Here is a 143,703-nt window from a genome sequence, read left to right as displayed (position 1 = left end):
TCTATGAGTAAGCATTGCAGTTAGTGGTCATGTCTCATTCACTCTTTGTTCTATGATGTTGAGATTTTTGACAAAGGTAGCCTCCCCTCACTAATGAGGTGATCTTCATTTTTACATTTCCTGCTATTCCCTCGTGCTTGTGCTAGGAGCATGCTTTCTGGGTCAATATATTATATAAACATTGGTGGGTGATTCTCACAGTACCCATTGTCCTCCAAGATTCTGACCACCAGTGAGGGTGTTTTCTGATATCCCCAGTGTATGAAACAACTTCAAAAAGTTCATAAAAAAAATAAAGTTGGAAAAAATGCTTATTTTAGTGCAAAGTGTTTTAAATCCAAGCATAGCTCTTTCATAAACTTCTCGATGACCCTTCATTGGCATGGCTTTTAAAATACTTTCTGCCCTTCTTTTAATTACATTTTCCACAAATTTTGGGAAGTTCCCCTCTTGTAATTACTGGATTTTGCTACCTTTCTTTGTAGCTAATAAGAGTTTCTGAATAGAAACTCTGAGAACATGTGTATATTCTCCACATCAAACCACCCTCATACCCACATCAAAATGCCGACAATGCTCTCAGTCACTTCCTGCCTGATCCAGTCTTTACTATCATGGTTGCGAATTTCTGATTCCTCAACTTCAATATCCACCCAAGAGTGAGCCCTCTTTTTTTTCTTCCTATCTACCTACTGCCCATCAGTCTTGCACTGTCCTGGATTAATTCCTCCTCTTTCAATGACTTGTCACTACTTTCTTATACCTAATTGTTATATGACACCTGCAAGCTGTTCTCTCTATCTTGGTTGATATGCACCTTTGGGGCTTTGTGTTTGTTTTGTCTACCCTGTCCCTACGCGAGAGTCACCCATTTCTCCAAGGAGCTCTGATTCTTTTTCAGTGGAAAATTCGAGTATTGGAGCACTAGAGATCAAGAGCTGAGTGGGTAGGGGTCCTCAGTGCTATTGTGATGTCTTTACTTTCTGGACCTTTCAGCCAGTAGGACTATAGATACACAAACATAAACATGAGTTCTTAGGAACAAGTCTTAAGAATTCTGAGTTTCAGCTCCAATTCATCTTCAGTTCCTCCAAAAATGTTGGACACAGAGTCTTGGTTGGGACTACTGGGCTGGATCCAGCCTTGCGCCTGGATAGGAGGGAGCCTCCTTCACTTCTTGAGTGTTTGGATGGAAGAATCTGAACTGAGTCAAGCAGCCCAGAGGTCTGAGCAAAGCATGGATCAGTTGACTCTTTGAGCTGGCCTGAATGTTTTTTCCAGCTTGTGGAAGACAGAGAGATCCCCTAATCCAGATAAGCACCTGATTCTTAACCTCCTTTTCTCAATGTACAGTCACGTCATCTGGAGTTCAGGAGGGCTGGCTTGGACCCAGGGAACAGGGAGAGATTGACATGTGGAGACTGGCATCAAAGGGGCAGCTAGAGGGGTACAGGGGTGGCTCGGGCTCCCAGCATGGCTCTTAATGGTACTGCTTCTGTCACAGTGAGATCAGCCGGTGGTGATGGAGATGCATTGTGTGTCACTGAAGAGGAGCTAGCTGTTGAAGACGAGGACATGCCATCCTTCCCCTGCATCCAGGAGGGTAAGGGCTCTGAGGACCGTGCCTGACCTCCAGTCTGAGCTGAGAGCCCTCTGCTCCAATCCCAGGCTCATGCAAGAATCATGTCTCTCTCTTTTTGGCTTCAAAATCTGGATCTCCTTTCCCGTTTGCTTCTTGGAAAGCAAAGGGTGGAGTTGCACGGCCCTGGGTTATGCAGTGGAGATCACATCCAAGTTTCACACAAGCACCATCTGTCTCCCAGATTCTTCCTGAGACCTTCCTGCACCCTCTGCCCTCTTCTTTAGCTAGGACCCTGTCTTTAGGACCTTTTCTTCCAGCTGGCCCAGAACTGTCCCTGAGTCATATCCCATGCCATGTGAATTGTTGCTGGGAATAGGACTTTCAGTCTAGATCAGAATGATTGTTTTTAACGTGGACCTCGCGCAGCTACCCTGTGATGCCTAAGACCAAGACCAGAAAGTCTAGCTTCTGTCAGTCTGCAGGCCAGGTGTCTGGATTTGTAGGAAGTCCCGATGATTATAATCTTAAGCTGATGTTGAGTTCCCACTGGGAATTTCACAGGCTGCCACTGCATTCCCCTTGGGCTTTGGTCACCTGCCAGAGTTTCCAGGAACACCTGGCTTCCTCATTCCTTCAAATCACTGGCCCACAGATTTCTGGTACACAGAAATCATTGACTTTTCTTCCAGGAGAACTTCTAATTCCCCACAAAGTTGGGAACTGGTAACCAAACTTATGGTTCTCCAGGATATAGGTGGATTTTTAACTTGAAAACAGATATAGTCTTTGTAAACCATCTTTGTATGCTCCATCCCAAAGAGTCCCCCTGATTACAGAGTTTCAATAATAAAACCTGGGCATCTGCTAGACAAATGGATCACCCAGTTGTGCTGAAAGACTGGCTGCTCATATTGTCAGTCATCAGTAGGGCCCGCGTTGTAAGAAGGGATGTTTCCCCTGCCTCCTAGGCTGCATGGTGGTAGCAATAGTGAATGGTATTGAAGATGCTGACTCTGTCTCTTCCTTCCAGGTGGCTGTAGGACACAGAGAAAGTAGTAAAATAGGTCAAGAGTGAGGGTGGAAAAACAGCTGCCTGCTGGGGCTGGTTTGAAATGTGATGAGGACAGCCAAAGCAGGAATGTGGCATTGACCCTTGAGCTCTGGCCTCCCAGTGTGACCTCTCCTATCCTCTACCATTCCCCCTCCACAGGCCAGCCTGGGCCCCACTGCAGCCGCTGCCAGAAGAACCTGTCCCTACACACATCTGTGCGGATTCTTTACCTCTTCCTGGCCCTTCTCCTAGTGGCCGTGGCTGTGCTGGCTTCGCTGGGTGAGTCCAGGGCCTGCCCATTTCAGGCTTCAAGGAAGTGTCTTTTCAGGGCTTTGGCACCAGGAAGTCCTCTGTAAAGAACATTCAACATATGTAGCCTATGGTCCAGAGCCAACTGAGGACTTTCACTGCCTAACCAAAAGTCCTGATTCTTGCTCGAGAATTAGCCATGTGGCTTTGACCAAGACACTCTGTCATCCCGGTTCCCTATTTTCCCATAAGGAAAAGAGAATATGAGACTAGATGTGTTGTTCTCAGTTTCAGCTCTAAGTTGGAGTCACCTGAGACCTTAAAATAATACTGGCACTCGGACCTTACTGCAGATAATTAAATTAACTCAACCTCTGTCAAATCTCTGGTGTTTGGGAATTTTTATTTGCATCAAGGATCGATATCATTGGATCAGGGGACTTCTAAGCTCTTTCCATGGCCTATGTGGAAGTGTTTTTCAAAGTAAGGTTATATCCCCTTCTGCAATGAAATCCTTCCCAGTATTCAAAATGAAAATTTCCAGGTCTCACCCAGGTCTACCCACAGGGCTGGTGAAGGCTATTGCTTCTCATACATACACATATACTATCATCTGTAGGCTATAGTAGCTGGACCAGTCAATCTGGTAACTTTCACCTTTTTGTGCTTCATTTATGGTAAACTACTATAAAAAAAAAACTGCTGGTATCTCACTGCAATTCCATTCTACCCTCAGCTTCAGACTTGAAAACCCATGCTTGAATAAGCTTGTTCTAACATACCAGATATCAGAGGCCAAGGTGGGGATAGGGAGAGGCTTGCTCACCCTGAGGATGAGCGTTTTGTTAGGAAGGGCATCCGTTCCTGGCCCTGGTTGGGGTTATTCATTCACCGGCTTTCTTGGCTTCAAGAGAAGAGGCCGGTATTTTAATTTGAATCAACACTCTAGCTGTCTTCCAGTTATCCTGTAGGCATGAATTTGCAAGCCAACCACTAAGAAGTGCCAGATATTGGCAGCCATGAGTTCAATGGCATGTCACCAATGAAGAGACTGTCTTCCCACTTCATGTGCATACCAAAATGTCTGTAGAATATGTGCCAATACCAGAGCCAGAGTCCCTCATCCCTACCCTAAACATGCAAAGTCCAGATGAATTAAATCATAATCTCTGGCTGATACCCAGGCCCTATTTGTTTATTAAAAACTTCTCACTGCACTGCCACATGCACCCAGATTTGAGGACCATGCATTTCAGAACTTCCCAAGCTCTTCACCCTTGTTCAGCTCTACCTATTTCTGCTAAGCACTCCTTGGTGCTTGGCTTTCAGAAAGTGACCAACATCCCTGACCAGAAGAGAGGGAAAACCACAGTCCATGATCAACAGCAGCAATGCATGGTCCCTCAGGGACCCCACACTTCCTGGATAACCCTTGCCAGGGCCTTGGCCCACAGCCCCCAAGATGCCTGAAGTCTTTCATAAAAGCTCCAGTAGCTCAGAGAAGATACGGTGATGTCCCTGGATCATCTCAATACACCCTTAGTGGGAAGATGGGTCCCACTCTACATCTGAGAAGATGAAATGACAGAAAGCAAGATCCAAAATGAATGGGCTAAGGGGGAAAAGAGTTAGGGGTGAGCAATTTGGGGGAGTCAATGGAGAGCTTCGGGGTTTCCTTTTCAGCGATTATCTTCGCTTGGGTACCCAAGTCCTTAGGAATTGAGCCATTCTCCACTGCTTTCCCAGTTGTATAAGCAGGGAATTGGATCAGAACTAGAGCTCCTGGGACTTGAAACCAACACCCATATGAGACACCAGCATCACAGATGGAGGCTTAGATTGATATGCCACAGTGCTGGGAAGTAGGTTTTTTTCTTTTTTAAAAGATGTATTTATTTGTATTGGAAAGGCAGATTTACAGAAAGAAGGAAATACAGAGAGAAATATTCTCTGTCTGCTGGTTCACTCCCTAATTGGTTGCAATGGCCAGAGCTGAGCCAATCCAAAGCCAGGAGCAAGGAACTTCTTCCTGGTCTCCCACACGGGTTCAGGGTTCTAATACTTTGCGCCAACCTCTACTGCTTTCCCAGGCCACAAGCAGGGAGCTGGATGGGAAGTAGAACATCCAGGACACAAACTGATGCCCGTACGGTTTAAAGTGAGGTTTTAGCCACTGGTCCACTGGGCCAGATCCTAAAAATAGATTTTGAAGTGACATAAGCATTGATGGAAAAATATACATGATGGGGGCCAGTGCCGTGGCATATCAGGGTAATCTTCCACCCAGTGGCACTGCCATTCCATATGGACACAAATTCATGTCCCAGCTGTCCACTTCCTGTCCAGTCCTCTGCTAATGGCCCAGAAAAGCAGTAGAGGATGACTCAAGTCCTTGGGACCCTGCACCCATGGGGAAGACCCGAAGAAGCTCCTGGCTCCTAGTTTCAGATGCAAGATCTCTCTGTCTCTCCTTTTCCCTTCGTGAAAATCTACATGCCAAATAGAAATAAATAAATCCTAAAAACATGCATCTATGATATAATACCAATCAGTTTAAATTCTCAGAACATGCCCATTTTGCTTTTGGTTTCCTCCTTTTTTAAAAAAAAAGTTTATTTTTATTTCTTTGTTTGAAAGGCAAAGTTATAGAGAGAGAGGTGGGTGGAGAGGAAAGATCTTCCATCTGCTGGTTCACTCCTCAAATGGTTTCAGTGGGCAGGCTGGGCTAGGCTGAAATCAGCACCCTGGAGCTTCATCTTGGCCTCCCACATTGTTGACAGGTGCCCAAAGACTTAGGCTATCTTCCTGTGCTTTCCTGGGCACTTTGGCAGGGAACTGAATCAGATGTAAGGTACTTGGGAATTGAGCCAGTTTCCATATGGGATGCTGGAAGTATCCTAGGCCACTGCAGCTTAATATGCTATGCCACAGTACCAGCCCACTTACTTATGTTTTCTAAAGAAGTACATCATCTAGGTGGCTGAAAAAATTACTATCAGTGTAAAAGAGGCTCAAAGAAATACACAAACATTTTGATGGCAACAATCTCTGGTGTGAGAATTAAGGATATTTTTTTCTTTTTTGAATTTTCCCTGCTGTATGATAAGGTCCTGGTTCTGACATCTGGGGTGGGGGCTGTTATTATTTTTTTAAAGGGATACATAGTGACTCTGGAAAGCCTCCTACCAGGAGAGTGAATGGCTTAGGTTGCAGAGGGCCTGATAATAATCCTTCCCAACAAAAGACCACTGATCCACTGAACTAAGACCTGCAGTGGTTTCTTACCGGTGTTTCCCCTCCCCTACAGTCTTCAAAAAGGTGGACTCTCTCTCAGAAGACATCTCCTTGGCCCAATCCATTTATGACAAGAAGCTTGTGTCAATGCAAGAGAACCTCCAGGGGCTGGGTAAGTGTGCAGAGTCCAGCTGTGCTAATGACTGATGTAAACCAATCCTCCCTGGCAGCAGAGCAAGGTGCCTGCTGTGCTATGATGTCCAGAGCAGGGCTGGCTTCACCAGCCTTCCAGGCACAAGGATACAATGTTCACGGCTCTCTGCTTCCCTCTCCAGCCAGGCCTGGGACAGGTGGTTCTGTGGCACATCAGGGTAATCTCCTACCCAATGACACTGCCATCCCATCTAGCAAAAGTCTGCAGATAGAATCAAAACCAAGTAGAGTTCATTCTCAAAATAGCCTTGTGTATTGGAAGTGATGCTAAGACCTTCCAAAGCCCCCTAACAGGCTTAGCTCTTTATTCATCCATGCATGATGTGGTTGTGCAACCCAGAGCTCCGTCTCCAGCTTCACCCAGGCATCTTCTCAGAGGGAAGGTGACTGAGGCACCATCCTCAGAGAGTTTAGAAGGGGTGTGCTGTGATGCAGATGGAAAGCACTAAGCTGTCACAAGTCAATTTGTTGTGCCTCATTCCTCATGAGTCACAGCATGCAGATCCTAAGGCCACCCTCTGTGGTATCCACAACAGGATCAAGCAAGAAAACGGGTGTAAAAATACCCAAAGAGAGTTTAAAATAGAAAACAAATGGGAGGTTCTTGGTCATCTTCGGAAAGTTCTAAAGATATTTCTAGAATTTGGCCATGGGATATCAAAACAACCTAAATCCTACATTTCAGATCACCAAAAAGGCATTGAGAGAAAAGAACTTTTGTAACACTGACAAGGCTTTCCTGAGAATTTCACAGACACTTCAGGAAAAAAAGACAGAGTGGGGTAGCCATTTGCCAATCCATTATGCCCTGAAACGTTTTGTTGAAAGAAACAACTGTTGTCTCCTGATCTTTAGCCACTCAAAATGTTTTCCCTTTCTCCGGAAGATCCAAAAGCCCTCAACAACTGCTCCTTCTGCCATGAGGCTGGGCAGCTGGGCAAAGAAATCAGAAAACTGCAGGAGGAGCTGGAGGGACTGCAGAAGATGCTTCTGGCCCAGGAGGTCCAGCTGGACCAGACCTCACAGGCCCAGGAACTGCTGTCCAGCACCAGCAGTCAGATCTCCCAGGAGATGGGCAGCTGCTCCTTCTCCATCCACCAGGTCAACCAGTCTCTGGGGCTCTTCCTGGCACAGGTGAGGGGCTGGCAGGCCACCACCATGGGCCTGGACCTCTCTCTGAAGGACCTCACCCAGGACTGCTACGACGTTAAAGCCGCTGTGAACCAGATCAACTTCACTGTGGGGCAGACCTCCGAGTGGATCCATGGCATCCAGCGGAAGACAGATGAGGAGACCCTGACGCTGCAGAAGATCGTCACTGACTGGCAGAACTACACCCGGCTTTTTAGTGGCCTCCGTGCCACCTCAGCCAAGACCGGAGAGGTGGTTAAGAACATCCAAGCCACACTGGGGGCCTCCTCACAGCGCATCAGCCAGAATTCCGAGAGTATGCATGACCTGGTTCTTCAGGTCATGGGCTTGCAGCTGCAACTGGATAACATCTCCTCCTTCCTGGATGACCATGAGGAAAATATGCACGACCTCCAGTACCACACCCGCTACGCCCAAAACCGCACAATAGAGAGGTTCGAGTCCCTGGAAGGCCGCATGGCTTCTCATGAGATAGAAATCGGCACCATCTTCACCAACATCAATGCCACGGACAGCCATGTGCACAGCATGCTCAAGTACCTGGATGACGTGCGGCTGTCCTGCACACTGGGCTTCCATACCCACGCTGAGGAGCTTTACTACTTGAACAAGTCTGTCTCCCTCATGCTGGGCACCACAGACCTGCTCCAGGAGCGCTTCAGCCTGCTCAGTGCCCGGCTAGACTTCAGTGTCCGCAACCTCTCCATGATTGTGGAAGAGATGAAGGCCGTGGACACAAAGCATGGAGAGATCCTTCACAATGTCACCATCGTACGAGGTAAGAGCTGTCGGCAGGCAGGGCTGCTGCAAAGCTCCCCTAGCCTTGGTGGGCTCACCAGACACAAAAGCACCTGGGCTTAGGTATACTCCTAGCAGGTTAATTAATTAGCCTATGGTAATGAACAACTTAGGCAGCAACCTTGCACATCACAGTTTTTAACTGTGCCTGTTCTATAAATCCAGATTTTTACACAGATTTGCTTCATTAGGCCTACATAGATACATATACTTTATGCATTGCCTGAATTTCTTGCCATTTGGAGGGCTTTCTTTCATTGTTCCTCTTCAGGGATGTTGCATAAAATACTGTATCATGGTAGCTGCCCACTTTCAGTGGTACCTGCATTTTGTGCAAAACCATCTGTAAAATAGGTCTAATTTTTCTTTCATTTGTCTCTTTATCATGAGTATTTCCCATGAGGCTGTAGACAAAACCTGAGAAAGAAAAGACAGCATAGTAGGAATAAGAACCATAGATATTTGACTCATCTACTTGCACCTTCAAGGCCTGTTCGGACCCTATCATGTACATATCCACTCTCAAGTGATCATGGAGTACTCTATGGTGCACACCCATATTTATGCCTTATGTGTCAATTTATCTCTAGTTCACAGTGGCTGTCTTTGGTCACAGGATGACTTGATGGCCCATGATGTAGTAATCGATCTCTATTAAAACAAAGTAGCAGGCTGCCTATCAAGAGGAGAAGTTGCCTGCAGAGAACCATAGGACTTTGCTCCAAAGTCCTACACAACTAAAGAAGTGTGTTGCCATTCACCTGTCAGGGCCTACCATAGTCTCCAATAGCATCTCTATCCTTCAAGAATCTTGAGATCTGGTGGACCACATGGTTCAAGTGACAGTCACTTTCCCAGTAGCCTGGATCTATTGCAAAGCATTCTCCTGTTCTGGGATTCACTCAGAATCAGAAGATCTTCAATTCCTTGGTCAGGGTTAACATACCTGAAAAAAAGACTTATAATATGCTGCATCTAGAATCCAAACAGGGCTCCTAGACATTGTGCTTTTTTTCAGGCTTTAGAATGGGTTGGATGCAACAACCAGTCATTCACCTTAGAAGGAATACTATGATGTGCCCATAGTGCTAGAAATTTCACTGAGAGTGAAGCACCCTGAGCTTTTGTCAGACTTATGTCACACCTGCTGATGGATGTTTTTCTTACTATAAATTGATGGTTGCTACCTCTTACTCAGTAGGTCCAATCAGCATAATGCTATGAGTGTAAGGGATCAGTGTGATATCCTGTAGATGAGAAAAGTCATCAAGATCTTTCCACTCCTGCGGGGGGGGGGGGGCAAAATTACAACATAAGGCTTGAGAATTGCTACTACCCTGAAGCAGGATACTGATGTGTCTAGTTCAGCCTTGTCAGCTTGCAGCAGACTTCTCCTGGGGCGTTTATCGGCAGGGATAGCGGTAAAAACATACCTGATCATTAGCTAAAAGCCAAGTACCAGGGAATAACTTAACCTGCTCAAGCAATGGAACAGAGGCTGCAGCTGGAGTCACCACCTAGTTGAGTCTGTGATAATCACCATGGTTTTTCTAGACCCAGTGGTCTTCTGCACAGGCCATGGACACACACTGAATAGGAGTGTGGTGGGAATCGGCACCCCTGCAGCCTTCAAACCCTTAATGTAGCACAGACCTCTTCAAGGCCTACAACGATGCTTGTTGCTTTGGTTTAGTTTTTTTTTTTTTTTTTTTTTGTCTTTGTTTTTGTTTTTAGTTAGAGGTGTTTATGTTGGCTTGCAGTTGTACTTTCCCATCATGTCTCACATTTAAGGATATCAAACCAACCTGGGGATTCTACCAGCTGCCAAGGATGTCTGTTCCAATTATGCTCTCTGGGACAGGGAAAGCAACCACAGAGTGGATATAGGGGCCCACGGAGTCTGCTGTGAGTTGGACCTAAGCTACCAATCCATTGACCACCAGACCTCTATAAGCCTACCTAGTCTAACTAGATGTCACCATAGTAACATCTTAGGTCTGGAGTGAGAGTCAGATCAGAGCCGGGTCCAGTAGGCCTCAAAGGTTCTCATCAATTCTGACTCATTCCTTACCCCCAAAGCAGTCAATCTAGTAAAACACCATATATTCTTTTGAGTAAACTGACAGATTAACACTGTAAATAATGCCACACAATGGAATTTTTTCTCAAAAGGACTCTGGCTCCACTTCATTCAAGGGGTTCTGATCCTATAAGCTGATTCCCAATTTGGGAATTGACTGAAGGGCATGACAGCATTTCATGGTTCAGGTTGGAGACTTGGGTTGATCTTGAACTTCTCTGTTTACACAGATACAGTAAGAATTTGATAGACTCCTCGTCTGTTTCACTTGGAGGAACACCATGGTCAGTCAGCCAGGGCCACAGCCTTGGTAGGCAAGCTGTTCTGACTGCTGCTTTGACTCTTTTGTTCATCATAGTAACAACACACACCTGCCTTTGGCCACCTCTTAGAGCTGCCACTCACAGGAGGGCCCAGTTACTTTCACTATGTATCAATTTCTCCATCAGTGACAACAGTCCCCCCCTGTAAGGTGTGGTATACAGAGAAGAGCAACCACAAGTCTCTTCAGGATACCAGAGAGCCCTCACAAACTTTCCTCAAAGTCACGGTGTGTCCTCAGTGAGAGTGGGTCTTCAGGGGATTCTCTACTGCCAACTCTGGGCTCTCCTCCTATTCCCAGCGAGAGATTTACCTCTTTCTCCGCTGAGGTAACTCCACTCCCAACTGAGGCTTAGATTCTGTATCAAGAGTGGGTTCACGTGACGGTGTCCCAGTGAAGGCCATTGGGAGATAGTTCTTGTGGCTCACCATCTGCCAATGTCAGGGTTTTCTTCGATTCAACCTAAGAACAAAGGAAATCGGAAGCTTTACTGAGGTAGAAACCCATTTCCACACTGTTTCACTTGAACATTTCACAGCAATCCTTGTACACTAGAAAAGGTCATATTGTATAGATGCTGATGTTGCTATTTTATAGGAGAGTGACCAGAGATCATGAGGGAGAGTGTTTAAAGCATGCGCATAAGGTCACACCAGGATTGAAAACCCCGACCCCTCACCATGACTTTGAAATACACACATCTAGAGCCTAAGAAAAGGAGACCCCCCCTAACCCTACCCCAGGACATGAACAGGAAGATAACCCAAAAAACGTTCTCTGCTGAGGTGGAGGGTGTGAAACAGAGAGGCAGTATCACAAGTGTTGATCATGGAACTGTTACAAGCGTTAACAGTCAGGGATGTAAGTGTACTGTGGTCCTAATTGTGATAGAGTTCTTAAAGACATCTGTTGGAGGGATATCTGACTCTTGGTTTAACCTCCACACATTTGTTTCCATTTCTGGGTCATGAAAGCCACTTTTTGTAAAATCTCTCTTACTGAAAGCTCTGCACACAGTGCACATGCCTTCTCACAGAGGCCTCATCACTCATGCATTCATCCACAGGCAGGTGTCGGCAGGCTTGGAGGCTGGGGCTGCCAATGAGTTCTCCCCATGGCTGAAGCTGAGCTACTGTCTGCAATAGAGGGAAGGATGGAGCGGCCCCAGCCCGTCCTGATTGAAGACTTAGGACTCCAAAACTGCATAGGAAAGGAACCTGGCTTCTAATTTTCTCTGGGTCTTTAGACAGGATCATTTCATCTTCCTGGGCTTCTGCCTCCTTTCATCTTGAAATGAAGGGGTGAGATGGACTGATCTCTGAGATCTTGTCCAGCTCTGATTAATGCTAAGTCTTCATTTACTCAAAGGTGATGCTCTCACAGTGTTCATCTCGCTCATAGAAGATTCATCCCTTCCCACTCTCCAGGGTAATTTCTATGTCTATGCTAGACAGTGTTTATATGAGGACTATCATTTGGTAATTAAATAGAAAAGCCATCTCCACTTTTTAGCTGAGTTACCTGAGGCAGGGTTCTTGACTGCTTTCAACTTTATGTCCTCATCCACATTTAAAGATATCAATATCTACTTGCATGTATTCCATGGGTAGCTGTGAGGATGCATGGGAATCATGAGCATGAACAAGTTGCTGTGAACTATAAGGGGGTGTCATGTGTCTGAAATTATTATGAAGCTCAAGTGCTGGATGGTGAAGGCTCCTTGTCTTACCCATCACATACCTGGTGGAGTGTCAACCCTTAGAAGATAATTAAGCCACCATTTGTTCTGTGAGTGAATAAATGGAAGTGTGAACTTTGTGGTAGAAGCTGATGGTGGGCAAGAAGGACAGGACATGGAGAAATTCACTTTACAAACATGTGATTCCATCAGGAACCCCCTCCATGCAACTCCTGCAATCAGCATGCAGACAAACATCCATGTAGGACAGAAAGAGGCTGTCCCAGCCTTCCCTTGTTCAAGGTGAGGGAAGTGGCAGGGAAGGGGTCTTCTCTACCAGGCCCAGCAAGGCTGCTGAACACTCAGCTTGCTAGTCCAGTAGCTGCAACCTTTTGTTTGGCTGCTCAGACTCCCTGCCTAAACCAATGACTAATCCACAAATGCTTCATGGGAAAGAGCTGCAAAGGGTATTGGGCTCCCTTCCACAAGTCCCTTCTCCCTGGGATCACAGCTCTTGGTGCCTCTCCCAGCCTCTAAAATGATGTTCTGGTTTTTCCCTAAGGGCCCTGCTTGTTCTCAGCAGGAAGTTTAACCTGCTATAAACCAACCCAGCCCAAGATGAGATGGAAGTCCTGTGGCATTTTTTCCCAATAGTAACCACAGGCAAGACCGAGAGTCCCTGATTTGAACCACAATTCTCACAAAGTAGAAGGGAGCCGGAGCACAACATCACCAGAGCCAGGACTCCAGCCAGGCCAGTGTGCCTCCCACGGCACCAAGCCAGTCCCTCAAGAGGCACCCCTTCCATTTCAATTACCCTGGAAGCTGGCCAGCTGCCTCCAATGGTGACAAGTGCTGAAGCCCTGCCTGCCCATGCACCCTCGGCCCTAAATGGACAGTATCAGGGCCCAGAGAAAATGGGTGCATCCCCCTATCCTTCCTTCATCCCCTTTCTGGGATCAGGCCACAGAGCAGACCACCCTACTTGTTCCAGACATGCAGTCATTTGTGGCTGGACCCTAATGGGCCCAGGAGCCTAATTACAGCCAATGGCTTCCTTAGTAATTATGGGCCTCCCCACAGCCACAGGATGCACTGGTCCCTTCTCCCAACTTGGCCCATGACCACCACAGCTGGCATTTCTTCCTTGGCCTTCAGTGGCCCCTCTCTTTGCTCAGGGCAGCAGCCAACTCCGCCCCCCCCCACCCCCGCCAACAACACACACACTTAACTACTGATGACAACATCCTATTACTGTCTGGGTCCTTGAGAAGGGCCTCTGGTCACCTCTGTCATATTCCTTCCTCTTATACTGTAACCACTAAACTACCTTGTTGACTTGTTCCTTGACTGTGACTTTTGGCTGGTCCAAGGGGCACTTGGGGGCTCTGTTCCCCTGAGGAAGCCAGCCTCTCCACTCTCCGGGATCCCCTCAGCACACTTTAGACAATATCCCAGAGTGGAGACACCCATAGGAGTGGGAGGGGGAGACCTTCAATATATGAAGCAGAAGGAGCTAGGGTCTCATTCAGAGCTTCTATAACCTGGGTTGAAATCTGACCTGCCCCCAACAGGTGGAACCTTGGCAGCCACACCTCCTGCACAGTGCTTTGTGCTCTGCAGGGGGAGGCAACCACCTTAGTGCTGGGGACACAGCAGACTCAGTTGACAATGGTAACAATGTTCTCACCCTGGGGGAGACAGGAGAAAGCTGTGATGGAGACTTCTGCACACACATCCCCAAGAGGGTGGATGTTTGCCCCGCTTGAAAATAGGTACTCCAGGGCTGTCTGAGAAAAGAGAGCCGGAGGGGCTGACCAGAGTGGGTATGTGCAGGCCCTTGTATCTATCTCCTACTTGCCCACTGGCATGAAGACCTTTGGCAGTCCTTGCAGCTGACTACTGTGCTCCTTAGGACCAAGGATAGGAGGTGGTCTGCCAAAGATGACAGCACAGGAGGATTCCACAGTGAGAAAACAAGGGATCCCAGTCAGCCTTGGGCAGGGGGAGGCCAAACTTGCCAGGGTGGGAGTCATCCAGCCCAAAGGCAAGGTGGACAGTTTAGTACTAAAGAGCCAGGGTGGGTGCTGCCTCAGGGAGGCAGCCAGGAAGGGGCGGGGGAGAGTGTCCTGCTGGTCAGGATGGGGGGGGGGGTACCCCAGACCCAGGAATCTGGGGCCATAGGCCTTTGGAAGCAGTAAAGTACATTTCCATTGCATTCTCAGTTACATGAAATACAATTCAACTGTTTCATTGCATGGCGTGCAGCTTCACTGCATGCACTAAGTGTGGTTCCATAGTGTGGCTCCATAGTGTTAAGTCCACCTCCCAGAGGAAACCCAATTTCTGGAGAGACTTGTCCCGCCCGGCGGCTCCACTCCCACCCACCCACAGAGCCTCCTGGGGCCTCTCTGCCTCTGAAAGGCTGTCTGCCTTTCCAAACCTCAGCTGGCCCCAAGTGCCAGCAGCAGAGTCAGGGTGAAGACAGATTCTGTAACTTTGCCAACTCCCAGCAAGGCATGCCAGGCTGGGGGAGCCAGCTCCAGCATGGGCATCTGTGTATGTCTGTGTTTTTCTGGCTGCCACCCTGCCAGCAGTACTGCACTAGGGACCAATGGGGAGGTCCTGCCACCTGGCTTCTCGAATGTCAGGCTGCTGCCATCAGCTGCCAGCTGCTCCTGAGCCCCCAGCTCCTCACCATCCTGACTACAGAGCCCGAACCCGTGCTGCTGGCAGACCACATGAGATGCTGCAGAGCCACACACCTGCAACAGGAGGTAGGCATGTGCAAGTAGGGACAGGGAATAGCCTGGAAGGTTTCTCTAGGACCTGGTGGGGCTGCCCATCTGTTTCCACTTTAGGTCATAGTAGAGGATGGCACTCTCCACCTCTGATCCACTTAGAAACACTCCAGGAAGGAACTCTGGGGGAAGCAGTAGGGCGTGGACAGCTCGGGAGGCAGAGGGTGTCACTGATGGTGACCCTGATGTCACAGAACTGGAGATGGCAATGAGAAGGACTATCCACTCCTGGCCTACAGAATCCACCCCCCTAGAAGCCCATTTGAGTGCTAGTTTCCACTCAGGAAGTCCTGGGGACCTCACTTCACCTCTGAGGTATAACTGCCTTCCCTGTGGAATGCCTCCAGGAAGTTCCAAAACTCACGGCTTTACTGCAAAGAAGAAAATGCAGCAGCAGCTTGCCCCTGCCCCCAAGACCCAGGCTGGGGCTCACTGCTCTCACCAACCCCACCCACCAGCCATTTGCCCAGACTGCTGAAGAAGGTGGAATGCAGGCTGTGATGGGACAGGCTATTGTTTGCCACAATCCCTGACCCCTTTCCTGTGTGCACGTGTGGCTGGCTGACCTGCCCAGGCATAGCCATGGCCACTTTCTCCTGTGTGTTCTCAGAGCTGGGGCATGGCTGGAATGGGGGTGAAGAGAGGGTCTATGACTTCATCTTGTTACCTCCCCAGGGCTCATGGCTGGAGAATCAAGGCTATACCAAGGTCTCCCAACCATTAGCCAGGCTCTGTTTGTGTCCAGGGCTGAGATGGGAGACATGACCCTCACCCGTTATGCAGGATCCATTTGCTAGACACCTTACATTTGCTTCCACTGTTCCTTGGTTCTAACCTCAAAAGCTCAGGAAAGAAGCTAGAGTGGTCAGCGTGGGCTTCCTGGAGGAATTGTTCTTCTTTGACAGTCAGTGGGCCCACCTGCTCATGTCAGGAGCCACCTCCAGATTCTGTTGTCTCACATTCCTGGTTTCCTCCTCTATGTCATTCCCCGGCCTCAGTGACTTCAGTCGTCCCAGGGGTGATGGTCAAAGATTGCCATGAGGTATAAAATGCCCTCTCAGATCATGACCTGAGGGCGCAGGTGGAGCGGGGACAAGCCTGGAAGTCAGAAGAATGAGTTTTATAAGCCAATTGTGTACCTGGCATGTGGCTGCAGAGATGCCACTGTTCTTGTCATCACTTCCCAGATGATAGCCAATGGTGGCTGCCCTGGAAAAGGGCTTCTGCTTATGCCCAGGCTGTCAGTGTGCCTGCTGTGTCCTGAGTGAACCCTTCACAGACTGACCTCTTCCTTCTTCTCTCTCCTCCCAGGTGCCCCCGGCCCTCCAGGAGCCAGAGGACTCAAAGGAGACATAGGCACAAAAGGGCCTGCTGGCAGCAGAGGACCTAAAGGAGACCCCGGCAGCTTGGGCCCACCAGGCCCCCAGGGTCCCCAGGGGCAGCCAGGGGAGGCAGGAGCTGCAGGAGAGAGGGGACCCATTGGTCCTCGGGGTTTTCCTGGCCTCAAGGGCTCCAAGGGCAGCTTCGGGACTGGAGGGCCAAGGGGACAGCCAGGTCCCAAAGGAGATGTGGGGCCACCAGGACCAGAGGGACCCCCAGGTTCTCCAGGACCTTCAGGGCCTCAAGGAAAACCAGGAATTGCAGGGAAGACAGGCTCACCAGGCCAGCGGGGCGCCATGGGGCCGAAGGGTGAGCCAGGGATCCAGGGTCCTCCCGGCCTTCCTGGGCCCCCTGGCCCTCCAGGTAGCCTGAGCCCCTACTAAGGAGGGCCTCTCAGACCAGACCCTGCCAGATAGAAGGGCAGCAGGGCCCTGAGCATCTCTAGCTCCCCAGAAAGCCTCACCTACAGACTGTTAGGGTCCTTTGACTCCCCTGGGTATCCTCCACACCTGACCTGCAGCTTTGGGCTCACCCAACCACAGTGATACAACTTATGGAAAAAGCACCCCTAGACATCCACGCACATGCACACCCCACTCACCTGCATACACACATACACACCCGTGCACACGCATATACACATGCATGCACATCGCCCTGCTGGTCAGGAGGTCTACTGGTTTACCCTGGCTGAAAAGGAGGAGAGGGCCCTTCTCCTATGAATGAGCCTGCCAGCAAGCAGGCTACCTCGGGAAGGGGATCTGCAATCTGTCTCTGAATGGTGTCCATCCACATCGCCACACCTGTCCCAGCAAACAAGTTTCCTGGGTCTGCCCAAGGTTATGAAACCTCTGCAGCTTGCACATGAGAGTTAAAATTCCAGGGTCAAGGTTAGGGGTTAGGGGTCTACAAGACCCTCCCCATTGTTATAGGAACAGAGTCCTCAGGAAACTGTCCACCCCCTTCACGTAGGCAATGGGACTTTGCCTAGCCTGCCACTTTTTGCCCTGCCCACAGGGTCCCAGACACAGTCAAGCTTTTTTTTTTTTTTTGTCAAGTAACCAGAACATTCCTTGCTTCCCCCTTGCCTCCACATCTCAGTCTCGGGAGTAACCCAGGAAGAATCCATGCTAGAGTTTCATCTCTCAGGTTCTGGAATATTCTACCGCAGTGATGTGCAACCCCAGGGAAGTTTGCAAAAGCAGGAAGCAGAGGAGAGTGTGGAAGTTCTCCCAGCAAAGGGTTCACCTTTCTCCGAGGGAGCTGGCCTGTCCCTGTCTGCCAGCTAGCTCCTCTAAAGGCAGAAGAACACCACAGGCTGCAAGGAGGCAGCTCTGGCCTCCCCCCACACAGCAGCGCTCCTTGTGCTACCTGTTAACCTCACCACACAATGACCCAGCATGGCCGAAGCCTTCTCTGCACGAAGGGCCTGGACAGCCCCAGGAAGCTTACTTGGACATCACCCTTGCCTCTCCCAAGCCTTCAGACATCACTGGCAGATGGGGATGCTGGGGAGTTACCCTGCAGGAGGAAGGCCTCCCATGAGCCCCTTTTATGCTCAAACACATTCCAAGTGCGGGTCTCCCAACACACCCCTGCCGGGGGAGGGGGTGGAAGCATGCAGCTGCCTCCTCTCCAACACTGACTCAGACCAACCTGTTCTACTTTCAAGGCCTTGCTGCCACATTCAGGACTGTCACGGCTGTGCAACTGGCTTGCACTACCTGCCCCTCCCACTGCAGTGTCCTTCTCCAGTCTACATATGATTGTATCGTGCAACATAGTATCTCTGACTCAGTAAAGAGTTATTTCCAGGAGGGAGGGATCTGCTAGTCCTTTCTGTTCTACCTGATGACATCAGGGCCCCACTCACATCGCACGTCAAAAGAGAAGCCACATCTAGAGTCCCCCAGAGAATAAGTCCTGCAGTGGGGTCTGGCTGTATACCCAGAAGCATCAAGCTTTGCTTGTGGGTTTGCTTGCAGTCATTCACAATGAGGCTGGGATGTGATAGCTGCCAAGAGGCTTGGCCCCTGAGGTCCAGGGTCTGTGTGATGGATGGTCAGCTCCACTATTCTTGCAGCATGGCCCTGAAGATCTTGCACTAAACAGAGATTTAAAGCTACAACAGGCCTGGGACCCCCTGAAGGATACCTACTGCCTCCTTCTTTGTCTCTGAGATCAAGAGATAGAATAGGAAAAAGTCAGGCCATACCAACCCCCAAGGACCTGGCAGCTCAGTCTCATGGAAATCAGCCTGAGCCTGCTCCAAGAAGATATTTTTAAAGATTTATTTATTTTTATTACAAAGTCAGATATATAGAGAGGAGGAGAGACAAAGAAGAAGATTTATATCTGATGATTCACTCCCCAAGTGACCTCAATGGCTGGTGCTGCGCTGATCCAAAACCAGGAGCCAGGAACCTCCTCCAGGTTCAGGGTCCCAAGGCTTTGGGCCATCCTTGACTGTTTTCCCAGGCCACAAGCAGGGAGCTGGATGGGAATTGGAGCTGCTGGGATTAGAACCGGCACCCATATGGGCTCCTGGCGCATTCAAGGCGAGGACTTTAGCCACTAGGCCACTGCGCTGGGCCCCCTAAGAGGTTTTTTTTTTTTTTAAGTCACATTGATCTCATTCACTAGGAACATTGCAGCCTGATATAAGCCCTGGGCCTTGGCTGGGTTTATCTGGGGACAGATGGGAGAAACACAGTACAGGATATGAGCCAAGGGTATAAAAACGAGGATGGGGCCAAATGAGACCATGGCACAGGGGTCTGGCCACTTTCTCTACCATCGTGTGCACATAGAGTTCCTCCTCCCACCAGCAGCTAGGATGCTGGGGGCAATAAGATAGATGCTATAGGGGCTGCAGGCAGAATGAGTCTTAGAGCCCACCCTTTGGAGGCCCACCTCCTCCTGGGAGAGCCACATACAGTAAAAGCTACAGCTCCATCAAGAGCCATGCAGGAAACAGGCCCAGGAGGGTGGCATCAGGGGGTGAGTCAGGCAGGGGAGACTGGGCAGATGAAGGAAGGTGACCATACAGTGGAGGCACAAGGGTGCCAGGCTTTGGAGGAGGCAGGCAGAATGTGCCAGTGGCATCAGTTCACTTTCTGAGCCCTGAGCAAATCTCTAGGAAACTGACTACTCATCGTTCAGGCCAGCAGGAGAAGAGAAAGGCAGAGGTGAGTCAGCCATTGCCCTGGAGTCAAGAGCCACAAAAGTGACAAAACTGGAATGAATTCCAAGGGCTGCTTGGGACTGCAGTGTGAGACAAGATCCTATGAACAAAGACAAAAACTCATACATCCCTAAATTGTCCCAAACTAGCCCCTGGCTACGGGGATTAGAAGAATCAGCTGGGTTTAAGGGCATAAGGCAAGGGCAGACACTACAGAGACCACCCGTGCAGTCACATCAAGCTCCCTCAAGGAAACCTGAAGGTGCATTCATAACAGGGACACAACAGGGAAAAGCAGGCTACAGAGATAGATGTCTGGCTAAAAGATGGAGGAAAATGTGAGCATCCACAGCCACTTTCCTTGCTCCAGACAACCAATAGGTCTCTCCCCTCTCTCTATGGGTCACTGACCCCTCTTGGCAGCTTTCTCCGGGTCAGTGCCTTCTGCTTGCACAAGGCCCCAAAGGAAAGAGCTGCCACTCTCCATCTACCCATGGTCTCAGCCCTTTAGTTACAAATTCCCAATCAATACAGCAATCTGATGACTGGTCCTTTGGGTCCAATCCAATGAACTGTGATGATAGAGGAAAATGGGGACAGGTGCTAAAAGATGCAGGCAAAACGAGCAGTGAGCTCCATGGTGGGCAACTTAGGAGTAAGAAAATAGCAATGACAGTCAATACCACTGGAAGGTTATTGTGTGGCACAACCCCATTTATAAATTGTTCTTTTAGTAGCTCATTTATACTTCACTACCAGTGAGTTTTTAGACATTTCTGGAAGGCAACTCAGTCTTGAGCAAACCACTGAATCATCCTGTGCTTCTATTTCCCCCACCATACCCACTCTCCTTCCCTATAAAACAGGGTCATGACCCACCCCTGAAGTTGCCAAGGAGATGCATTTGGCCAACTGCCTGGTAGACAGTCTGCTGGAGCTACCATAGCCAAGCATCATGGATTACATGGCTGGAATAACAGAAGTTTAATTGTCACAGCTCTGGTAACTGAGAAGTTCATGACTAAGGTGTCAGTTCTTCCTAACTTCCCATTAGCTACCTTCTCTTCTGAGTCCGCACAGGGTGGCACATGGATGCTCCCCTGTCTTCTAAGGCCCTAGTCCTCTTAGATCACACTGAGTCTTAATTACCTCCTAGAGATCTTATCTCCAGATCCAGTTACACTGGGGTTGGGACTTCAAACAGGGATTTTTCAGGGATGCTGCTCAACCTATAGCATCCAATGGTGGCGAACAAAACAGGAGCCAGGGAATCGCCTTGGGCCAACATCACTCCACCCTGCACATGAGCGGCCAAAACATCAGCCCATATACTGCTGCGTCCACAGTCTGTGTTGGGAGGGCCAGGAGAGACCAGGAAAAGTCATCAAGTCCAACTCCTTCCTTTTCAAGAAAGACACTGAAGGCTGAAGGAGGCCATCAGGCTCATTGCACATCTACAACTAGAGCTATGGTCTAGGTCCTAGACACAGAGCTCTCCCCTCTCTGTCCATGCAGCCACTGTGGTTCTCAGACCACCCCTCCTGTTCCACATTCCCCAGCAAGTGCCCACCCCCTGCTCAGCCACAGGCCAAGGCAACACATGTGAGCCCAAAGTGAAAGGAGACAGCAGATGGAACTCCAGCCATTGAACCAAAAGCTTTTTCCCTTTGGGGTGGTTTTAACCCCTAGAGATTAACAAAGCTCTGAAGGTGCTCCTGAGCCTCCTTCTAAGGCCAGAAAAGGGCTTTCTGGAAATGACAGGCCTGAGTTTTGTCCTCTGAATGCCTCTAAAGCTCCAGGCCTGCCCACTCATTTCACCCTGGCAACTCCAGTGCCTATCCAGCAGGACAGGAGGAGGTTGGGCAAGCCTCCCTCCCTTTCTCCAGATCCTCTTCTCTGAGCCAGACCTGAGTTGGCAAGGGCTGCCTCGCCAGCCTTGGACACACCTGTCAAAACAGAGACCCAGGAGAGGTGATCAGGGAGCAGAAAAATATTGTCTGGCCACACAAAACTTTCCAGCAAGGCTGGGCGGGGTTGCCTCGGGCTGGCAAGGGCCAGTCTTCCTGGGAATTGCTTGGGGTGTAGAAGTGCAGTTCATTGGATTTCCTTGCCTTCACCTGTCCTTTTGTTTTCTTTTGAAGGCTTCCTAGGGTAAAGATCTAAGCTTGGTGTGATGGGAGGTATGCATATGCAAAGGCTAGTGTTGTGCTCTCAGCAGTGGACCACCTATGGTGGTACAGCCAGCCAGTCAGCCACACTGGAGCCCATAAAAAACACAAGCTGTAGGCCTGTACTCAACCAACTGATATAGCCTTGCAGAGTTAGAGTGAACGGGAGGGCTGGAGACAGGGGGCTTATCTGCCAGCTCCACAGGAATTCTGAAGCCCCCTAAGTTTAAGGACCCCAGAGGTAGGCAATAAATAACTTAATTGATTTTTGACTCATGTATAGTATCTCATGTAACCTTCAACAAGCTGGTACACTCGCATTTTGTAAGTCAGAAAGTGAATCTGGAAAAGTTAATCCATTCAAACCCATGTGGATGTTAAGCAGCTTTGCGCCTGGGAACCTACAGAAGCAGGCTATACTGAACTGCTTCTTACAGGATTGTGGGATTGGGCATGAGATGAGGCCAGGGTTTGCATCTGAGCAAGTTGGAATCCACTGAAAAGAACTTGCTCGAGGTCCCAAAGCAAGCTAATGACAAAGCTGTGGTGAGGCCTTGAGGCTGAGCTGCTGTGTCTCCTGTTCCAGCTGTCTCATTGCCTAGAACCACAAATGAAAGCAGGCCAGGGGTTAGGAACAGCTGTGCTTCCCACTCTGGGAGCTGGCAGCTTCTCAAATGCAGCCAGGTACCAACCCTCAACCAGGCCACTGCCTTCCCTGGGGTCTAAGATGCCATGACTGAATGCCCAACTAAATCCTCGGGGGAAAGAACAAAACATTAAATATTAGAATATTACATATTAGAATTTATCCCATGATGAGTTTATCCTGATTTGGTTCCTTCTCTGTCTGAACTCATAGATCCCCAAAACACCCCAACCCCAGGTTTGCAACTTGGAACTTATTTGATCCCCATCATCTACTATCACTTCTTCTAGAGGCAGAAACATTGAGACTCTTAATAAAGAGTTATTCAACAGGGGGCCCAGTGTGTTGGCTCAATGGCTAAATCTGAGATGAGCCTTGCAAGCACCAGCATCCAATATGAGCGCCAGTTCATTTCCCAGTTGCACCATTTCCCACCCAGCTCTCTGCTTGTGGCCTGGGAAAGCAGTCAAGAATGGCCCAAAGCCTTGGGACTCTGAATCCACATGAAGGCCCAGAAGAAGCTTCTGGCTCCTGGTTTCAGATTGGCTCAGCTCTTGCAGCCACTTGGGGAGTAAACCTGTGGATGGAAGATCTTTCTTTCTGTCTCTCCTTATTCTGTAAATCTGATCTGCTTTTCCAATAAAAGTTAACAAACCTTAAAAAAAAAAAAAAGGTTATTTAACTGTGATTGCCACATATTGTACCAGGTACCAAAAACACCAACTCGAGACTAACTACAGCTGGCTGCCCAACACCACTTCCAAACTATCACACCAGAGAAGCAAAGTCCATACAGCAAGCAGTGACCTCACAGGGGTTTAGGGCTACCAAGGAAGGTGGAGCTGGATGCTGGACACAGAGCTGGGCAGGAGGAACTTAGATGTCTGCACCGACTTTGCCTTGAGTGGTTTCCCCAGGTGGGCAGATTTAGAGGGCACTGAAGGTACTGGATGTACTGCAGAGAGCAGAGGGATTTTGGAGATCTGACCAACTAAGCTTTGTTAAACACATCAAATATTTAGTCGAAGCTAAAACATAAAGACAAGACCACCATAAAGAGGAAGAGCTACTCCAGACTTACAAAGCCTGAAGCAACACCTCTCTCAATAACTGATAGAACAGGTAGCCAGGAAAGCAGCTCAATGCAGAAGCCTTGATTATTATTGTCAATCAACATGATCTCATGATGTAATAAAAATATTGTACCAGCCAGAGCGAACATGCATTCTCTTCAAGGGCAGCAGAAAGTCTATCGTAAGATCATATAGAGTAAGTCTCAATATATATAAATGAATTCACATCACACAGAGCTTATTCTCTGACCACATAGTATTCAACTAGAAAAACAGAAATGAAACAACACATCCAGGAGTCAAGCAGAATAATCACAGAAGAAATTACAAACTATTTTGAGCTTCATGAAAATGAGAATTAATAAAATCTATGCAATACAGCTAAAACAGCATATGGAGGGAAAAATTATATCTACCAAGAATATAAATATAGTTAAACATCAAACATTTATGTTAGAAAAAAAGAAAAGTCTCAAACTCAGTCTTTCAAAACTAACAAACTAAGAGCTAATTAAGCTGAAAATAACTTGAATTAAAACAAATTAAATAAACTCAAAAGAAGATGAGAAATATAGATTACAGAAAAATGTAGATTAAAACTGTATGAAACCAAAAACTAGGTCATTGAGAGGATCAGTGAATGCAAGTTTCCAGCCAGATTGATTAGAAACAAAGATGATACACATTGCTAACAGCAAAACAACACTAGAGATTTACAGACATTCAAAGGATGGTGAGAAGATATGACGAACAACCTTAAGCCAATAATGTCAACAACTTAGATGAAATAAACACATGTTTAAAGAACACAGACTATATAGCTCACTGAAACAGAAGTACAGAATGTGAAGAGTTTTATAGCTCTCTAAAAATAAGACTCATAGGGCCGAGCATGGTGGCCTAGCAGCTAAAGTCCTCATCTTGAAACGCACCAGGATCCCACATGGGTGCCAGTTCTGATCCTGGCAACCCCCTTCCAATCCAGCTCCCTGCTTGTGGCCTGGGAAAGCAGTCAGGACAGCCCAAAGCAGTGGGGTCCTGCACCTGCATGGGAGACCTGGAGGAAGTTCCTGGCTTATGGCTTTGGATCAGCTCAGCTCTGGCCGTTAAGGTCACTTGAGGAGTGAATCATCAGATGGAAGATCTTCCTCTCTGTCTCTCCTTCTCTCTGTATATCTGACTTTGCAATAAATATAGAGAAATCTTTAAAAAAATGAAACTCATAGTAGGGAAAATCTCCCTATTCATACCAAAACCCCATATCTAACTGCCTTCACTGATGAATTCTGCCAAATATTTAAGGTTGTCTTCCCTTCTCTCTATATAGCTGCCTTTCAAATAAATAAACCCTTGAAAAAATAATAATAAAACTTCTAGGATGTGCCTGGGTTAAAATTTTATTAAGCAAGCAAACACACAAATGCTGGGAGTAAGGTGAAATTTTCTTAGAAAAGGGATACTACCTGTTTGCTTTCCTAACAGGTTCTTTTCAGATCCATGATGACAATTTTGGAGGTGAATCAAGGACAAAGTCACTGTGTTAATGATATTCTAATGAACTTAAGGTTAGTTAAGGAAACCACATTTTCTGAGCCATTTGTCAGCCTGTGGTTTCTGAGTTGTTCACACACAAAGAAAGTCATATCTGTCTGCCTCTTCATACAACAGTGCATCCAGGCAATGGAGGAACACATTGAACAGATAGCAATAAAAAGGAACAAACAGTATTAAACACAAAAAGTGTATGGATCTTAAAAAAAAAAAATCCAAGTATTTATACCCAAAAAAGACAGCAAGATAGCATGGGGTCTGATTCTGTTTAGGTAAAATTCTAGAACAAGTGAAACCTAGAATGATTGTGAAACCTGGAATGATTAGAGTGATAACTGCCTGTAAAAGAACACGAGGGAATTTTTCCAACGTAACAAGATGTCCTATATCTTGACTAGGGGTGGCAGATATATAAAAACACCTATGTTTGGCAAGATTCACCAAAGTATATACTTCAAATGTGTGCATTTCAATGTATGTGAATTGTATATCACATAATTGATCTGAGGACAGAACGTTATGATTTCATATTCCATTCAATAGAAAATAACCATTAAGAAGACTTAAAATGTCAGCTGTTTGTTGAGTACTTTCCTGGGAGGAGTGTAAAATTGGAGAACCTCTTTGACAAACTGTTTGGCCTCTTTTAAAGGTAAGCATACACCCACCACAAGACTCACTATTTCCATTCCTCAGTATTTGTCCAAGAGAAGCAAAATCATATTCCACAAAAACACTCATACAAAAACATACATAGCCTCTTTTATCATACCTGCCCAGGCCTGCAAACAGCCCAAACATCGTCACAAGGGAATGAGTAAACAGACTGTGATATTTTCATACAGTGGAACATGAGGGGGAAGGAGAGGGTAGAGGGTTTCTTTTTTTTTTTTTTTTAAGATTTATTTTTATTATTTTTTATTGGAAAGGCGGATATACAGAGAGGAGAGACAGAGAGGAAGATCTTCCGTCCAATAATTCACTCCCCAAGTGAGCGCAACGGGCCGATACTATGCCGATCCGAAGCCAGGAGCCTCTTCCGGGTCTCCCACACGGGTGCAGGGTCCCAAAGCTTTGGGCCGTCCTCGACTGCTTTCCCAGGCCACAGGCAGGGAGCTGGAAGGGAAGCGGGGCTGCCGGGATTAGAACCGGCGCCCATATGGGATCCCAGGCGTGCAAGGCGAGGACCTTAACCACTTGCGCCACCGCGCCAGGCCCGAGGGTAGAGGGTTTCAGAAAAGTGGAGGGACAGGGAGAGAAGTGCAGTTGGACAAAGAGAGTAAGGGAAGGGAGGACCCAAAAAATAAGAAGGGGAACACCAAAACACAAACCAGCTTCAGATGAGCTTAGCTCCAGCAGTTATAGGACCAAAGATCTTTGTCTCTCAGTCTCTCTGTAAATCTGACTTTAAAAAAAAGGAAAAGGAAAAAAAAAATACAAAGCAACAACAGGGGTGCGAAGGGGAAGAAAAGAAGCTGGATCCAAAAATGTGAGTTAGGTGGTTCCATTGGAGGACACACAGAGAAAAGCCATATTTACCTGTGACAAGCAAAGAACATAATGGGGACACTGTGACCTGGGGCAGCCAAGCCCTTGGGGAGCAGCCTGCCCTGGGGTTTTCTAGCAAAAGTTGGGAACTGCTCCAGAAGTGGCAAAGGAGGACTGGGGAAGGCTCCCTGCTCTTCCTACACAGTAAAATGACAGGCACCCTGCTTCACAAAAGGGATGCTCAGGAAATGGCAGCATTATTCTCCCCTGTGCACAGAATTTATTATCTTAACAGGGAAAAATCAGCTAAGGACTCAACATCTGATGGGGACTAGTGTCTGTTTTTCTTTTCTTTTCTTTTCTTTTCTCTTTTCCTTTTCTTTTCTTTTCTCTTTTCCTTTCCTTTCCTTTCTTTTTCTTTTCTTTTTTTCTTTTTTGTAATATTTTTATTGGAAAGGCAGATTTACAGAGAGGAGAGACAGAGGATAAGATATTCCATCCATTGGTTCACTCCCCAAGTGGCTGCAATGCCCAGAGCTCAGCTGATCTGAAGCCAGGAGCCAGAAGTTTCTTCGGGTCTTCCATGTGGGTACAGAGTCCCAAGGCATTAGGCCATCCTCAACTGCTTTCCCAGGCCACAAGCAGAACGCTGGTTGGGAAATGGAGCAGCCAGGATATGAAATGGTACCCATATGGAATCTCAGTGCATACAAGGTAAGGACTTTTAGCCACTAGGCCTGGGTGTGATGATTTACAGCTTTAATCCTTCCTTGCTTTTGGGGGTCTGATGCACCCTGAGTAGATGTTGCCAGATCAACTTCTCTGAAAAATAAGCTCAAAAGAACTTGTACTTACACTCTTCTGCCTAAATCCCTTACTCCTGGTTATGATTTCAATTGTTTTAACTTTTACAAGTAATCGTTGCATGGATTTACAAGTAATCATTGCAAGGGAAAAGCAAAGATGCTGGAGAATGCATAGGCCAATCTTCTGTTGTTATGGTAACAGTCTCCGTGCTTATACCAGGAGATGTGATTTATACAGGTGTTTACTTAGGGTGAAATATGCCAACAAAGGCACGCAGTATATGCATTTCACTGGGTGGAAATCAAAATCAGTTTATAAAAAAGATTCATCAAGCAACAGAAATTCCCTTCCAAAACTTTTGAATAAAAAATTTAAATGTATACCAAAACATTTTCAGTTATACAATAAAATATTACAGATCAGAAATTTAAAAACTTGAAGAGAAAGTTAATAAGCTTAAGCATTTATACTAGAAATAGAAGATGGCCAAAACTCAGGGGACATGTTTAATTTAAGAAGTGCACCATAACATAAATATAATAGAAGAGCATAGCAAAGAATAGAAATTAATGAAATAGGAAAAACAGTTTAGAACAAGAGAATCAGCAAAGAAAAAAAAAAGAAAAAAAAAAGAAAAAAAAATCTTTTTAAAGAGTAAGAACATTAAAAGTCTTAGACAACATTTACCAAGAAAAATAACAGGTAGGTGTTTGGAGTGATGCAACGGGAGTGATGCTTGGACACCTGTGTCACATTTCAGAGTGTTTGCGTCAAGTCCTGAGCTCTGCTCCCAATTCCAGCTTCCGGCCAATGTACGTCCTGGGAGGCAGCAGATGACAGCTCAGTTACTGGGTCCTTGCCACCCACGGGGAGACCAGGTGAAGTTCCTGGCCCCTGGCTTTGGCCTGGTACAGTCCTGCATTTGCAGCATGAGTCAACAAACAGAAACGCACTGCTTCTCTTTCTCTTTCTCTGCCTTTCAAATAAAATGAAAACATGTTTTTAAAATATATTTGTCTTATTTTTATTTGAAAGGCAGAATTATAGAGAGATGGATAGACAGAAAAGAGAGAGAAAAAGAGAGTTTCCACTAGCTAGTTTATTCCCCCAAATGGCCACAACAGGCTGTTCTAACTCATACCAGTTATTGACCTTGTTTCATGGCTTCTCAATTATGGAAATGTATAGTGATGGAGTACTGGGGCCTACCATATCCAGATGACAGAGAGGAGGAGAGACAGAGAGGAAGATCTTTCGTCTAATAATTCACTCCCCAAGTGAGCGCAATGGCCGGTACTGTACCGATTTGGAGCCAGGAGCCAGGAACCAGGAACCTCCTCCAGGTCTCTCACGTGGGTGCAGGGTCCCAAGGCTTTGGGCCGTCCTTGACTGCTTTCCCAGGCCACATGCAGGGAGCTGGATGGGAAGTAGAGCTGCCTGGATTAGAACCAGTGCCCATATGTGATCCCAGCGCGTTCAAGGCGAGGACTTTAGCCACTAGGCCATACCGCCGGGCCCAAAAGATGAATTTTCAATGAAATTATTGGACATGTGTAGACAATGGGATGCTGGACTGTCTGACATTGTCTGTACCAACAATGTTGGGGTACATTTAAATAAGAGACTGATAGAATTATGATTCCTTATGAAGGACTACACCATTGTAGTAAAATGGGGAAAATCTGTTGGGGGGTGGGAGTTTGGGGGGGAGGAAATCCCAGCTTATAAGAAATTATACCACATAATTCAAAATTCAAAATAAAAATATATTAAACATCTTAAAAAATTTTTTAAAAATAAAAATAAATAAAAACAAATGGCCACAATGTCTGGAGCAGGGCTGATTCCAAGCCCAGAGCCAGGAGTTTCTTCTGGGTCTGCCTTAGTGGGGGCAGGAGCTAAAGCACATGAGCTATTGTCTACAGCTTTCTTGGGCTAGAAGCAGGGAACTAGATGGAAAGGGGAACAACCAGGACTAGGACCAGTGTCCACATGGGTGCTGGTGCCATAAGTGGAAACTTCGTCCACTCATCATGGTGCTGGCTCCAACAGATATCTTAAATAAAAAAACAAAACAAAACAAAACAAAACAAAAACAAAAAAAACTTCTTAAAACAAAATTTGTTTCAAAAAAACCAAGTTGTTTTTAAAAAATAGGCAGAGAATATTAGCAATGGAAAAGGTGATATTAAAAGGAAATGTGAAAATTCGATGGCACAATAATTGAAAATTCAGATGGAACGAATTCATAGGAAAATATGGCTCATCAAATTAACTGAAGAAGTAAAAAAACCTGATTGCTCTGAAACCATCACAGAAATTGAGTAGGTAGTGTAAAATATTCCCACAGGTAAACACCAGCCCCTTGATGAAGGACTTTCAGGCAAGTTCTACCAAAAGACTCAAAGAAGACAAAATTCCAATCCAACACAAACTCTTCCAGGGAACAGAAAAACACAGGGAGCATTCGCCAATATATTCTGTGAGGATAGAAAACCCAAAGCTAAGAAAGAAAAGAGATGCACGGGTATAAACAGGACATGTTCAAAAAGTTTCATTTGGCTGTTTTAAATGCAGAGTTACAGAGGAATCTTAAATCAATTAATTCACTCTCCAAATGGCAGCAACGGCTGGGGCTGAGCTAAGCCAAATCCAGCCACTAGATACTCCATCTTGTGCCTTCCATGAGTATATAGGGGCCCAAGTACTTAGATGATCTTCCAGTACGTTCCTAGGTACATTAGCAGGAAATGGAACAGCCAGGATTCAAATAAGAGTTCATGAAAGATGCTGGTGTTGAGGCAGTGGCTTAAGCTACTATGCTACAACACAAGCCCCAAGTAGAGAGAATGCTATAGACTAAAATAATTTAAAATAATAAACATTTATTAAAAAGAGAGGGACTTAAGAGACACATCAGCCAAATGCAGTGTATAGACAATGACTGATTTTAAATTTTTCCCAAAATACCCTGCAAAAATATTTCTGAAGAGTAGGGTTTCACACAGAAGTTCCGTACCAGAATGCCTGGGTTCAGCTCCCTGCTCCACTTTGGATTTCAGCATCCTACTGTTGTGCACCCTGGGAGGGAGCAGATGATGGCTCCAGTAACGTGGGTCCCTGCCAACCCTGGGAAAGACTTGGATTGAGTTCTGGAAACCTGGCGTCTTCCTGGCCTGGCTTTGGCTATGGCAGACATTTGGGGAATGAAACGGCAGATGGAAGCAAGTGCTGAGATTCCATATGGGTGCTGGTTTGTGTCCCAGATGCTCCACTTCCCATCTAGCTTCCTGCTTGTGGCCTGGGAAAACAGTAGAGGATGGCTCAAAGCCTTGGAATCCTGAACCCACATGGGAGACCCTACACTCAGCTTTGGATCAGCTCAGCTCTGGCCATTGCAGCCATTTGGGGGAGTGAACCAGTGGATAGAAGATCTTTCCTCTCTGTCTCTCTTTCTCTCTGTAAAATTTGCCTTTCCAATAAAAATTGAAGAAAAAAAAAAAAACCCACAGTGAGATGTCATCTCACGCACTAGGACAGCTATTATCAAAAACACAAAGTAGAACAAACATTGATGAGGTTGGTGAGAATATGGAGAAAAGGGAATCCCTGCACACCACTGGTGGGATGTAAATCAGTAATTATTAGTAACATGGAGGATCTTCAACATATTAAAAGTAGAACTTCCATGTGACCCGGCAATGCCATTACTGGCTATATATAGCCAACAGAAATAAAGTCAATATTTTAAAGTGACATCTTCACTGTGTTTAGCACAATTGCAGCACTGTTTACAATAGCGAAGATAGGGGATCAACCAAGTATTCATCAAAGGACAAACAGATAGAAAAAAATGGGCTCTCTGTGTTCAGCATTACAAAGAGAAGGAAATCCTGTCATTTGTGGCAAACCTGGAGGAGCCTCGAGAATATTATGCTAAGTGGCAGAAGCAAGGCACAGACAGGCAAATACCACATGACCTCACACAAAGGAGAAATTCTAAGAAGTTGATTTAAAAGTTGATTCTTGGGTAGCTGGAGGGGCACGGAGGTGAGAAGATGTTGGCTGAGAGTATGTAATTACAGCTAGTTGGGAGGCACGGTGTACTTGTAAGGAGTGTCTAGAATAAACAAATATATGGAGACAAAAAGCAGATACGTGACTGACTAGTGTTGGGGTAAGGGGGATGACTGTGGTTACAGGTTTTTTTTATGTGAGGAAAACTTTGAATAACTGATTGTGATGATTGCACAACCCTCTGAACCTATTAAGAACCATCATATGATGTGCTTTCAGTGGGTGAATTGTGACAGGTGAATTATGTCTCAGTAAAGCCTGTCAAACAAAATTAAGTAGTTAGATAAGCAAAATATGATTATAAAATTGGGCTATGGTTACATGGAGAAAGTCATTATCTAGCCCAGCTCCCTTTGTGTATGTTTGGAAGATTGTCCAACAAAAACTTTAAGATAACAAAAAGGATTGTAACAACAAACGTGATTTCAAAAAGAAACAAGGAAGATCGGAAGCTTCTCTCCTTGTTCACTCTCATGGGCCTCCCAGGAGGGCCTGACTAATAAACTGTCTCCAGCGCACGTCCCCAGCCTACATTTGTACCATTTCTTTTTTTTTAATCATTATTATTTTATTTTGATAGCCTTTTCATAATTGATTAGGGCGCAAAGAGTCAAGGGCTACAGGAAAGTGGGTAAGCCCATTGTTTCCACATTCTCTATCTCTTTTTGTACCATTTCTTGCTCCCACAGTTGCCTTCCTTTTCATTATTCCAGGCCCAGTCCAGCCCATCTTGCAAGCCCAGCTCAAACACTCCTGTAGCACAAGCTGTTGCTTTACTGGCTTCCCCACTACTCCTTCTTCACCTACCAACATCCCCAAGAAAGAAACACCTTTAATCACTTTATGGTTCCGATGGCGTTGACCTCACCACCCACATCCCTGGGAGGTGTGCAAATGACTCAAGTCTGCCCAGTAGTAATGTCACACTGATTACAAGAATGAGCATGTTACCCTGACTGGAGTGTTAGCCAAAGAGAGGTAACTCCCAGACATTTGCTACAAGTACCAGCAAAAAGACACTTCTCTTCGTGGGGCTGCTCATTCAGAAGACTTTATTCCTGGAGTTGCGGCCATTTGCCTGAAAATCAGAAAAGACCCTGCCCAAGAAAAAAGTCATCATGAGAAAGTAGAGATGCAGAGCCCCAGACTTAGAGTCCTTGAATTAACCACTTTCCCTCTTAATCTTCCAGGAACTACTTAATCAAAGAACCATTTGTTAGCACAGCAGGAAGAGATTAGATAAAGAGAGACAAGGAGAGAGCACGAGAAAGGGAAAGCAACAAAGAGAAAATGGAAGCAAGACAGAAAGGAGGATGGAGAACAAAACAAAAATGATGATAACGATGATTTTGAGGATGATAGAATGAAAAAGAGACAAGGGCACAGGCCATTGAGCAGTCAAAAAGGAGAGAGGAAGAGAAAATGCATCCCCCTTTAGGCTAAAGGACAAGATAATGAGGGCCTCAGCTCTGTTGAGCACAGACTTGAAGATTCAACAAATTTCAGTGATGAGAAATAAATGGAAAAGGTACAAGGGCTGGCTTAATGGCATGTGAGATATTCTTGGCCTCTTCTTTTCCACACTGATATGCTGCCGTGTGCCTTTGACCATGAATTTAATCTAACTGGCCCCCTTGCTAGGACAAGCCTGCCAGCCAGGGATTCTTGCCCTGCTTCTCAATTTCCATCCACTCCACCCCACTCATAGAAGATTATCTTTGGTCTCTCTCCTCTCGCAGAACTTGGAAGCAGAACATAGTGGCAGCCTGGTGGGGGCCATGGACAAACCCTGGCCCTGGCATGGACTGTGGCTTCCTTGCTATGGTTTGTTGTGACTTGCTTTCCTGATCTATCAAGAAAGGGTGATACCAGATCCTCACAAGCTTTGTAGCCATTCTGTCACTCTGTTTCTCATTCACTCTCTTAGACACAGTGACCTAGAGCTCCTTCAAATAGATCAGACAGCTTCCAGTTTCAGGAGGTAAACCAATGTATACATCATGACCTGATACTCTTCTGCCTCACTTCCATGTGGCTAACTCCTTCTCAGCCTGTGCCGCTCTGTGCACATCTCACCTCGCTGAAAAGGGTATCCCCGGCCATCTCTCTAAAATAGGGGGAAAAGTTTATCAGGTGGGGATGAGTGAGGTGTGGATCAGGGAGCATTTCATTCTCACTGTGTTCTTGTGATAAAGTGTGCTTTGTCACCAGAACGGCAGGTCTTGAGGGCAGGCACTGGTTCTCCATACCCAGTGCTCACTTCTCTGCACACAAAGATGTTTCCTCTGTGTGAGTGGGAGTGGAAAGGACCCCACTGAGCTCTGGGCTGATGTCTCAGAGGAGCCAACCTGTGTTCTCCTTCTGTCCATTTGTACCAGCTATTAAGCTATTGGCCCTCAGCCCAACTCTTTTCTGGAATACTTAATTTTTTTTTAATATGTAGAGAACATACTTCATGTAATTCACAGAATTTCAAGAATATAATAAGACTTCTTCCCTTTTTCTCTCCCTCCCTCCTCCTTCCTCTCTTTTTCAATTTTTGAGGTTAATATCTTCGTAATTTATTTTACAATCACAGGTTTAATGCTACACTAAATGAAGAGTTCAACAAATACAAAGCAGAAAGACCACCTAGGTAATAACTACCACAAATCAGAAAAAACATCAGTACCTGCAGCTCCACTTCCAACATAACTCCCACAAATGTACCTAGGAAAGTAGCAGAGACAGTGTGCAGGCCTTATACTCCTGTCGCTCACACAGAAGACCTGGATGGAATTCCTGGCTCCTGGCTTCACCCTGGCACTATCTTTACCATTGCTGGTCATCTTGAGAGTGAACCAGTGGATGAATGATTTCTCTTTGTCTCTCCCCTTCTCTCTTTGTAACTGCTTTCCAAATAGATAAATACATCTTTTTTTTAAGTTCATGAATATATGTATTATAAAAAATGCATGGATTTTTTTTTTCACCAAAGTAAGCTTACCTTTTAATTTTCTTTTCCACAAAGTACCCACATCTTGACCAATGCTTTTCAGACTTGGTTACAGGGCAACTCTTAACTTCAACTTCAACATATGGAACAGATTAGGGAAGGCCCCCTGGACGTTTCTGGGGCACTGCCATATTCTGCTTCTTGATCTGGTTGAAGGTTACATGAGTATTTGCTTTATAAATATTTTTTAAGTACTACATGTATGTTTTGTGCTTTTCTGAATATGTATTGCACAATGTTTTTTGGGAAAATGCCTGGGAGTTCTGTTTGCAGAGGCTTTCTGCAGCAGCCTACAAGGCACTTCTGCATAGCCTGCAATTCCACTGTCATACACTAATAACATTCCCACCCAGAAGAAATGGATCAGAAAAGCCCCAGATGGAGCTCAGGAGCCCAGCTGTAAGGTTCTGTGTTGAAGCAGGCTGTAGGGCTCCTGGAACAGAAATTTGAAAGGCTGTTCTGGAAGGTTCTAGTGGAAATGGAGACAGTCTTTGGATCTGGTTTCAAGCAAAGGGTAGGCTTGGGGGACAGTGGGAGTAGCTCTTGGTGTCTCTGAACTTGGAACACTGAAAGAAAAAGAACCTGCTTCATACCAAGCAAGAGGTGGAAGTCCCTGGGGAATGAGGAAGTGAAGCTGCTGATCAAAAGCTCAATTATTCAGTGATCCTTCCAAGCCAAGCCTGATAATGCATGGGGGCACGTTCAGCCCTCAGCCTTCCCACGCCACAGGCAGCTGGGAGAACAGGATTCCCGGGGCTTATCTTCAGAAACAAAAGTTCTGCTGTGATTGGAAGTGGGAATGCAAGCATGAAGAAGGCACCATGTCATTGTAGTGCCCTGTGCTGGGGGAACGGCTGGCCACATTTTCTCAGGATCCCTGTGCCTCACCAAGCCTGATGAAAGGGAAACAGAGAAAGATGTGTTCTCTCAGGTCTGGTCAAGCTGAGTCAGCAGCAGCAGAGGACCCTGGGCCCAGACTCAAGGTCAATTTGTATCCAAAACCTGGGTTAGGTATTTATAGTGAGCAACACATACTCCTAGATATGGGACACCTGTATGCTTTATCCAGAGAGAAGCTGCTTTTCCAAGCATTGGAATACTGAGACCTATCAGAATTTGCCAGTTACACTGGAATTTCTAGCATCTTCTGAGTTTGACTCTCTTGGACAAAATGTAACAATTATTTGACTCCATTCCTCACATACTTGGTTAGTCTCGTCTCACCGCTGAGACAGATAACATATATGAAGGGCTTCCAAATGTTTGTGACACAAAGGGAATTAAAAGTCATTGTGAATGTTCCTCCAGCTCTTTGAAGCCCTGTCTTAAACTGGGATCTCTGTCAATCAGAGGCTCTGCAGGCAGCTTCTCCGTCCCCTGGGGACAGCCAGCATCTAGAGGGCGACGAGCACTCTCCACATCTTAAATGCTTATGTTCTTTTCCTTTACAGCTCCATGCCTGCTCTCTCTCCTCTTTTTCAAACACACAGGAAATGACATATGTTCAAGGATGTTTATTATAGCAATATGTAATAAAAAGATTGGAAATTAAGATGCATTCCCATTAAGAAAAGACTGAGTAAGTCAGGACCCATCTCCAACATGGAAAAATCTGTAGCTGTTTTAAAATGGGGCTGGCATTGTGGTACAGCACATTAAGCCACTACTTGGAACATTGCCATGCTCTCAGAGTGTTGGTTTGAGGCCCAGCTGCCCCGCCATCCCATCCAGCTCCTTGCTAAGGCACCTGGAAAAGCAGTGGAAGATGGCCTAAGTTCTTGGGGCCCTGCCACCCACATGGGAGACCTGGATGGAGTTCCTGGCTCCTGATTTCAGGCTAGCCCAGCTCCAGCTGTTTTGGGCATTTGGAAAGTGAGCTGGTGGATGGAAGATCTCTTTATTTCTCCCTCTCTGTGTGTCACTCTGCCTTTCAAATAAATAAATCTTTTTAAAAAGCAATTATGGTAGCTATCTTTGTGCTGATAAAGAATAATTCCTAATGTATAATTAGAAGTTCAAGTTCTGGAAAAAAAATAAGGTTCAAAAGAGCATGTCCAATATACTACAATGTGTGAGACATTTCACAATGCAAAGATGACCTTTCAAAGGATCCATAAAAAAACTACTGATGGAAATTGCTTCAGGAGGCAGGGGATGGGAGGGTGTTGAGTTGGGTTTGTTAGCCTCCCATATGGGTGCCTGTTCAAGTCCCTTTTGCTCCACTTCCTATTCAGTTTCCTGCTAATATGTCTGGGAAAGCAGTGAAAGACAGTCTAATTGCTTTGGTCCCTATACCCACATGGGAGACCCAAATGGTACTCTAGGCTTCCAGCTTGGCCTGGCCCAACCCTGGCCACACTGTTCATATGGAGAATGAAGCAGCAGATGGGAGATCCCTCTCTCTCCATCGCTCTTTCAAATAAAATAAACAAGTCTTAAAAAAGAAAGAAGGAAATTACCTCTAGGGAGTAAAGGTAGAAGGAGCAGGAAGATCATCTCGTCCTTTGTATTTTTTGGGCCCCTTTTCGATTTTGCATGCGTTGACAAATTTTTTGTTTTAAAATATCTTTTAAAGCAAAGAAGGTGCATTGTCTTTCCAAAACTGCGAGTGTTCACACTGAATTCAAAGTAGGGAGACCGTAAGGTACTCATCAATATTCATTCATGAGTACAGCTTTCTGGGGACCACTCAGCTGAATCCCCAACCACCACCCCTTGCCAAATCTCTCTTTGGTCAAGCTGACAAACATCTGTGAATCTTACTTCCTTTCCCTTTCTTCTCTTTTCCAAGCTGTTGGATGCCTTCCCTTCATCTTGCACTTGTCATGACATCATGCTGCATTTCAACACACTTTCTTAACCTGCTGACATTTCCAACCTGGCCACTGATTTCATCCTGAGTGTAATTCACATCGGCAGCCCCCTGCTGAGAGCTGGCTGGCAGGTTGCGTCACCCTGTGGCTGCCTGTGAACCTGTGGGTGCTTTTGGAAAGCCCCTACCTGCTCCATTTACCCTGTCCCTGGGCAATTCCTGTAAGCCTGCATGCACAAGTGGCCCTTTTGTCACCTGGGGGTACTGTCCTTTTTCCTGACCTCCCCCTCCTCCTCTGGTCTAGGGCCCATTTCCTTCTTGGCAATGATATAAGTGTTTGGTCCCCTCCCATTCTCTTGTGCCTGATCACTCAGGTTACGGGTAGGGGTGATAACAAAAGACCTCTAAGATCCTGAAACTCCCATAAGGACATGCTGAACCACAAACTGAGTCCATGTAGCTTCTGTCCTTCATGCTAATCTCAGGAGCTAAGCGACAGCATGCCCTTTCAGCACACACAGACTCTTTCTAGAGTTTTAAAATTTTCAAGGAAAATGGAATTAAAATATTGGTTTACCTGGTGCAAAAAGAAAAATGTGAAATCCATGCCTAGGTTTTTTCTACGATTTTTTTTCCTATGAATGCTTGAAAGACCTCTTGTAGAACAGAAAGGATCCAGATTTGAGTCAAGAGATGTGGTTTGAATCCTTGCTCTGTTGCTTAGTGTCTCTGAGGCCTGTCAAATGGCTTTCCCCTCATTAAGTCTAGATTTCTTTTTGAAAAACAAACACTAAAGGAGTGGGCATTGTGGCATGGCAAGTTGAATTGCTGCTTAGAATATCTGCATCCCAAATAAAAGAGCCCATGATGGAATCCCAGCTTCACTCCTGATCCAGCTTCCTACTAACGTGCCTGAGAGATGAGGGCCCAAGGACCTTGTCACCCATGCATGAAAGACCCTGAGGGAGTTCCTGGTGTTAAGAAGCGATTGCTAGTGAAAGCAAGGCTTTTAATTCAGGCAGAGTTATATTAGTTGGGGGAGAGGGCGTGGGAAACAACCCAGGACCACTTCCGCATGGCAGTGTAATAGCGTGAGGGAAATGGCCACCCTAAGTATACCGCACTGAACTTTTAAACATTCCCGGTATGCGGGATGGGAGAAGGTAGCGCCTCCATTTGCACATGCTTGTAACATATAGCAAATGGCCTGTGACACAGAACTTTCCCATTTAACACAGATGAAAGAAATGGAGTCACCAACAGGCAACTTTCCCTTCTGCAAGCAGCATCATTACTGATACCAGAATAGTCATCATACATCGCCATGAAACTGGACAAGACACGTGACACAACTCTTAACATTAAGACAGTGCAGTACAAGACTAAAGCTCCTGTAAGAAAGAAAACCAACTGCTGAGTCCTGAGTATTCCAAGAACATTTTATAGCTGCACGGCAGATGTATAAAGTCCAACAAAAGTACTGAAGATTTTCTGAGCTGAGGAATTGGGGTCCAGAGACATGTAAGGAACGAATCCTGAAGCTCTGTGTGAGCGTCCATGATGCCTCGGAGGAGGGCTGGGAGACCTGGATGAAGCTCCTGGCTCCTGGTGTCAGCCTGGCTCAGCCCTGGCTGTTCTAGCACTGAGGGAGTGAACCAACAGATGGAAGATCTATCTCTGTAACACTACCTTTCAAATAAGTAAGTAAGAAAAATTTTTAAATGCCTATATCATATATGAAGGTAAAAAATCAACCAAAAGAAGTTAAACATAGGGCCCAGTGTGGTAGCCTAGTGGCTAAAGTCCTCACCTTGCACACACCAGGATCCATATGGGCGTCAGTTCATGTCCCAGTTGTTCCACTTCACATCTAGCTCCATGCTGATGGCCTAGGAAAGCAGTAGAGCACGGCCCAAAGCCAAGGAACCCTGCACCCATGTGGGAGACCTGGAAGAAGCTCCTGGCTCCTGGCTTCGGATAGGCTCAGTTCCAGCCATTGCAGCTGCTTGGGGACTGAATCAGTGGATAGAAGGTCTTCCTCTTTGTCTCTCCGCTCTGTATATCTGACTTTCGAATAAAAATAAATAAATCTTTAGAAGAGCAAACTAAATCCAAATAAAGGGAAAACAATGATAAGAATATGAATTAATGAGCAGAAAGCACACACACAATAGAAAAAGTTAACAAAGCTACAAGTTGGTTCCTTGAAGAAATATTTTGTTGTAGCAGTTCCATGGGCGTAGCTATACGCAGCAAAATATATTTGTACATTGAGGTATATAGTACTTTATAAAAACTTGGCATCATTATAATTTTTTTTAAAACTGTATTTTTTTAATTTGAGAGGTAATGAGACAAAGCAAGCCTCTATATAATGCAGCATCACTCTTCAAATGCTTGCAATGGCTGGTCAGGGGTTGGGAATTCAATCCAGGTCTCCTACTTGGGTAGTAGGGATCCTTGTACGTAAGTCATCCCGGCTGCCTCCTGGGGTCTGCAGTAACAGGAAGCTGGAGTCAGGAGCTAGAGCCAGGAATTGAAGCAAGGTTCTTTGATGTGGAGTGTGAGCATCCTTGGTGACACCTTAACCACTAGGCCAAACCCTTACTGTGACTGAATTTTAAATTCACTCCCCTTTATCCACAGATGCCGTGAGGGTGCCGTTTTTCTCAAGCTTGCCCCTACAAATGGTCTCTATATTGCCTGAATTGTACCGCGCATCTTATAACATTCTACAGCTTTCACTTTCTCCACAGGATGAGCTGCTTGAAACCTGTGACAAAGCTTCTCCAAGTTTGCCCAGGCACTTCCTGGGACATAGGATATTTCATGCTAAAACTGGGACAGTGCCAGGCAAACTGGATTGAGTGGCACCTTTTCTGGGATCTTGAGCCAGTTATCTCTGAAACTCCACTCCGATTTAGCACCCTATCAGGTGGACGGTAAATGTTCGGTAGATATTTGCTGAAAGTTAGACTATACCTACTTTGGAGTCACCAGCATTGAGGCACTGCCCAAGGTGCCAACCTCTTCCCACCAGGCTGGGTGCTCTGGAAGGCAGAGAAACAACTTATGTCAAGCCCCAGGTAAGTGTTATGGACTATCCAAGACCTGTTGGCGCCCCACTCCCCTCCACGAAGCCCCCTCCCTGTGCCTGGCCACACCTCCCAGTGCCCTGCCCCAGCCCCAGCAGCGCCTGGGATTTCAGCTGACCTTGGGGACAGTTTGTTGGGCAAGTGCCTCTAAGTAAACAAAAAACAGCCTTGGAACTCGCCAGGACCTGGCTTGTTTCTGCTGCAGGTCCCGGGGTAGAAAAATAACCAGTGGGGAGGGAAGAGAGAGCCTAGGAGGGGTGACCCTGTCTCCCTCCACCTTGGGCCTCTGTCCTCCCAGGCTTGTCCCTCAGGGCCTCTTTTGTCAGAACCCAGTTCCCAGAGGGGGTGACTGCGACTGGAGAGGAAGGCGGTGGCTTTAAACAATACCTCTGTGTCTGGCAGAGGGGAGCCGCACGCTTGACCTGATTAGGCTCAGAGAGTCTGGGGAGAGGAGGGACGCCTTGGGAAACTGTTTTCCATCCCCACCCAAGGCTCTCTTCTTCCTTGTGGCTCTGCCAAGGCTTCTTGTCGGGTAGCAGAGGCCATTCTGTCTCCTTCCCTCAGGGTCGTGATGGCCTCTATGCCCTGACCCTGGACCTGCCCATTCCCCTCTTCTGCTTTGTCTCTGCTTCCCACAAACTCTGCTCTTTTAGAGTGTTTTTCGTATTTGCAGCTCTCCCTTCTCATGCCCTACCAGGCCTGCCACAGGCCCAGGAGTCCAGCTGGCACCCACATGAAAGCTCTTCCTGTCAAGAACCTACATGGAACCAAGATCCTCCCGGCTGCCCACGCCCGCGGTCCTGGCCCAGGGTCCTTGAACACAGGGGCTGTGTGGAAACTTGGCCATGAGGCTCCAAGGGGAAAAACAGCCCTGAGGCACGCAGGCAGCGTACTTCTAGGGAGGAAGGAGCCATGCCCAGGAACTTCAGAACGTGACTCTTTACCACAGCACCAGTGCCTCACAGGGGCTGCTGGGAGTGTGGGAAGAGTGCTGAGGCAGAGCATTCAGCTTGTTAGTGCAGGTGGAGGGAAGGCAAGGATGTGGCAATCTCCAAGGCATTGGCAGAAACAGGGAAAGCTGAGAAGTCAGAGGGGAGGCCACAGGGATGGGAGGCGGTGGCTGGGTGGGCTCAGAATGTACCAGGGTCTGATTTTCAAGTGATGGTGAAAGATGCCAGGCTGGAGCCTCCTGGAGAGAAAAATCTGATCTCTCAAGGGCAGTGGGCACTTACCCAGGGGGCACAACAAGGCCCTTTCCCAGAAAGCAGGTGTAACAGGAAAACTGAGTCCAAAGTAGAGGAAAATTTGTTCAAGGTCATACAGCTCATTGGAGGTGGAGTTTAAACTGCAGCCCCAGGATTCCTGACTTTAGAAAGATCTCCTAGGAGATTTTAAATGATTTTAAATGATTTATTCTTACACAGAAATCCATGAAAACCTACATCAAAATATCAACATGACAAAGGCTAACTTCCATGGTGTTTTGTTTCTGTGTCTTTTTTTTTTTTTTTAAACTCAGTCAGGAGTATCTATGCAAAAAAGTACATAGAGAACAGCTTTGGTTAGTCCATCTACTATATAGGGGGTATTTGGCAGAAGGAGGGGCTATCCTTTAACAATGACTAAGTAAAATGGTGGATAGGACTAGCTTCAGGCAAGAAACACAAAGAGGATGGGCAAGGTACCAGAGGGGAGGGGGAAGGAGAAAAAGAAAGGGAACCATTGGACATTAGCAAGACACAAGCAGAGGGCCCGGTGCGATGGCACAGTGGTTAAGGTCCTCACCTTGCATGCGCCGGGATCCAATATGGGTGCTGGTTCTAATCCCGGCATCCCTGCTTCCCATCCAGCTCCCTGCCTGTGGCCCGGGAAAGCAGTCGAGGATGGCCCAAAGCTTTGGGACCCTGCACCCGCGTTGCAGTCACTTGGGGAGTAAATCATCGGACGGAAGATCTTCCTATCTGTCTCTCCTCTCTGTATATCTGCCTTTCCAATAAAAATAAAATAAATCTTTAGAAAAAAAAGACTCAAGCAGAGAGGACAGGAAGTCAGAGGTAGGGACAGGTGAAGACCATGGGGGCTGCAGGTTCTCTCCATGGACATAGGCTCAGGGTAACTGCATAAAGACAGGGTCAGCACCCCTGGCCTTCCCTCAACTTAAGGTTGCAGACTGGGCTGGACTGGGCTGCCTGAAAGAGTTGTGATTCCAGTTCATAAAAGCCCTGGCAAAGCCTCAGACTGGGGTTTGTTTCCTATTGTCTTGCTTCTGGAACACACACACACACACACACACACACACACACACACACACACACACACACACACATTCTTTTTGAGCAGCACCCTACATCCGGTTTGGAAACTGTAGCTCTCCTTGTCCACCTCCTGCAGGAGGGTGAACCGGAGCTGGGAAGGGTGCCCCTGCTGCCAGCGCCCCACCGGCTGACCACACCATCCTTGGTGACATCATGTTTTTGGAGTGGATGTTTGCTTCCAATGTTGCAAAATAAGCTTGCCTGCCAGCCCCAACATCTCCCTTGAGGGTTACATCCTAAGAATGCAGCCAAAACGGAACTCACGCCCGCTGCTCACCAAGGGAGCGGCCGCTGAGGACACCAATTAGTGAGGTCCTGCCACTCCCTGCCCTTGTATCCCACAGACTCTTTGGGGCTTAGGTTTCTCCAGGTGCCAAGGACTAAGAAAATGAATGTTTCAAGTGGGGTAGAGGAGGGAAGAAATTGGGAGGAGTGGACTGGTCTAATCAGCCTAGTGGGCACAGAAGGGTGACATGACTCACCTCACTCCAAGGTTGGCTTCTTTTATTCATGGGCATTGCAGAGCCTTGGCAGAGCCAGGCAGGATCAGCTGGTGATCTACACTGATGGGAAAGTCACCCCTGAGGGACTTGGGGAATTTAACACTACTGCACCAGGGGGGCCAACATCAACATCTCTGAGTCCCAGGCCAGGAACTAGGAAAGCATACCCAGCTGGGAAGATGGCTTCTCAGCTTAGCAGCTCCAGGGGCTTCAGTGTAGATCCTGGCTGGATCATCCCAAGGAATCTACGTGGCCTCCTCAAACCTTACTGTCCGCCTCTGAATGTGGGAATCACTTACACATTCATTTTCCCAGCAATATTTATGGGATGCCTACTATGTGCCAGGCCCTGGGGATTTCACAGCAAGCAAACTGTTGTCCTTGTTATCCCTGCTCTGAAGAAGCTTATGATAAGTGCATAGACAATTCCAAAGTGGAATGAGAATCATGACCCTAGGGATAACAAGGGGGACTTAAAAATACTTGTGGAAACCTGCACAGGAAAATGGAAATGCATTTTTCAAGAACTTTCTAAAGTTTGTGGAATACAGAAACACAGACTAGTCTTGGAGGCCAGGAAAGCCTTTCTAAAAGAAATGGCATCCAGGCTGAGACTGGCACGACAGGTAGGACTTCTTGAAAAGAAAAGGAGCCCGGCTTAATGAAGGAATGGAAATTGCTTATCACAGCTGGAGATGGTTGATGGGAGACAGGGCTTGCTGGGCTTAGGCAGGAGGGGAGGCTGAGGGGGGAGGTGGAGGCCATGTGTGTACATGCCATACTTAAGGTCATGCTTATTACAGAGAGAAGAGGAGAGAGAATCTCCCATCACTGGTTCACTCCCCAAATGGCCAGAGCTGAGTCAGTGTGAACCCAGGAGCTTCGTGTTCTCCCACATGAGTATTGGGGCCCACGGCCTTGAGCCATCCTCTGCTTCCCAAACCACAGCCAGTGAGCTGCACCAAAGTAGAGCAGCCAGGACATGTGCTAGAGCCCATAATGGATGCCAGCACCTCAGGCAGAGGATTAGCCTGTGAGCCACCATGGCAACACCTTGAGTTTAGGTTTAATCCAATGTTTAAACTTGAACGGAGGTTTTCAAGCAGGCGGATGAGCCAATTAGATGTGTGTTATGGAGGAGGGAATCACATGAGAGAGGAACCACCATTGAAGGGAGGCTGTTGACTGAACAAGCCAGAGGCAATGCAGGTCTGCACTGTGGAAGGCAGCAAAGAAAGCAGGTAAATGTGAGAGGGGTGGTAAGGGAGAAGCAACCAAGGGGATAGAGCTGTTGTAGAAGAGGAGGTTTCAAAACAGTGGGAGGAGGATGTCTTCGGTCTTATAGGAGCAGATGTGGGCCCCACACAGTGGCTCAGCAGCTAAATCTCACCTTGCATCTGCCGGGATCCCGTATGGGCACCAGTTCATGTCCCAGCTGTTCCATTTCCCAACCAGCTCCCTGCTTATAGCCAGGGAAAGCAGTTAAGGACGGCCCAAAGCCTTGGGACCCTGCACCTGTGTGGGAGACACAGACGAAGCTCCTGGCTCCTGATTTTGAATTGACTCAGCTCCAGCTGTTGTGTCCGCTTCAGGGGTGAGTCAGTGAACAGATCTTTGTCTCTTCTCTCTGTAAATCTGCTTTACCGATAAAAAATAAACAAATCTTAAAAAAAAAAAAAAAGAAAAAAGAGCAGGCGTGTACAAATTGAAAATAAAACCTCTGAGGGGCCAGCACCATGACTCAACAGACCAATCCTCCACCGTGTGGCATCAGCATCCCTAATGAGCACCGGTTCATGTCCTGGCTGCTCAACTTCCCATCCAGCTCCCTGTTTGTGGCCCGGGAAAGCAATAGAGGTTGGCCCAAAGTTTGAGACCCTGCACCCACATGGGAGCCCCCTATTGAGCCACTGTGCAAGCCCCAAGGAAAGGTTTCTGGTCTGTCCCCAAGAGCTGCGCTGACTTGGACCAGAGAGGAGGATTAACTTACAAAATCAGGGAGAGGAAGGACTGGAATGCAGGAATTGGCACTCTGCCCACAGCACTGTGACCTGTGTTCTCCTCTAGAGGTTCCAGCCGTGTGTCTCTTTGGATGGTGGTGCAGAGATTCGATGTTGGGGCAGGGAACATGACCCAGGAAGTTCGAGTCCCACAGAATCAGTTCAGGCTCACCTATCCATACTCCAGTCCTCCCAAACCCAGAGACACCATGTGTTCCTTTGTCAGACAGGCAGAATTGCTTAGGCGTCCCCAAATTCCCTCTTCTGCCCAGTTTCATGGATTGCTGGGCCACCTGGGACTGGAGCCAGGAAATCCAGCAGTGTCACTTGCCTGGCCTCGTCCATGGCTGATGCCTGTCTTCAGCCAACACTGACTCCACCCAGGCCCGTCCCTGCAGGTGGCTGCAGGACAGGCCCAGGCAGTTCTGCCCCAGCACTGAAATGTCAACAGCTCCAGGTCAGCACACTGAGCAAATTTGGTGGATGCCTACCTGGTATCTTCACACTCCCTTCCCCTTTTCTTTCATCTCAAAAGCCAAGAAAAATCCTCTTTATGAGAAGAAACTGAACATAAAAACAGTATCACTTTACATGTGCCTATCATTTTCTAGAAGGTTATTTGGCGTATATTATCTCATTTAATTGATCCCAAATCACTTTTTATGCCCAAACTGCTGCCTCCCTCATCGTTGCATTTTTTGTTCCTTTGTTGGTGATGGAAAGAGAGTTTTATGCGAAAGGAAAAGCTTTAGTACAAGAAAGAGGATTGCTTGCTTCCTTAGAAATGGGATTTGGGGGGCACGGCACGGTGGCGCAGTGGTTAAGGTCCTCGCCTTGCATTCCCTGGATCCCATATTTGCGCCGGTTCTATCCCGGCAGCCCCGCTTCCCATCCAGCTCCCTGCCTGTGGCCCGGGAAGGCAGTCGAGGACGGCCCAAAGCTTTGGGACCCTGCATCCGCGTGGGAGACCTGGAAGAGGCTCCTGGCTTCGGATCGGCATAGTATCGGCCGTTGCGCTCACTTGGGGAGTGAATCATCGGACGGAAGATCTTCCTCTCTGTCTCTCCTCTCTATATATCCGCCTTTCCAATAAAAAATAATAAAAGTAAATCTTTAAAAAAAAAAGAAATGGGATTTGGGGCTGCTGTTATAATACAGTGGGTAAAGCCACTTCCTGCTGATAGTGGCATCCTATATGGATGCTGCTTTTTGTACTGGAAGCTCCACTTCTGATCAAACTCCCTACTAATGATTTGGGAAAGGTAGATAAGATGATCTAGGTGTTTGGGCCCTTGCCACCATAGGGAGACTTGGGTGAAAATCCTGGCTCCTGGCTCTAGTCTGGCCCAGCCTTAGATGCTGCAGCCATCCAGGGATTAAGCTAGTAGATAGATTATCTCTCTGACTTTTGACTAAACGAATATAGTCTTTAAAAAATGAAGCTATTGAGCCTGGTGCAGTGGCTTAGCGGCTTAAGTCCTTGACTTGAAAGCGCCAGAATCCCATATGGACACCGGTTCTAAACCCAGCAGCCTTGCTTCCCATCCAGCTCCCTGCTTGTGGTCTGGGAAAGCAGTCGAGGATGGCCCAAAGCCTTGGGACCCTGCACCCATGTGGGAGAGACCTGGAAGAAGTTCCCGGATTCTGGCTTTGGATTGGTGTAGCACCAGCCGTTGCGGTCACTTGAGGAGTGAATCAGTAGATGGAAGATCTTCCTCTCTGTCTCTCCTCTCTGTATATCTGATTGCGATAAAAATAAACCTTTTTTTAAAAAAAATGAGGCTCTTGGCTTATTTGTTACTTGTTCTGGACTTGGAATCTGACACCTTTTAAGGAACTTCTTTGTGGAAAATGGCATTTAGAAATTATAATCTGGGCACAGTAAGTAGTACTCACAGCCTTGATCATTATTCTTGAGCCTGTGAATGGACAGTTAGACAACATTTTTTATACTTATTCATTTACTTTAAAATAACAACTTAAAGCTATGTATTAATGTAAATTAAGCATATTCCTAAAATACTTACTCTTTTTGGGCCAATGTAATAGCTCTATTGGCTAATCTTCCTTGCAAGCACGAGTATCCCATATAGGCACTGGTTCATGTCCTGGCTGCTCCATTTCCCATCCAATTCTCTGCTTGAGGCCTGGGAAAGTAGTGGAGGATTACCTAAGTCCTTGGAACTCTGCACCCATGTGGGAGACCTAAAGGGGGCCTCCTGGCTCCTAGCTTCACATCAGCTCAGTTCCAGCTATTGCGGCCATTTGGAGCGTGAATCAGCAGATGGAGGATCTTTGTTTCTCTTTCGCTCTGTAAATCTGTTTTTCCCATAAAAATAGACAAATAAATAAAATACTCTTTTAGAATGAGTTTAGATTTATAGAAAACTTGAGTGGCAGGCACAGGAATTCCCCATGTGTTCCTCCCTCCCATTCATTCTTGGCTTCTTCCATGATCTGAGTGGTGTATTTTTGACTGTGAGTGACACTACCTTGCCTGTTTACTCTGATGAGTCATATGCTCTGGGTTTGCACAGTATCAGGTCATGCGGACTAGTTTCACTGTCCTAACAGTCCTCTGTGCTCAACCTGTGCTTCAGTTCCCGGCAACAGTGCATTTTTTTTCATAGTCTTCATTGTTTTGTCTTTTACACATTATCTCATAGTTGAGATAATTATCTCATAGTGTGTCTCATAGACACACTGGTCTTTTCAGATTGTCTTGTTGCACTTGGTAATATGCATTTAATATTTCTCTATGCCTCCCCCCCCCCCCAAAAAAAGAGATGTTGTTTATTTGAGAGGGCCAAAGAGAGGAGACACAGAGATTTCTTTTCCATTGATTCACTCCACAAACATCATGGTTGGGACTAGCCCAAGGCAAAATCAGCAGCTGGTCAACCCAAGGTCCCCCATGTGGGCAGCAGCAACACATTTACTTGTCTCTATTTTATTCATCTCCATCACTATTGTCTCCCAGGGACTGCATCTGTAGGCAGCAGAAGGCAAGAGCCAGAGCTGGAGTCTGGTAACCTGATGTGGGATACAGATACCTCATCTGCCAAGCTAAAAGACCACTCCCTGTTCAAGTCTTCTGGTGGCTTCATAGCTCATTTATTTTTTAGTACTAGATACTGTTGTGGATACATTGCAGTTTATTTACTCATATACTTACTGAAGAACATATCGGTTGTTTCTAAGGTTTAGCAATTACAAATAAATCTGCTATATTTATGCAGGTTTCTGCACGGACATGTCTTCAATTCATTTGGATTAACACCAAAAAGTGTGGTTAGCAGGTCATATGGTAAGAGTACGGAAATATATATTTTAATATTTTTGGTTTAAAAACGGCAAACTCATGAACAAATTGCAAATAAAATACAGAGAACATTCCCCTAAATCACTGAGAATCAATTGCTGACACAAGGTCTCATAACACCCATATACTTCAGTGATATTTTCAGTAAACAAGGACTTCATTCCTCATAATCACAGTATAGCCATCAACAACAGGGACTTAACATTGACACTCACTACCTCCTCGTGCCTGCTGAGTTTCAGCATGATCTCAAGAATACCCTTTGTAGTAAATGATCTACTTCAGAATCACATGTTGTTTTTAGCTGCCATAATCTTTTTGTGCCCTTTAGTCTGGTGCAACTCTCCCATCTTTCCTTGAAGTTCATGCACCTGACACTTTCTAAGATTATAGGGCAGCCACTTTCTGGAACATCCCACAGTTTGTGTTTGTCTGATCACAGGATGTTTGTCTACAGCAAGACTCACTGAAGTGGTGCTGTGTCTTCACTGCAGGTAGGTAGATGGCACATGATTTCATTATGTTGAATTGCAAGTGACATATTCATGTGGATTGCTTCGTTAAGGCAGTGACCATCAGACCTCTGCATTGAAAAGCAACTCTTGTATCTTTGGTAAACAGGACACATTTTGTGGTGAAAATTTCATGTAAATACTTTAGGTGCCTACATCCTACTCTCTAAATTTTGATTGCTTTATGTATATATTAATTTCAGTAGGGACTCATAGCTTCCTAATTTATCCGGTGGTTTATAATCTTCTGGGGTCACTATTTGAAACTTAAACTGTTCCAGATAGGGTCGCTGGATTCTCCTTCAAACTCTGTGTCTCTTACTTTTCCCTGTTATTCTTGGAGTAATTTTTTATTTTCTGGTTCCAAAAGATATTCCAGACTTAACCTTGAGCTTTGATTACCCTATGGAGTCAGCCATTTCTCCAAAGAACCCATTTCCTTTGGTAGAGAACTGTGTCTAAAAACTGGGATTATGGCAGTAGATGGGGTTACTGCTCTATAAAATGCCCACTTAGAGGACATAGCTAGGACAGAAAAATATATACATACCTGTCAATCAATATATTTATAATTGTAGGAATCCATTAATTTAGTTTCAAGCTAATGCCAAAAACCCATTTGGACTTCACCCTTTCCATATTTCTACTACACTTCTCCAATGGTTAGAAATCTGGCTCTTCTTCTTAACATATATGTGTATATACATTTATATATATATATATTATTTTTTATGCCAGTTCCAACTCTCTCTTCACCATATACACATTTCCATAGACATTGTCTTCCCATCTTATGAGGATCCTGATGCCCACTCTATTGGGGCCCTAATATTTTAGGTGGACACCTTCCTCCACCCACCAGGGCCCAATAGTCCACGTTAGCCTACAGACCCACACTGCCACTGCCTCAGCCTGCTCAGGCCCTGACCCCTGTACTGAGCAACCTACTCTGCTACAGAGATGCTCTCCCGATCCTGCCAGTTTCTTGTCCCTCCCCACCAATTCCACCATCCATGTCCATTATTGCCTAATGGTTTAGGACTGAATTGCTCCAGAAGAGGAAGAGGTGAGAGTGAGGCAGAGGAAGAACAGCTATGCTTAATTTTCTAACAAAAAAATAATTGCTTTCTGAAAAAAAATTATTTTTCCAATTTGATGTTAGGAGGAGCATGGAGTTTTGTTTATGTCTTTGACTTCATATTTTCATTTCCTAGCTCATAAGCTCAAAATTTTAGTTCCTAACAGATAACATCAACATATTAACCTGTTTTCTGTTTTTTGTTCATTTATTTTGAATTTCATTCATTTATTTTGAAAATCAGTTACACAGAGAGAGACAAAGAAAAAGAGAAACAAGAAATCTTCCATCCACTCCTTCACCCCCCAGATGCTAACAGCAGCCAGCACTGGGTCAGACTGAAGTCAGGAACAGGAGCTTCATCCGGAAGAAACTAGCTAGAACGGATCCTTGCTACACAAATCTATTAACAATCTGAGCATCAAAAAAGGTATACTGATAGATTTTAGTCCTTTGGATAGAATATGAAATCTACTTTGATATAAGCAAACAACGGGGAGAAAACAAAGCTTTTTCTTAAAAGAAGGACAACTAATACATGTAGAGGAAGATGAAACTAGGGGGAAAAGTGTTGCTTTATAGTCATGATTGTAACAATCCAGGAGAAAAAGAAATCAATGAAGCTGGCAGGTCCAAGTGGGATAAAAAATGGAACAACAGCTACATAATTGAGTATTTCCAAGTCAAACACCTTTGAGATATGCATGTTTAGAATGGAGGAATCTGGCAGAGTGGCTTAATTAAATGATTAAAACTAACACCACAAAGAATGGAACAAATTCATATCATGTGAGACTTCCTACGGTGCAATAACAAGCAGACAGCATCACTTCTGTGATGTTCCTGCCAAAGAAATGCATAATCTGGGTGTGTTTGCAAGGAAATATTGCATAAATCCAAATGGCAGGAACTTCTACAAAGACAGCCTATAATTAAAAAACAGAATTCAAAGAACTTTCAGGGTTCGTTGCAAATAGAAGCAGACTGAAGAGATGTGGCAGCTGAGGAGACTTGGAATGCTGTGCTGGACCGGGTCCTTAGCCAGAACATCATACATTGCAAGAACGTCTCTGGCAGAAAGTGTTTGGGAAGCTGAAATTGCCCCCAACACATTACATAACTGGGTAGAGAGGTGGTTATAGTTAAAAATGTAGATGCAGATACCAATAAACACCAGAATATCTCAACACACTCAGCCTAACCAAGTGGTCACCTATAGCAGCAGGTACAGGGGAAGCAGTAGATAGAGTAAGGCCTGGGGACCAGATTGGCAATGTTCTTTTGGTACAATTTTTATTTTGAACTATATGATTGTAATAATCATTTCAATGAATAAACACTTCTAAGAAGTAGAAAGCACCATGATCATGTCCCTCCTCTAAGCCTCATGCCAACATTCAATTGTTTTTAAACATTTATTTATTTTAGGCCCAGTGCTGTGGCCTAGTGGCTAAAGTCCTTGTCTTGAATATGCTGGGATCCCATAAGGGCGCCGGTTCTAATCCCGGCAGCTGCACTTCCCATCCAGCTCCCTGCTTCTGGCCTGGGAAAGCAGTTGAGGATGGCCCAAAGCGATGGGACCCTGCATCCATGTAGGAGACCTGGACAAAGCTCCTAGCTCCTGGCTCCTGGCTTCGGATCAGCACAGCACTGGCTGTGGCGATCACTTGGGGAGTGAATCATCGGATGGAAGATCTTCCTCTGTCTCTCTTCCTCTCTGTATATCTGAGCTTCCTTGTTGTTCGTGTATCCACATACATCACATTGATCATACCTACTTGGACACTGAGGTGCTGTTATCACAAACATGAAGAGGCACTTCCTATCCTAAGCTCTGGAGGTTGTGCTTAGCAGCAACAAGTGCATGGTGTTATCCAACTTCATGTGCTGTCAACCCGTGGCCCTGTTCTCTGCCAGACTCTGCCCAGAATGCTCCTGGTAAATTCTGAGTAAACTTCAAAATCCAGACCAACTACTGCTGCCTTCTTGGAATCAGTAATTTGCCTCTTCTGTGTGCAGAAGGGAGCAACTCTCACAGGCATGAGCTCCCACAGGTGGGGAGATGCTTCGATGGCTGTGAAGGCAAACGAAGACCCATGCAGACTCTGCTGACAGAGCACATAGTTTGTGTTCATAGTTACTCCAGGCTTCTGCATCTACAGAAAGATCATATTCATTCCTAGAGGGGTTTAAGGTTTCAACAAGATCACCCCAATTCTTCCAGCCCTGTTCTATAGACCCATTCCTTTTCTTTTTTTCTTTTATTAGACTCCAATTATTTCATATGTCCCATTTCTCCCTGTCCACACCTTTATTTTAACCTGACTTGTCTTTGCTGGGTCCTGTAACTCCTCAGACCCTGTGATGCTGCCCTCACAAACGGGCTAAGATCATTCCAATTCACCCCTTAGATGGGTGCATCCGTGGCCTTGGCTGTCCTGTCTTCTTTTGTCTGGTCCACGGTTCACATTTGGCTAGTAAAAAAAAAGTTACCATTTCCTGTTAAATAGAACAACTACCAAAGCATTCCTGCCACTTCCCTTTGGGTAATATTTTGATCCAGTTCTCTTAACAGCCTGGCTTTTCATTATGCCAATGACTATCCCAACCTTTCCCCTTCATCCTCCAACTATTAACCTTGCTCCTGCTGCTAACTTCTTATAAATTACTTCATCTACTATTTTCTGGAAGCCAATCATTAAGAGCTTTGTTGTAATCCCTTCTGTGTGGGGGAAAAAAATGCCTTCTTGGTCTCAGTGGGTGAGTCACTTCTTGTCCTCCTAAGTCTTATCTTCCCGGTCCTCATGAAGGACATTTACAGTATCTATGGCTATTGCTAACAAAGACCTCTCAGTTCTTTTCTCTGAACTCTGAGAAATCGTGGAAGCAAGTCAGGAGGACCGCAAGTGTAGTTCTCTGAGGTGTATTTCCTTTTCTTGAGAAGGCTGTTGGACTGGTAGATCAGGAAGGTGCCATAAATGTATTTTATCTGGATTTACAAGCAAGCTGTTTTTGATAATGGTGTGGACAAGTAGGAAGATAAAATTCAGACTTAAGCAAAATCAGGATTAGTAACTGGTTGAGTATGCCTAAAGAGCTGAATGATGGCTTAATCTGATTGTTTCTTGGAGGCAGTAACCCAAGACTGATCTCATTAACATTTTCCCATGTTTTAGATAACAATATCAAAGGAATATTTACAAATATAGATACTATTTGTTAAAGGGGTTATGTTAGAAGGAATTACTAGAACCAAAATCAACTCAATAGGTAGAATATAACGAAGTGTCTTTAATAGGGAAAATTTCATCAAAAATGTCATGCTGAATGGAAGTAATAACTGCAGAAAAAACATTAATGAGAGTTCATGTTTATGAAGTTTCAATTACACCAATCACTGTATTGTTTAGGGAAAGTCGCCCAGGGGATAACATGTGAAGAAGAGCAAGGGGATCATTACCACAGAAGTCAGGAGAGTTAGAGGGAAAGGAGGGGTGGACTAGGGCTCTAGTCTAGACTAGGGGAGGGGTACTGTTCTACTTCTTAACCTATGTAAGATAACATTTAGGTATTATATTATTATCCTTGAACATTTTTTCATATACTCTTTTGTGTATTTGTTATATTATACAGTAAAAGATGTGAAGCCCAGAATAGTCTAATCAACATGGCATGTAGGACAGACAGGGGACTTCACTGACAACGGGGAGTCCTTGCTGCCCTCCTCTCCTGTGCATAGCCCATGTGCTACCACTGCCTTGAGCACGAAGCACATGGGGAGTGGCTGGGGGCCTCACTCTGTGTAATGAGAAAAGCCTACTTTTCTGCTGTGTCAGGTTTAATTACAGAGAATGGGGTTTTCACAGTTGGCTGCTGATTGCTCTCTTCAAAGTTTTCAAACTATTGTGTGAAGAGGAATCCAACTTGCACTGTGTGCTCCAGAAAACAGAATGACAAAAAAGACACTGTGAGGCTCAACTTGGCACAATAAAATAACTCTCTAATAATGGAATGACTAGGGAGCTATAGCTTCTGACCCAGGATGCATTCTTCTCCTGGAGAAGGTCTTGCGTTTACGGATGTGGTGTAGGGCTTAGAAGGGACTTTAAACCTTGCAACTTCCACTGGATAGGACTGTACCAAACCTGTATATCGTGCATGTAGTGAAAGAAGCTGACCCCAATCAGGTTTATAAACACATGCGTTATGTTTTGGCAGTGATGTTGTTTTAAAATCATTACACAATGTTGGTCTAGACTATTCAGGCACCTTCCGTCCCACATTTCAGTAGACTTCAACGGGAAAGAGTTTTGAGACCTTCCGGAAGCAAAGATTTTTAAGATGTGCTAAGGACACTAGGTCCAACTGCCCATCAATATACACAGAGCACACTATGGGCTCCCAGTGCCACAGAGGGGCAGAAGCTGAGACCTCTGTTTACTCTCTTCTGCCACCTGCTGGCCTTTTCCATCCTCTTTCTCCAGGACATTTGTGGTATCCACTCAGGAAGCCCCTTGTGGTATTTCCAGGAAGCCCCTGTGGTTTAATCCCTCCAAATGACTCCTACTAAATCCAGAAAACATCATAAACTCACAGTGAGGAGGTCTAGAAAATACATTAGAACATTTAAACCAAGATCTTTCAAATACTGACAGTCATGGACAACACACTATCCACAGAAAGGCCTGATTGGACCCATGTAGTTAGTTTTGAGTCAACATAGAAAAATTTGGTTTTAGCTTAAAAAAAAAAAAGAAAAGATGAAAAACTCTAGTTTTTAAATGAAATAGGATGTTGGTTAGTCATGGAGTGTCAATGTAGGGAGCAAAAAAGTGCCAAGCGTATTCACATTCCAATTTCAGGGTACTCCAATACAGGTCTTGCTAAACAACAGCAAAACCAATTGCCCAACAGTTATACAAGGAACAACTCAAAAGTGCTACACTGAAGGTAATCTACAGGCTTAGAAAGTGCCACAACTCACCCACTCCCACTCCAAGCTGAGCCTGGGCTGGTGATTGTGTACAGGTCAGATGAGATGGGTATCTTAGCCTCTTATTAGGGTTTGCTGGGCTGAAAGGCCCAGTTTTGGCTAGCCTTACCATTGAGACTGATTCTGCTTCTTGCCTGGAGAATTCCAAAGCCAGGAGATTAGCTAGAGCTGTCCATTGTCCATAATCGCAGGATGAGGGTGCGATGGTAGCAGTAGTCCAGACTGCATTTGCTCATTTGGAAGGCAGAGCTTGTTTCTGATCAAGCAAAAAACCAAGGGAGAAAGCTGAGTTCCAGGCTAGAGTTGAAGTGTTGAGAATTCACTGAAGAGGACTCCTGCCAAGGCACATGGACTCAAGTCTGCCAAAGAGGCCTTGGTTGAGGAAGACTGAAAGGACTCATCTACAAAGAGCATTCAGAGGTCACAGAAATACGGCACCAGCAAGCCTTTCAAAAGTGGAGAAGAATCCACAAATGAGTCCCATGAATAACTAGCACGGGAGGCACCAGCTGCATTGGAACTACTACCAGCTAGGTTACATTAGTGTCATCAAAGACTTCCCCCTTTCTAATCTCTGTTCTTGTCAAGGAGCTATCTAGCAGCTGACACTCCTTAAGCCTACTTTGTCTACCCTCATCCCGTTCTGGAGGAGCTGGCTGCTGGGAGGAGGCAAAGTGGATTATAACCAGGAAAAGCGATGAAGTTTTGAATTATGAGCCTGAAACTTTTATTTAAAGAGCATGGAGTTTTCACATCTCCAAGGGAGTCATAGTTTTAAAGTAGAATTGCTCTTGGATGGGAAACTGAGAAATCAAGGAATCTGGTCCAAGATTCATCAAAAGATGAAGAGAAACCAGAGCACTGTCAAAGAAAGCTTTTGAAACAAAAATCATTTCCTTTTTCTGTCCTATCAAGTTCAACTTCCTTAATGTACTTTATATTTATTGGCTTTGCTTATAAACTTGATTTCCCCATGGCAACATACAGCTGGGCTGGGCAACTGCCCCATTTATAGAGTAATGTGTTCTACAATGCCTCATAGTCACTAACCATGCGAGCCACCTTATTTTGCCTTCCTCAAGCCTGTTACCATCCTGGTCCTGGAGTGCTAGAATTCACAACCCCTGCTCATCCTATTCCTCAGTTTCCAATGGATTAATGGAGGCCTAGAGAAGACAACTGAGTTGTCATTAAGTCACAAAGAAAAGTAGATGTCTGCTCAAAGTCCACAATCAAGGAAGGGAAAGTCAGGGATAGAAACAGTGGGTGGCTCCTTTTCCTTCAGTCTACCATTCATATATACCAGCAAAATGCTTTAGTTTTCACTTGCCTTTGTTGGGGTCCAAAGAGGCAGCAGGGTTCCATCTGGCCCTGGGTGGAATCAAAGGGCAATTTGGGCAAAGACATATGAAGTTGCGTGGGGTCATTCCTGTTCTTCCTCCCTCCTCAAGCCCACACTGAGACAAAACTAGCTTTCTCATGTTCTTTGGTAACTGAGTTCATACTTTAACCGAAACAAGCTAACTAGGAAGCCATGCTGTAACTGTGTCCACTCAAAAGCTGATCCCTGGGCCAGACACCAAAGGATGCCTAATCTCCATGTTCATCTCTCTTTCTGCACCCACATTCGCCTGAAGTCCCAGCTGCCAGGTGTGGATGTCTGGTGTTTCCTTGAATGACATTCTCCAGAGGCAAACCTCTTCATCCTTCCAGCTGAGCCCCCAATTCTTCCAGGACAGGAAGCCTACAGAATTCCCCAGTTCAAAAACTGGTAGCATTGGCTGACCCTCAAGCAGGGGAACTGGGGTAGTTTCACTTCCTGCCTTTTTCTAAGATTTATTTATTTAATTCTGCATTGGAGAAGCAGATCAGATTTATGGAGAGGAGAAACAGAGAAAAATCTCCAGCCACTGGAAATCCAAATGCACTTACAATATGTGTTCACACTTCTTTCTGACCTTGAAACCCAGGAGATCCTGGGGGTGGGGGGTGCTGAGCTCTTCCTCTAGTTAACTAATGGAAAACCTGCAGGGAGGAAGCAGCACCGAATAGAGGTTTGTGTAGCTTCGTCACCCTCTAGAGAAGCTCTAGCTTCAGTTCTTGTTTAGATAGATGTGCAGGAGTATAAAAGCTCAGGTGACTGATTAATATTTTGTTAGCTAAAGTTCTAGTGTGTTATAGAACCTTGATCCATAGCTGGTGTTAAACTGGGCAGCATAAATCTCCTCCATGGCAGAGAAACGACAACCATGCAGCAGCTCACCTTGAGCTGGGAAGAACAGAACCTGGACCTCCTTCTCTATTCTCATTGAAATATTAATTGTGGGCACCAAGAAAGCTTTTTTTTTTTTTTTTTTGGTAACATGATGTAAGCTTTGTGACTTTCCATCCCTTAACAAAGACTCTCTGAAATGCAATTCTAGTTTTGAAATGAGTTATGTAAGCCTTTGCGATGCTGAGAACAAAAACCCTAAAATAAAAATTCCAATTGTGAGGGGATGTCAGAATATGAATGTAAGGGCCTTGTTGTTGAAGATCAGTCAGGGCAAGCCTGGCATGGTTGAAGGATACTACGTACAGTGCCTCTAATGATATTTTCTTTGTATCTATAACCTGTTGATGTTTGATTGTGTCTTTGCCAAGGGTCTAGAAGTTCCAAGACCAACAATTCAGCCTGTAATACCTGACAGACCGGCTCTCTTCTGAAGTCAGAAGCAAATGTGAACTTTCTCAACACAAAGCAAACTGCTGAGGCCGAAACCAAAACACCAGCAGGTTCCTGGGCAGCTAAGACCTCCTCTAGGCAGGATGTGGAATATCGACTGTAATTTTCCTATTTTTATAGCTGTGGTGGTTACATGAGTGGACTGATGTGGAAACAAAGCACAACACTAACTTTGGAGCATTCTTTCTGTTTTTTCAAACTTAAAATTGACACCCACTCACCAGGTTAGAGCACTGGCAGACATGACACGGATTTCTGGAGCAATAATTTCCAATGGCTGCCACTCCTTGGCTGTGTTCAAATGCAGAAAATGCTGAGTCAGTACCAATTAACACATGCACTGCAGAGACCAGTTTTTTGTATTATCTGCTACAGTGCAGACCTTCAGTCATAAGCACTAAGAAGGGAAGCTTGGCCCCCTCAATAACAGATATCACCATAAAATCAGAAAGCCAAACCCAAGCAAACAATGTGAGAAAAAAACAGACGATGTATAAACTAGTGACCAAACATGGTTAACAGATGGCAAGAGATAGTTACTTGTTTTCAGTGTACTGCTTGGTTTAACTAGTATTTACATGAATCTGCACATTTTTGTTAAGAATTGGTGCAGGGCTGTGGCATAGCACGTAAAGCTGTCACCAGAAGCTCCAGCATCACATATGGGTGCCAGTTTGAGTCCCAGCTGTTTCACTCCTGATCCAGCTCCCTGCAATGCACCTGGAAAAGCAGTGGCAGCCTGTCCAAGTCCTTGGGTCCCATATGGAAGATCTGAAAGAAAACTCCTGACTCTTAGCTTTGGACTTACTCAGACCTGGCCACCACTGAGACCATTTGGGAAGAGAAGATTTCTCTATTTGTGTTCCAAGTAAATAGATGAATCTTGAAAAAAAAAAGTTCTGGTTTCAAGCTACATTTCCCCTATAGATTGATTTGGTCAAATAGTAAACCCCAGAATTCCAGTAGCTAAGGCAGTCAAAATCTACACATGCAGGTGTTATTCTAACCAAAGAGAAATATAACTCAAATGTCTGCTAGTAAATATTTAAGAATTCAAGTATGTTTTACTTGGAAGAGAAAATGTACGTGTTGGTCATTCCCTCAACCCTAGTACTTCCCTGCAAACATTCCAGGTAACATTAAGGGAAGCTCAATGACAGAGGGGCAAAGTTCTGCCACTAGCCCAGCACCCTGCACTTATCTGTAAAATTGTTTCAGGAGGTCCTCAAATCCGTGGCCTCACACCTGCTGCCAGGGTTACTGTTGTCTGTCGCTCCGAAGCTTCATGTTCTGGGAGCTTGGTTCCAGCAGGGCAGCAAAGTGGTGGAACCTGTAACAGGTAGAGCCCAGCGGGAAGTGACTAGACACAGGACTCAAGCCTAATGAGTAGATTCATGGGACCCAAGGAATTCCCCAGAGACCAGACTGTTACAAAGCCTGGTCACACCATTAGCATGGCCATTTCTTGTCACAGCCAAGGAGGTCCTTACCAGACTTCTGGTTCCATGCTGTTCGGACCTCCCAGTTAGCAGGATTGTTAGATGAATAAATCTCCTTACTTGTAAAATATCTTGTCTTAACTATTTTCCTTTAGCCACACAAAAGGTTAGCAGTGTGGTGGGTTAGATCTCACTTGGGACATTTGCATCCCAAACTGGAAGGTCTAGTTCCAAGTCCTAGTTACTCTGCTTCAGACCCAAATTTTTATCAATATATCTCAGATACCAGGGTTTCTTCTACCCACATGGCAGGCTCAGAGGGAGTTCCTGGCTCCCAGCTGTCACCTGGCCCAGCCTTCAACACAGATATCTAGGGGATAAATCAGCAGATGAAAGATACCCGTTTCAAATAGAAACTTTGACGGGGGGAGGGGAGGAATATGGGGAGAAGGAAAGAGACACTGGACTGATCCACAGGCTAACATTTTAGGCAGATTTCTAAGAATGTGGGAGGGTAAGGGGGCAAGTTGGGAACTCCAAACACTAATTGCTCATGTATCATGGACTTTTAGTTCTAGGTACTTCAGTTCCCTTCCTGGAATTCTTGACCCATCCTTCTTTTACTCTGATTCGTCCCTCTCCTCCTAGGAACAAAAATGACTGAAGGGTATAATCACACATAGTTAAGAAATTTCTTCCATTTTCCTAAAAAAGTATAACTCTTGGAGAAGAAAAGTAAAAAATGAAATTGCGCAAACACATAGCTCAATCCAAACTACAAGCATTTGTTACATTTTACAGTTCATCTAGGACACGCTGTGTCTACAGCTGGTGGTATGATACTCTGAAATGAGACACACAGTTCTCCTGCCCACACTACCCACATGTGCCTGGTGGAAAAGAGCTCTCACTAAAGCAGTACATAAAATTGGAACTTGCTCAGGCAGCAGCAGTGCCATCTAAGTTACTAAGTTATCTAAGTTATCTAAGTTACTAAGTAACTGGAACTAGATGGAAGATTCACACTTAGCTTGGAATGTAAGTTTCTAACTGTATACTTTTGGTTGTAATTGGATCTCAGTCTAAGAAAATTGGTCCATTTATTCATTTTTGCCACCTATTTTCTCTATAAACAGCTCTGGCTCAGAAACGAACTTCCTCTCCCAGGAACATGTAACTCCATGAATAACAGCTCTGGTCTTCAGCTGAAGCAAACCCTTTCTCTCTAACCTTGCTGTGGATATGGCTCATGCTCTTACATGGAACAGTGAAACAGGTTCACTGAAATCTAAGTTTCAAGAACGAGCAAAGGACAATGAAGCAAAGCACAAAAAGATACCAAAGAAGTTCAGCTAAAGCCCACCACTTATTTTGAGATTACTGTTAAAACCTTCCATATTTTTTTTTAGTACCTGTTACAGTACCAGAACTGACAAAACTCCCTTGCCAAATGATTTCATCAATTAGAGGGGATAAGGTAAAATCTAAAGCTATCAAGATATAAAAGACTGTGACATAAACTTAAAAAGGCAACCCTTGAGCCCAACACAACAGATAGCATAGTGGTTAAATTCTCACCTAGCATGCGCCGGGATCCCATATGGGCACCAGTTCATATTCTGACTATTCCACTTTCCATCCAGCTCCAGGCTGGTGGCCTGGGAAAGCAGTTGAGGATGGTCCAAAGTCTTGGGCTCCTGCAGCTGGCTCCTGATCAGTTAAGCTGCAGCCATTGCAGCCACTTGGGGAGTGAACCAGTGGATGGAAGATCTTTCTCTATGTCTCTCCTTCTCTCTGTATATCTGCCATTCCAATAAAAATAAACACATCTTTTTTTTAATATAACCCTCACAGACTCAGAGTGCTGAAACTAGAGATAGAACTGAGCAATTCAGATTCATAAATTCTCAGGATTCACAGATTTGAACAAGCGCACAATCTGATTACAAAAAATAGCAACATTCACAAATTTTCCCCGCAACTACAGGAGCTGGATAAAATCCACCCAGGCTGAGGTAGGGGGAGATTGGACAGAGTAGCTGAAGTGAATGGAAAGTTAGATTCAATTCAAAGAATTCAGGACACATTTGACATTTTTAGCCAATGAAAGCTGGGAATTAGAAAATTTTCAACATTTGGACCACAGGAGGTCTCATACATACTCTATAACAGATGTGTTCTTCTTAGCTCATCTGCAGGTGCTGCAGCAAGGGGTAGAGAGGCCTGCAGAAGCAGATGCCAAGGAGCCACAGGTGATGCTGCAGGCACATCTGCTGCACCGAAGTGTTTGCTGGGGAGCATTAAAAGAGTGCGTGGAACAGCAGGCAGAAAGGTGATGGCGCTGCCGCAGAGCCACTGATGCACACTTGATCGAGAGTATGCCTGAGAAAGGATATTCATGTGGGCCCAGGAGAGAAGCATTTTTTCATGGAGAAGGAAAATGATTATCCCTTGGAAAATGAAGTTTTTCCAGCAACTTTACCCCTCAAACAAGCTCGGGAATGAGGCTACCCCATTTATAACAAAATTGAGACAACTTACAGATCCATGACTTCAATAAAAATATGATACTTTATTATAACTTTTAAATTTCAGAACTCCAGGCTGTGAATATCATCACAGATAGACAGACAGACAGACAGACACACACACACACACACAAAATCAACAATCTCTGGAGTCATTTTCCTTGTCCTCTCAAATTTTGGCCAATAGGTTATACCTTAGGGAGTTTTCCAGTTCTAACATGCCAGCTTAGACTTAATGAAAACACTAGTCTTTTGGTTTTATCCACAGTTCCAAAGTCATCACAGGTAGGAGATAATTTTTGCTTGATTAAACTACATTAACAATAAAACATTGCAAACAGAGTTCTGGGAATAGTTTTTATGTCTCCTACTTTGTAGGCTTTGTTCTTTTTTTCATTGTTTGGTTTGTCTCTTTCTATAGTTAGTGTTCAACATGCCACAGAATAATCATCATCTTGTATTCAGAATCACACTGAACACAGGGTAGATCAGATAAACAGCAGTTGTATTGTATTAAGTTACTGAACGTACAACCAAGAATCAACTATGAGGACACAACTCAAGATAAATATTATTTCAAGGCAAAGTAACAAATCTGGCTGGCTAGCAAAATGCTTAGTCCTAACTAAAAATTACAGTTACAATATAGATTTCTACTACATCTTGTTTCCCAAGTAAAAAATCATGTGAATTATAATCTCCCAAATGATTCCAGAGAACGTGTTCCTCTTTCTCCCTCCGGTCTGAGGGACGAGTGCTCCACTCTTCTCTCCTAAGTTGTCACATATGTGGCAAGGGTTAACTTTGTGCTGCCAAGCTCAGCCCTCACACCCACCATTTCTTTAAGTATGATGATGTAAGATGGACGTGCCCACTCACAGGAAGCAAGGACAGATGCAAGAGCTAGGAAACACTGAGAGGTAAGGATTATTATGCCAACAGACTCAGATCACACAATTAGAACATGAATATTGAAGCCAAAAATCGGAAAATGTCACTATCATCTTCAAAATTCACGTGCTTTTTTTCTAATCCAGAAATCTGGGATGAGGACATGTTCACGCATATTTCCAATCAACACATTCTTCTTAACGGAAGTGAAGATATTTTAAGAATATGAAAAGCAATTCAAGACATCTGTTTTCAGGGATAGACTACAGCAACAGAAATATTTTTCTGGTTTGTTCTAAAGTCTATCTCAAGAGCAAAAGCTGCCAGCTTTCATAAAGGATCAAGACATAATTCTTGCAAAAAACATTTTCATTTTGCTAAATGATATGCTGTTTACATGTCTGATCCTTTTCTGTCAGAAAAGGAAAAGAAAAAGAAGTAAGTTTTTTTTAAACCCCAACATCAGTATCTGTAGAATAAAGGTAGAAATTTGGTTGCTTTTTTAATAACTCAGAACACAGCTGAAGTCAAAAAGATCTGCAAAAAGATCCGCAACTGTCTCTATATCACATCATTCATGATCCTTTTCTCTTCTCACATGAATTCATCTGAATCATTGCCATCCTGCAGGAAACAAAAAAGCGAAACAGAAAAGGCTTGAAAAGGAATAACTAAATATTCTAATTCAAATTATAATCTTAAGAAGGCTCCTTATTACTAACCTCAGAATTAAGTAAAATTAAATCCACTCATCTCTTTCTCCATCTCAAATTGTTAGTTCCTAGACTCATAGCTATATCTAGAGTGTCACTGCACAGTTTGGTTTCACAGCAACAAGTGCACAAAGACTTCCGAATTATAAAATCAAAGCCAACTAGCCTAATAGTTAGGGTTAACAAATACAGCTGTAAGAAAACATGATTGGTTCTCCAACAAATATTTCAAATACTACCTCAACAGATTTGTGCCAACAATGTTGCCAGAGGGAAAAATGCCAGGTTTTCAGTATTTTCAACCTCAAGATTGTCACAGGTTTGTGATTTCTCAAGATGGTTTATGTAATTTTTTTAATAGTAAAAAATCATTAGTAAGCCAAATATAGGTTTGGCTTACTAATAAGCACACAAATTAAGTTGTGTGCTTTACTGAATTTTTGATTAGACAGAAATCTTTATGTGGTGGTATAATGGGACCAGTCTTATTGTGTGGCTTATAAACAAGTCCTAAAGACCTAACGTGGTGACCTTACTGGCTGGCATTCACTAACAAGGGCAGTCTGCTAACATTTGTTTGACAGTGTCAACCTGAAAAGAGTGCTGGTTTTGCTTTCTATCCCCGTCCTGAGGCTAACACCAGCACATCAGTGTTGTCAGAGAAAGGGATACAACTTAGGCTTATAAACGTTATTCTTCTTAGTTGTCCTTATCAGACGTCAAGAAAGTGTGAGATATGGATAGAAAAGGATGATTTCTGTGACGTTTGGTTTTATTTCCAGTTTCGTTCATGGATTTTCTGTGATTGTTTTCCTTTGGCCATCAGGAAACAAGACTACAGCAAAAAGTCTTTGGTATCTTTACAAAGAGCAGAAAAATGCTTATAATAAGGCTGTGACTTCCCTAGAGTTCTAAATCAAAATAATACCACCGGCATTATCTGAAACAGTCATAACATAACTTCAAGCATTAGTTTTTGATCCCAAACACGGAGAATGAATGCCAATAAGAAAATCTGGGTTGGTGAAAACAAAATGTGTTACTTGCTGTTGTCTATGGGTTAGATTTGCAGAGTTCCCATATGTATCTGAGTGCCTGTATTTGGAGGTTACAGGAACTTTTAAGTAGTATATCTGAAGTCCTAGGCTTTATCTGGACAATTTTTCTATTATACATTCTCTTTACTTTGAAAGTCAGTTATTTCGTCCCTTAGGCTAATGTGTTAAGTCTTAGAGCTAGCACTTTTAATTGAAGGAGATAATTTTGTTCTGGCTCAGTTACAATATGAACTCTACTGTCACACTGATAAGATAAAATATTAATAACCAGGTACTTTAGCATTTATGTAACTGGAAAATAGGGGGAAAAAAGGAAAAATTCTGTAAATACCATTAGATCTGCAATTTACAGCAGACAATCTTTTCTATCAGGTAATCTACTGAAGAGCAAATACAGTAAAAAATCCCCAAGGAAGGAGAGAGAAATGTCAGACAGAATCCAGTGTTTTGGCTGCCAAATCAGGATGAGTTATTTGCATAGACAAAATCAATAATGGTAAAAGCTCTTAGTGAACGATTTCAAGGCACATCATCAGACCAAGCTACTTGGACATACCTGATTTGAAGACATATTCTCAACTTTCATTAGTGATGAATAGCTCCTAGAAGATAAAAAAGTTCATTTACTTATTAGCACCATGGAGGGGTTTCAGAAGAAATTCAGCAGCTCTGCCCTCAAGGACATCACAACACTGGAAGGATAAACACCAACAAGCAATAAATAAGACATGAATAGCATTTTGTGACAAAGTTTTCTCATACATTTTTCACAACAGCTTTGCGAGTTAGGTGGCATCTTTCCCATTTCTTAGAGAAGAAACTTTCCCACAGCTAAGATCAGATATGATTCACAGTTGAGCTACATAGCTCACATTGCTAATGCTACAGGAATTCAAAGGAGGAAATTTATCAGTGTGGTCAAAAAACAGTCAGGGTATCCTTTACAGATGAGGTAGGACCCAAATTAAGCCTAACAAGTGGGCAGGATGAACGAGAGGGTATTTAGATCCAGAGAGTGGAATAAGCAAAGGCAAAGGGATAGCATTTATAATAATATGTTGACATTCAAACTAACCCAGGTGACATCTGGAAGAAAAATAAGGGCCAGTCAAGTTGCATGGACGTGGGGACACAACTATGTTGTCGTACTTCCATGAGCAAACACAATGAGGGCAGCAAGAAGCCTGAATACTTGACCTAGTACAGCAGAACCAGAATACTAATCTATGAAATATTCATACTATATGACTCTGTGCTAACGACTGGGTGTAGGATGGGCTGGGACGACAGTAGAAAATTAAAAATGTGACAAAATATAGCACTCAAAGAACTTGCAAAGAGGAAAAACCAGACAGTTAAAAGTTCTAATAAAAAAATACACAGGCACAAAACAAAGTGAGAACATGAAAAATTCTATTAGGGAATACACAGAGACAAAGTGAGACCATATAGCACCTGTGAATTTATAGCAAACAGAGCAGACGGCAAAGAGAGAAGTGAGTGGAGGTTAAGACTGGAGCAGTACTAACACGAGTTTTTACTATTTGCTGAATACTCTTGATTTTCCAGGAACTGAATCAAGTGCTTCATAAATTATTTCTACTCTCCACATCACATTACTGGGCAAGGAGCATTTTTCTTATATTAACACCTACATGTTTACATATACATATAAGCAGAATTGGGAAAATTAAATGAATTAGCTAAGTTCTTAGAACCATTAAGGGAGAATCCAGGTTTTGATTTTCAAGTATGATGCCTAAGCCCACATGCTTACAATGAAGTTCAGCCTGCTACAACTGTCCAATCTGCATCCATGGTGTTAACAGCTAAAATGGAAAAAAGGGAATAAAGATCTGTAAGAGAAAAATTGATGCCTATATCAAGATTTCTAGGTTGAATGATCTGAAGAGAATGACGCCCAAATGAGAACAAATGAGAAAATATTGCCAAGAAGATGTGGTTGATTGAGAAATTTTGCATTCGAGGTAATGACAAGGCATTCAAGTCAGTATGACTGTAGAAACTGAAAAGTAGAGGATTTGTCACAGTTAAAAATAGCTGGGAGACATCTAAAGAGAGATATTAGTAAGTATTATCTGTAATAAATAAAACCCAAGATCAACAAGTACATGAGAAGTAAAACAAAGACAGGCTAAATTTAAAAAAGACAATTCTAAAGTGTAGCTTTTAAAATTACCAGTGAAAATGATCTGTAAGCTTAGTCGTGGCAATCCACAAGCAAGGCTGAAGAACCACTGGGCCAGAATTCCCACGTATCTGAAAATAACAGAAAACTCTACCTTTCTACACATTTCCTCTGAGTTCCAACTCCTTGCATAGCAATATTTTGGATATTGTAAAGGTACACTCAGATTCTTATTTTGATATTTTAATTCATGGTCTATCCCCTACCAAACATAGCTTAGTTCTTTTCCTGAATTGCCAAGCTAAAGAAATGACATTTCTGTCCACTCCATTTCAAACCAGAAACCTAGGAGTCTTAGTCCCTTTCCTCAACCCAACCCACAGTCAAATGCCTTATGTAAAAAACCCTGTATATGCAAAATTACCTCCCATTGGTACAGTTCTATCTCCATATCAGCACCAAAATGCCATCAAAAACTTCCAACAGCTTCTTACCTGGCTTATCCATCCTCATTCTCACAGTTCTCTTTACACTCATGTTGGCAAAGTTACCTTCCCCAACTATAATCCTCACTCTACTGCCTCTTAGTTTAAGCCATCTGATGACTTCACAGTGCTTTAAGATGAAGATAAACGTGGTCAACAAGGCTCTGCATGGCCCTACTTATCTGCCTTGTCTTGCGTAAAGTCTTTGCCAGCACAGCATCCTCTGCTTAAGAGTTCTCCTCCCAGTACTTTGAAAGCAGCTAACCATTTCGATCTCAGCTTCAAGAATCACTATCAGGAAAACCAATCTCAGTTACTCATTCATTATATATTATATATGACTCACTGCATATGCAAAGCACTGGATCACATTCAAGGTGAACCACTGATACTCAAGTCCTTGGCAGGAAATTAGAATTCACATAAGGGGGGGACACACAGGGCATTAGCAATAGAAGACGACAGCAGCAGTGGGTGTGTCAGCAACAAAAAGAGCCAATCAAAGCAGTTGTTTCTTCACAAAACTACATCATCCGTTTCAACATCAATGGCCTCACCATTACTTCTTCACATGTTGCTACTACACCTATTCTATAAAAACCATCTCTCAATATTCCAGGAAATCCATAAAATCCCTTTTGACTAACAACATGAACTTTGAGACAAAAAAGAAAAAAAAAACTTACGTCACTCTATAATGTACCTAATGTTTTTTTTTTTTTCCTTCTATGTATAACCTTGACTTTGGCAATGGCAATTTGATCATTCCTTGTCTTCAAGGTAACATGATACAGAGTATGGACTTAGAATTACAGAGCAGTTTGAATTCCTGCTTTGCCACTTGCCAGATGTAATCATTTACACATTAATCTTGCTTAAGTAATCATTCCGTGAACTTGGGCTTAATTTGGATGTTACTGCATGTTTTCGTTTGATACCACAAAAAGTCAAATATAGAATATTAAAATAAGTCACAGGCACAGAATTGGACCTTTTGGGTGGAGAACTCATATAGAAAGTAATGCTAGCACTTAAAAAGTATAAAAATGGATTTCACAACAGTTTTAGAAACTCAGGAGTCTGCTGAAACTTTCCAAAGGCTGTGAACTAAAGAGTGCAGCTGCCACTCTGGATATGCCAAGCAAATGCTTCAGAGCACAGCTCAGCTCATTCCTTGCACTACAGCCCTGCATCAATTCTCCCCTCCTCTGCAGCCTGTGGTGAACACATTAACCGGAAAGAAACCAATGTTTCTTTTTTCCTGAGGCCTGTAAGATGATCAGAAAGCACAAGTGACCGCTGAGTTTAGAAAGTGGGACTGATTAAGTAAACTTCAAAGCAAGTATCTGTTCAGTAAGAAAAGGTTCCCCCCTCAGTTTGTGAGTATTTCAGATGTTGACACCACAGAGAAAAGCACAAGTGATATGAAGACTTTCAATTGTCGGGTTCTTTGGTTTAAATATTACATTTTTTTTTAAAGATTTATTTAATTTCTTTTAATTGCAAAGTCAGATATACAGAGAGGAGGAGAGACAGAGAGGAAGATCTTCCGTCCGACGATTCCACTCCCCAAGTGACTGCGACGGCCAGTGCTGCGCCAATCCGAAGCCGGGAACCAGGAACCTCTTCCTGGTCCCAAAGCTCTGGGCCGTCCTCGACTGCTTTCCCAGGCCACAAGCAGGGAGCTGGATGGGAAGTGGAGCTGCCAGGATAGAACCGGCACCCATATGGGATCCCGGCGTGTTCAAGGCGAGGACTTTAGCTACTAGATCACACCGCCAGGCCCAAACATTACAAGTTTTGAAACTAGTAAAATCACATTAAATGTCCTCAAGTTTTATAGCATACCACTTAATTTTCTAATACATAAATCATGACATAATTTTTTGGTAGACATCTGTTGAATAGAAGGAAAAGTGTGCTAACACATGGGCTTGAGAATTAGGGCTTAATTAACTATATGATTATTGAGCAAGTTACTTCTCAGCTTCCCTTTCTATAAAACAGACAATTAAACTATCTACCTGCATAACTAATGTGATTAAGTGAACTAATCTAGTAAAACACTTGCAGCAGTGTTTGACAGGTGATAAAAGGTAAAAAATGGGCCTGGCAAGATGGCTCAATTGGCTAATTCTCTCTTTTCATGCACTGGGATCACATATGGACGTTGGTTCCTTCTCCAGTTGCTCCACTTCCCATCTAGCTCCCTGCTTGTGGCCTGGGAAGTGCATAGAGGATGGCCCAAAGCCTTGGGACCCTGAACACTTGAAGGAGACCTGGCTTTGGATAGGCTCAGCTCCAGCCATTGTGGCCACTTAAGCAGTGACTCAGTGGATGGAGGATCTTTCTATCTCTCTTTCTCTCCGTGGATCTCTTTTTCAAAGAAAAATAAGTAAATCTTAAAAGAAATTAGCTTTCTAAATCCTGTATCACTCATAATTCCACTGTACTTTTTTGTTTCACCCATATCACAAAGCCGACTTAAAACACTTATCAAAAAGTTAAATCTATGCCTTAATCTCCTTCATGATCTTAGAAGACTATAGCTCACTACAACAATTAGTGAGCTCTTAATATGAATATACTTTAAGTGAAGCTATTCATCTTGTTTTAGCAGAAGCCCAAAAGGAACATATACATGTGGACAGTCAGTGATCAGAATACCTACATTCTGGCCCAATATTCTTTCTAAGAATTCAAGGTATTTTAAGACAACTGCGGAAGAACATAGCAAGACAGCTGTTTTCTGATTATATACCATTCCCAATAGCTGATGTTATGAATACCTTTTCCTTCTGATACACGTTTTCTTTTTGGCATTATTTTCACAAAGGATATCTACGGGATGTAATGGAAAGCTGTAGAAATTCTGTACTAGAAATCACAGAAATAATTTTCTTCACTTAAGAAAAAGTAAAACCCTCTTTTGGTATTGTACCATATATTTATATAACTTCAACATGGTAGATAAAAGGACACTCCTGTGTTTCTCCACCCCAGAATGTCCACATCCTTATTTCTACAACCTGTATATGTGCTAGCTTGTATTGCGAGTGACACTGGAGATGTGATTAAGTTAAGTTCCTGCGAGATGGGGAGATTAGTGTGTTACCTGAATGGGCCCTAAGCACAGTTCCTGAAGAAGCAGAGAAGGCATTAGTAAGAGGTAGGGTGAATTATACTGCAGGCCTTGAAGACAGAAGGGGCAGCAAGCCAAGGTCTGTGGAAACTTCTACAGGTGCAAAAGGAAGCAGATGCTTTAGGAGAGCCTCCAGAAAAGAACACAGGCCTGCACAAATCTTGAAGTTATCTTCGTGAGAATGTTATTGGCATCTTATCCTAGAGGATTATATGCCTGAATTGCCTTAAGTTACTAAACATGCAATAATTTGTTAGAATAGAAATAGAAAACTAATAAAGTTAGCCTTCATTTGGCCTTATTCAACCAGAATTTCAGCAGCATTACTTTAATTATTGTTTTTGAAATACAGTGCTCTGGAGTAGGCTTCACCATATTAATTATAGGAAACTTCAGAATACAGAAAAAGAGCACAGAACAGTTTTGGAGTTGTCAGTGTTGGCCTTTAAAGTCAAGAACTCTATTAATATACTATAGCTACCTAATTCCCAATACTTATATTTTCCTTTCCCGAAGAACTGCAACTAAAACAAACAAAAAATGAAAGATAACTTATAATGATTTTAACCAAGAATAAAATCAGTAATTTCACTTCACTTTCTCATAAACTGCCTCAATAGAGAAGCAATTCATTTGAAAAACACAGTAATAAAAATTTTTAAAAAAATTATTTCAGCAAATGTCTTTTCTACAGGATAGTACTTCAAAAAAAGTTCATGGATAAAAGAATTAGAAGTTGATTCCAGTGTAAAAAGTTTGAAATTTCTGCATGTGATCACTCATTTGTCCTTCCTTCATGCCATACACATTCTTAAGGGCTATTCCATGGTTAAAGTCAGCAGGGAAGAAACCTTTGAGGTCAATATCAGTATCAGTTCCAGCATACCTAAGTTCATCCATTTCCCTCTTCTTCTTCATTTCTTCTTTTTCTTTCCTTTTCATTTCCTGAATTTGTGCTTTCTTCTCATTCCGTTCTTCGCGGTCTCTGCTTTCTTTCTCTGCTGCCAGGTCTGGGAACCGTTCCATTTTGGTCTTTTCTAATCGATTCAGGATCTCATTCACTTTCTTCTCCACTGTCACAATTTTTACCTGTGAGGGAAACAGGGGAAAAAATACTGAGTCTTTATCCTCCCTCACCACCTGCCCAGAAGACAGGTAAAGCTATCCAAGGGTTTAGCAACCCAATTAAACTCCCTTCATAAAAGATCCATCACACCCAGCCCTTAATAACAATGTCAGACAGAAAAGATGGATACCACACTCAGTCTCAGGACTGTGCCTCCCACAGTGGTGCAAACACTTACATCCTTTTGCCTGTGAAAGCCTATCTGCCCCACATCCATGTCAGCCGTTTTCTTCAGGTTAGACCACGGCGTATATACCACATTAATGTTGTTCATCTTGCAGCCTGCCAAGAGAGACTGTCTTCAACATGCAGGCAGGATGAGACTGAGTAACACATCCCCCTACCCACTGACAAATTAACAACACAGGAAAAGGCTTAGAATTGAACAAGCCATCCAATTGCTTAAACAACACAGAGCTTTTCAAAAACAACCCACAAAAGGCAAGTGGCAAAGGTGACATCAAACACGGAGCCTGGCCTGGGATGCCAGACTTAAATTCTATCCTGGCACTACTGGAAACCAGCTGTGCCTCTTCGGGAAAAACTTACCATCTTATTCCTTCCAAATTAGATGGTGACAGATTTCAATGTTTAGTAAATCCCCACATATACTGGAGAAAGCTGGTGAACACCACCTAGTGGTGGTGGTCCAAGTCAGTACTGCCCAAAATGGGACAAAACGACATAATGTGCTACCTGAGTGGAATGTGAAAAATTTTACCCATGTAATGTTCCTGCCAAAAATGCAGAATGTAATTCTAATCAAAAGGAAGCATCAGATAAGCCCAAGCTTTGGGATATCCTACATGTGATTTCCACTCTGTAAAGTCTAGAAAGACAAATGTCTCCAGACTAATGAAGATTAAAGAGGTGACAAACAAATATAAGGCATAATCCTGCATGAAGGAAAAAAAAAGTTACCGAGGAATAATAGTGGGACTAATGGCAAAAATTACACATTGGCTGTGTGAGTATACCAGACAATAGTACTGAATTCATGTCAAATTTCCTGAATTTGATCATAAACAGCTGAGAAAGTCCAGGGAAGGCAGAAGCCACTCAGACTGGGAGAAAATAAATGCTTCATTCAGAAGAACAATATCTATAAAATAGTGTGTGAAATTTTCTTCACAGGGGCTGGGAATGTGATGCAAATGTGCTAAGTGTTAATGAGCTTTCGCCTGGCTCAGCCACGGCCATTGTGGCCACTTGGGGAGTGAACCAGTGGATGGAAGTGCTCTCTCTCCAACTCTGACTTCTAAGTAAATAAATAAATAAATAAATAAATCTATCTATCTATCTATCTAAAAAATAACCTAAAACTGTAAAGTAGAAATAAACAATCAGTAAGCATATAATCCATTTCATGCTCTATTAAAACATTTAGAAAAATTGTTCTTAACCCATGCTGCACATTACAATCACCACAAAAACTTCAAAAATGATGATTCTCGGGGACACTCAGATCAATTAGATAAGATTTTCTGTGAGTTATTGGGGGGTGGAAGAAATTAACTGACTTCTGTCTTGATAGCACTGCAACTTAAAGTGAGAAAAAGTAACATACACAGAGGAGGAAAGAAAAATCGGGAATATGTGATTTAGGCTCCAGTTCTAGAATCTAATGACAAATAATAGAAATAAAGACATCAAATAATAAATAATAAAAAATCTAAGAGGCACACCTCTCTTGCTTACTGACATTATCAAATTTCTAAGCTTTTTTATAATCTTCAGGATATGCAGATCTAAACATTTCTATGCAAAATAATGAAAAGAATTGCACATCTCACGTGATTAGAAAGCCAAAGTTTTTCTTGGTATCTAACAAGAAATCCATTTCAGATAAAGTCAGTATTAACTCAGAAAACTTGGGCAAACTGGCCTTGAATGCTGTTGGCCTTCACAAGGTGGGCACAGTCCATCAGCACTTCCTTTGGAATGTCTTCTATCTTCTCTCCCTGCAACACAGAAGGTCCACCAGCTTGTTAGTAATTAACACTGGAAAACTCAAAGTCCATTACTGATTTGCTTATTACCAGGCCATATTTTACTACAAAGAGCTCCTTAACTGTACTACAGAAAACTGAAAAATGAAATAAATTTATTACTGATACTTAATGAGTAAAAAAAATGATATGAAAGAAAAGTGCCAAATGTTAATTAGATATGAGTACTCTTGGTATTTGTCTCTTTTTCATTTTTATTTATTTATTTATTACAGATTTATTTATTTTCATTGGAAAGGCAGATTTACAGGACAGAAAGAACGATCTTCCATCTGTTGGTTCAATTCCCAAATGGCCACAATGGTCAGAGTTGAGCCAATCCAAAGCTAGGAGCCAGGAGCTTCTTCTGGGTCTTTCACATGGGTGCAGTGTCCCAAACCTGGGCCATTTTCTTCTGCCTTCCCAAGCCATAAGCATAGAAAGTAGAACAACCAGGACACAAACCGGTGCCCATACAGGACGCCAGTGCTTGGAGGAGGAAGATTAGCTAGTTGAGCCATTACACCAGCCCCTATTCTTTTTTTTTCATTGTTTCAGACACCACGTGGGAAAATGGTGCCAACTTTCAACAACTGGACATCTTCTGGGGTGAGGTCCTTATTGATCTTCCTCTCAAAGAGATAAGATGTCTTGTTGTTTGATCTTGATCAGTCACCACAAAGAAGAGATAAAATTAGTTTTTTCCTCTAGCTTAATATGCCTTAAAATCAAACATGAATAAGAACAATTCACAAAGAACTAAAATACTTTAGAGGCAAGAAAAATGGAAATCAATTTAATGCAGATTCCTACTAGGAATGAAATTATAGAAACACCTCTAATAATTTTAAATGTTCCATGTAATTAAAACGTTAAGATACATTCATTCTATTATTTTATAAAACCCTTTTGATTTTAAGTGGAAATCTCCCAAATACATAACATTTGTCCAAAAAATAAGTAATTGGAATGCTACTACTTTAGAAGGCATATGTCATCCAAGGGGATATTTCCCCAATGCTAAATAGAGAATTCTGAATGTAGTATCTTAATGACAATGTGAACACCAACCACTCCTATTTAAGCTGTAACACAGTGACAGTAATAGAATTCATAAAATTAACTGACCCTACACCCACTTTTTGAGTACATACCAGACAGTAGCTGCTAAGTAAACAGTCATGAAAAATGGCTGATATAATCCCCCTTTACCAATAAAGAAAAGGAAGCTTGGTAGGGTTAAACAAGTCGGTAGTGTCCCCAACATCTCCTAGTAAGTGACAGAGATGAGAGATAAATCCAAGTTTAAAGCCACGCTTGAAAATGTGAGCCCCAGTTCTTGCTGAACTGTAGTTTCCTGGTATTAGGCCATGTTTCATCATTTCTTCTTTTTCATGCTATCTGTAGCTGTCACTACTCCTCACGCAATCTCTTCCTGTTTTATTACTCGTAATGCAACAGAACATACTTGCTCCCTACCTAAAGAAATCATCCAACTTAGCACTGCATTAAGTCAAAAGAAACTCTGAGGGATTCTCAATACACAAAGGCCACATGCCATCTATGCTAACAGGACATTCATCTTTAGGTAAATAAGATGATTTTCTGTGCATTTAAAAAATAAGAGATGTGTAAAAAGGAACACTGTGATATATCGATGATTTTCAAGGTTTGGTTTGAATTTAACAATAAAAAAACAATGCTTGTACCTCTTAGCATGTGGCTCTTGCTCCGCCTCCAATACTTACTTGGTACTTACTAAGTACGAGAGACTATGGCTTACTGCAAACCAACCAGGTAAAAATCTCTTAAGCAGCAGACAGTTTCAAAGTGAGCATATCATGTGCTCCTAAAAGAAACTGAAATGGAATTTTTATTTAATAACTGATAGCCAGTGTTATTACTACCACTATTGTTTCTATTTTTGGACACAGAAGAACCCAAAGCGGGAAAAATTTTTTACCAAAAGGAAACTTGGTAACATCATATTTGTGCTAACACTTATTTTTTCCTTTTAATAGTTCCAAATAACAAAAAGTTGCCTAGGAGAACTGAGAATTTTGTTCTAGCATGAAGTTTACAATCTCTCTTCTCATTTGCAACAGAGTCCTCAAAAACAAAACTAGTACAAGTAAAAATGGGGTATAATATTTGAGCTTAGTAGTAAATAAAGTGAACATTAAGGCCAGAATGAGGCAGCATCTTACATTTGTTACAATGGTCAAATAAATCTTTATAAAAAAAAAAGATGTTTCTTGTTGGGATTTACTGAATACTATTAACAATTTACATTGTGATAAAGAAGATTCCATATTAACTTTGGCATGTTATCAACTCAATGAAGCCAGCAAAAATAACAAATAGGAAAACAGTACAGTAACATGAAAAAGTTCATAAACTTTCACTTTAAAGCCAATACAATTGACCAAGGAATGCCAGGATAGAGAGCAGACCAAGTCGAAAGAATGTAACTGCATTTACAAATGTAAGGCACTACATCACCAAAAGGAGAGCTTAACATGTAATTATGCAAAACGAAATCTTTATTGGGAATTTTAAGGCAAGAACACACACTGAATAGAACTCCAAAACAGACCATTATACTCTTGTTAATAGGGCAGTTTCTCATGGGGTGAAGAGGTTCTGAAATTACCTACACACATGCTATTTCAAATATAAAAGTTAGATGGAAGGAATGGAAGGTGGGTGGTGGGAAACAGACTTCATTCTGTTGAAGAGAGGGAAGTTACAGGTAAGTGAGGGGAAAAGGCTAGAATGAGGTCCTTGGTAATGGGTCAACATCAGAGATGTCAACATCATTTCAAAAAGACAATAAAAAATTATATAAATATTTCCTTTCATCAGCTGAGAACACCTAGAAGCAGTGATATGCCAGTAGAAACAGGCATACCCAGAGTCCAAATCATGATTTTGATATATTATTCCCGCACAAAAAGAGCCACTACTCAGACCTGGCTTGGTGGTCTAGTGGCTAAGGTACTTGCCTTGAACGTGCCAGGATCCAATATGGGCAACAGTTCTAATCCTGGCAGCTCTGCTTCCCATCCAGCTCCCTGTTTGTGGCCTGGGAAGGCAGTTGAAGACAGCCCAAAGCCTTAGAACCCTGCTGTACCCACATGGGAGACCTGGAGTATGTTCCTGGCTCCTGGCTTCAGATCAGCATAGCACTGGCTGTTGCGGTTACTTGGGGAGTGAATCATCGAATGGAATATCTTCCTCTCTATATCTCTCCCTCTCTGTATACCTGACTTTCCAATAAAAAAATAAAATAAACCTTAAAAAAAAAACTACCACTCTTGGAGAAATGGCTGACTCCAGAGCTGAGACATGAAAATGTAACATGTGCCTGCAGTACTCCATGGTACCAGCAAAGACATGCTCAAAAAACTGAAGGAAGAGAGTTCACAGCAGCTGAGCCACTGTTAAGAGCTGAACGAGCTCCAGCCAAAGCTGGAACAATATGAGCAACAGGGCCCAGTGTGGTGATCTAGCAGCTAAAGTCCTTGCCTTGAATGTGCTGGATCCCATATGGGCGCCAGTTCTAGTTCCGGAGGCTCCATTTCCCATCCAGCTCCCAGCCTATGGCTTAGGAGAGCAGTCAAGGACAGTCAAAAGCTTTGGGACTCTGCACCCACGTGGAAGGCCTGGAAGAGTTTCTGGCTTTTGGCTTCAGATTGGCACAGCACCAGCTGCTGAGGTCATTTGGGGAGTGAATCATCGGACGAAAGAAATTTCTCTCTGTCTCTCCTCCTCTCTCTATATATCTGACTTTGCAATAAAAAAAAAAAAATCTAAAAAAAAATGAGCAACAAAACTCAGTGCCTAATAAATGGAGTTTAAAATAAATGTACGATTCCATAATGGTGCTAATAATAAATAATTAACAGAAAGGATAAATGGGCCCAGGGTGGAGGTGGTGACAACACAATCTTCCTTCCAGGAGAATTATAAATAATCTATATAAATGCTCCCTGCTCTAGAAGTATACTTTAATTGCATCCCCTGCCATTGAGTATGGAAAGGACTTTGTAACTTTCTTCCAAATAATAGAACATGGAAAGTCAGAGAAACAGCAACTTTCTAGTAGAGAAAGCTAGTCAACATTATTCTGGCCAGGTGATCAAAGTGATTAGCATCAGCGGTAAGTCATGTTAACTCATGCGTTCCTGATATGACATGAAGATACGATGAGAAGGGCATTTCTGCTCTGAGGAATTCTTCCCCCTAAATAATCTCAGTCCAGTCATGAGAATAACATTAGCTAAAGCAAAACTTACCGGCATCCCTGAGTAAACTACTAAGTTAAGAAAAATACGAAAGGAGTAAAAAATGGGCAGGTGATTAAATGCAAAGACAACCAGATGCAATACAATTAAACTCATACCCTAGACTGGATCCTGAAACAGAAAAGAGGCATTAATGGAAAAGTTGGTGAAATGCAAATAAAGTCCAGGTTTACTTGAAATAAATCACTAAAGTTTATTTTCTAGTTTTGTCAAATCTTGCAGGGTAACGACAACAGGGAAAGTTGCCAGAGAGTTTATTGATACTTTACACTTCTATCTTTGTAACATTTTTTGTAAATTTAAAATTATTCTAAAAGCAAGAGGTTTCTTTTTTAAAAAATACACACATAACAATTATACCCTGTGATTAAACTATAAACATATAACTTACAGGGCCCGACGGAATGGCCTAGCAGCTAAAGTCCTCGCCTTGAACACGCCAGGATCCCATATGGGTGCCGGTTCTAATTCCGGCAGCTCCACTTCCCATCTAGCTCCCTGCTTGTGGCCTGGGAAAGCAGTCAAGGACAGCCCAAAGCCTTGGGACCCTGCACCCACGTGGGAGATCCAGAAGAAGTTCCTGGATCCTGGCTTTGGATCGGCATAGCATCAGCCGTTGCGATCACTTGGGGAGTGAATCATCAGATGGAAGATCTTCCTCTCTGTCTCTCCTCCTCTCTGTATATCTGACTTTCCAGTAAATAAATAAATCATATATAACTTATGAATAAAGGCAGATTAGAAAAGTAACAGCATTCTATTACTAGGGAACACTAGTAAACTATCATGCATATTTAGATTTCCCAAAGGTGATCCTGACTCTGGGAATACCCACCCACAGTGAAGCAGGAGAATCACACGAGATTGAAAACAGCACTTATAATACAATCCTCTCCACTGGGGAAGACAAAGAGCAAATCGGGTACTTCCACCCTAAGGAAAAGGAGGGAAAGCAGGGGTGACAGGTGACACTCCTCAACTGACAAAACAAGGCAGTAAAAATGTACTACTGTGATGTCACCCACCTAGAATTTTCCATGTGATTTTTTTGGGTCAGAGTAAGGCATCTATTTTGTACACAGTTATTATTTAAAACAATTTAACTGCAGAACAAAATCTGATGCTTATCAAAGAATAAAGACACAAATTTGTGCTTTTTCAGTACCTTATGTAATCGAAGATATACGTGAGCCGAAGAGAGTTTGTCCACATGAAACCTATAAGGAATGAAAACCACTTTTAGCACAAGGTACATGAAACCTTCTACTAAGGCTACCTTATTGAAAGCATTCTAATGCATAAAGCATTCACCCAACCCAGTGCCTACAAACGCAAAGCTCTGACTGCAATATGCAACAGTTGCCATACCAGAAGGTTCACTGTCAACCCACAGTGGTAAGAACAACAGCGAAGGTTATGTACCTGTGTGATTTAAGCACCAAATAAGAAGAGATATATAAACACTAAGTGCTCTAAGGAAGGTGATTTCTCAAATGATGAAGGAGCTTCACTGAATAACTGACATTTTTCTGACTTAGGGAAAACACAGAAAGCAATCTTCAACGAGAGACATGTCAGTAAGACATCTTTTGCAAGCCTAGAAAGACTTTGCAGAACCACAGTTTGAAGAAAATGATTGGGGTCTTGTTTGACATTCTGAGTTTGAAGAGATGACCAAGCAAGCGCTGAGCTACAAGAGGTAAGTGAGGCCCAAAACATTAAGCCGAGCACCTTATAACATGGGTCACACAACTCCTCCAACCCCAGGTCCTGGCACTGCTGGGTGAACACTGTTCTTCATAACCCTACTATGAGAGCATTTCAGAATGTCCTTCTCATTCCAATATGGGAAATGTATTTTTAACTGAGCTCTACCTTCTATCAATTTAATGAAATCTCTCAAAACTCACTCTCTTTCTCATTTAATGCAACATTTTGGATTAGTGGATTTTTTTCATGTTAACAATTCACCAAATGAAGTTGGTTTTCTTTCTAACACACAGAAATACTTCCAGAATCGCAGCATCAAGCAATGAATAAGGCAACACATGACTGTCACTTTGTCATGATTCTGTTCATTTTACTCATGCTGCTTCCTGGATGCCTATTTTTATAGACAGAAGTTTAGTTAAACCCTAAAGTGGCACCATTACATCTTATAATTTTGTCACTGTTCACACATTCACATCTAGCACAAGATGCAGACAGTAATGTTAAGCATCCTCTGTAAAGAATTGAAAAACTTTACTAATTTCCTTGGACACAGAAAGATATTAGGCATTTTGATATACAATGATGATTCTAGGTTCTATTTTTATTCTATTATATCCTTCCACCTAGAAATGAACAGATAGAAAACAGTTTATTTGCTCATCTGTATTGCCATGTGAAAAATTCATACTAATCTATCCCGTTAACCTGAGGATTTTCCACTTTGAAAATTCTGTGCTTTGGGGACTGGCACTACAGTGCAATGCATAAAGCTGCTGCCTGTGGCATCAGTATACCACATGGGCATCAGTTCTCCTGACTGCTCCACTTCTAATTCAGGCCCCTAACACTGGCCTGGGAAAACAGTGGAGAACGGCCCAAGTGGGTGAGCTTGATAAGAAGCTCGTGGCTGATGGCTTCAGACCAGCCCTGCTCCAGCCATTGTGGCCATTTGGGGTGAAAACCCACTCTCTCTGTAACTATGCCTTGCAAATAAATAAATAACTCTTAAACAAACAAACAAACTGGTGCTTTTGCAGATCTAGAAATTACATTTCATTGTCCTACTTCAGAATTTCAGGAAAATATCTCTCACAAACCTCACTGAGGAGTAACTGTTCCCTTTCCAACTCTTACTTGCTTCAAGCCAGCTGTTTATTCATAGTAGCCAGACTTCATGGTTTTTCCTAGACATCTTTGATGTGGAATTTGTAAAAAAAAAAAAATCCAATAATTTAACTTAACATATATCTAATGAATTCATAGTAAGTAGTCAAAGTACCAAACATACACACACATAGGATAGCATCCACTGCCAATATATACCAACCTCAGGTATATTTTGGTATATACCTCTACAACTGGGGTTTCGATTAAAATGTTAAAAACAAAAACAAAAATCCAGCTTTAGAAACACACTAAAAAATTTCTCATACCTCTCAAAATGCTTACTAAGTTCAAATTATACCAACTATCTTTATCTTCCTCTCTGTTTATTGCTATATTTGACTAAAAGCAGACATGAGAAATTGTACTAAAAATACATGGATTACTTGAGCACGTGCAGATGCAGGGACCCACAAGTGATCTGCTCAGCTCTTAACAGTGGGATCCGACGAAATACACCAGCTAGAGAGTCTGGAGGCAGTAAACGCACGCTATTTTTATTTCTTACATTTAAAAATTATATCATCCTCGTTTAATTCTAAGAAAATTATTTGCTTACAGAAGCTTCATCCTTGTTCAATTCTAATATTGACATTCAGATATTTAAAGTACTAAAAACTGCATCTACAATGAATCAGGTTGAAAATTTGCCCTACAATGCACAGTAACACCACAGTACGCCCTGTGAGGCTTGCAGGACTGACAGTGCAGGAACTAAAACACATTTTGCAGTTTGGGTCTATTCTAGCTCATATTCATTGAAAAGCCAGTCATTTTTGGTCAGCATGGATTCACTTATACTTTACTAGGTAGGACACAAAGATTAGTTATTCCTCACTAAGGTATTGAAGATTTCTCTTCACACCCCTCCTAAAACTGTTCTGCACTTCAACTGTTGATATATGTCTTGTTAGAGTTATAAGCCAGTTTAGACTACCCGAAAAACTGCCAGGTTCAGCAAACTTATGCTTCAACACTATAAACTGCTAAATACTAAAATGAAAATAGACACGAGACAGCTGAATAGTAACCTATAGCCATTTTAAGGTGTATAGAAGCTGGTTGTATATAAACTAAAATTGAAATGTCAATGAAGTAGTCACAGGATGTGGTTAAGAACTTGCATTTTTTAACATATTGGTTACTCAATACCATGTCAATTAATTCCATAACGTTGTAAATTGTTGCTGATGTTATGTTGGGGCTTTTAATTGATTGGGATGATACTCTGCCAGCTCTACCTTCAGACCAGAGATGGTCTCCCCAAGAAACTGTTGAATTTATCTGGACAATAAGATGCTGGACTCTATGCTTGGTATATGCTTGCAATGAAACAATCTCAACTAAATTTGAACTATAATACTGCAACAAAGTGGAGGAATCCACCATGGGGGGAGGGTGTGGGGAGGGGTTGGGGGAATCCCAAAGCCTATGAAACTGTGTCACATAATGCAACATAATTAATAAAAAACAAACAAACAAAAAAACTCTTAAAGTCATTTTCAACTATAGTCATTAATCGGGTCACTAGTATTAAGGAGTGTTAGAGTTTCTAAGGTATCTGCAGACATCAATTTGGTAAGGACTAGTCTTAGTTAAATGAAAAGCAGTCACGTGACAGCTGTAAATTTGAAATTCCTCTCTCACTTAATTAGAAAACAAAGTTAGATAAGACTGTGGCAGGCATGAGTAGTTAAGATATTGCTTGAGAAGCCCATAACCCAAAGTAGAGTGCCTGGGTCTGAGTGTTGGCTCCATGCCCAATTCCAGCTTCCTGTTAATGCACACCTTGAGAGGCCAGAATGCCTAGAAAAGAGCTAGGTCCCTGCCACCCACAAGACAGACCCAAATTAGTGTCAGCTCCTGGCTTCAGCGGCCCAACCCTGACTGCTGCAGGTATTTGAGGGACGAACTGTGTTGCTGTCCTGCAGCGATGGACTTGGTACACGGAGCCGTAATGACACACGTGGACTCTGACTGATGGTCAAAAATTGAAGTTTATTAGTGGCATCAGACTTTATACACCGAGGGTCATATAGGATAAGGGAGGAAATATTGAGCTCTTCAACAAAACCCAGTAACAGTTTCTATGTTTTTGTTCCTTTTGTCTTGTATATTCCACCAAGTGTTTTCACACACTTACTGTCCATTCAACTGTTCTTATACAAATAATATACAATCAGGTATACAAAAGGTAGCCATTTGGTTGTTCTCATGCAAATATTATTCAATCAACTGTAATCCTGTGCTCGCTGACCTTCTAGGGTCACAATGTCCTCCTACAGAATTGGTTGTTGGTGAATGGACAATCTATTCAGTTTTTTAAGAAAAGGCTTTAGTTAATTAATTTTCAATGATACATCTGAATATGCAACCTTTTCTATGCAGGCCCAAAGTTGATAGGTTTATGTTTGCAGCCTGGGAAAGCAGTCGAGGACAGCCCAAAGCCTTGGGACCCTGCACCCACGTAGGAAACCTGAAGGAAGCTCCTGGCTCCTGGCTTAGGATAGGCTCAGCTCCTATCATTGTGGCCAGTTGGGGAGTGAACCAGCAGACAGAGGATCTTTCTCTGTCTCTCCTTTCTGTAAATCTGACTTCTCAGTAAGAAAAAAAAAAAAGAAAAAAAAAAAGCTGATAGGTTTACCTTTACAACAGCACACTATTACATAATAAGTGCATAGCTATTATCTCCTTGAGAGAGTCTGGACATCTCTGAGTCTTAGGGACATCTGAATATAATTCAGCTGGGGTGATAGGTGTTCTGAATACAGAAAATCAAAAAGTATTTATTATGAGGAAGCATCCAGTGAGAAGCCTTTCTGGGTGGCTAGAGAGCTAGATTACGGGGAAGGCAACAAATATTTACTGAATGCCTACTATGTGCCAAGACTTATGCTAGGTACTGGAGACAAAGCAGTTACAAAATAGCTGCAGCACTATCTTCTCAAAGCTCATAGTCTAATACCCCAGGAAGGTAGGCAGCATGCCTTATAGACGTTATTATTTTATTCATTGTCCAATGAATGTAACGTGCACTAATATAACTTGCTAACACAATTTTGTTCAGAAGATAGTCTTAAACATTCCTGATTTTGGCACCTCTTGGTTCTTGCGTTTGGCTTCTACAGGACAGACCAACAGGAGAGTATTTTCTCTGGGGTCATACAAGGAACTATACTGGCAGACCAGAGGAAGACAAGAGACCCTCCACAGAGCTCCTAAGCATAGGGTTCTAAGTATACCCACACCTAGCAGTAGCCTGAGTTACGCTCTGCACAATATTACCTCCATTTTATATTCAAGGTCACATACCTCCCCCAAAATGAAATCAACCAAAACAAAACAAACAAAAAAACAAAAACAAAAACAAAAAAGCCCACAATGGGCAATCTTACTTCCATCACTACAGAAAAGTCAGTGAAGATTCTGGGACTACAAATGGAGGAGACAACAGAGCCAGATCTGTAGTTCAGGAGAAGAAAGAAGTGACCTTGAGCCCAAAAAGTGGAAGCCCGTAGAAAAACAGAAGCTATAATTTAGAACTCATGTTGGGGTCAGTAACCAGAGCCTATCTGTGCACCTTCCCTTAGTCTGAGTTTTACCATCTGGAAAATAGTCATATCAATACTCACTTCACAGGGCAGTTATGGAATTAAATATGATATACTCATGGACAGTATTTAGTAGGCGTTATTAGTACTTGTGGAGACTAGCCTCTCAGAGACAGACATCTCAAAGGTTACAGTGAGTGGTGGAAAATAAAGATGCAAAATGAAAGCAAACTGTGTGTGCGAATGCACCAGGAGCCTATGCCCTCATCAAAGGCCACACATTGATCTGTCAGAAAAAGTCCCTATTGCATTCTGAGAAAAAGAATTCAGCTAAAAATGAAGGAGTCTTTTTGTTTGCTTGTTTGTTGTGGACTGGGCATAGTGAATAGCAAAACAAAGGACCTCATAGAGACTCTAAGACATTATATGATCATTTAAGAAGTATTCATAGATTATTTTATAAAGAAGAGGTAAGAATTGGGCCAAGACAGGTCTAAACTCAACAAAGTTACAAGACAGATGGGAAATGGTTCATGCTTCCTTTAAAGGTGGACCTGGCCAGCTACAGCATCAACCACCCACATGGTTGCTTGTGCTTGCTTTCTTCATGATTTCTCATCCATCCCCTAGAGGAAGCAGTCAAAACCTGTGAACATGGTGAGCTCAGTAACTGATGGAGGAGACAAAAAAAAAAAAAAAAAAAAAAAACCCTGCAGTCTGTGGGCATGCGTCTCAGGCCTGCGATCAAACCCCGACATAAAGGGAACTGGCAGTTGGTTATTTACCAGTTAATAGTCATCAACAAAAATGCAAAGTACACATTTTGATTTTAATTATAGGAGTCAGGTAGTTAGCCAAGTCACGAAAGGCAGAACCAAAATCATGACTTACCAAATATCTTCGGGCCAGCCATACTTGATCAGATCTTCATCTACAATGTGAAACAGAAGATAAAGGAAACAGAAAAATTATTAATAGAAGATGTGCCATGGTTTATAATAAGCTGGGGAGGAGAGAAGCACCAATTCTTTCAACATTTCAACAAGTGTTTTTCTCCTCCTTAATGGAGAAGAAATAATCCAGAGAGGATTTGATGCCTAAAAACACAGGAAAAAAAATATACTGTAATCTTATTTAAATATTAAAGTGATTTTGCTAAACTTAAAAAATACTGCATTTTACATTTTAAAAAAATGTTTTACTATTTATATTTAGGTATTTGAAAAGCAGACAAGAGATACGTATCTCCCATCCATTAGTTCACACTGGGCTGACTGAAGCCAGGAGCTGGGGCCCTTTTGGATTTCTAACTTCAGGGGCAGCGACCGAAGCACTTGGGCCACGTCTGTGCCCTCCTAGGGTGTACATTAGCAGGAAACTGGATAGGAAGCAGAAGGACTCAAACTCAGGACAAGGGATTTGAATGGTCAAGCAGCAGCTTAAACTGCTGAGACACAATACCCATCACTGTTTGCGCTTTTCTTTTTTCCTAAAGGCTTATTTTATTTTTATTGGAAAGAAAGATTTTCAGAGAGGAGCGAGTCAGAAAGATCTGTCTACTGGTTCATTCCCTGGGTGGACACAATGGCTGGAGCTGCACCTGAGCTGAAGCCAGGAGCCAGTAGCCTCCTCCAGGTCTCCTATGCATGTGCAGGGTTCCAAGGCTTCAAGCCATCACCTACTGCTTTTCCAGGCCACAGGCTAGGAGCTGGATGAAAAGTGGACCAGCCAGAACATGAACCAGCACCAATATGAGATCCCAGTGCATGCAGGCAAGGATTTACCCACTAAGCCATTGTGCCGGGTCCATGCATTCCCCATAAGATCAATAAAACACATCATTATGGGAAGATAAGATCAATATAATCTAATGATTGGGTAGCAATATTAGTAACTATTAATGATTGTGTCTAATATAGAAAAATTTAAGTGTTAAATGTCTGTTTAAAATTACAAAGTGGGGCCCGGCGCAGTGGCGCAAGTGGTTAAAGGTCCTCACCTTGCATCCCCCGGGATCCCATATGGGCGCCGGTTCTAATCCCGGCAGCCCCGCTTCCCTTCCAGCTCCCTGCCTGTGGCCTGGGAAAGCAGTCGAGGACGGCCCAAAGCTTTGGGAACCTGCACCCCTATGGGAGACCCGGAAGAGGCTCCTGGCTTCGGATCGGCATAGTATCGGCCCGTTGCGCTCACTTGGGGAGTGAATCATCGGACGGAAGATCTTCCTCTCTGTCTCTCCTCTCTGTATATCCGCCTTTCCAATGAAAAAATAATAAAAATAAATCTTTTAAAAAAAAAATAAAAAAATAAAATTACAAAGTGATGAGGATGGCATTGCGGCACAGCATGTTAAGCTTCTGTCTGTGACTCCAATATCCCATATGGGTACCAAATCAAGTTCTGCTGCTCCATTTCTGATCCAACTCCCTGCTAACAACCTGGAAAATTAGCAGAAGACTGCCCAAATGTGTGGGTTCCTGTCACCCAAAGTGGGAGCCTAGAAATTCCTGGCTTGGGCCTGGCCCAGTCCTGGCCATGGCAGCCATCTAGGGAGTAAACTAGCAAATGGAAGATCTCTTTTCTCTTTGTATCTCCTTCTCTCATTATACAACCCTGCCTTTCAAATAAAATAAAGTAAATCTTTAAGAATATACCCAAGAAAGACAAATGTCTAGCCCAGAAGTGAAGATGCTCACCTTGCACCTGAAAGTACCAGTGCTTGGTGCGTGGGACCCTAACTCTGGATTCCTGCTAACACAGACTCTCAGAAGCAATAAAGGCCACTCAAGTAACGGGGTTCTTGTCACCTATGTACGAGACCTGGATTGATTCTCCAGCACCTAGCTTTGATCTGGTCCAGCCTGGCCAGTGTTGGCATTTGGGGAATGAACGGGAGTGAGTTCTTCATTTTGCCAGCAAACAAATCCAATGGAAGTGTATATAATGTATATAAACCTTCCAGAGTCAGGCAGTGTTGGCTCCTTGCTGACACCTGCTGGTTAATAAAAAGAACAGACTTGCAAGCTTTTTAGTTCAATGTTCCACTTAAAAATTCATTTGTTGAGCCTGGCATGATAGTCTAGCAGCTAAAGTGCTTGCCTTGCACACGCCAGCATCCCATGAGTGCTGGTTCTAATCCTGGCAGCCCTACTTCCCTCTCAGCTATCTGTTTGTGGCCTGGGAAAGCAGTCGAGGACGGCCCAAAGTCTTGGAACTCTACACCCACGTGGCAGATCCAGAAGAAGTTCCTTGCTTCAGTTTGGTGCAGCACCAGCCATTGCGGTCACTTGGAGAGTGAATCATCACATGCAAGATCTTCCTCTCTGTCTCTCATCCTCTCTGCATGTCTCACTTTCCAATAAAAATAAATAAATCTTTTTAAAAAATAATTTGTTTTATCCAGTCTTTAATCAGAAGTCCCCAAAGCTATGCGAAGTGTGATGTAGCACCCTTCTCTTACAGAAACATGGAGGAAAAGTTGCCAAGTATCTCATGAGTTCCTGAGGAAAAAATGCTCAGCACATTTATCTTAATGATAGCAAAAAGACACCTGAGTGCTCTAGGCATCCTGGATTCGCATCTGTAGATATAAATTCCTACAACTGATGTGAAGAGGATTCCAGAATCCATCCTTTCCTAACACCTTCCTCAAGGAAGCCTTCTTAGCTCAGCTCTCCCCAGTCACATTTGTTTCTGACTCCTCTAATGGCAGACGGTCCCATATGGATAAGCCCAAACAGAAAGCAAAATCAACACCAGAGGCAAATGGTCACACTGGGACTGTCCCTGGCGCAGCTGCCTGAGGTCAGCATGACTATCAGCCCGTGTGTGTGAACCAGGGTCAGGGCAGCTCTTCATATGTTCAGAAACAGGTAAGGGCTGGCTTTGTACTCCTGCAGGTTAAGCTGCTGCCTACATCCTAGTGACAGTTCAAGTCCTGGCTGTTCTGCTTCTAGTACAGCTTTCTGATTGTACCTGGGAAAGCAGCAGAGCATGACTCCAATTGCTCGGGACCCTACACCCTTGTGGGAGACCAGAATATGTGTGTGTGTGTGTATTTGGTAAAGAGCTGCAATTGCAATCCAGGTTGGCCAGATCTCAAAGTTGCCTTTTGCACTACCCCCAGAGCACAGCAGCTGTAGTTTTCCAAGCTGGGAAAGTAACACCCATTTCCTCTGAGAGCCCTGTCGCAGATCTTTGCTTCCTCACCCCCGGTATCAATGCTGTGCATCTGTTGCTCTCTTGCTCATCAGGGAAGTTCAGCTTCAAGGTCTCACTCCCCAGTCACAGGGCCAAAAAGTACATTTCTAAATCAGTGTATCTTTTTTAAAGTGCAGTCCAAATTCAGGAGCTAAATGAATTTACTAGGTTGAGATTAGATTTTTAAAAATGAAATAAAACAGAAATAAAAATAGAAGGTATATAAAATAGCACTTGTGCTTTGTACAAATTTTTTTCCACATAAATATGTACATCAAGACATAATGTATTTCATAGCAAGGAACTTAGAAAACAGTGCTTGAAAAAACTAACATTTCACAACAATGTTTCCACTCATTTTAAAAAATATACAGAAAATAATCTCCTTAAAAATCCAAATGATGTTTATTTGATTTACATTAGCACAAGCTAACCTTGACTACTAAAACTTTAAACTTAATGACACCATAAAACTCTGTAAAGCAAAAGCAACTATTGGTCTAATGAATTCAAATTACTTCATTTGCTATAAACAACTGTTAGGAAAGTTAATCATTTAGAGTTCCTGAGATTGAATACTAACTTTCTCAAAAGTTGACTTATCAAAGTAGTGAGCTGAAAACTCATACCCTGTGAAATCTACAAATGCTGATCTCATGGAAGCAGCAGCTACCAAAAAAAAAGCTGGGGACCAAAAATGATGTTTGAGGTGATGAATATACTAATTATAAATGCCATAATTGGATCATTAGACAATGTACACATGCAATAAAATATCATCCAGCACCACATATTATGTGTTATTAAGACTCATATTCAACAGACTGTAGATGGGGGTGTGGGGGAAGAGGCAACACTTACCTGGTACAAGTTTCAAACACAAATGCTTTTGAAAACTTACTTTCATATTTATCCTTTCCCATGTAAACAGTGTAAGCAGATGAATTAACTAAGATAAAACAAAAACAAACAAAAAAAAAACAATTAGATAACCTCATCACCAACAAAACTGTCTTATGGGAAAAATAAGTAAAAAAATGCTTGGATTAGAGGTTGGCAAATCATGGCTAGATGGGCAAATCTATCTGCTACCTGGCCGAGGCAGTTAAAAATGGTTTTTACATGTTTAAATGGCTAATAAGAGGTAAAATGAAGAGCGCTAAGCTACAGATACTGTATGTGACTCACAGAAACTAAAATCTTTACCATCTGGTCTAAACACAAACTTAGTAGTTGTTACACATGGCTACTTGACTTTCCCAGGGATACAGTTCAATCCTATTAACCTGGTGCCTTTCATAGTTAAAAACAAAACAAAACAAAACTCTAGCTGTTCCGATACTTAAGTCTTACTTTGGGCAATTTTATATAGCTAACATCAGTTACATTCCAGTAGCGATGCAAATTCTAAGGGCTCTCTTTATCCTATGTTCTTAAACTTCTGTATCCTTGACTCTGAACCCTAACCTGCACATTCGAATCACCAGCTATGCCCTAGCTCCACTGTGTCTAATCCCAAATCTTGGGGTGGGGTGAAGTGCCAAATATTTCTGCTTTTTAAAGATCTTCCAAATGATTCTAAAGTCATGTCACAATTAGGAAACACTATCTTAACCTAAAGGGAATATTCACAGTAGGGCTTATCTTAGAAATTATATTTCCTTAGTGGGGATAGATGGTTTCAATATGAGAATCCTTGATGTGGATTCAAACAAGCTTCCTACTGAAATTACAATAGTGCACTCAGTTTTCAAGCTAGTTTACTAAGACCTGTCTGACCACAAACATTTCAGTTCCTGAACAGTCAGTGGGGTCTTGGTCTACAAAGCCTGATAGCTGGGCAGGGTAGGGCTAGCCAGGCCTGCTGGCTGTCACTGCAGCTCACAAAATACACACGCATTAAGGTCAAGGAACCTAAATCCTGGCAATCATACAAATTCTTCAACTAGGGACTGCCTCACCTTCAGTAATGATATGACTCCTAGATGATCTATTCTGGTGCCTTTCTTGAAAAGGAAACACACAATTCCTTCAATTAGCAGTGATGATGACTATAGTTCAGAATTTCTTGGAGGTTAAAATAACTCAAAAAGAGAGAATGTTTGCATTGACTGGCTGACAGAACTGCCTGTCCACGATGAACATTTTATTGGTTTAATAAGGCTTTTAACAAATGTTAGAGGGTAGGAATAAAACTAAATAAATCCTACAGACTCTACATGGGCTGGCAGTATTTCATGCACACACCTTTTGATCCTATAGTTTCACCATAAGGAATATATTCTAGTTAAATACTATAACACACAAGTATAGTCTTTTAACAGTCTAAACACTCACTGAGAGACTGGTTGAACATATTATAGAACAGCCATAAACAAAATATCATGTAAGGTATCCATTAAAGAAATGACAATAAGAAATTAAATAGTAGAATGTTCTCTGTGTATTTTTACAAATATATAGTGGGATTCAACTTCTAAAAAATGACTGATAACTATTTAAAGGTATATGTATATATTTATGTTTAAATATGATCTTAGCCCGTTTTAAAAATCCACTTATTTGAAAGAGTTACAGAGAGAAGAAAAGAGACAGGTCTTCCATCTGCTGGTTCACCCTGCAGATGGCCACAAGGGTCAGAGCTGGGCCATATCAAAGCCAAGCGCCTCTTCTGGGTCTCACATATACATGGCAGCAGCCCTAGCACTTTAAGCAAGCCTGCTCTGCCTTTCCAGCCAATCAGAAGAGAGTTGGATCAGAACTGGAACAGCTGGTACATAAATTGGGATCTACACTACAGGTGTCAGCTTTCCCACCATGCCACAACACCAGCACCAGGCATGTACATACATACACATACACATTTCCTTCAAGTGAGGGACACACCTCTGTAGCTTACAAAACACAGATGGATTTTGTAATTGAACAAAAATAATTTTTAAAATAATTAAAACAAAATTTTTTTTCTGCAGGCCAAGAGGATGACAGAAGAAATGTGCATTAAATGAGGTGATTAAGAACATGACTGGAACAAACCCACACTGAGGAGCATTCTAGAAAAGAACTCTTCAACACACAGAATCGTTAAGACAAAGCCTGGGCAATTGACCAAGAGGAACCAAAGGATAATGACAACTAAACGATTTGATATGTTCTTTTGTTGCACATTAGGTTGCTGACCAAGCCTGTTGATTAGTTAACAGTAATGCTGCAAATGTCCTAGTTTTAACAATGAAGAATGTCTTTCAATAAGAGAATGTCCTTAATTCTAGGAAATAAAAACTGAAGCATTTAGGAATAAACTGCAACTTAATTGGCCCAGGTGGGGGAACTGTGCACCAAAATAGCAAAAGAAAGCAAGCAGTAAGAATAAAGCAGGAAAATGTTGGGCTCAGACGTACCAGCAGGAGACAAAGGAAATTTTTATGATTGTTGAAACTTTCCTGAAAAATTTGAAGTTATGTCAAAATAGGAAATTAAGAATAAAAAAGAACATGATTGCTAGGCAAAAGGTCTGAATCAAACTCTTTTCTATGTTAAATAATGAAGGAAAATAGTAATTACAGCACAATTTAAAAATTTTCAATCAAACAATGATTGTTCTAGTGTAGGAACTGATCATTTTGAAAGCCCCCACTACAGTGCAGCACCCATCTTGAAGTTGTTGGTGCTGGCAGGATTCCACAACCTACTTGTGATTTCCTTGTAACTCTGCAGCCCACCATGAGCTGCTCCAGAGGAATTTTAGCAATTTTTCACCTGATTTTTTAAAAAATGCAATAAATTACCAAAAAACTTGGTTATCCAAACTCATTCCTCAAGATTCTGTATGTTCAAAAAAAATTTTTTGTACTAACAGCAGGTGACGTCTTAGTTTTACTGAAAAAGCTATTTTTTGTTATCTTGGCAATCTTGAAAGATTTGTTGCACACATATAATTTTATTAGACTGTATTTTCCTAATGCAGCAATCCTGATATTATAATAGAGGCCAGAGAAGAGCAAAGGATCACTAAATCTGAAGTAATTGATTCTTACAACTATGCATGACCAGCACTTGAAAAATCCAAAACTACTTTAAGGGGACTCAGGCATCTGGCCTAAAATGCAAGTGTGCACCGCATTGTTGGATTTGTAGATATCTATGTCTTTAGGGGCCCTCATGAGAGGAGAACCACACAGATGGTTGACTGATGCAGTGGGGCATGCAGCGGATCTGCCAGGGACAACTTCCCAGGGCCATCTTCTCTCTTCAAAGCAAAGAGCAACCCATTCCAAGCCACACGAGCATGGAGAACGAGTTTCTCGTAAACCTCACCTTTAATAAGCAAGCAGAGATTACTAATACAACACAGCGTTACAAGTCAAGTCCAAAAACATGACCCATTCTTCCAACAAGCAGTTACTGGGAAATCACAAGAAGTGAGGCATTATGTAAAAGGGATCCTACTTAAAGCTAAGTGACAAACAGGAAGCTAAAAGCAGAATTACGACTCTGGGAGGGCTTAGGAGGACCCCCCCACGAGCTGTAACTAAGTAACGCGGGCGTGGACGCTAGGTCAGGAAAGGCGTGTTGCGCACGGAGAACATCATAAGCAGAGAAACAAATTCGAGCCCACAGCATTTCTTGGGAGCTAAAAGTATTTTTCCCTGCCTACCAAAAAAAAAAAAAAAATCATATCAACGCCACTTCCCGAGACGTGGGGTGTTCCTTTTGCCGGGTGCGAGGTTGCACCGTGGTTGCACGCTCCTTCAGATTGCTCTGCCTGGCTTCCCAGGCCCTGTCACCCCGTCCCCGAAGACAGAGCTGGCTGGCATTGCCTCCTTCCTCAGAGTGGCCGAACGAAGGCTGCAGGCCGGGGTGGGTGGGCGACCCGGGACAGGGCTGCACGAAGGAGCCCACCGGCTCCGCAGCGGATACCCCCGCCGCCAAGGCGCGCTGGGACGAGGTCCTGGAGCAGGCTATCGGGGCCCCGCCAGGGCGCGGCGGCCACTCACCGCTGGTGCTGGTGAAGTAGAACACCATGATCTCGGCGGTGGCGAGGAGTACTCGGAGCCAAGCACCAGCCCTCAGACTGCGACCCTCTCAACTCCAGACGCGCGGCGCCAGTCCGCTCCCCGGAACGTCTCGCGCACTTCCGGCGGACGACGGCGCGTCCGAACGCTGTTCCGAGGGCGCCATCTTTAATCCTGGCGCGAAGGAGGGCGGAGGTCCAGGACTTGCTGAAGAGGCTGGAGCCTGAACGAGTGGTGATTGACAGACAAACTTCTACACGCCTTCTTGTTTGGAGCAAGGAAACAAACGCGGGCCCCTCAGACCCTGCTTTCAGAGCCCCTACCCAGAGGCGTCCACATCTTGAGGGAAATTTAACTTGTTTTTACCTGCTTCCTGCCCTACGGGGGTCTCCTTTACTGGAAAAGCTGTCACAGTTGGAAGCTTACTGCTGGCTTAAGTGGCACTTCACCAGAAGCTGTTGAGTTTTAAATGATTCCAAATTCTTCCATTTTTTGACAATGTCTCATTGACCAAACTTGATCAGCCCTCAGAATCTTCTAGTAAACCCATTTGTGAGCCCACCCTCCCGCCTTTTTAAAAGATTTATTTCCCAGTCCACAAGCAGTCCTACGACTTTAACTGCTAGGCTATTCCGCCAGGTCTAGGTCTTTTTATTTTTAAGCTTTGTAAAATTAGAATATACATACTTCACAGGTTTTGGTGAGGCGTAAATGAAATAAACATGTAAAGCATCTAAGCATGCCTGGCACTTGGCAGATATTCCTGCCCTCATTTAATTTTTAAAATTTTACTTAAGAAATGGGAATCTAGAATATTACTAATTTTCTAAAAGGTGAGACGAATAGCTCAAGTATCGAATGCCAAACCGCCTCTGGAATCTTGGGAAAGCAACTTTATAAACGCTTCTCACACCAGGCGACCCTCAGAATTTGAACTCAGGGTTCAATTGGACCAAGAACTACAATTCCCAGCAAGCATTTCCACAATGCCCGGGGAACTGAGTCCGGAAGCGTTGCAAGAACCTGAGAGAGGCGTGGTTTCCCGGAGCCGGTAACCTTCTGCCTCCCAAGGGCGGGAGAACCTGGGAGACGGCCTCCTGTGGGGGCGGGGCCAGGGCTGGGGACAGCCAATCACAGCGAGGCGACCCCCTGCAGGCGCTAGCAGCAGCCAATCGAAACGAGGGGGCCTTCTTCGCGGCGAGCGCGCCTAGTTTGAACGCGTTCTTGGGGCGGCTGGCTGTTCTGAGGAGAGTACTGAGGCGAGTGGAGCTCCGTTCCCAGCTGCGGTCGGCTGGCTCTGTGGAGGGGCGTTCTGGCCTCTGAGGCGCAGGTAACCGTTGCCCACGGCCGAGGCGGAGGGACGGGTGGAGGGCCACGGAGAGGCGGCGGCTGCGGAGCGCGGGGCCGAGTGTCAGGGACCGAGAGCGTGTGCTGTGCGCTGGGCGGCTTGGCGGGCTCGAGCCCCGAGGCGCCTACCGGCCCTGCGCCTCGCCCGCCCCGAGGTCCCATCTTTTGGAGGCCAACGTTTTCGTGTCTTCTGGCCCTGACAGGATTCGGGAGAGGGGCGCGTTTTTCTTGCACGTTTTCTGTCTCAGCCCTCTGAAACTGCAAGTCGACTTGCATTGCCAGAGAATCTCTGAGGTGATGCCTGTTTGAGAGGAACCTAGCTGAGCCCGAGGAAGGCGGAGTGCATGCACTTGCCTGAGCAGCACCCCACTTTCTGTTAGGTGCTTGTTTGCTGTGTCGAGCACCTGGGGAGCTCAGATTCTATCACAACTTAAGGGTGCTTTTGCCGGCTTGGTCGAGGCTCCTCCGCCGGTTGCCGGAGCTGGGGAGGGTTGTGCCGGCCCATTTTCTGGCTCTGCTCTTGATTCAGCAGGTTGTGAAGATGGTTAAACAGCAGGCAAACGTGATAGGCCGAGCGGAGGGACTAGGGTTACAAAAAAGACACAGTGGGTCATTCTTGTGAAGAGAATGCCAATTTATTCAAAGTTGGTCCCCATTTATAGTCTGCTTAGCCCCTCCCAGTACTTTCCCAAAGCTCAAGCAACTCCTAAGCTCTCCCCCACCCCCCACCCCCGCCAGGGCATCTTAAAAAGGGGAAGCAGGGAAGAGGGAACTTGCAGTCAAGCCAGGGCCGAGATTGCCCATCCTGTTACACCTTGAGAAACAAGCAACGCTGTGGACTTAACCCTTGGGAGACCGGGGCCTACACGCTTGCAGATGGAGGATTAGCCTGTTGAGCCACCATGCTGGCCTCAAATTTTTATACTTTTACAATATCCTTTTGATATAGTGGTTTTTATTATTAATTTGATGGTTAAAATTGTTCTGTTTTAGAAATTTGACTGACAAGATGGCACCTTTTACTCCAAACAAGAGGAAGCAACATTCCAAGAATTGTGATAGGTGAGTCTCCTAGAAAATATGTATATATAGTCTGAAAATATAGAAGTTTTCATGGTACATTAGGCAGTTTTTTCAGAAACCAAAAAGATGTTTTCTTTGGTTAAGAAGTATGCAAAATCTTTTGTCACCTTAGTCCTTTACCTAGTGTTTATAATAGTAGATGCTCACCAGTAAGCAGTCCTAGAAAGCGCATACTATTGTCCCTTCTTGTGCAGTTTCGTTTTCCACAGTTTTAGTTACTTATGACCAGCCTCAGTCCATCGATATTTGTGGAAAAAGTGAAGATAGTATAAGATATTTTTCTTTTTTTAAATTAATTTCTTTTTTTTATTTTGAATTTTATGGTACAATTCTATAGGCTCTGGGATTCCCCATCCCCCAATTGATTTTCCCCATATTATTACAATAGTATAGTCCTTCATAAGCAGTCATGTCCATCAGTCTATTGTCTAAGTGTGCCCTGACATTGCAGGTATAGACAATGTCAGGCAGTCCAGCATCCCATTGCACAGCTTCAATGGGAGTCCATCTTTGATTTGGAAGTAAGGGTACATTTTGCTTTGTATCTTCATATCTGATTATGATAGTCTCTATTATGCCATCACTATGCATTCCCTTATGAGAAGCCATGAAATAAAAGTCAACAATAGGTATAAAAATACAAGATATTTTGAGAGAGGCTACGTTGAATTATTGTGGCATATTGCTATAATTGTGTTATTATCTCTTATTATCTTATTTACAATTGAACTTGATCATGGAAAAGAAAAAACCATAGTGTGTATATATATGTCATATATATATATGACATACAGTATATAGGCTAGAATATATGTATGTATATATATGCTATCTGAAATTTAAATATCCATGGGGATCTTGGGACCTATGCCCCAATACAAGGCAGAACTACTATACTTGGTATTTATTATGTGTCAAACCAGATGCATAAACTATTCCCAATGGAAAAGATTGTAGAGTGTCAATTTATTGTAGATAATTAATCCTGATGGGAGATTTGTAGCTAGTTTGAACAAATATAATTTGTGTATCTCTAGAAAATGCTTTATTTTTTTAAAGGCTTATTTATTTGAAAGGCAGAATTACATAGAGAGGGAGAAACAAACATCTTCCATTTGCTGGTTTTCTCCTCCAGTGGCCTCAATGGTCACTTGCCAGGAGCTGCTTGTGAGTTCCCTGCATGGGTGCCAGTGCCCAAGTGTTAGCAGGGAACTGGACTGAAAGTGTAGCAGCCGGGATTCAAAAACAGCACCTAGCAGGATACAGTGCCGCTTTATTGACTACGCCATGGTGCCAGCCTCAGAAGTAGGTTATAAAATACGTACTTTCATGTCAGAATCTTTTTATCAACTCTTCATGAGTTAGACTGTGATTTTTGTTTTGTTTTGAAAAAATGTTGGAATGCTTTGTTGATTAAGAGTTTGGGAATCTGCTGTTAAATGTGTCCAAAAAGTGTAGATGTTTTGTGAGGACGGCTGTGTTATTTTTAATATGACTCGTAAGTACTTTATTACTGAGTGGTATATTTACACTCATTTTTAAACAATATAATGAACTTATCAGTGAACTTGATGTTTCTTTTCATAGCCTTTTATCAGACTCTCCATCAAAGAAATTAATTTTCGACTGTACTCAGAATATATTTCCATCACCTGACTTTTGTCAAAATAATGATAAAAATGAAGAAAAGGCACTTTGCTCTCAACAAGACCACTTCATTTCAAGTCTACTCAAAACTTCTGCGAGTGATAGATTGCCATCTGCAGATCAAGGCTCACCATTTAAATCAGCTGTCTCCACAGCATCCTTTTACAACAAAAATAAATGGTACCTCAGTCCACTGGAGAGAAAGCTGATAAGAGAGAGTAGGCCCACTTGTCTAAAACCTATTAATGGAGAAAAATCTTTTCCCAGTGTGATGGAAAAAATGCAGAGAAAATCAATCTCCTCCAAAAAGAAGAGCAAAAAACCACAGAAGAGTTTAACTGCTAAGTATCAACCTAGTTATAAACATACCAAGCCTACAGCGAAGAATTCTAAAAGTTCCAAACAAAATCAAGTGACCTATAAGTCAGTTGTGGAGAAAGAGAATAATTATTGTGCAACTGAAAGTAATGTGACTGCTCCCCGGGTTTTGAGCCAAAAAATAAAACCACAAGTTACACTTCAGGGTGGGGCAGCATTTTTTGTTAATAGAAAAAGATCCACTCTTAGAAAATCGCCTCTGGAAAATAAGCCATCCCTGGAACATATCCAAAGGAATAAGTCTGAAGTGATTGATGATTCTGATGTAGAGACTGTGACTGCAAGAAGAACTTTTGAGACAAAGCAAGTGCCAAGGTGCTTGTCACTAGAAGAGAAATTAATAAAGGTAAAGAATGCTAACTATTTAATGTCTTAAGTTGGCTGGATGAAAAAAAAATTATGTAATTGAATAGTTGGACAAAATTTTCTCGACAGTCTGGAGAATATTGCCAATATCAGAGCATTTAGTCACTATAAAGAATTTAGAATCAGAGTATGAAGATAACTTTTCTTCCTTTCTTGGCTTAAAGAAATGTACTGACATTTTGTTGGCATTAAAGCAAACATTTAATTCCCCCATGAGTAAACTATGGGCCTCTCCAGAGAAGATTACTAACATTTATTTGAAATTCTGTATTTTTAAAAAATAGAAATAGCAAAATTTAAGAAGTGGTTCCAGAGTATAAGTACATTACTTTTTGTTATGTTACAGCTCATTTATAGTAGATTATGATAGAAGTATTAGAGAATAGATAAAGTGAATGTTACCAAAGAAGTACTTTCACTATGTAGATTGTTGGGGTTTTGTCTTTTATGTTTTCAGTTTTATTCTCTGCTTTCTTATTTGATTGCGCTTATATTAACATAGCCAGCCTAGATTAGTACTGTGTGATAAAATTGTTTGGTGGGATGGCTCAGTCCAAGTTCTTATCTGCAGTGCAAGAAGGAATTTATGGATATGGTGTCTGAGATGGGGTGGTGTATGAAATGGTGTTTGAACAGGACTTGGGTATTGCTGGTTCCCTTGCCCAATTTGGAAATCCTGGCACAGATCTGATAGAATTCAGGAGAGTCAGCCTGGTAATTTGATTATAATAACCTTGGAATTAGCTGAAGGTCACTGCCAGGGACTACACCTGGCTGCCCATGGTGTGTTTTTTGTTCGTTTGCTTGTTTTCAGCTGATGCCAGTTTTCCCCTGGGAGGTTCGGGCAGTGCAAGTAAGGCTGCAGCAGAAGCAAGGGCTAGCAACGTCAGTTCCTCCTTGCTGGTCACCCTTCGGCCTGCTGCAGTGTCAGCAGTGTGCAATTTAAAATCTGTGTTAAAGCAATAGCATTTCTGGGGCCAGAACAGTGGTATACCATGCCTATCCTCTGCTTGTAGTGCCAGCATTCCATATGGGCAACTGTTTGTGTCCCACCTGCTCCACTTTAAATGCTGTTCACTGTGGCCTGAGAAAATAACCAAGGATGGCTCGGGTCCTCAAGCCCATTTGCTCACTTGGGAAACCCAGAAAGAAGTTACTGGCTCCTGGCTTCTGATCAGTCCAGCTCCAGCCATTGTGGCCATTTGGGGAGTGAACCAGTGGTTGGAAGATCTCTCTCCCAATTTCCTCATTCTTTTTCATATAAAAATAACTCTTTTAAAAAATTAAAAATTTAATCCACTAGACTTAGAATATTACTATTTCAATGTAATAAGTTATTGATAATTTACATACTTTTTGTATGAGATTCTTGAAATCCGTGTTTATATTTAACAGCATATTCCAGTTTAGATAACCTTATGTCATTATTTTCCTACTCAAACTTCTCAAAAATCACTGAAAATTCAAAATTCATAAATTGAGCCCATGAATGTTGCACTTGACCTATGTGAGTTTAAAAATCTAAGCCTCTGGGCCTGGCACAGTGGCCTAGCGCCTAAAGTCCTTGCTTCAAACACACCAGGATCCCATAGGGGCACTGGTTCTAATCCCAGCAGCTCCACTTCCCATCCAGCTCCCTGCTTGTGGTCTGGGAAAGCCATTGAGGACGGCCCAAAGCCTTGGGACCCTGTCCCCGCATGGGAGACCTGGTGGAGGTTCCAGGCTCCTGGATGGCATAGCACCAACCATCGTGGTCACTTGGGGAGTGAATCATTGGATGGAAGATCTTCCTCTGTCTCTCCTCCTCTCTGTATAACTGACTTTCCAATTAAAATGAATTTTTAAAAAGTCTAAGCCTCTTTTTTAAAAGGTTTACTTTATTTTTATTTGAAAGGTGGAATTAGAAAGGAGAGAGATATCCTCCGTCTGCTGGTTCACTCCCCAAAAGGCCACAGTGACTGAGGTTGGCCTGGATCCTCTTCTGGGTCTCCAACCTGGTTGCAAGGGGCCTAAAAATGTGAGCCATCCTCTGTGGTTTCCCCAGGCCATAAGCAAGGAGCTGGGTCAGAAGTGGATTAGCCCAGACGGGAATCAGCACCCATAAGAATTCTTGCATTCTAGGCAAGGGCTTATTAAGATAAATAAATCATCTTAAAAAATAATTGCAATTTACCTTTTTAAACCTGTTTTCAGGATTCATCAGCTGGTGTAGTTTCTTCAAGGGAGTGTAAAGTTGATCAAAGTAAGCATTTTCCTTCCGAGGATTCTCTTGGTGAGAGCAAGACATGTGGTAAGAGAAAACTTTTTATAAGAGTTTAGCTCTTTGAACTATTGCTTCTTTACCATGTGATAGTATAAAATTCACGCTGTTTTCTGGGTCTCTGAATGGAATGTCTTTTTCTGTACATCTGGCTTTCCAATAAAAATAAATATTTTTAAAGTTGGAGACTTGTGTTAATATCTTCATCTTCATTTCTGTGACATTGTTTTCAGTGATAAAGCAGGGTAGTGTATTTTGTCAAGCAAAAGACAGAGAGTGTTTGTTTTCTGTTTTCCTTATTTGTGTGGTAGAAAGTAGACGACGAGAGGACTCCTATCTGCTTTTACTCTCTTCTGCAATAGTTAGAACTGGTTAAACCAGAGTTGAGAGTATAGGTCGCAGCTAAGATGTTCCATTACTTGAGCCATCACTGCTGCCTTAACAGGGGCTGGGTTAGCAGGAAGCTCACATCAGGAACCAATGCTAGTTATGAACCCAGACACTGCAATATGAAGCATAGAGGTCCAATCCAGTATCTTAAAAACTAGGCTGAATGCTCCCATGAAATAAGGAGAGTGCTTAATTGGTAATGACTATGACTAAAGCTGTCTAGAAGGTATAATTTTTTTAAGATTTATTTATTTTTACTAGAAATAAAAATTAGCCAGATATATACAGAGCAAAGAAGAGACAGAGGAAGATCTTCCGTCTGATGATTCACTCCCCAGGTGACCACGATGGTTGGTATTATGCCATCCAGGAGCCTGGAACCTCCACCAGGTCTCCCATGCGGGGGCAGGGTCCCAAGGCTTTGGGCCGTCCTCAATGGCTTTCCCAGACCACAAGCAGGGAGCTGGGAGTTTTCCAAAAACTTCATAGTAAACCCATTTTAATTCCATTTTCCATAAACTTTTTGAAATGCCTTTCTAATCACTTATAATTGATTAGACACATCATAAACTAAGAACTTGCTAGGCCATAGAAAAATGACACTGCGGGGCAGGAGTTGTGTTTAGCAGTAAAGATGCCAGCAAGGACATACGTGTTCTGTCCCAGAGTACCTTTCTTCAAGCCCTGCCTGGCTCCCATTTCCAGCTTCTTGCTTGTGCGCACCTTGGGAGACCTCAGATGAGAACTCAAATAATTGAATCCATGCCACTCAAGTAGAAGACTAGAACTGAGTTCCTGTCTTCTGCCCTGGGGCTTGGTCTAGCCTGGTTGTTAGGGACATCTAGGGAGTAAACCAGTGGTAACCTCTCTCTCCCTTTATCCTCCTTTCACCCTCCTAATCTCTCTCAAATAATTTCTCTCAAAGAAATATGTATTCCAGGATATTGTCTGTCAATTGAAGGATTATTTAGCAGATAAAGTAACAAAGTTGGTGCAAGGATGTGGAAAAATGAAAGCATACACAATGACAATTTATTGCTCAGTAACCAGTTTGTCATTTACTTTTTCCAGTCCTATTCAGCAGGTTCTGTTAGGATCATTTCATGGAAGAAAAAATTAATTTAGATTGGCCTGCCCATTTCACATGCCTTGGTTTTATTGCAAGAGGATGAACTGTAATTATTTTTTAGCTCAAAGTTGAAATTTGTTTTTTTTTAAAGATTTATTTATTTTTATTGGAAAGTCAGATATATAGAGTGGAGGAAAGACTGAGAAGAAAGCCAGAGCTAAGGCGATCCAAAGCCAGGAGGCAGGAGCCAGGAGCCAGGAGCTTCCTCTAGGTCTCCCACACAGGTGCAGGGTCCCAAAGCTTTGGACTGTCCTTGACTGCTTTCTCAGGCCATAAGCAGGGAGCTGGATGGGAAGTGGGGATGCTGGGATTAGAACTGGTGCCATCTGGGATCCTGGCATGTGCAAGGCAAGGACTTTAGGCTGCTAGGCTATTGCACCAGGCCCTAAATTTGCTTTTAATAAAAGTTCACCTTCAGTGTATTTTTCTCAAATCGGCTCTTAACTTTGTTATATATTGTACTAGAAGGCACATGACAACCCACATCACTGTAAATTGCAAAGATAAAGGCCTAAACGCATTTTTATATGTGTCTAAGTAGATGGGCACAGTTTGAAGTTTACTCAGTATGATAAATAGTTTATGGGTTTTTATCAAATGAATAGAATCAGGTGAAATTTCAGAACTACAGAACAGTTGCTTCATGCTAAACACTCCTTGTACCTGTTTTGTAGTCTACTCTCCTTCGTATACTTGGCAACCACTAATCTGCTTTCTGTTTCTGTTGTTTTCTGGTAAAAATGTTAGGCAAATGAAATTATGCAGACTTTGGGTCTGTCTTTATTCAATAAACTATATTTAAGATTTGTCTGTGTTATTGTACATAATTCCCCATTTACCACTAAACTATGGTTGTCACTTAAGAATTCTTTGTATATAAATAATTGCCAATAATCGGTCCCAGTCTGACTTGTCTTCATTTTCTTTAACAGTTTTTTGTTTGTTTGTTTTGTTTGTCATTTGGGGCGGGGGGGGGGGTGATGGAACATAGGCTTCCTTTAAAACTCCTTAACTTTGTCTAACCACTTTATATATTGTGCTCTAAGTGTTGTATGTAATAGAAAGTAATCATCCAAGTTCAGATTTTTTTTCTAATTTTATGTTTCACATTTAGATATATGATCCATTTTAAATTAGTTTTTATAAATGGCATTGGTGTGTAAAAATTTTGCACATGAATATCTAATTGTTCAGAAACATTTGCTGAAAACTATTTTTTTTGCATTGAATTACCTTTGTCCCTTTGTCAAATTGGTTGAAAATGCAAATAGTTGTCATTTTTTTTTCTCTTACTAGTTTCTTCCAATTTGACTACCTATCCCATCTTCAATGTGTCTTCAGTCAGTGCAAAAAGGTAGGAATTGTTTTTTTTGATGTACAAGGTTTTCTAACTTATGGATTCTCTGGGTCTTTTTCTTCTTTGTAAAAAATGTATTTCTTTTTATTTGAAAGGCAGAGTTACAGTGAGGAGGAGAGACAGAGAAAAAGAGCTCCCTACCTTGTTTCATTCCCCAGATGGCTGCAACAGTCAGAGCTGGGTAGGTCTGAAGCCAGGAGCCTGGAGCATCTTCTAGGGTTCCCATGTGGGTACAGGGAGCCAAGCACTTGGGCCATCCTCTGCTGATTTCCCAGACACATTACCAGGTAGCTGGATCAGAAATGGAGCAACTCAGGCTTGAACCAGCACCCACCCATGTGGTAGAGGCTTATTCTGCTATGCTATGAGGTCAGCCTCATCTTTCTTTTTGTGCTGCTTAGTTTGGGGACCATCCTACTCTTTCCTACTAAGGCAATGGGAGTAAGTGTTAAATATAGGAAATAAAATCAGTCCCTCCCATAGAAACTTCAGAGCTCTGGATTCAAAGACAGAAAATGATTTCGATGGGTTTAAAAATAGTAACTGCTGAGGCTAGCATGATGGCTCAACTGGCTAATTCACTGCCTGCCAGTCCCTACATCCTTTTTAGGAACTAGTTCATGTCCTGGCTGCTCCACCTCCCAATCCAGCTCCCTGCTCGTGGCCTGGGAAGAGGTGGAGGATAGCCCAAAGCCTTGGGACCCTGCACCCACATGGGAGACCTGGAAGAAGCTCCTGGCTTCTGGCTTTGGATCAGCTCAGCTCCAGCCATTGCAAACATTTAGGAAAAAAGCAACAGGTAAAATATCTTCCTCTGTTTCTCCTCTCTGTACATATATTTTTATAAATAAATAATTTTAAAAATCATTTTCAAAAAGATTAAAACATAAAAACTGTTAATATTATTAACCAGGACCTTACCCATAAAAAACAGTTTACACCTATTATTTAATGCACTCCTCACTGCATTCTGGAATATTATTATATCCATTTTCAGCTGAAAGACTCTTGGTACTGTAGCCACAGTTCCATAGCTGCCAGGTGCCAGCCAGGACTAGAATCCATATCTCAGTCAAAACCCATTAAGCTGTATTCCCTTCCATGGGTGATAATATGTAAATAATAAGCTAAAACTTAATGAGTATTTACAACCTTATAATATAGACATCACTGTCCCATTTCATAGTTAGAGGAAACTGGCCTAAAGAAAAGCTAACTTGCAGTAGCTTAACATTTGTGTAAATCCCAGTTGAAGCTATCACTATCCTGTATTCAAAGCTAAAGACTATATTGGAAGGAGGGAAGGCTGGGTGGATAGAGAGCATTAAGGGTTGAAGAGTTCTGGAAAGGTTTCTTACAGTGTTAGCATCTTCCTTCTAGGCAGTTTTGAGTCTTCTCCCCATATTTGGTGATAAAGAATTCTGTATTAAGCTAGCTACTCCTTCGGTAAATTTTTCTGTTACTAGGACATCCCACTTTAAATTTTATCAGATTGAGGTGAGTGGTAACTTTTGCCTTCATAGGCCATGTTCCTGCTTTTTTCTCTCCTTTCCCTTTTCTCACCTTTATTTTTTTTCTCATTGCTGAGAATTCCAGACTGCTAAGGTTTGCTGGTAAAAATGTATAGACTAATTCAATGTAGCATAAAGAGGTACTGGAATACAATTGGCTGAATTCTAGGAAAAAAAATTTGTATAAACTGTAAAGCAGTAGATATCAGCAGTTTTTCATGGTGTAATCTATCAGGGTGCATGGCCTCACATTTGCTGTTTTGTTTTCATGGTTTTGGACTCTGGTTTTTGTTTTTTTTGTTTTTTTTTTTAGATTTATTTTTATTTGAAAGACAGATTTTGCAGAACGAGGTCTTGCAACCACTGATTCACTTCCCATATGGCCACAAACAGCCAGAGCTGAGCCAATTTGAGGCCAGGAACCAGGAATTTCTCCCTGCTCTCCCATATGTGTGCAAGGGTCCAAGGACTTTGGTCATCCTCCATTTTCTCAGGTCATAGGCAGTGAGCTGGATGGGAAGTGGAGCAGCTGGGACACAAACTGGCACCCTTATAGGATGCCAGCACAAGTGGAGGATTAGTATGCTTTCCCATTGTGGTGACCTCTGGACCGATTTTGTTTTTTTAAGACTTCATGTTTATTTGAAAGGCAAAACAACAGAGGGCAGAGCTGGGGGGAGGGATTAATCTATTCACTGATTCAGTGACCAAGTGCCTGCAACAGGCAGGTTTGGGCCAAGCCAAACACAGAAGCCTGGAACTCAGTCCTGGTCTTCCATATGAGTGGTAGGGGCCCAGGTATTTGGGTCATCCTGCATTGCCTCCTAGATGCATCAGCAAAAAATTGGATTGGAAACTGAGCAACCAACTCCAGCTGGCACTCACATATGTGATACCAGCATTGCAAGCAGCAGCTTAACTTGCTGGGCCCTAGCACTGGCCTCTTTTTGTCTTTAATTAATTTGGTTGTAGTTTTAGAGAGTTGCTATGTGCTATTGAACTAAATTCTAAAAATCTGAAGATATATAACATGTCTTGCTATCAAGGATGTTATGATGGAAGGACAGATACTCAAACCACTGAATGTGCTGACATGTCAAATTGCTGAGATGGGAATGAAGAGATTGTAGACCAGCCTGCAGGTCAGGGGAGCAGAGTTACTTAGACTTAATAAGGGCAGAAAGGGCCAGTGTCCTAGACAAGTGTTCTTCATCTTAGAGCAGCAGCCTGATAGCAGTTTGTCATTCAGTTTTAAGGATATCAGTTATATTCATTGCATTTTAATAGGATACTTCATCTCACATAGCAAATATCAATTGTGAAATGTTGGATCTAGTTAAACTTGTAAGAGTGTCTACTAGGAATTTTTTTATCAGAGTTTGTCAAATAAGGTTGAAAGGCACTTTCTCAGATAAATGAAAATGTTAAAACTTTGAATAATTTTTTTAAGGCAGAGTTGGAGAGGAGAGCCACATCTTCTATCTACTGGTTCGCTCCCCCTAGTGCCACTTGAGTCAGAGCTGAGCTAATTTGAACCCAGGATCATCTTCTGGGTCCCCCACAAGGGTGCAGGGGCCCAAGAATCTGGGCCATTCTATGCTGCTTTTCCAACTGTTAACAGGAAGCTGGATTGGCAGTGGAGCACCTGGGACACATACTGACACCCATATGGGATGCTGGTGCCACAGGTGGAGGTTTAGATTGCTGTACCACAACACAGACACAAACACTGGGTAGTTTTTGGTCAGCTTTATTCTTGGTACTTTTTCTTGTGTAGTCTGTACTTCAGTTTGGGTTATCTTGTTTTTTTCCCATGTCTATTTAATTTTTACTCTAGGGATTTAAACTCCTTTGGCTCTTGAGAAATCAAATTTCTTTCATTAATTTTTTTTTTAGATTTATTTTTTTTTCAAAGGCAGAGATGGAGAGGTGGGCAGATTTTCCATCTACTGGTTCACTCCCCAAACAGCTGCAGTGGCAGAGCTGGGTTGGTCCAAAGCCCAGAGTCAGAAGCCAGGAACCTCTTAGGCTCTCCCACATGGGAACAGTGCCCAAAGCTCTAGTGCCATCTTCAGCTGTTGCCTTGGGTCATTTGCAGGGAGCCACTTGCACTTATGCATGTGAGATGCTGGCACTGCAGGTGGCTCTACATGCTGTGCTATGGCACCAGCTGCAAGATCACAACTTCTGTGACTACAGAGCCAGCTGGGCTGGGTGAAGACTGGGACCAACTGGAGAATGCACAGCCCATTTCAAAGGAATGTGTTTTTGGCTCTAATACATTGTTGAAGAAACAGAAAACTATTTAAGATTTAGAGTTAGAAGATCAAGATTTTAATGTTAACATTGCCATTCACTAAGTTACTTCATCTTGAGTAAATTTCTAATCCTCTCTTTTCAGGTTTCTCATTGTTTTCTCTATTCAACAAGTTATTGTTGGATAAAAACACAAAAAAATGCATGACAGGATGGGCATTGGGCCCAAAAGGAAGACTCAATCAGGATGCCATATTAGAGTGCTCAGTATACAGCTCTAGCTCCTGAGTGACTTCCTACAATGTCCTTAAGAAACAGCACTGACTCAAGTAGTTGGGTTCTTGCCATCCGCACTGGAGACCTGGATTAATTTCTGGCTCCCAGCTTCAGCCCTGCTTAGCTCTGGCTGTTGTAGACATTTAGGGAGTAAACCAGCAACTGGAAGTACTTTATCTCTAATAATAACTATTTCTTAATAATTGCAGGGTACACTGTAAATATTATATATGCATTCTTCCAACATTTTAAAAATTAGAAACATTCTAAGTTTATTAACTTTTATTTCAAGATCTGTGTCTGAGAAAGAGTCTTCTGTGGAATCCATCACATGTACTAACTTCTTGAAACTGACACAGAAAAACATTAATACCAGAGATGCAAATAAAGAAACAAAAGACCAGCTCGTCATTGTGAGTAAATTTAATACAAAGCTCTTTCCTGTACATGGCTCTAACATGTTGGATAGGTAGTTAAACATACCTAGAGTTGACCTAGGTAATAGGTATTCTTCTGAATTCTGTAACACTCTTTTGTTGCAAGGACAGCATCTCTCTGGTCCTTTAAAAGAAAACATTAGCCTCTGCATTAGCAACAACTCTTGGGATAAATAATTTTTTTTAAAGATTTATTTATTTTTTTTTATTGGAAAGGCAGATATACAGAGGAGAAGAGACAGGAAGATCTTTCGTCCAATGATTCCCTCCCTAAGTGAGCGCAACGGCCAGTGCTGCGCCAATCTGAAGCCAGGAACCAGGAGCTTCTTCTGGTCTCCTGTGTGGGTGCAGGGTCCCAAAGCTTTGGGCCGTCCTTGACTGCTTTCCCAGGCCACAAGCAGGGAGCTGGTTGGGAAGTGGAGCTGCCAGGATTAGAACTGGCGACCATATGGAATCCCAGTGCATGCAAGGCGAGGACCTTGGGCCTTGGGACAAAGAATTTAACACTCCTGGGCACTTAAGGAAAAGCCCCTATTTAAATCAGAAGTCCTGGCATTTTTGTACCAGTTTGACATACAGCTCTTTTAGGTCTATAAAGAGATTTGTGAAGAGATATTACTCTTCATTTTCATGCAATCTTGTGATTTAAATTATTTATTGCTAAAACTATGGGTCTAATAAGAAATTTGTTTTTAGCTCTGTCCATTCAAACACAGTTGTAATACTGTTGGCAACTCATTGCATATCTAGGTATCTTTCTCTTTCCATCTCATGTTGGGGAGGGAAGGAGGGAAGAAAATCCTCATCTAGTATTTCGCTTGTGTCAGTATGAAAGAAGAATAGGAAGAATTGAATGAATGAATACAGGAACTTAATTTAGATCTTCATGTGACACGTAAATATTTGATGGGTGTTTTATAATTGCAGGATGCAGGTCAGAAACATTTTGGAGCCACCATGTGTAAGTCATGTGGCATGATCTACTCTGCTTCCAGCCCTGAGGATGAGATGCAGCACACTCAGTATCACCACAGGTTTCTGGAAGGAATCAAATATACAGTGAGTCAAGATAGTCTTTCAATTTTCTCTAAAAGCTGCCTTAAAAGAGACCTTTTGATTAAATATTAGTAGCATCTAAATACATATAAATATTGTATCATTTGGAGTTTTCCTTAAACTTTGAGGCTGAGATTAGTAAAAAGTTATAATGCTGTTTCAAAGTTACCTGTCTAATGTAAGTATTATGTATTGTCCTATTTTGAATAAATGCCTTACAATCTGACTAGCCAGTTTGCTCTTTAGTTTTAAAGATTTATTTTTACTGGAAAGGCAGGTCAGATTTATAGAGAGAAGAGACAGAAAGATCTTTCACCCACTGGTTCGCTCTGCAAATAGCCACAACGGCCAGAGCTGAGCCAATCTGAAGCCAGGAGTCAGGAGCTTCTTCCTGGTATCCTATGTGGGTGCAAGGCCCCAAGCATTTGGACTCTCCTCCACTGCCTTCCAAAGTGCATTAGTAGGGTGTTAGATCCAAGGTGGAGCAGCAGTGACGCAAATTGGGTGATGCAGGTGGAGCCTTAGTATGCTACACCATGGCCAGCCCCTGTTACTTGAGTGTAAAACCATTATTTATATATATATATATATATATATATATATATATATATATCGCCTCACAGAGTATTAAAATAAAAATTTTTACATAATTTGTGATTTCTGATTTTTTTTTAAGTTAGAATGCCAGTGTCGATCACAAGATTTATTTCTCTAAATTAGAAAAAGCACTGTTCCTCAGTGGTATAGAAAAGGGTTATAAACAATAAGGGAGATTTCATTGCATTGTTGTGATTGACTAAATCATTAAGTGTTGTTAATAAACTTGTTTAGGGGGAAAGAGGGTTTCTTTCAGCCCCCAAGGTTGGAGGAGGGGCTGAAAGTTCCAAGCCTCTGATTCTCACTTGGTCTTTCCTATAATCAGCCCCCATGCTAGAGCTACCTAGGCCAGACTAGTCATTGATATTTTATTGGGATAAAAAGACAGTTATTGTTCAGATTATAGCGTATGTGCTGCCGAAGTAGGCACGAAAAGACAGCTATCACTTAGGAGGTTCCAAGGTTATTAGGTTTGCCATGAAAGAGAGACAAAGACCAAATGTTTTACACTATCACACTGGGGGATAGACTACTTTAAAATAGTATAGAATTAATGAGGAGGAATGTGTAGGCAATAAATGGGTACAGAAGAAAGACCATGCATACCTCTGTTATTTTCCATACACTGAGAGGCATTGGGGTAGAAAACACTTGGATGGAAATCTAAAAATTAAAGTTTCTTCATCTAAAATCAGCTTCTGGAGCTCAGTGCTGCTGCTGGCTCTGCAGCTGTTATTCCCCTTATTGATTTAGGTTGCGTTTGATTCTGTAATTTCTTATCACTGTTTAGACTGTTTTTCAGATTACATTATATATTCTTGTTTTATCAAAAATACACTTTTTAAAATTCCTTTGGCAGGGCTGGAAAAAAGAACGCATAGTAGCAGAGTTTTGGGATGGCAAGATTGTGTTGGTTCTGCCTCATGATCCAAGTTATGCTGTCAAAAAGGTACATAACATTATCTCTTTAATTGTTAATGTTCTTATACTCAGAAGAAGTCTTAAGTGCTGAAGTATAACCTGCCTTGTTGATATATAATCCACTTTGTTAGGTGCTAGGAATGACTTTCAAGCTGCTCATACAAAATTAGACTTAGAGTTACAAAACAAAACTGTATTTGTTGGAAATGAAAGAAAGCAGGTAAAGTCCATTCCCTTCATCTTTCTCTAAGCTTTTCAGTGGAATGAAATTAAGCTCAGGATCTGTTTCTTGTGTTAACTGTGTTTCTGTGTCTTTGTCTTTCTTCTTTTGCTTATTTACCGGAAAGGCAGAGTTAGAGACATCTTCCATCTATTGGTTCATTGCTCAAACAACTGGGGCTGGGCCAGGCCAAAGCCAGAACCTAGAATTCCAGTCTCCCACATGTCATTCTTAGGCATCCCAGACAGTGGTTTAACCTGCTTCACAGCAGCTCCAGCCCCTTTGCTGTGTATCTTGAGTTAGAACTTGTAGTCATGAGGCTGGCATTGTAATACAGTGGATTAAGCTGCTTCCTGAATTCCGGCATCCAGTATGGGCACCAGTTCAAGCCTTGGCTGGACCACTTTGGTTCAGCAACCTGCTGATGCACTTAGCAAAACAGCAGGGGATGAACCAAGTCCTTGGGTCCCGACACTCATGGGGGAGACCCTAAAGAAGCTCCTAGCCTCAGTATGGCCCAACCCTGGCCACTGCTGCCAGTGGCGAGTGAACCAATGGATGGAAGATTTCTCTCTGTCTCTCCTCTGTAACTTTACCTTTCAAACAAATAAAATAAAATGTTTTAAATAAGTTCAGCCAGTATGAACAATGAGTAAAACTTAAGTCTTTGTGAACTGCTTGCTGCTTCTCTCCTCCAGAAGTCTGAATGTCTTCCTGCTCTATGTGATCTTTAAAACAGATTCTTTAGACTATTTGCAAACTATCTGATGTGTCACAAGTAAAATAAGTTGGGAGTAGGTAAATTTAAGAGTAGAGATAAAATAGGCTAAAATTATAAGCATATGGTTTGTACAGATAAATATATGTAGTTTCTGTTCTGCTTTTTAAAACAATTTGCTTCTTTTTTTTTTTTTAACATCATTAGGTAGAAGATGTCCAAGAACTTGTTGATTGTGAATTGGGCTTCCAACATGTTGTTCCCAAGTGTTCAAACAAAGTGAAAACTTTTCTCTTTATATCTGATGAAAAAAAAGTAGTTGGGTGTTTAATTGCAGAGCCCATCAAGCAGGTATAGTATATGCTTTTTAAATTATTTGCATTACTGATGAGCAAAATAATTGGGAAAAGTCACAATAAACATTAGTAACTTTTTTCATGTTAATACATCCTTAACCATAGGATAATTTAAGCCATTTAATCCTGTTATATTTGTCGTTTTGCCTCCTGACCTTCCCAGTGGACTCCCCTTCCCATCTGCTTGCTGGTTGAGTTCTAGCCGCCAGTGGAGTTCAGATCACTGCTCGGGCTGAACGCTGCTGGAACATCTGGTGCAACACCACTCCATTGTCTCTGCTGTTTTCTCGTGTCTGTCAGTTTGCAGGTCCTCATTTGCCGTTGGTCTGTCCTCTCCTGTTTCCTGGAATGTGCCCTCTCTGCTTCACCCTGGCTAATGTTTCTCCATCGATTTAAACGTGTCCTATTCTGCCATCTTGATTCTCCTGTAGTGTTATCAGTTTTTAAGGCTATCATGTAAATATAGGATGGAGATTGAGGGAGCTTATGTAGTTTTTAGAAAAACGTATTTTCACCAAGTTTTAAAATTTTTAAGATTTTTTATTTACTTGAAAGGCAGAGACAAAGATCTTTCATCCCGGTTCACTCCCAAAAAGGTCACAATGGCTTGTGTTGTGCCAGGCCAAAGCCAGAAGCCTGAAGCTTCTTCCAGGTCTTTCATGTAGGTACAGGGCCCAAACAATTAGGCCATCTTTCACTGCTTTCCCAAGCACATTAGTAAGTAGCTGGATTAAAAGTTGAGCAGCCAGTTCTCCAAACAGCATGTATATGGCATACCAGCATCACAGGCAGCAGCTTCACCCACTATACCACAGTGCTATTCCTCTCCAACTTTTTAATAAAAAGGAAATTTCATAATGGTATGTGATATTGGCATAAAAGATTTTTTCAAGTATTCTATAATTACATAAATTGAAACAAATTTGAGAAATATCAAAAGAATTTTGATGTCTGTGTTAGGGGTATAGTGGTGACTTATGTTTAGGGATAGTTTGTGTAAAGAAGTGTGCACTCATCCATGTTTAGATGTAGATGCTTTTGTGTGTCACTGCAGGCCTTCCGGGTGCTCTCTGAGCCAGCTCACCCAGACTCCTCCAGCTCTCAGGAGTGTCACAGGGCATGGCAATGTTCAGATGTGCCGCAACCTGCTGTCTGTGGGATCAGTAGAATCTGGGTTTTTAGACTGAAAAGAAGAAAGCGCATTGCAAGACGACTGGTAGATACTGTCAGGTAAGAAAATAAATGGATTCAGACCTAAAAGCTTAGGTTCCCTCAGTTTCCCAGAATCTGTCTTGCCTCCTGACCCAAAGGGGAGGACACAGTAACTGCCAGCCATCCTGTCCTGGGCTGAATTCTGCCTGTCTATGTAGGTGACATGAATGGGAGTCTTCAGCACACTAGGGACAGTATTTCCAGTCTTTACACAGGAAGCAGTGAGATTATATATGCTGAAATTGTGAAAGGGCAAGTTAGATCACAAAACACAGGTTTCATACTTTTTCTATTGCTAATGCTATTTTTTTTTAAACTACTTAATCCTGCTTTATGTAATTAATATTTTTCTTTCAGCAATTATCTTAAAATGTCCTTCAGCAGTTTTTTTCCTTGTTGAGGACCACATATGGCATTTAATGCTCATATCTTGACTGGTCTTTTATGAGATTAAAGAATTTGAAGAGTACAGACAGGTTCTTTTGTAGAGTATTCCTAAATTTTTAAATTCTAACCATTTTATAATTTTAATCCGGATTCAGCAGAATCAAGAGTGTAGTAGTCAAAATATACCAGACTTTTGCCTTGAAGCTTTCAAACATATCCTTGAGTTGAAAAAATGTAATTGGTTAAAATGGTGGGGGTGGTTTTTTTTTTTTTTTTTTTTTGGTTATTGGTTTAAATAACTGTGGCTTTTATTTAGCAGAATCATCTCAATGGTTTCTAGTTGCCACAGAATCGGCTGGAGGTTCCTTTTGTCTTTCAGAATATTTTCCCTTTGTCTTTCAGATTATTTTCAGTGTCTCCATTTATTTATTTTAGTGCATGAAATAACATGAGGCTTTCAGTCTGTAAAATCTAAGCCAATTTTATCAATTAGAAATAATCTTGATTTTAACCAAGAGTATCTATGTAAAATATATTTATGTTTAAACAATATTGAGTCACTTTTTCCTTTTTTTTTTTTTTAAAGGAATTGCTTTATGTTTGGCTGTTTTCTGAGCACTGATGAAATAGCATTTTCTGACCCAACACCAGATGGCAAACTATTTGCAACCAAGTACTGCAACACCCCAAATTTCCTTGTATACAACTTTAATAGTTAATGCCAATTTCAAACATAAAAGTTTACATGTAAGTTCAGATAGTCCCTAATATAAGATGAACTATTTAACCTATTTAATAAAAACTATCAAAAAGACCAAGACTTATTCATGCAGAGTTCAGTTTTACTGCTTATGAGTTGAAAGTCAGGTAAATTTGCTGAATAATATCTGGTGATGCAAAGGAAGGAAATTTACTTGGATAATGTCCCAGCATTCTGAGTCACCTTTGAAACTATGTATGGTTTTCCATGGAAGCAAAACTGCTGCCTCAAGGAGGCAGACTTAAACTCAAGGCAAATAATTGCTTGATCTTTAAAGGTAATTTCCTGAATTCTTCACATAGTTTTCACTTTTTAAGCACCCATATTTATCAACTCAGGTTAAATTTATTTAGAAAGTGTTTGACGGCCCAGAGCGATGGCTCAATTGGCTTATCTTCCCCCTTCAAGTGCTGGGATCATCCTGTATGGGTGCTACTCCACTTCCCATCCTGCTTGTGGCCTTGCAAAGCTGTAGAGGACCCTGTATTCATTTGGGAGACCTGGAAGAAGTTCCTGGCTTCAGATGACTCAGCTCTGGCCGTGTGGCCTCGTTGAGCAAACCAGTGGATGGAAGATCTTATGTCTATGTATGAAAAATAAGAGTTTGATTTTATAGCTTGACATTTTAATATTTTCAAACATTAAATGCACAGTTGTCTTCAAGTTTAATTACACTTAGTAATTGCACTATTGTCATTTTTATTGTGCAAAAGATACTGTTTAAGAAACATTGGTTTTTGAGTTCATTAAAAAGAAATGGATAGGCTAGATGATTCATTTTTTTTTTCTGGTTAAAATGCACTTGTTCTGAGACATCTGACAAAGTAATGTTTTTATAAAATGTATAACAGAACCAAGGCTAGCATATATTTCCACAAGAACATCAGTTATATAAATATTGCACGCCTAAATGTACACATTTGTGTAGTAGGATTCTTACACTTTGAAAGCAAAAAAACCATCAAATTGTTTCTATAAAACTGAGTTTAAAAATTGCTATTTGGCAGGACTGTAGTTTTCAAGGTTATAACTGTAGAAGTTGTTTACTTGTTTATTTTCAAGTTAACTTGATTACAAGGCTTAGTTTGAAAAATGAAATGTGGAAATATCAACAATGTTCAGTTTTGTGAACCTTTTAATGCTATTTTCTTTACTGCTGCTGTTCTAAATTGTTTGCTCAGTGTTTTTGAGATGAATTAAAATTCTTAGCATTCTACTTTATACAAATGAATGCCTTGGTTACTGTCATAAAAATTATATATGCCCTTTGGAAAAAAATTCAAATATGATTAAAAACCGCCCTACAATCCTGCTTGGTGTGTGGTGCATATTTACACTAAGTGCAATTTTTCAGTTGCTTCACTTCAGTGTTGATTTCAAGAGACCCATTTCTACTTTACTTACATAATTTACTGTACATAGTATAACAAAAAAGAAATACACTGAGAGGACTTCAAGGCAATAATACCTTAATATCATTGAACATGCCTAGAACTCAAGACTTTAGTTTCTTTAAAAAAAAAAAATTTGGTTTTATTCTTGGAAAAATGCTCATCATTGTACTGATGAGCTGATAACAATTTGTATTACTAGAAAATTTTTTAAAAAGGCTTTAACCATGAAATCCAGTAATTGGGAGCATGAAAAAGGAACACAGAAGCCAGTCAAAGAAGTTTCAGTGCTAACACAGGAAGAGTTGACAAACTGACTTTTCTAATCATCTACAGAATCTTTGATGTCTGCCTATGCAATTAGCTATACTTTTAAAATGTGATGGCTTTCATTTAATCTTAGAATTCCATTCTCTTGGATATCCAGCACATTATTGAAAAAAAGTAATGCTATTAGGCATCTTTCTTTCTAGATCTCACAGGAATAACCATAATTCACTATTGAATAGGTTTATTAAAGCTCCTTTGTAAAGAAATAACCTTTCTTGTAACAAGGAAGTTCCTTCTTTAGTCTCTAGTTCCTAATGGACTTTCACGAATGGAAGGAATGCCCATCATATGGAGCCTTCAGGGAGCTCACTGACCTTTCTCTACCATGTGAGGACAGCTAAAGGCGCTGTCCTACGAAGAAGCAGGCCCTTATTCACCACCTTGATGTTCAACTTCAGTCTCTAGAATTTTGATGAGCATCTGTTTATGAACCCCCACTTATGGTATTTTATTATTAGTAATTTAAGATGGGAGACTTATTTTTTGTTTTTCCCCAAATTAGCAGTTCACTGGTTTTCTAGTTTTTCCTAATACATCAACAAATTGTAGATTAAGTACCAGGAGAAAGATAGTAATAATCCTTACCAATGCTTATGCAAGCTGCCAAATATTCTAAAGGTGTAAACAGACTACACTATTAGTAAATGCAAAAGTTGTTTTTGGGAAAATGGAAAGCTACCCAAGGAATGCCTATTTTGATTTACAAAAATACAGACTGCTGTATCCAACCTGTTCTGTTGAGAATAAGGTAGAATTGCCAAAAAAGGTAACATTTGAGTCTTAAAAGCAAATTGAAGAATAAAATGTTTTCTTATGTCTGGAATTGTGACAAGATGGGTTAAGCTGCTACCTGGGCCAGGGAAGGAAGTGAAGAGGGATGGCCACTTGTCTTGGGAAAAGCAGTAATTAGCCTTGCTAGGCAAAGAATGGGCTGGGAGAAGCTTCTTCGTTAGCCTTGCAAACCTAGTGACACAATATGTAAGTCAGTGACGATAATGGACCTTATTTACTATACAAGTGTAAAATACATAAGAGTTATCTAATTTAAGCCAACTTTTAGTTTACTTTGTCACTTTATCATTTTAAAGGAAGATATGCTAGTTAGTGTTTATGTAATCACTGCCTGGAACAGTCTTATTGAAAGGAACATTTCAGTGAATACCAGAATTTTCTACAGTTCCAGAATGCAGTGAGTGGCTGCTATTCCATGAACTGCCAAGTCACAATAACTTTACAAATTTTGTCTACAAAAATTAAAGATAAAAATTTGTCTACAGCCACATCTGGGCATGCCACTTCCATTCAAACTTGTAATCCTAGTTTTTAAATTCCCAGGGGACTGTGTCTCACAGAAACAGCTGATCTAAATCGACCTCATTTTACAGATAAACAAGGCCAGAAGAAGGAAAGAAAGGTACACACATTCACGGAAGTTCAATGACACACTCAACTGGTGTATAAAGTAATGTCAAGATGCCGCTTGGTGCCAAAAAGGTCATTTATTGTAGATCATCCCCTTTAAGTTTTTCTTTTTATACCACAGCTGTAAAATGCTTAGGATATACATTAGTAACAAAATCTAAAAGGAACTTCAGTGCAGAAAATACACTTAATAAATTAAAACTAAAGATCTGGGAAGATACAGGATTGTATAAGCTGTCCTAGATATCCAATGAGTTAAGGTTCCCGTGACAGTTCAATAAGTATATTAGCTTAAGTAAAGTATGTAGCTTAAGTAAAGCTAATAAGTATATTAGCTTAAGTAAAGTATGTACATTAAGATGGCCTTGGATCAGCATACAGTTTCCAGTTTTAAAATACAAGCATTTCGTATTGTATAAAAGTGCTCATTTTCATAGTTCCATTAAAAGAATATTTTTAGAAAGCTCTAACAAAAGTAATGGTTACTCAGTTGAAATTCACATGCAGTTTATAGTATTTACTACTAGGATTTTAAGTCCTTATGAACAGTGTTAAAGTACAGAGCTGAACTCTAAAGAACACTTATTTATACAAGACATATTTGAAATAGTTGTCCAATTTTTAAAGTGTTATGGTCCTCAAACAGCCTCCTTTCATAGTCTAATAACATCAAAGTATAAAAAGATCAAATAAAGAATTATGTACACAAACCAAGCTACATGCCAAGGTCATGAAAATGAGGTCATCACTAGATATCTAATTCCAATGCTTCAACAATGTGTGCAGCAGAAGGACGATCTTTAGGGTCTTCATTAGTGCATACAGAAAAAAGCTCAATGACTTTCTGGTACGAGTCATCCAATTCTTCCATATTAATAGGTGGCCTGGTTCCCAGAGCTGCATAGTATGCCTCATCATCAAAGTCGCTCTCGTCAAAAGTTTTATCTGTTTGAAAAACAATTATTGTCACAGAAAAGCTTAATTATTCACCCGATTGAGGTAAGAATTTATCATCCAGAATGCTTTCCACTATACCACAGCCACTGACCTGTTATTGAATGCACTACTATTTTAAATTTATGGATTATCAACTACTTACCCTGCATCTGACTCTTTTTTTTTTTTTTTAAAGATTTATTTTTATTATTTTTTTCATTGGAAAGGCGGATATACAGAGAGGAGAGACAGAGAGGAAGATCTTCCGTCCGATGACTCACTCCCCAAGTGAGCGCAACGGGCCGATACCATGCCGATCCGAAGCCAGGAGCCTCTTCCGGGTCTCCCACGCGGGTGCAGGTTCCCAAAGCTTTGGGCCGTCCTCGACTGCTTTCCCAGGCCACAAGCAGGGAGCTGGAAGGGAAGCGGGGCCGCCGGGACTAGAACCGGCGCCCACATGGGATCCCGGGGGTGCAAGGCGAGGACCTTTAACCACTTGCGCCACCGCGCCGGGCCCGCATCTGACTCTTCAATGCTTTTTTCTCAGGTTGAGATATTTTTTTTGGTTAGGATAACTTGCTGAAAACTGGAATTTTTTAAAGTCAATTTACATCTCATTTGTGGGAGATTAAACTAGATGGTACCAAATTTGTCATCAGTATTGGTACAATCTAGAAGCTGTGGCACTGTGCCTGGTGTGATAGCTTACTGGCTAAATCCTTGCCTTGCAAATGCCGGCATCCCATATAGGTGCCAGTTCATGTCCTGGCTCCTCCACTTCCCATCCAGCTCCCTGCCTGTGGCCTGGGAAAGCAGTAAACCCTGCCCTGGTATGGAACACAAGGAAGAAGCTCCTGGCTTTTGGCTTTCAATAGGCTCAGCTCAGGCCATTTCGACCATCTGGGGAGTGAACCAGTGGATGTCTCCTCTGTAAATCTGCCTGTCCACTCAAAATAAATCTTTGGGGAAAAATAAACTATGGCACTTAATTAACTTGCCCTTTAAAATTTTAACTTTATGGAAGGATTTGATTGTATAAGCTAATCTTTAGTGTGAAGAGATTGTGATTTATTTTAAATTGTACTCATACCTTCATCATCATCATCATCATCATCATCTGGAAGATTAATGTGTGGAATAGATAGAGTCATCATTTCCCATAGAGTAAGACCAAAGGCAAATATGTCTGCCTTGTCAGTAATAATACCATTTTCTTCCAAAGCCTCCTTGGGTTTCCATGGCTCAGTGCCAATGTAACAGGCCTCGGGGTCAGCCACTGAAACAAAGATACAAGTAAAAATGGTCATGAAAGAAGGCAATAAAAACACTGAAGAACTGGCAGGCAACTAAAGAAAACTGAGGACCCGGCCTGAGGGCTCAGTGGCTAAATCCTTGCACACACCTAGATCCCATATGAGCACCAGTTCATATCCTGGCTGAACCACCTCCCATTCAGCTCCCTGCTTGTAGCCTGGGAAGCAAATGGAAGATAGCCCAGCTTTGGCAGCCATTTGGGGAGTGAACCAGCGAATGGATCTCTGTCTCTCCTCTCTGTAAATCTGCTTTTCCAACAAAAATAGAATCTTTAGAAAAATAAAAAGAAAAATGTGCAAATGACTTAAACAGATTGTTCACAGGTTAATGTTACTAGCAATCATCACAATATTCAATCTCATAATTCAGAATTACATTTTTCCTTAAAAATTTGGTAAATACTGAAAAAGCCAGTCAGTTGGGAAGGATCTGGAGATAAAATTCTTTTTTATCAAGTGGCAGAAATATAAAGTATGTAGATATCAAGAATACATACTTAGAAACCAGACTGCCCTGTGTGAATGCAAAGAATTGCCAGCTAATTTGACCTTTAAGAAGACTACTTCACACCCTGTCAAGTTTCTTAATTTAGTGAACTAAGCTGTCATTTTGCTACAAGAGGTGTCATTTGTCTTCTTCCATGATTGCTAAACTGGAAAAGGAAGGGTCATTCCTGAACCACTGCCCAGAATGGCCAGGTCTACTCACCTCCAGTTGCCTCATAGGCCGCTGTGTCAGTTTCAATGAAAAAAATCCAGTTAGTACCCTGTTAGGGATTAGACTGACTCTCCAGATCAATTTCAGAATTGTAACAATAGTAATAGTACTGATTCTTCCAATCCACACATCATAATATATTTTCCCATTTATTACATCCTATTCTCTCAGTGATACCTTATTCTTAGATATGTGGGAGTTTTACCACTTATAAATGGGATTTTTAACATTTTCATTTTCCAGTTATTACTGCTAATATATTGAAATGCAGTAACTAATTTCACTTATTCTGGTAACAGAATAAGCGAGAAGACTTGTCCAAAGAGATTCACTAGACTGAAAATTTTCTAGAACTCTGAGGCTCTAATAGCACTAATCTGAGACTAACCACCCACAATCTGTTAACCAACTTATATTGCTCCAGTTTATGATGAGTAATTCAGCAGAATGGAAGTAAGCTTACCAAATGTTACTGATTTATTGTCTATGAACATGGGTGGTTTCTGGTAAGATTTATGAAATCAATTTTTTTTTAATTTTTGTTGATACAAATCAATTTGTACTCAACTGAACTTGAACTATGGTTATGCAACAAGGTGGAGGAATCCACCATGGGGGGAGGGGTATGGGAGGGGTGGAGGGAATCCCCAGCGCCTATAAAACTGTACTACATAATACAATGTAAGCAACAATAAAAAAAAAAAAACAAAAAAAAAAAAAAACAAATCAATTTGTATTTTATTGTCCTTTACTATTCAGAGAATTCAAATTTAAACACTATCCCAATTTGGAAAATGATAAAAATTAGAGCTCCTACTTTTCCTTCAGTTCTCAGCCTGAACATTATGTCCCATTCTTCGATGCTATCTGTCACAAGGCCGGGATTGTGTCCATCCGCCTCCTCTATATTCACTAAGCCCAGGGCCTGACATGGATTTAGTATTACTATCTGTAAGCAAGCAAGCTAATAAATCTTAAGATAATGTGTGGAAGTTAAGATTTGGCTCTTCACAGGACACCTATACATATTTTGGGTGTTGCATGTGAAAAATCAAAAATTAGATAAAAACTTACAAATAAAGCTTGAAAGATTTCATTGTAGTTTTTCCATTTTTTTATGGGTATATAAATCCACACTTATAAGTGCTATTTTATCTTCATCTCAATATGCTTAGATGCTTTCATGGAGTTTTATGTGCTAGTGATAAATGACACTACCTCTTATTGATGAGTAATTCTAGTTCTAGTTCTATCACATTTTTGCAACACTCATTACTTCAGTCACAATTAGTAAAAAAGAAAAAACCAAACATCTTCTCTACTATATGATTACATTTGAAGCAATCAGCAACAATTTTTCTCACAAACAGAAAGCCTTGGTCATTACTGTCTGGCTTTAATAGCTGAAGGGCTGTCACGCTGACAACAGTAAACTATCTGAATGCAAGCACAGGCACTGCGGAGACATTTTCCTTACACAAATGTTTTACTGAAAAATCCACATCAAAATTTTCATCTTGATGAAATGTTACTGCCTGAAAATTAACCTTACACATACCTATAAGAAAACAAGCCTGGGGCTTATCGGTTTTATGCTGGGTAGCAGAGAAGACTTAATGTGTTAGTATTTTTCAGATTATTATTGCTTTGGCTTCAGTCATATGGGTTTCAAGTCTTCTATCCCTAGTCTATAACAGTCCATTAATAGACTATTATAGAAAATATTATAGAAAAAATATTTCCTAGTTATGCACTGTGACTTAAGAGTATATGGGATTTTATTGAGATGAAATAGTAACATTTTTTTCATGCCTAGGCCACCCTGTTATTTCACAGAAATAAATTCTTGGGAAGGCCAGAGGGCAGAGCCTTTCCAATAGTATACTTGCCCTTTTGAAGTGGCAGTTACAGATGCTGCTGGGACCCTTCTGTCCCAGATCTGCGTTCCTGTGCTGTTCAAGTACTGGCTGTGCTCCTAATTCCAGCTTCCTCCTGTAAACGCACACACCGCAAGGGAGTAGCGGGTAGGTCTCTCTCAGCCATGTGGCTGGAGCACCTGCCTGTGGCCTGGAACTACACTGGTATTGCAAGCATTTGGGAGATTCTGCCTTTCAAATAAATAAAAGTAAACAAAAACACAGATTTCAAAGCTGTCCTCCAGAAAGGTTCTACCATTAGGGGAGTTACTAGTTTGCCATCTTCTAGACACAGACCACAATTACACTTCTGACCTGGGTAGGTGGTACCAAATAAGTATTTCTGGCCCAGTGAGTTATGAATGGAAGTGACTTCTGTCATTTCTGAGCTGCAGTATTTAATCGTTCCTGCAAGTCTCTCCAGAGCAGTAATGTCCAAGAGACTTTTATGCATTGATAAAAATGTTCTTAAGCTGCCTTATCCAATATGGTAATCACTAACCAGATGCAGCTACTAAGCACAAGGAATGTGACTGGGGTAGCTGAAGAAATTTTTAAGAGATTTATTTGAATGGCAGAGGAAGAGGCAGAAATCTTCCATCCACTGGTTCCCTTCCCAAATGGCTGGAACAGCCAGGAGCTTCATCCCAAATAAGTGGTAGGGGCCATCTTCTGTTGCCTTCCAGGGCAAATCAGCAGGGAGCTAGATTGAAAGAACAGCTGCAGACAAAAGCTTAACCTAGTTAATAACAATGGCTGGCACTGTGGCTATTAATTTAAGGGATCAGCATTGTACTATAATGGATTAAGCCTCTGCCTGCAGTGCCAGCATCCCTCAGGGGCACCAGTTTGAGTCCCAACTGCTACACTTCCAATCCAGCTCCCTGCTAATGTGGCTGGAACGTAGCAGAAGATGGTCCAAGTACTTGGACTCTTACCCACCCGGCTGGGAGACCCAGATGGAGTTCCTGGCTCCTAGTACAGACAATCATTGACATCAATTTAAATCTAGAAGTCTGCAATGCTGCAAACAAAAAACTTTATGATCTTAAAACACTTCTAGGGCCCGGCGCGGTGGCGCAAGTGGTTAAGGTCCTCGCCTTGCACGCCCGGGATCCCATATGGGCGCCGGTTCTAATCCCGGCAGCCCCGCTTCCCTTCCAGCTCCCTGCCTGTGGCCCGGGAAAGCAGCAGAGGACGGCCCAAAGCTTTGGGACCCTGCACCCGCGTGGGAGACCCGAAAGAGGCTCCTGGCTTCGGATCGGCATAGCATCGACCGTTGCGGCTCACTTGGGGAGTGAATCATCGGACGGAAGATCTTCCTCTCTGTCTCTCCTCTCTGTATATCCGCCTTTCCAATGAAAAAAAAAATAATAATAAAAATAAATCTTTAAAAAAAAAAAAAAACACTTCTAGTATTGGGCTATTTCTTCTCTTTTTTGCAGTAGGGCTTCTTGTATGGCCTAAATGTGGTTAACTTTGAAATTTTCTTTTCCTTAGGTTTTTTGTTTGTTTTTAAGATTTATTTATCTTACTTGGAAAGGCAAATCTTTGCAAAGAGTAGGAGAGTAGGAGAGAAAGATACTCCATCTGCTGGTTCACTTCCCAGGTGGCTGCAACAGCTGGAGATGAGCCGTCCAAAGCCAGGAACCAGGAGCTTCTTCCAGGTCTCCCACGTGGATCCAGGGTCCCAGGCTTTGGGCCATCCTCGACTGCTTTTCCAGGCCACAAGCAGGGATGGAAGGCAGGGCCACTGGGATTAGAACCAGCGCCCACATAGGATCCCCAAGGTGTGCAAGACAAAGACTTTAGCCACTATGCTACAGCGCCCAGCCCTTCTACCAGCTTTTAAATCTTCTAATTTTACTTATGCTATATAACTCCCTTCATAAAACTATTTTTTTTTCTATTCCTTAATGTTTTACCACTGAGAAGTTAAAACACATACTAATAAGCAAGTAATTCATGGTGGTAATGGTGGAAACCAGAGATTGAGAGAAAAACAAGACAGAAAAGGGAGACTTTATATACTCTAAACACAGTTGATTTTTGAATCACGTATTTAAAAACTAAAAATGTTAAGAACTACTTACCAGTCATATTTTCATCCAATGGTAGAGAGACTCCTACATCACAGATTTTAATTGTTTCAAAATCACCTTTAATTACAACATTGCAAGACTTTATGTCTCCATGAAGAAGTTTCTTTTCTTGGTGAAGATACTGAAAACAGTACAGCATTTACACTATGAGTAGAAATACAAACTAGTGAAATATATATTTCATACAAAACTACAAGCTTATATTTACCCCATAATTTTAAATTATGTTAATCTAGACCAAGAAAACATCTGCCATATGGATCAAAAATCTAGAAGATACAATTTTTTTTTTAATTTGAAATAAGACATCTCCCATTTACTGGCACTCCCCAAATGACTGCTGTCATAGTCAGGCTCTGGCTAGGTTGAAGCCAGGGACCTAAAAATTCAACCTAGGTTTCCAACATGGGATGGAGCAACAGAAGTGTTTGGGCCATCACATCTGCTCCCCACCCTATGCATCATCAGGAATCTGGAACTGGAAGTAGAGTTGGGACACAAATCCAGGCAATCAGATGGGGACACAACCACCCTAAGTTGTGCCAAATGGCCACCCTAAAAAGACTGTCTATTAAAGTAGATTTGCAGACATGTTAGGATTTTCAAACCCATCCCTAATACTTTTGCATCAGAAGATGCCACTCCAGATTACAAAATATACTTCAGTTTTACTTGAGGCTAATTTTTAGAAATAATTTTGCAATTTTCAGAAACTGATTTTTTTTCAATCTGATTCATATATCAATTTTGTTGTTTTTAAAAATCAAGCAGCAGGAGATCACTCCCTGAATGCCCACAGAAGTCGAGGGTGGCCAATGCCGAGCGCCAATAACTCAGTCTAGCTCTATCACTTGAGCTGTCGCCACTGTCTCCCAGAATCTGCATAAGAATAAGGTACACAGTCAGCTGTCACAGGCACTAGGACATGGGACAGTATGTTCTTCTTTAGGTCAAATGCCTGCCCCCACTGGAGTCCTTAACATGCACTTTGATCAGTATTCCAGTATGTAATCTGCTTTCGAGTCATCCAAAAAGTTATCGGTCACCATTACTTGTGTTTATGTTCATTTTGTATATAAAGTTTTTGTAATCCTTTCACTGTGTCTATATAAAGCATAATTTTTTTGCCTAACACTGAAAGTTTCTTTTTTTATCAGAACTATAAAATATACCTATGAGTTGCAAAATTTAACAACAATATCCCATAAAGTAACCATTAGGAGGTTTGCTGTATGAAACGCAGTGATTTGTTTAAGCAAATCTAACAGGTGATCTCTATAGCTAAGCTACTTGGGAGGTTACCTGGGAGCAACATGAAGGGCCTAGGTTGATCAAAAATAAATAATGCATAGCACAACACGATAGACTACATGAAGACTTTGACTTTTAAGAACTTCCTCTTTTAAGAGAAAAACTGTCAGATCCGGCATGGCAGCCTAGCAGCTAAAGTCCTTGCCTAGCATGCACTGGGATCCCATGTCGGTGCCGGTACTAATCCCAGCAGCCCCACTTCCCACCCAGCTCCCTGCTTGTGGCCTGGGAAAGCAGTCAAGGATGGCCCAAAGCCTTGGGCCCCTGGACCCACATGGGAGACCCGGAAGAGGCTCCTGACCCCGGATTGGCTGAGCTCTGGCTGATTCACTTGGGGAGTGAATCAGTAGACAGGAGATCTTTGTCTCTCCTCTCTGTATAATTGACTTTCCAGTAAAAATAAATAAATATTTATAAAAACAAAAAAGAGAAAAACCGTCCCACCTTGTGATTCAGTATATAAAATGCTCAATTTCTTCATATTCCACAAAAGTGACAAAATATGTCATTACCTTTAATCCTCTTGCCATATTCAAGGCAACTTTTAGAATTACAGCTGCTGGAAAAGGCTTCTGGCAGTCTTTGTTTCGTTCTTCTATTAGGTCATTTAGAGACTTCTCCCCTCCATACTCCATAGCAAGACACAGACTGCCATCACTGGCCTCGGTGAAAGCACGATAACCTTACAGAAAACACAACAGTTCTTTTCTAGAATCAGGAAAAATCAATCATCTATGCTTGTTACAGGAATGAGATTAACAACATGGTTCTGGACCTACATGTGCGAGTGTAATATAATAAAATACCTGTTGTTTACAAAATCCTGTAGATCTAACATATTTAATGTGAATGCCTTCCATGTGTCCCAAATTAAAATATTTTTACTCCTATGATTCCAAGAAAATTATTTAATAAATTTAAATTACCTACATGAAGATCATTTTATATTCCTGAAATCTCCATAGTACCGGCACCATAGTAAGTGTATCTTATTCCCCTAAATGTAAAAATATATGGAAACTTTGGGCCTGGCACAGTGGCCTAGTGGCTGGGGTCCTCATCTTGAGCATGCCAGGATCCCATATGGGCACTGGTTCTAACCCCAGCTACCCTACTTCCTGTTCAGTTCCCTGCCTGTGGCCTGGGAAAGCAGTCGAGGATGACCCAAAGCCTTGAGACCCTGCACTTGCGTGATAGACCCGGAAGAAGCTCCTGGCTCCCAGCGCAGAACGGCTCAGCTCTGGCCTTGTGGTCACTTGGGGAGTGAATCATCAGATGGAGGAGCTTTCTTTTCCTCTCCTCCTCTCTAAATGTCTGATTTTGCAATAAAAATAAATCTTTAAAAATATGTATATATGCAAATTTTATTTTGGACTGCACATATAAATTTTATTCTTGCTAACCCCCAAGCCCTTCTTCATTTTTATCAGTGAAACCAATTAACCAAGAACATAAACTCAAGACAAACAGAATAATATACCAGACACTGCTGCCAAGTACAAGTACATTTAAACTTACCGACAATATTTGGATGATGAAGGCTTTTCAAAATCTTAGCTTCATCAGTTAGTCTCTTTTGATACACACTTCGATGATGATCATCACAGATAGGATTAATCTTTTTCACAGCCCAGGGGGAATGAGACAAACCTCTTGGAGATCTAAAAATGTGTGTATATGCATGTATAAACTTTAAAAACACAGAAATTAAAAATAATACATTTTCAAAAAATTTACAAGAGCTTCCAAATGGTGAATAACCCTGTTAGCGATTTTGTTTTCTCCAGCAGAAGCTAGAGCCTTGGCTTAACATTTCTTAAATTGACGTGAGCATTTTTAATCAGTTCTACTTTCATATATTTTCTGTAAGAAACTTACTGTTTAAAATTTTTTTAAATAATGTGCACTCATCACCTCTGCTCCACGTCCCTTTCACTTGGGAGACGGATCTCTGACCCAGCAGGAAAACTGGATATCCATGAACTGGGGGAGAGAACAAGTTTAGCCATGGAACACACTACTCTCTAAATTTTTGTTCTCCAAAGATTTATTATTTCTTGGAAATGCATATTTTTATATGAAGGAGAAACAGAGAATCTTATCTACTAGTTCACTCCTCAAATGGCTGCAACTGCTGGAGCTAAACCAATCTGAAGGTAAGCGCTTCTTTTGGGTCTCCCATGTGGGTACAGGGTCACAAGGACTTAAGTCATTCTCTGCTGCTTTACCAATCCACAAGCAGGGAGCTGGATGGGAAATGGAGCAACTGGGACATGAACTGGTGCCCATATGGGATACTGATGCTGCAGGCAGAGGATTAGCCTGTTAAGTCACTACACTGGCCCTTCTAAATTTTTCTATTCAAACATGTCAGACTACCAATTACTTGCCAAACATTTAACTTTATGGACTGGAGATTAGTTACATGAAATTAAAGTGGTAACACTACTAATCACTAAGAAATTCAACTTGAAAAGATACACTAAAAACACCCCATAAATGGGGGAACTTCAAAAGACTCTACAACACAAAATCAGAAGGTAAGTTTATTCTGGTGCAAAACAGTTCCTTCCTTATACACACTTTCCACAACTTTCTGTAGAACTCAAAGAATAGCAAGCTGTTCTTCAACAAACACGAAGGTACTTCCAACAAATGGATTTCAAATTTTTTTTTTTTGCACAGAAATAAATTTACCTTTTAATTCAACTTTCCATGAAGTTTTTGAAGTACCCCCATAAACACACAAATGAAAGAAATCTAAACTTTTTATTCTCCCCAGGAAGATTGAGCCATTTTACAAACATCTGGTAGTGAATGTTTTAAGGCCTAAAAAAAGAAAACAGGTAAAACAAAAGGAAAGGTTCGTCTGACAAGGTAGGCATTTAATTATGAGTAGAGCAGATCACCAAAGACAGTTAGTATAGGTACACATAAGCTGATAAGAAAAACAAAGGGTCCAGAGTCCAGGGCTTAGCAATTGAGAACCTGTGAACTAAATAGAAAACAGAAAATCAAGCAAAAAATGGTACATCAGAGATCCATCTGGTAAATTCAACATCCAGATAGGATTCCAGGGGGAGAAGAGGGAGGGGAAAAAGCAGTGAAATCACTGAAGAGATTTTAAAAATTTACTTTCTCAAAAATTTAAGAACAGGGTCCCAGTGCAGTAGCTGAGCAGCTCAAGTCCTCGCCTTGGGATCCCAGCAGCCCTGCTTCCCTTCCAGCTCCCTGTTTGTGGTCTGGGAAAGCAGTCAAGGACAGCCCAAAGCCTTGGGACCCTGAACCTGCATAGGTAACCCAGAAGAAGCTCCTGGCTCCCAACTGGCTCAGCTCCAACCTTTGTGGCCACTTGGGGAGTGAGCCAGCGTGTGGAGGATCTCTCTCTCTGTAAACCTGACTTTCTAATAAAAAAAAAAAAAGTATTTAAATTAAAAAAAAAAAAAACAACTGTTAAAAAATTTAAAAACAGAACCTGCTAGGAAGGTCCCCCACTCAGGCCTACCATTGTGGACTTTCAGGACACTACAACCAGCACAGAATACAGATGTAGGGCAGAGGGTGGGACAGAGAACAGATGATCACATAAAAACAATCAACAATCAGAAAGGATTCAAGACTTTCTACAGCAACAGTGTAAGTGACTGACAGTCTCAAAATTCTACCAGAAAATTATTTCCAATAATTCCAAACCAGAAAAGGGCCTGTAAGCATGAGGAAAAAATGAAAATATTTAGAAAAATGCAAATATTCAAAAATCTCCTGTGTACCTTTTCATGGGGAATTACCAGATTTCCTTATCCAAAATGGGATAAACAAAACAAAAACGCACAAATACAGAGAAACAGGATAGCCAATTCTGCAGAAAAGCAAAAGAAATCTCTAGGTTATCTACATAGCAAATCCCAGGTTGACAGGCTGCATAGAACATGGTAGGGTTTTTCAAGATCAGCTACACAAATCTTTTCACCATGCCACATATATCACATACATTACTTTTTAAAAATACACTTTATATTTTTAAAAATACTTAAAAACAAAACAAAAAAAGGAGTGAAGAGTAGCAAAAATTGTTACCTTTCAAAATAATATGAGCTACCAAAAAAAAAAACAAACAAGTGTTTACTAATTAAAAATGGCAATGCAAACACAATTAACACCTGGGTGTTCAAACTTGTATATAACTGATGGCCCATTCTCATTAGCTTCTTGCTACAGGAAGCATATCTATTTGGAAACTGACAGGTAGGGTTGAGCTAATCAGGTTGATTCTAAGAATGTATTAAGGAACAAATACTGCCTTGGTCACCTGCTACTTAACATAAAACTATGTACAAAATTACTTTTTAACTTATTTTATTGGAGCTAGCATTACTTTCAAACAAATAAAATCCTTCAAACCCCCTCCGTTTTTTTTTTTTGGTTTCTGAAGGCATGGTGACAGGACAGCCATGGAGCCAGAACTGGGTCTGGCCAGAGCCAGGAATGCCCAGCAGTGGCAGGGGCCCAAATACTCAGGCAATCTTCCACTGTTTTCCCAAGCACATTAGCAGGGAATGGATCGGGAGAGCCCACTGGTGCTCTAATACAGGATAGCAGTGTCACAGCTGGCAGCTGAACTCACTGCATGACAGCTCCATCAGGACAAGCCCTTGCCACTATTTTCCTACTTTAAAATCAAGTATTTGTCCATCTTAGATTATAGTGATGCCACTGTAAAGAAAAACATTTGCATCCTATGTAAAATAGTTAGCTTGGGAAAGCAACATCCAACACCTACATGTCAAGGAGGAGTTGTAGCTAACAATCGTGTGATTACTAAAACACACACACAATTTCTCCTGTCATTTCCCCTTCTTATAGAAACTAAAGAAAAAGCATAAGAAAAAAATAATTCTCCTTTAATAATGCATCAGGAAGAAACAGAGAGAAGTATGTAAGACATAGGTCTGGACAAGTTAGCGAAGATTCTAAGAACTAGAACATAGCAGTCAGTAGGATCAGCAATTTAACCCAAATGTAAATATCTGAATTTCCATAGCCTTTTTGTCAAGTACAGTGGAACTGTGGCTTCACATAAGAAAAGGCAACCTGAAATTTATACTCACCTTTTCATAAGGTAAACACTGACCCCAGTACCAAAACCAAGCTTCTGCATAAATGGAGAGGCAGGAATCGTAAAAGATGGAGTTGAACATAATGCTAAACATGAGCAAGAAAAATTAAATTAGTATTTGAAAACACCGCTACAAAAGAGCACTCACAGCAATAACATATTGAGAGCATGAGTGTTAACTGGCATAATCTTCTTGGCAAATAATATGACAATTACTAACACCAATTTTACATACAAACCCTTGGAGCTATCTCCTACAGAAACAATAAAACTGGTAAAATGATCTGTCTTGTGCCGTTTATAAGCTAATAAGCATTTCATACTTTTAAGGAGTTGTTAAAAAATAAAAAGATGTGGGCCCGGCATGGTGGCGCAAGTGGTTAAGGTCCTTGCCTTGCACGCCCCAGATCCCATATGGGCACCGGTTCTATCCCGGCAGCCCCGCTTCCCATCCAGCTCCCTGCCTGTGGCCTGGGAAGGCAGTCAAGGACGGCTCAAAGCTTTGGGACCCTGCGCCCGCATGGGAGACCCGGAAGAGGCTCCTGGCTTCAGATTGGCTCAGCTCCAGCCCTTGCGGCTGCCTGGGGAGTGAATCATTGGACAGAAGATCTCCTCTCTGTCTCTCCTCTCTGTATATCCACCTTTCCAATAAAAATGAAATAAATCTTAAAAAATAAATAAATATATAAATAATAAATAAGCAAATAAGTAAAAAGATGTAAAACAGTGTGGCCCGCAAAGCCTAAACTCTGTACTATCTGGCTTTTGATGAAGTTTGCTGACTCTGGGGCTACACAGCATGTGCCAAAACAGATCTCTCATGTAAATACTGGGGTTTGCTTTTGTGCCTTAGACAAAAATCTAAGAGCTCATTAGATGCGGTAATTATAGCATGTGTTACACAGCACTGTAGGAACTTAGATAACACAGAAGAGGTTCTACTTCTGTTCACGAAGCACTGCACCTGCAACTGCCATCTCATCTCACCAAGAGCAACCAAGAAACTTCAAACATATAGTGATTCTCAGACACTTGACAAGTAAGGTAAGGCTGTGATCCCTGGGAGAGAGGAAACAGGGTGAGACCTATCACCGCTCTAACATAATCAAAGCCAGTTTCCAGGCTATAGCACAGAGAGGAAGCAGAGCTCAACAGTCTCCTAGAACAGAGGCAGAGCTCAAAGGGCAAAAGAGGCCTGGGTGACCAATGTCCATGGAGGAGAATCGAAGAAGGGAGGCAGGCAGGGGCTCAAGTTGCAGAGGGACGAGGAATACACGCCCTAGCGCCAAGGTTCTGAAGGTCAAGTACTAGGCTGATGGGTAGACTCCCCTCCCCAAAGCTGGGAAAGTGCCGAAGGAAAACAATTTATAGCACACCACTCTGGGTCCAGGAGCAGTGCCTGTATCAGCAACCAGCCAGGCTCAGCTCTGTTTAACCTGAGGCCTTGGTGCAGCTCAGTTTTAACTCAAGAAAAAGTTTCTCACAAAGCTTAAGATGAAGTCTCAAAAGGAACAGGCTAACATGCAGGTGGATTTAACATCAATAAAAATACTTTTTCCTTTTTTTGCTGTAGGCTGGGAGATAAGTGAATAGAATGATATTCTCTATCCAATTGTGTCATCTCCTAGCCCCTTTCAATGTCCCAAAGTTTAATTAACAGAACAGGGATATAGCCCTGAACTGAACTCAACACTTTGGAAAATAAAAATACTCTTTAAAGGTATAACAAAATGCAGCAATGGTATGACCTATGCCAGAATAAAAATAAACAAAACGTGCCATAAAACAATAGCAGATGAGACCCTTAAGGTAGAAATATTTTTAAATGCCAAATAATATAAAGTAAAACTCAGAGCATAACAGTATGGCAAATACTCCGTGTACTCTTCTAATATCTTTTTCATTTTCAGGACTGGTATTTTATATTTTTCTGAGTCAGCTGACTTCAGGCTTTACCTATCTTGGTGTTGTATGCACTAGAAAAGGTTGTATTTTCTACCTGTTGTGGGTGCAGTATTCCATCAATGTCAATTAAGTGAAGCTTACTGGCCCATTTATGCTGCTTTGTTCAGTTTCTATATCCATACTTATTTTCTTTTTGCTTAGTTTAATAATCACTGAGAAAAAAATGATGAAGTCTCCAACTGCAATGGTGGGGTGTCTCTTCAGTTTAATCAGCTGTTGTCTCACATTTTTTGAAGTACTGCTATTTGGTACATACATATTTTAGATAGTTATTTCTTTTCATAGATTTACTTCTTGCTTATTATAAAGTATCTATTTTGGGTGGTATTCTGTTTTTTTAAAATTTGTTTATTTATTGATAATCTTACATAGTTGATTAGGGTACAAAGGGTCAAGGGCTATAGGAAAGTGGGTAAGACCATTGTTTCCACACTAATATCATCATTTTTTCAAATCTTTGTTCTGAAGTGCACTTTAAATAATGTTAACACAGCCAGACAGCTCTATTTTGATTAGTGTTAGAATAGATAAGGGTTTCCGCCTTAATGGTTTTACTATATTTGTGTCTTTATACTTAAAATGAATTTATTGGGCCTGGTGCAACAATCTAGCACCTAAAGTCCTCGCTTTGCATGCGCTGGCATCCCATATTGGCGCCAGTTCTAATCTCAACAGCCCTGCTTCCCATCCAGCTCTCTGCTTGTGGCCTGAGAAAGCAGTTGAGGACAGCCCAAAGCCTTGGGACCCTGTACCCGTGTGGGAGACCCATAAGAGGCTCCAGCCTCCTAGCTTCTGATCGGTGCAGCTCCGGCCATCACAGCCACTTAAGGCATGACTCAGCGGACAGAAGATCTTTCTTTCTGTATATCTCACTTTCTAATAAAAAAAAAAATCTTAAAAAAAGAATTTATAATAAACAGTATAATTATATCTTACTCTGTTTTCATCCATTCTGACTGCTAATGCCTCTATCTGGACTGTTTTATCACTGGACATACATGGCTATTTAAATCTGGATTGAAATTAAATTAAACTAAATTGAACTGCAAACTCAATTCCTTAGCAGCATGAATTACATTTCCAGTGCCCAATAATCACATGTAGCTGATGGCCAGTACACTGAAAGGTATAAAATAGAACTTACTCATCATGGCAGAAAGCAAACTAGATGACGCGTTTAGACAAGTTCCCATTTAACCTAAGTAATTACATAGCACTGCCTAATAAACTAGGCCAACGTATGACAACTTAAAAACTGACTGAAAAGGATCCCTGAAAAGGATCATCAAAGCTCCCAAGGATGACACACAACTAACGTGAACAGCCTCTCCCTCCCTTAACCATGAATCCACACGGACAATCTGCCACCAGAGAAGCCTCCAGGTCAGCTTTACTGGTGAATTCCACAAGATTACAAGTAAAATTATGAATTCCACACTGACTTAAGGAAAAGCATATTTGCACACTAGAAGAAAAAAACACCCCCAACCACTTTATAAACAAAGAACACTCCTGCTACCAAAATGAGACACATTCCAAAAATAAAAAAAGAGAGAGAAACAACTGTAGTCCAATAGCCCTCATGGATACAGAAAATACTTGCAAAGCAATTCAGGTAAATTATAAAATACATCACAACCAAACGGCTTCACCTCATGAATGAAAAGCTGGCCTAATGTTTAAACTTCCTACGGCTAAATTTGGAAAAAGCTCTTGGTAAAAGTTCAACAGGAACAGAAGGAAAGTTCTCCAGCAGTGAGGACATCTGTCAAAAGCTTCGTCTCACACATAACAGTGGGAACAAAGCAATAATGTCCACCACTTTTATCCAAAGAGCTACTGGAGCCAGTGCAATAGGCAAGAAAAAGAAAGAAAACAATACAGACTGGAGGGGAAAACAGTTTATTCGCCTCCAACATGATCAACTATTATTATTTAGCAACACATTAAGCTAACAAAACGTGAGTCAAATTACAGTTGCAGGATGCAAAGGCAACATAGGTAAGTAGAAATGAACAACATTTTCTCCTGCACAATTCCCTGGAAATTTTGCAATTTTAGCCACTGAGGCTTGTCTAAGTTGTGAGTCAAAGTTCATTTTTGCATATGGTTTTCCAATTATTTGTTGAGGAGACTTCTTTGCCTACTGAATGGCCTTGTAAAAGATTTTTCCCTCACAACAACAACGCACAGGTGAGAGGAGGAAAAGGAAAGCAGTTTCTTTAATGGTTCAAGCTAAGCTGACCCTTTAGCAGCAAAAACTTCACTAAAGTGTCAGTAAAACTAGCTCATAAATCTTGAGCTACAATTTGTTCAGATTAATATTATAAAGGGGGCTCTGGTAAACTGCTTGGGAATGGTACATATTATAGGAACAAACTATCACAATACTAAGACAGTTCTAACAGCAACAACAAAGAAGTCTGACATCTGCTGTCTTACCAGATTTCCTTCTTTCAAGTAATTTGCTTGGTGTTTTGAAAGCATTAACTTCTTCCATTTTAACAACAACTGTAGCTCCAATGATGAAAATAAGCTGAAAGCTGCACTGCAATTATAAAGAAAACAGGTCTCATTAAGAAAAAGTTACTGTAATGTTTTGATTCATTTATTACAAACACAAAATTTGAGAGCTGAAAAAGACCAACAAATACTTATTTCAATTTTACTTACAATAAGGAAATTAAAATCTAGAGCTACATTTTTTTTTGAGATTTATTCTTTTTATTGCAAAGTCAGATATACAGAGAGGAGGAGAGACAGAGAGGAAGATCTTTCATCCGATGATTCATTCCCCAAGTGAGCGCAACAGCCGGAGCCAGGAACTTTCCTCCAGGTCTCCCAAGCAGGTACAGGGTCCCAAGGCTTTAGGCCGACCTCAACTGCTTTCCCAGGCCACAAGCAAGGAGCTGGATGGGAAGTGGAGCTGCCTGGACTAGAACTGGCACCCATATGGGATGCCAGCGCATGCAAGGTGAGGACTTTAGCTGCTAGGCCACGGCGCCGGGCCCTAGAGCTAAGATGATTTGCCTTCATACTACTAGTGATTGAAAGTTGTGCTTCAATAATTTACACACTAGATTACAAAAACAACACTCAACTATACCAAAAGATAAATGCTATCTCTGCCTCCTACACTTCATAGCAGAGGTGGGTGCAGGTGTGGAACCCAAGTTGCAGAGGAGCACACAGCCTTCCAGCTAAGAGCCTGAGTAAGACCATCCACCCGGTAAACCCAGTTAGACAGGATCAAGTCCCAGGGCGTCTCAGCAACATTACTTAGGGCGGAAACAACAAAAACTCAACACAAGCCAAAAGAGGGGCCAGCAAAAGCAAGATGCAAAAAACCCCCTGAAAAGCAGGAGTGCTGGGAAGTCAAATGCCTTTTCCCTGTCAGCCCAAGGGGTGGATTTTTGTTTTGTTTCAAATCAATCTCCAATTAAAAACTAGGTTCAAGCAGAGATTTTTTTTTTTATTGATTTCATTGCATTATGTGACACAGTTTTATAGGCACTGGGATTCCCCCCACTTCTCCCCAAAACCCGTCCCCTCCCCCCACATGGTGGATTCTTGTTGCATTACCACAGTTCAAATTCAGTTGAGATTCTTTCCTTGCAAGCATCTACAAAGCACAGAGTCCAGCATCTTATTGCCCAGATAAGTTCAACAGTTTCTTGGGGAGACCGTCTCTGGTCTGAAGGTAGAGCCGACAGAGTATCTTCCCAATCAATTAAAAACCCTGACATTACATCAGTAACAATTTATAACGTAATGGAATTAGCTGACATGGCATTGTGTAACCAGCATGTTGAGAGAAAAAAAAAAGAGTGCCGCTCCTGTGACTTCTACATTGACATTACAATTATTAGTTTATATACAACTGGGTTCTATACACCTTAAAATGGCTATAGATTACTATTCAGCTGTCCCATGTCTATTTTAATTTTAGTATTTAGCAGTTTATAGCGTTGAAGCATGATTTTGCAGAACCTGGCTGTCTTGGGTAGTCTAACTCTATAACTCTAACAAGACATGTCAACAGTTTAGGTGAACAGTTTTAAGAGGGGTGTGCAGAGAAATCTTCAATACCCTAGTGAGGAGTAACTAATCTTCGTGTCCCACCCAGTGAGTTGTAAGTGCATCCTCACTGCCCATTTCCTGTTTCTAAGCTTTCCTTGCTGTTCTCTATTTTAGGTTTTTGTTTGTTTGTTTGTTTGTTTGTTTGTTTTGGGGGGTTTCTAGAGGATCCTGATGGGTGGGGACCCAAAGTTGGCACCATGCAAGAACCAAAGAAAGCTCCTCTCCCTAGTCCCGAAGGAAGTTTACTGTTTTGTTTCTGCAGACCGCTCAGTGCTCCTGGTTGTCGTTCCAATGACCTTGGATCCTGCAAGGCAGGGTATGGGCCTCTTCCATCCCATGTGGGAGATCCAAATGGAGGTGGATGACCTCGGAGTTCTCCGAAGGCACTCCAATTCCCTGTGGTCTCCTTGGCGGTTGGGATGTAGTCCTCAGAGCTCGTACTGCTAGTCCTTGGGGAGGATCTAAGAGTCTTCAGGGTTGGGATACAAGCCTCCTCCTGTCTGCCTGCTCCACTCTGGGGTCCCCCCCAAGCAGAGATCTTTTTAACAGTCCACTATATCCTAGAAAACTCCAAGCCTAACCTCCACTCTCATAAGGTATTTGCACCTAAATACACCATAGTTCGTTCCATCCCAAAGCAACTTTTCCCGTTACTGACTGTGGACAATGGCCCCAGGGCCCTGCCCTGCTGGGCTGATTTAGAGCTAACCTGCCCAGGAGGAGAGGCACAGCCTCCAGGCCTGACCTCCAACAGGAAGGGAAATACACGTGTTTTCTAGCCAATTACACTGTCTTTGGAGGGTTGCGATGGCGTCTGCGGGAAGAAGTCCTCCTGCCCTCCCCTTTAAAACCCAAACTTGTGCATAATAAAGCGGACACTGGTCACCAGCGTGTCTCTGTCACCTGACCTCGCTGACCTCGGTGCCTGCTGGCATGTTTAAACCCTGAGAACTGACCACTGAGTTAGGTCTAGGTCTTGGTCTACTGAGTGGCGTTCTTGGCCACTAGCCACTCTAGTAGATTCTGCACACAATGGTATGCTGTATACATTCTACAGACATTAACTGCTAAAAGGAAAACACTAGTTTCAAATCAGAAAGGTCGTATTTAGATAACAGTGAAAAATCGCCAACATCAAGATACACTAGGGCGATGACTGGCCAGCATCTCGTGAAGCACTCACAACCCCAGCCACACGTCATTCAGGAATGACTCCTTGTCAGACACCAGGACACGGCGTGCAAAGCCGAGGCACGGGTGGGTGGCCGAAAGCGGGAAAACAACACGAGAAAGAGCAGCGAACACCCAGAAGCAGGTCGGACGTCAAGAAAGGGCAAGTCCGGGTCCGCGGACTGCGGACGTTCAGCGCCCCTCACGCGGCCCGGGGCTCCCGGGCGCTGGACAGAGCTGACCCCACGGCCCGCCGCCTGCCCTGCCCGGGGATGGGGGGGACCGCTCTCCGAAGCCCTAGCCCCGGACTCACTCCGGCCGCGGGGGTCCCACCCCGAGTCCCGGACTCACCCTCACCGCCGCCGCGGGGGTCCCACCCCGAGTCCCGGACTCACCCCGGCCGCGGGGTTCCCACCCCGAGCCCCGGACTCACCCCGGCCGCGGTGTCCAGAGGAGCCCGCTTTCCGCCGTCGCCAGGCCAGCCGTTCTGGAAGCCGGCACCGAGCGGCCCACAGCAAGAGCCCGCCCCGCCCTCAGCCGCCCTCAGCCGCCCTCAGCCGCCGCCAGCCGCCCGGAACCAGCCACACACCCCCGCACGCAGCCGTTACTTGAACACGCGGCTTTTCAAACGGCCGCGCGCCGCCCGGGCGTCCGCCTCGAACTACGGGTTGGTGGGAAGGACACAACACGCCCACTTCGCCGTCCCGCTCCCTCCCCCCTCTTCCGTCTCCGTGCAGTTCCTAGTTGCTGCATAACAGGGGCGCCTTCGCCGCGAGCTAAAGAGAAACCAGCCGGTTCTTACAGCAAGTGTCAGCCCTTGAGAACATCCCGGAAAAGCTGAAGTTCTTTCCCAGTGGCAAGCACTTAGATCTGGGTTCAGAAAGTGTAATATCCTGTAAGTTTGATTTACAGATGTGTTTGACCTTGAAACATGGATTACAAATGTATTAGCATAGAGTAGTCATCGTATTCTGCTAAGAAAACAAATACTTAGATGTTTTGTTAACTCTTGTAAATGATCACACTCAAATATTGAACAAATATTTACACACGGGCCAGGTATGTACTGAAAGCCGGTCGTGTAGAATGGAGTATGTTTATCACCAGAGGAACTGCAAAAATGATTAAGTTACGGAATTTGCCTTGCACACAAGGTGCTTTAGAGTTTATGGTGGCTGAAGGGAGGGCAGGGATGCTTAGCAAAGAACGCACACCATAATACAACGGGGACGGGGTGCTTCCCCGAGGGAACAATCTAAACACGCTGAAGAAGGAGGTTGCTCCCTCAGCCAGGAGTGAGACCCGCACTGGGCCCGGACCTAGAGAGGCAGACGGGGTTGTCAGCTCAGCGAGGACTTCTGCCACCTAGTGAGCGGGTCCCTCGGTTGGCTTCTCTGACTGTGCACACTCAGGCGTGCACACATCCGCTCACCGTAGGCTGCACCGCCATTACCGTCCGTTTTACCTCGAAGTTTCGGACAGTTTTCCGGCCCATTTCCGAGTGTGTTTTACCTTGTGCCTTGACCGCTCTTATCTACAGCCTGTAAATGAACTGAAGGTACTTGTGTGTATATTCATGTGCAACCACGAGGTATACGTTTTTGAAAATGAGAAATCTGGGTTTTAGATATTCTGCTAGTCGAGTGACAAGTATTGATTGGTTTTTCTGTTTGATGTGAAACAGCTGTTGCAGATCGAACCCGGGCGGTGGAGGTTGCGGGGACTGAGCTAGCATACCCACCAAGAAGCAAATGCAGTATTTCTAAAGTAAAAAGTAGTGTGTTCCCTCTCCCAGCTAATTCAGCTGTTCAAAATAGTGGCTGTCATTAGACTCTTGGTCAGCTTCCAGCCTTTCAAGTCGAATCCATGGCCATCTGTGACCCTCCGTCATCCATCTCTCCTGCACCTGGAGAAGAGTTCTCTTTCTCAGGGCTAAAGGTGTTGAGTCAGGAGGCCAGGCTCTAGGACCACACCTGTCCCCCTACCGCCAAGTCTTTTCTATCAGACAGCAACAGCAATGCCAGCAGACTCTTATTTAGTAGGTACCTGTTAGATCTGCTGACCACCTGAGAAAGAAAATACCAGCCAAGTACAAACAGGACTTTATTATTCAAAGGGAAGTCCGTTCCTGGCCCTTTCCCATGCAGTGGAGCAATGAACAGGAGAGGAGAGTGGGAAAGACAAGCTGAATAGTGGAGACAAAGATTTTATATCCCTTCTGACATGGATGCTGGCTTCAGCCGTGCTTGAATCCTGATAGGACAGGGAATGTTGGCTTTTGTCCATCATTAGCCCGTACGTGGCCTTGGCTTCCTTCGGGCGTGCCAGATCTCTGGCTGAGGTCAATGTGTCCACCCACTTTCTGTAACCGCAGTGACCATCAGTACCATGTCCTGGGCATTGTGTCAAGTGTTTCGCATGTATTAACTCAATACTTACCAGCGACTCTGTGATATGAGTTACCAGAATAATAAACTCCACTTTTCAGATGAGGAAATGGAGGCACAGAAGGGTTAATTTGTCTACAGCTGCAGAGTTAATCAACTGGTAGAACCAAGATTTCAATCTCTGCTCACCTTAGACTTCCTCTTTAACAAACGTACTCCAGATCTCTTCATCACACACATGTCCACTTCTGAGACTTTCCTATTTGGGGCCACCCTCTTCCAAGAATAGCAGCATTCCATCTCATTACGTGCCCTTTTTCTGTGGGGAGGCATACTATTACGGACTCCAGCATCTTTTCTTTAAATATTTAGAATGGTCATATTTTTATTAAGTCTTGCATTTTTAATAAGTTTTCTATTCTTCCTGGTTAATAAAGTCCTGCCAGAAGGCAGAGCGTGAAAGTTTCTTCATTAACCGCTGCTGTGAAAGGACTCTCTGGGGATGGAGATGCTGTTATTGACACAGGTGTAAGATGAGATCAAAATGGTGTGCAAGAATGAAAGCCCCTTTACACAAAGACTTACAATCGTCTTGTTCCCCATCTTGTAGCCATAAAAGTACCTCCAGAGATTATGCATAGCAACGTCTGAACTTCATAAGTTCAGTGTTAACGTCTGTGAACTGCAACCATTAATCTTAAAATCTTACATGCTAGTCTGTTGTCATGGGACATAGCTTTCCAATCTGGGTCAGTTATTCTTTCAGTATATAAATACATGAGGTTCCTTAGCTTAGAGAAAGAGCCCAGAACTCTGATTTATACTTGACTGATTGGGCCCAAAGGAATATTGGCACTGTCATCTTTTTACAATATAAGCTTCTAAATTATGCTGTACTCCAGGCTTTACCTTTCAATTTCCAAACACTTGGTTTGGAAATTTTAAAAGAAATAGATATGAACATTTTTTTCCTCGTTACTACTGTTGCATTCTGCCCTCTTTGAGGCCATATAGATGCTAATTGCCTAGGAGATGGGTGGGAACATTTATAAATGAAGAAAAGCAATTAAAAATGTAAGATTTTCCCTTGTTACGTGTGTATCCAATAATCAGCTTGGCCCATACCTGGGTTGTTGTTCAAGTCTTAAGGTCCCCAGGCTGAGCTGCCAACACCTCCTCTTGGTTCTCTTGCCCTGGTCCAGGTCTTCCTGCTGTCCCTAGGTCTGAACTGGAGCCTCCCTCCCCTTTACCCAGGTGAGTTTTGACTCTTCTACATCTCTGAAATCCCTTTCCTCTCTAGCATGCCTTCCTCTGCCTTGGCCTGTAAACTTTCATGTCTCCCTACCTGTGCCTTCAACAAGCCTCCTAATTTGCAGCCCTGCCTTCTGTTGCTTCTCCCCTCGGGTCCAATTCCACCTGCCCTCACTTTAGATGCCATATGCAATTAGCAGGTCCCCAGGTTACTCACACTTGTGCCTAGTTTGACTACCATTTAGAGGTTTTCATAACCCACGTCTGAGGTTCAGTGACTCACTAAATGGCCTCACAGAACCAAAGAAAGCAATTAACTTGTGATTCCCAATTTATCATGACAGATCAGCAGTTCTGGAGGGACAAGTCGGGAAGGGTATTGAGGGCAGGAGCTTCTGTCCCCAGGAAGTTAGGGGTGTATCATATTAGCATTCACTACTCCGAAGCTCCCTGAACCCCATCTCCTAGGAATTCTTATGAGAACTTGATCCCACAGGCCTGATCAGTTACTCAGCTAATCACCAGCTCTTCCCCTCTCCCCAAAGGGGTGGGTGCTGAAATGTTTGTATTTCTAATCATGTCTTGTCTTTCTTGTGACCAGCTCCCACCTAGTAAGTAGCCCAGAGTAACCTGGTTAGGACAACCGATGCTTTTACCGCCCAGAAAATCTCGACGAGGCATTAGGAGCTCTGAGTCAGAAACCAGGCATGTGGGAGAATGGTCCAGCTGCCGGCCTGCAGCCCAGCAGCACAGGGAACCCTCCCCAGAGCTGCCTGCCAAGCTGCGGGACCGCCAGCCTTGCTCACCTCCAGGGGCTCAAGGTTTCCACTCGTACTTGATTGGTTTTTCCCACCTCCCAGTAAGAAGCACAATGTGCTAGTTCTGGGAAAACAGGGCTTGAAAAACAAGAAATGCTTTGGAAAACGAACTGGAACCTGAGTTGTCAGTAATTAATGATTTCCTGCTCCCATTGAGGTCCAGTGAACTGAGGAGACTTGACAGGGAATTTAAACTTGCCCTAGGGAGACATCCCCTTCATGCCTAACACAGATGCTACTCCATCCTCTGTGGTTCTAAGATTTCTGGCCTGGCCCTGACATCTGGCCACAATCTCAGCACTAATGTTCTCTTTACTAAACAATTGTCTCTTCTTCCTAACTAAAAAAAAAAAAAGAAAGAAAAAAGAAATGTCTTGATCTTCAGCTTTTTAGAGTGAAGCCATGCAAATATTAGTAAGAAATGTTGCTGCGATACACTTTAATTGCTCAGAACCTGCCAGGAAGGCAAAGGGTAGCCAGGGGCTAGCAGGAGTAGAGGTCCTTTCTTGCTGGGATGTTGGAGATTATCCTGCCACCAAGGCAACAGCATCAGCTGAACTCATTGCATGAAGAGAAACAAGCTTCATGTCCTCAAGACATACGAAAATCATTGGTTCCGATCCATTTGTAGAGGAAGATGGTGAAATGGCGAGAGCTGCAGGCTGTTCACAAACTATCACACATTAGGACACAGGAAGCAAACCCCGGCAGACCAACCCTGCGCTTGCTGCCATCAGACCTCCCCTAACCAGAGGCTGCTTTCTCAGCAGCACAGTGCATGCAGTTTTCTGGAACAGCTATTGCTTGGGCACTGTGCAGGACTATCTATGATTTGAATGACTCCACCATAACTCATAAATCTAATCCTCACTGTGAGATGTGAAGACACTACAAACTCAATCAAACTACTTACAGCTGGATTCTTTTTTCAAGATTTATTTTTAATTTTTATTGGAAAATCAGATATACAGAGAGGAAGATGTTCCGTCTGTTGATTCACTCCCCATGCAACCTTAACGGCCAGAGCTGCACTGATCTGAAGCCAAGCGCTCGGAGCCTCTTTTGGCTCTCCCATACCGGCACAGGGTCCCAAGGCTTTGGGCCGTCCTCGATTGCTTTCCCAGGCCACATGCAGGGAGCTGGATGAGAAGCAGGGGCCACCAGGATACAACCCAGCTCCCATATGGGATCCCAGCACATGCAAGGCAAGGATTTAAGCCTCTAGGCTATTGCGCTGGGCCCCTATAGCTGGATTCTTAGGCAGTAATAGGATGAGGTAGAAACTGAGCCTTTGTTGTAGACTTCATCAAGCCTGAGGTTTTCTTCTGTAGCTTGTTGTCTGTCTTCACTGTTGGTTAGAAACAATGCTTCACTAAGGATTCATATGCTGTGGGCCCAGCACAATGGCTCAATTGGGTAATCTCCCACCTCCAAGGGCTGGGATCTCATATGGGTGCCAGTTT

The 143,703-nt window shown here is 42.6% G+C and overlaps 4 protein-coding genes and 1 non-coding gene across 7 annotated transcripts; 2 read left to right on the top strand and 3 right to left on the bottom strand.

The window, feature by feature from the left end:
- Positions 1-1,473: 1,473 nt before the first annotated feature.
- On the top strand, positions 1,474-16,930 carry SCARA3 (scavenger receptor class A member 3). Its single transcript, XM_040966347.1, has 5 exons — positions 1,474-1,603; positions 2,793-2,912; positions 6,190-6,288; positions 7,216-8,259; positions 16,472-16,930. Exons 1-5 carry the CDS (start codon positions 1,474-1,476, stop codon positions 16,921-16,923), a joined length of 1,845 nt encoding a protein of 614 aa, XP_040822281.1. The 3' UTR covers positions 16,924-16,930.
- Positions 16,931-61,875: 44,945 nt separating this feature from the next.
- On the bottom strand, positions 61,876-93,478 carry CCDC25 (coiled-coil domain containing 25). Of its 3 annotated transcripts, XM_040965867.1 has the most exons (9): positions 93,333-93,478; positions 89,237-89,284; positions 85,030-85,069; positions 78,876-78,927; positions 73,301-73,376; positions 71,594-71,697; positions 71,176-71,378; positions 65,070-65,115; positions 61,876-63,366 (listed from the first exon to the last, which is right to left on the bottom strand). In XM_040965867.1, exons 1-9 carry the CDS (start codon positions 93,358-93,360, stop codon positions 63,337-63,339), a joined length of 627 nt encoding a protein of 208 aa, XP_040821801.1. In that variant the 5' UTR covers positions 93,361-93,478; the 3' UTR covers positions 61,876-63,336. The 3 variants fall into 3 exon arrangements, with proteins under 3 accessions (XP_040821801.1, XP_040821799.1, XP_040821800.1); XM_040965865.1 differs by lacking the exons at positions 61,876-63,366; positions 65,070-65,115 and having other exon boundaries at positions 70,931-71,378; XM_040965866.1 differs by lacking the exons at positions 61,876-63,366; positions 65,070-65,115; positions 89,237-89,284; positions 93,333-93,478 and adding an exon at positions 89,197-89,230 and having other exon boundaries at positions 70,931-71,378.
- Positions 93,479-94,599: 1,121 nt separating this feature from the next.
- On the top strand, positions 94,600-115,307 carry ESCO2 (establishment of sister chromatid cohesion N-acetyltransferase 2). Its single transcript, XM_040966101.1, has 11 exons — positions 94,600-94,680; positions 95,691-95,759; positions 97,368-98,151; positions 100,365-100,461; positions 103,247-103,304; positions 107,643-107,763; positions 108,715-108,846; positions 110,300-110,389; positions 111,507-111,650; positions 112,710-112,885; positions 113,841-115,307. The coding sequence occupies exons 2-11, from the start codon at positions 95,707-95,709 to the stop codon at positions 113,971-113,973; spliced, it is 1,788 nt and encodes a 595-aa protein (XP_040822035.1). The 5' UTR covers positions 94,600-94,680; positions 95,691-95,706; the 3' UTR covers positions 113,974-115,307.
- A 1,473-nt stretch (positions 115,308-116,780) lies between these two features.
- PBK (PDZ binding kinase) lies at positions 116,781-138,297 on the bottom strand. The gene is made up of 9 exons (XM_040966102.1): positions 138,218-138,297; positions 134,977-135,082; positions 130,562-130,655; positions 126,972-127,114; positions 125,966-126,135; positions 124,134-124,263; positions 119,184-119,369; positions 117,511-118,102; positions 116,781-117,465 (listed from the first exon to the last, which is right to left on the bottom strand). Exons 2-8 carry the CDS (start codon positions 135,032-135,034, stop codon positions 117,906-117,908), a joined length of 978 nt encoding a protein of 325 aa, XP_040822036.1. The 5' UTR covers positions 135,035-135,082; positions 138,218-138,297; the 3' UTR covers positions 116,781-117,465; positions 117,511-117,905.
- On the bottom strand, positions 132,135-132,269 carry LOC121146916. The gene has a single exon (XR_005882290.1). It is a non-coding gene; the product is annotated as a small nucleolar RNA SNORA36 family (small nucleolar RNA).
- Positions 138,298-143,703: the final 5,406 nt, after the last annotated feature.

Source organism: Ochotona curzoniae, unplaced genomic scaffold (assembly GCF_017591425.1).
Source record: "Ochotona curzoniae isolate NIBS_2020 unplaced genomic scaffold, NIBS_Ocur_1.0 scaffold_4505, whole genome shotgun sequence".
NCBI lineage: Eukaryota > Metazoa > Chordata > Mammalia > Lagomorpha > Ochotonidae > Ochotona > Ochotona curzoniae.
Note: the sequence above shows the minus strand (reverse complement) of the source record. Positions and strands in the feature narration are given on the sequence as shown.

What these genes read in the sequence shown, in the direction of transcription:
- SCARA3 (XM_040966347.1), top strand. Translation starts at nt 1,474, where the DNA reads ATGGCTCTTAATGGTACTGCTTCTGTCACAGTGAGATCAGCCGGTGGT. An exon ending in CTTCCCCTGCATCCAGGAGG is followed by an intron (nt 1,604 to 2,792) that starts GTAAGGGCTCTG and finishes CCCCCTCCACAG; the next exon opens with GCCAGCCTGGGCCCCACTGC. An exon ending in AGAGAACCTCCAGGGGCTGG is followed by an intron (nt 6,289 to 7,215) that starts GTAAGTGTGCAG and finishes TTTCTCCGGAAG; the next exon opens with ATCCAAAAGCCCTCAACAAC.
- CCDC25 (XM_040965865.1), bottom strand. Translation starts at nt 93,360, where the DNA reads ATGGTGTTCTACTTCACCAGCACCAGCG. An exon ending in GGGAAAGGATAAATATGAAA is followed by an intron (nt 85,070 to 89,236) that starts GTAAGTTTTCAA and finishes TTCACATTGTAG; the next exon opens with ATGAAGATCTGATCAAGTAT. An exon ending in GAAGGCCAACAGCATTCAAG is followed by an intron (nt 71,698 to 73,300) that starts GCCAGTTTGCCC and finishes CTCTCTTGGCAG; the next exon opens with GCTGCAAGATGAACAACATT.
- ESCO2 (XM_040966101.1), top strand. Translation starts at nt 95,707, where the DNA reads ATGGCACCTTTTACTCCAAACAAGAGGAAGCAACATTCCAAGAATTGT. An exon ending in TGGAAGGAATCAAATATACA is followed by an intron (nt 108,847 to 110,299) that starts GTGAGTCAAGAT and finishes TTCCTTTGGCAG; the next exon opens with GGCTGGAAAAAAGAACGCAT. An exon ending in CGACTGGTAGATACTGTCAG is followed by an intron (nt 112,886 to 113,840) that starts GTAAGAAAATAA and finishes TTTTTTTTAAAG; the next exon opens with GAATTGCTTTATGTTTGGCT.
- PBK (XM_040966102.1), bottom strand. Translation starts at nt 135,034, where the DNA reads ATGGAAGAAGTTAATGCTTTCAAAACACCAAGCAAATTACTTGAAAGA. An exon ending in ACTTGAAAGAAGGAAATCTG is followed by an intron (nt 130,656 to 134,976) that starts GTAAGACAGCAG and finishes GCTCATGTTTAG; the next exon opens with CATTATGTTCAACTCCATCT. An exon ending in TGATGATGATGATGATGAAG is followed by an intron (nt 118,103 to 119,183) that starts GTATGAGTACAA and finishes TTTTTCAAACAG; the next exon opens with ATAAAACTTTTGACGAGAGC.